Genomic DNA, 144,179 nt, shown 5'->3' with positions numbered 1-144,179 from the left:
TCGATGGGCTCTGTTTTTCTCCCGTTTTAATTTTGTCCTTTCTTACGTTCCAGGGCATAGAAACAAAAAAGCCGATGCTCTTTCCAGACAGTTCGCTTCCTCTGAAGAAGATCAAACAGCCGAGCAGTATATAATCCCACCTCACAAAATTGTCGCACAGATTTCTACGGCCCTTTCCCAACAACTACAAGAAACCCAGAATCGTGTTCCCCAGGGCTTGAAGATACCACTAGATCGCCTGTACGTAGCCCCTAGTCTCAGAAAACCTATACTCCTCTGGGCACATGATGGCGTGTTATCCGGTTATCCTGGTGTCACCATCACTCTTAAGACCTTGCAGCGTCATGTCTGGTGGCCTCGTATGAAAAAGGATGTTACTGACTATGTGGCTGCCTGCCCAACTTGTGCTGCTAATAAAGTACCCCGCACATTACCTGCTGGACTGTTACATCCACTTCCGGCACCTCGCCAGCCTTGGACCCATTTGACCTTGGACTTCATTGTAGACTTACCCAAGTCCGAGGGCATGACTGCTATATGGGTCACAGTGGATCGCTTTTCCAAAATGTCTCATTTTGTGCCGATTCCGGGATTACCTACAGCGAAAGCACTGTCCACTCTTTTCCTTTCCCATATTGTAAGACATCATGGCATACCTACCAATATCATCTCAGACCGCGGATCCCAGTTCGTTTCCCGATTCTGGAGAGCGTTCTGCAAAAAACTGGGAGTAACGCTCTCACTCTCTACCTCACATCACCCTCAAACTGATGGTCAAACCGAACGCATGAACCAGACCCTAGAAACCTACCTTCGACATTATGTCAATGCCTTACGCTCCAACTGGTCTGAGTATTTGCCTTTAGCTGAGTTTGCCCTAAATTCCCGTTGGCACAGTGCTCTTCATACCACACCATTCTACGCAGCCCTAGGCTATCACCCTCAGACTTTTCCCCTACTCCAGCCTTCTTCTGGTGTACCAGCAGCAGATCAGCGGGTGAAAAATATTCTACTACATTGGAAGAAGATTCGTTTATTACTACGGAAGTCAGCAGGCAAGTACAGGCTTTTTTCCAACAGACGAAGACGCCATATACCTCCATATGTGGTGGGGGACAGAGTTTGGCTATCAACCAAGTATGTGAGACTGAAACAACCTTCTACCAAATTGGGCCCTCGATTCATCGGTCCTTACAGGATCATTGCTCGAGTTGGACCAGTTTCCTATCGCTTAAGATTACCTTCTTCTCTCCGGATACATCCCGTCTTCCACGTTTCACTCCTCAAAAAAGCTATTTTCAACCGCTACTCCAGATCACAACAACTACCTCCTCCTGTTCTTGTTGATGGACAAAATGAGTTTGAAGTCTCCAAGATTCTTGATTCCAGAAGACAGGGCCGTGGCCTTCGGTATCTGGTTCATTGGAAGGGGTATCCTGTCACAGACCGCTCCTGGGTTCCAGCCAAAGATCTGCATGCCCCTTCTCTTATACGAGACTTCCATACCTCGTTTCCCACTAAGCCCCGCTAGGCCCCCGGAGGGGTCCATTGGGGAGGGGGCCCTGTCATGACCCGGGTTGTATTCGAACCGGGATCTTCCTGGTCTCTTAAACCATAGCCTTACCTGTTGTGCTACAGAAGAGATCTAGACTTTGGGAATGTCCTTACTGTGTTCAACACTACATCATACTCTCTAGCTCCACCTGCTGCCAGCTGTGGACAATTCTCAATCTGGACAGCCTTTAAATAGGAAGTGAGGTCATTACTCAGTGCTCGTTTATTTGGATTTCTTCCCTGGGTGTTTTGACTTCAGTGATCTTCCTTGTATTGAACTCCTGCCTGATATCCCGACTATTCTACAGCCTGCTGATTTTGTACCTTGCCGCCAGATCGTGAATGACCTTAGCCTGCCTGACTCTTCTCCGGATTTTGATTCTGAACTATTTGCCTGACGACGCTTTGCATGGATCTCAAGCACACTATTTCCACTTCGGACACTACCTTTTACAGGTACCTTACAAGTATTTAGTGTTAGGACCCATCTTACAGAGATCGCCTTGACTTTCGGCAGACGGGCTCAGATGGTTTCGTGCAAAAGGCATTGGCCAAGCATCTCACTTTATAAATAAGCGTAGCATTAGCACTATAATTTTTGGCATTATTGTACTTTATCTGATTTGCAGGGTGCTGCTGCATTGTCTCTTTGTTTCCTCTAGGGATTGATAAAAAAAACACATCTGTGTGAAAAAACACATGAAAAACGCACAGAAATCTCATATGCGTTTTTTAACAGTATGTGATTACATACAGTTATGGCATATAACAAAAACAATAGAGACAATGTATCTGATATCAGATTGATCACATTTTATGCTATTTTGGGCTTAACAGTGCTCTAAAAATCTTTGTGAATGAACTCCATGTCAGGTCTTTAGTTGGGTTTATTTCAAGTGGGTATATAAGAGGGAAGTCCTATATTCCAAAACATGGCCACTGAGGAAGAGGTTGGAGTACCTCGAAACGCGTCTGGCGATACTGTGACTACCCACCAAGACCCACATTGTCCGACTCTAAGGGATATTATCTTTTATAATATCTAAAATCCTGATCTGATAATAGAAGCAGTGAAGCAATTACACAGGAATACTGCAATAACTGATCCGAAAGCAGGAAAACACGTGACGTGGAGTACAACCCGTGGGACGCCAACTTCAGTGTACAGCCTATGCAGCCAGAACTATGGAATATACCACGTGGGATACCAACTTCAGCGCACAACTTACAATGCTAGAACTCCAGAGATCGCAAGCTGCCGGCAAGTAGGGTGAGTGAAGCTGATTACCGGGTGGGACGCCACCGGCATCAGTTCACGACAAATCACTTAACAGTGAATAGCAAACTAATTGACTCACCATCTATATTCTACAAGTTTGGCCGCATTAACATCATTTTAACAGAGAGCAACAAGCCAGACTAACATACTTACTCTCTATGATGTGCAATATGAAACATTAACCGCAGCACCAATCGTATGAACTATTAACCATTTAACCATTTACTCATTTGTAATATATACATGAACCTGAGTGGTATATATGCGAATGAACATAGACCCCCCCTCCCTCCCCAGTATTAAAATCATTGGTGGCCAGTGTGGCCCCCCCCTCCCTCCCTCCCCAGTATTAAAATCACTGGTGGCCAGTGCGGCTCCCCCACCCCAACCATCCCCTGTTAAAATCATTGGTGGTTGGTGCGGCCCCCTCCCATTAAAATCATTGGTGTCCAGTGCGGCCTACCCTCTCCCCCCTAATTAATCATTGGTTAACAACCCTCCTCCCCCTAATCATTGGTGGCAGCGGAGCCGCAGTTCCGATCGGAGTCCCAGTTTAATCGCTGGGGCTCTGATCGGTTACCATGGCAGCCAAGAAGCTACTGCAGTCCTGGCTGCATGGTTACTTAGCACTTACGTGCGCTGTCTGTGGCCGGCCGGGCGCTCCTCCTACTGGTAAGTGACAGGTCTGTGCTATAAGCAATGCGCCGCACAGACCTTTAGGGGGGAGAGGGGAGGCCGCACTGGACACCAATGATTTTAATAGGGGGTGGGGGGGCCGCACTAGCCACCAATGATAGGGGTGGGGGGCCGCACTAGCCACCAATGATTTTAATAGGGAGGGGGGGCCGCACTGGCCACCAATGATTTTAATACTGAGGAGGGAGGGGGGTCTGGACCCCTGCTGCCTGGAAGCACCTGATCTCTTACAGGGGGCTGTGATCAGCACAATTAACCCCTCAGGTGCAGCACATGAGGGGTTAATTGTGCGGATCACAGCCCCCTGTAAGAGATCAGGTGCTGCCAGGAAGCAGGGGACCGTTATGTCCACAATTCTTAGTATATTCTAACTTGAATCGTCCCCATCACTATGGGAACGCCTCTGTGTTAGAATATACTGTCAGATCTGAGTTTTCACGATCTAACTCAAATCCGATGGTATATTCTAACATAGAGGCGTTCCCATGGTGATGGGGACGCTTCAAGTTAAAATATACCATCGGATTGGAGAAGACTCCGATCCAATGGTATATTAATATTACCCGAACTTTACAGTTCGGGTTCGCTCAACCCTACCCCCAACGAAGCGCAGAATGAAACCCGCGTCGGGTGAAAGCAGGAGAAGCATCTGATTGTTTGACATGCTTGTGATTTTAGCTCGTTTGTGAGTATATTCAATGCTTTTATATTTGACCCTTGGTGCCAGTGCTTCACTATTGCGATTCTTTGGTGTTCTGCAGTATTGTCCAAACAAAAAAGTGGATATCTGTGATTGATGTTTTCCTATACCCGCACATATTGATAGCTTTGAATTAAGGAGCATTACCACCTGAACAATAAAGGCAGCGCAGTCTAACCTAAAAGTATATACCTACTCACTCCCTGTAGCTTCACCACTGTTCGTTATAAAAATACTTAGAGGGTCATTTATGAAGCTGAAATGATTAGTCTAAAAAGTTGGCATGGTGTGAGCGTGGAAGGGGACCGGCTGGCAGGCCCATCTCATTTACCATTTTCTATGTGTAGGAAAATGTCTAAATGTAGGATAGCTAGGAAGCTGTCTTACATTTAGATACGGGGGAGGATCCGCTGAAGTTATGAAGTGGCAGGCGCCACATCATAACTCCGGCGGATCCACCGCCAGCTTAGGGGCTTATTAGGACAAGCGTCTAAAACACCGGTCTTAATAAATGTGCCCCTTAGGTCTTCTGAAAGTCTCTTCAATAATAACATTTGTATTATAGCTATTTGTTTTATAGCTATTAATAACTTACATGTACTGTTATTGTATTATGAGGAAACAACATTAGTGCTTTTGGCTGGGTTGTAATGGAGAAGTATAGTTTAGTTGTACCATAGTTGAAGTCCTTTGCTTTGTCTAATGTTCCATTCCAGACCCATTTACTGTTAATTAAATGCAATTAATGAAATTTATGTTTTTTTCTAGTGCTGCATTTGATCCCATATTTAATGGAATTCGTTGTGTATTGTGTTTGGAATTTGATGGGCAAAACATTTACATTCTTGGTTGTTTTACTAAAACAATGTCTGTACAGTTGTAATAATATATTAATTTTCAGGCCTTTTTTCCACAGATTTTGCATATCTTTCTGAATTTTTTTCATGAAAGATGGATGAATTTATGAAGGCTATATTACTGAGTATAAGGGGAAAAAAAGAAGGAACAAGTCAGATGGATTAAATTGGTCTTTAATGGACTGAGGTAACATAATTTGTATTCTGTATCTATCTAGCCACCTACAGTGGTGCTTGAAAGTTTGTGAACCCTTCCAAATGTTCCCTATTTCTGCATAAATTTGATCTAAACTACATCAAATTTCCATATATGTCCTGAAAGCAGAGTAACCAAACCAATTGAATGAGTCAAAAATATTAGACTATTAGTTATTTTTTTTATTGAAGAAAGTGTTTCAAAATTACATTTGTGAGTGGTAAAAGTATGTGAACCTTTGCTTACAGTATCTGGTGTGACCCCCCCCCCCCCCATGCAGCAATAACTTCAACTATGGACACGTTGTGGATCATGTGCAACTTTTCCACACTGGTTTTGCTTGCAGAAAAATGCAGCATAAGTCAATAAAAGCAAGTGGATGAAATTTCATAAGTCTCATGTACACTTTGCTTTCTTCATGCAGAAATTGACCAGCTTTGCAGGTTTTGAAGTCCGCAGCACATCGGTTGTTTCAGTGATTTTTTTTTTTTTTTTTTTTTGTGGATTCCACCCCTTGCCATAAAATTCACAACAAAAACTGCAAGTAAAATGTGGATTTTAGTGTGGATTTGGTTTGAAAATGCACGAAAATCTGCAGAATTTCTGTTTATCAACTTGCACTTGTGTGCAGGTAGCCCAAACGTTTCCAGTAATTGTTAATTAGTCCTGCACATCAGGCTTGAAGGAATTTTAGCCCTTTCCTCCATACAAAACAGCTTCAACTCTGTTATGTTGGTGGGTTTCTTCCCATGAACTGCTTGCTTCAAGTCCTTCTACAACAATTCTGCTGGATTAAGGTCAGGACTTTGACGTGGCCATTCCAAATCTTTAAATGTATTCTTCTTTAACCATTCTTTGGTAGAATGGTAGAATGACTTGTGTGCTTAGGGTCATTGTCTTGCCGCATGATCCGCTTTCTCTTGAGATTCAGCCCACAGACAGATGTCATGACATTTTCCTTTAGAGGTTACTGGTGTCATTTAGAATTCATTTTTTTTATCAATGACTGTGTTACAGTGGTGGCTTGTAGCCACCGCCTCTCACTGTCCTTTTCCCAGTTGGTCCAGCCACTGGGTCTGCTCTGTGCTTCCACACAGGCTCTGGCCTGATTGCTGGCAAGGCCTTTCCTCCTCTGGTCATAGGGTATGTACTCCCTTTGGTTGCCTGATCTCCATCTTGATGCTTTATTGCATGCTTTGATCTTGGACCACTGACCATATAGCACGTTCTCGGCCTGCCCTGACCTCAGCCTGTCCCTGACTACAATTCTGCCTGTCCCCTCAGTGCCCTGAGCAACCTAAGTGCCCTGTACTGGTATCTGACCCATGGAACAGCTGTCAATCACACAGAGACTACTCCAGGAAGTAGCAACCTGGTGGATCCCTTGCTGCGGTTTAGATCCCTGTACAGGGGATAAAGGGTGAATACTGGGGCACTGCCAGGGTAAAAGCTATAGGATTAGCCCAAAGTCAAATCTTTTGGTTGATACAGTGCTTTCACACCCACTGCCATTACAGATGGCATCCCATCTCTGCCCAGGCGTAGCAAAGCAGTCCCAAACTATGATACTACCACCACTGGGTTTCACAGATGGGATGAGGGTTTTATGCTAGAAAGCAGTGTTTTCCTGTCTCCAAACTCAATGCTGTTCATTTAAACCAAAATATTTTGGTCCCATTAATGTATCCACAAAACATTGTACCAATAGCCTTCTGGTTTGTCCAGGTGATCTTTAGTGCTGGAGAGCAATGGTTTTCTCTTTGCAATCCTGCCATGCACACCATTGTTGCTCACTGTCCTCCTGATGGGGGACTAATAAACATTAGCTACAGTAATGTGAGAAAGGCCTTTAGTTGCTTAGAGGCAGACCTTGCAGACTAATACTCACTTTGCTCTGGATGTGATCTTGACCGCTCCTGGGGAGGGCCTTCCTCTATTTGTACACAGTCTGGATTGGTGGGGTCCGACAGTTTTGTAACCTTTTCCAGCCTGATGACCATCCACAACTTTCCTTCTGAAGTCCTCAGAAATATCCTTTGGGCCTGACATGATGCACTTCCAAAATAAGATCAGACTTTTATAGATTCCAATTCTTTAAATAAAACAGGTCGCTCACTAATACCTGATTGTCATCCCATTGAAAACACCTGACTCTAATTTCACCTTCAAATTATCTCTTATTAAAGCAATGCACATACTTTTGCTGCTCACAAACATGATACTGGATCATTTTCCTCTATAAATAAATGAATGACTAGGTCTAACATTTTTGTCTTGCATTTGATTTGGTTATTTTTATCTATTTTTAGGACTTTTCTGAAAATCTGATGTAGTTTAAGATCAAATTTATGTAGAAATTTAGAAAATTCTAACTGCCATAATACACTTTTCTTTCTTTTTTTACAAACCTCAGTTTTCCTACATAAGTAGCTTCACTACTGATGTATGAACTACATATAAAAGGATACAACACTTGTACTCTGCATGCTGCTAGCACAGTAAGTGCTGTGTTCTTAAAACATGAAATATTGTCATATTTGCTCCCATATTGAACCTGATATTTACAATTCTTGCAGTGGGCAGATGCAAGTGCTACATTTGTTAACACATATATCCACCCTTAAACGTTATTTTACAGTTTACATGTATGATGTTTTGCTTACCTATCTATTGTGCTGATCATATGTTACAACTTTTAATAAATTACAGAACTCCATTCATTATTTTGAATGCCTCAGAGTTGAAGTTTACCAGCATTCCTTACTGGTTAAATGTCCACATTGTATGAGTGATTGGCTTTCTGTGTCTTTACATCACACACTGTACAGAAAAACACATTCTCCCACAGAATTATATGATATCAGTAAAAATCAAATGTGTCTGATGACAAGCTTGTAGTAGACCATTGGATATAGCTCCTGACCATGATACAGGCAAGATAAGCCATGTCTATACAAAGTTAGGCCTCCTGCACACGACCGTTGTGTGCACCCGTGGCCGTTGTGCCGTTTTCAGTTTTTTTTCGCGGACCCATTGACTTTCAATGGGTCCGTGGAAAAATCGGAAAATGCACCGTTTTGCAGCCGAGGCCGTGATCCGTGTATCCTGTCCGTCAAAAAAATATGACCTGTCCTATTTTTTTGACGGACAACGGTTCACGGACCCATTCAAGTCAATGGGTCCGTGAAAGAACAAGGATGCACACAAGATTGGCATCTGTGTCCGTGATCCGTGTCCGTAGGTTGATTTCATACAGACGGATCCGAAGATCCGTCTGCATAAAAGCTTTTTCTGATCTAAGTTTTCACTTCGTGAAAACTCATTTCCGACAGTATATTCTAACACAGAGGCGTTCCCATGGTGATGGGGACGCTTCTAGTTAGAATACACTGCAAACTTTGTACAAGACTGCCCCCTGCTGCCTGGCAGCACCCGATCTCTTACAGGGGGATATGATAGCACAATTAACCCCTTCAGGTGCGGCACCTAAAGGGGTTAATTGTACTATCATATTCCCCTGTAAGAGATCAGGGCTGCCAGGCAGCAGGGGGCAGACCCCCCCCCCCCTCCCCAGTTTGAATATCGTTGGTGGCACAGTGTGCGCCCACCATCGCCCCCCCCTCCCTCCCTCTATTGTAATAAATCGTTGGTGGCACAGTGTGCCCCCACCATCGCCCCCCCCCCCTCCCTCTATAGCAGTAACATTGGTGGCAGTGTGCGGTCTCCCATTCCCCCCCCCTATCATTGGTGGCAGCGGAGTTCCCATCGGAGTCCCAGTTTAATCGCTGGGGCTCCGATCGGTAACCATGGCAACCAGGAAGCTACTGCAGCCCTGGTTGCCATGGTTACTTAGCAATAGTACAACAGTAGAAGATTCATACTTACCTGCTTGCTGCTGCGATGTCTGTGAACGGCCGGGAGCTCCTCCTACTGGTAAGTGACAGTTCTTTAGCAATGCGCCGCACAGACCTTTCACTTACCAGTAGGAGGAGCTCCCGGCCGGACACAGACATCGCAGCAGCAAGCAGGTAAGTATGAATCTTCTACTGTTGTACCGCACACTGCCACCAATGTTACTGCTATAGAGGGAGGGGGGGGGCGATGGTGGTTGGCACACTGTGCCACCAACGATTTAATACAATAGAGGGAGGGAGGGGGGCCGATGGTGGTTGGCACACTGTGCCACCAACGATTTAATACAATAGAGGGAGGGAGGGGGGGGCGATGGTGGGGGCACACTGTGCCACCAACGATTTAATACAATAGAGGGAGGGAGGGAGGGGGGGGGCGATGGTGGGGGCACACTGTGCCACCAACAATTTATTACAATAGAGGGAGGGAGGGGGGGTGCGATGGTGGGCGCACACTGTGCCACCAACGATATTCAAACTGGGGAGGGGGGGGGGCTGCCCCCTGCTGCCTGGCAGCCCTGATCTCTTACAGGGGAATATGATAGTACAATTAACCCCTTTAGGTGCCGCACCTGAAGGGGTTAATTGTGCTATCATATCCCCCGGTAAGCGATCGGGTGCTGCCAGGCAGCAGGGGGCAGTCTTGTACAAAGTTTGTAGTGTATTCTAACCTGAAGCGTCCCCATCACCATGGGAACGCCTCTGTGTTAGAATATACTGTCGGATCTGAGGTTCACGAAGTAGCTCATATCCGACAGTATATTCTAACATAGAGGCGTTCCCATGGTGATGGGGACGCTTCAAGTTAAAATATACCATCGGATTGGAGAAAACTCCAATCCGATGGTATAAAAGAACTCCAGACTTTACATTGAAAGTCAATGGGGACGGATCCGTTTGAAATGGCACCATATTGTGTCAACATCAAACGGATCCGTCCCCATTGACTTGCATTGTAATTCAGGACGGATCCGTTTGGCTCCGCACGGCAAGGCGGACACCAAAACGACTTTTTTTTCATGTCCGTGGATCCTCCAAAAATCAAGGAAGACCCACGGACGAAAAAACGGTCACGGATCACGGACCCACGGACCCCGTTTTTGCGGACCGTGAAAAAAAACTGTTGTGTGCAGGAGGCCTAAATCAAAGTCTTATTGATTTTATAACTATCTTTAAATAGTGACCTTCTACCTTACTCATCTTCTTCACGTCGATGAAGAGGAATGATCAATATAATAGTATTTCCAGCTACTTAGTAAGAGGACACCCTTGTGTTAAAAAGGGTTTAGAGAAATTGCTAAATAAATCACAAATTTAAATAATAGCTAGTGTTTGGCGAGCATGCTTGGCCGAACACTAATTTTGCTCGGCCGAATACCGCGTGTGCTTGAGCGCGATGCTCGAGTCTCCTCTCCGCACATTTGTTGGCTGCTATGCAGCCAATAAGCATGCACGTAAGTATTGCCATTCACTGTAATGCCGTAGCCATGTTGGCTACTGGCATTAGTGATTGGCTGGCCGGAATGCGTCATCGGGTGCTATATAGCTAATGCCAGGTAAAGGCAAACGCACTCAAATCTAACAAGTCAGAAACAAAAAAATAAAAAAATATAGCGGCAATTCTGGAGGAGCTGCTCAGCCCCTGACACTGTGGCGTGTCTTTCATTGGGGGAGCAGCCCGACCGCATGTGGACCGCAGTAATCGACTAACCCCAGCAAAGTATGCATACAATGGAGGATGTCGGCGCGGTCCACATGCACCACAAGAGCAAACTACACAGAATGTAGCAAACATATGAAACACAGAGAGAGAATGCACCAAACAGATATAACACTGACTATGCTGGCAAGACATAAATGCAGGTATTAAAAGCTGAGACTTTTGCCAATATATTCCAGTCATGAAGATATCGGAGCCCATCATGCACCACGTCAAGGTTCTCAGCATGGCAAGGGGTCCTAACCGCTGCTCTAACTATGGTGTGAACACGGTCTGAAGGTGATATAATTCAACTCGCAGCAAAGCTTCCACACAAATGCCCAGCATGAATACTGCGGTAGTACAATGTGAATGAAGCCAGGCCGTGAGCCACACCCACACCAGACCATGTGATGGAGGTTACCAGGTGCAAAAGAGTGTTAGAATGCCAAGTAAAGGCAAACGCACTCAAATCTAACAAGTCAGAAACAAAAAAATAAAAAAAAATATAGTGGCAATTCTGGAGGAGCTGCTCAGCCCCTGACACTGTGGCGTGTCTTTCATTGGGGGAGCAACCCGACCGCATGTGGACCGCAGTAATCGACTAACCCCAGCAAAATATGCATACAATGGAGGATGTCGGCACGGTCCACATGCACCACAAGAGCAAACTACACAGAATGTAGCAAACTACACAGAATGGGGCTGCTCCCCCAATGAAAGACACGCCACAGTGTCAGGGGCTGAGCAGCTCCTCCAGAATTGCCACTATATTTTTTTATTTTTTTGTTTCTGTCTTGTTAGATTTGAGTGCGTTTGCCTTTGCCTGGCATTCTAACACTCTTTTGCACCTGGTAACCTCTATCACATGGTCTGGTGTGGGTGTGGCTCGCGGCCTGGCTTCATTCACATTGTACTACCGCAGTATTCATGCTGGGCATTTGTGTGGAAGTTTGGCTGTGAGCTGAATTATATCACCTTCAGACCGTGTTCACACCATAGTTAGAGCAGCGGTTAGGACCCCTTGCCATGCTGAGAACCTTGACGTGGTGCATGATGGGCTCCGATATCTTCATGACTGGAATATATTGGCAAAAGTCTCAGCTTTTAATACCTGCATTTATGTCTTGCCAGCATAGTCAGTGTTATATCTGTTTGGTGCATTCTCTCTCTGTGTTTCATATGTTTGCTACATTCTGTGTAGTTTGCTCTTGTGGTGCATGTGGACCGTGCCGACATCCTCCATTGTATGCATATTTTGCTGGGGTTAGTCGATTACTGCGGTCCACATGCGGTCGGGCTACTCCCCCAATGAAAGACACGCCACAGTGTCAGGGGCTGAGCAGCTCCTCCAGAATTGCCACTATATTTTTTTATTTTTTTGTTTCTGACTAGGGATGAGCGAACTCGAACTGTATAGTTCGGGTTCGTACCGAATTTTGGGGTGTCCGTGACACGGACCCGAACCCGGACATTTTCGTAAAAGTTCGGGTTCGGTGTTCGTCGCTTTCTTGGCGCTTTTGTGACGCTTTCTTGGCGCTTTTTGAAAGGCTGCAAAGCAGCCAATCGACAAGCGTCATACTACTTGCCCCAAGAGGCCGTCACAGCCATGCCTACTATTGGCATGGCTGTGATTGGCCAGAGCACCATGTGACCCAGCCTCTATTTAAGCTGGAGTCACATAGCGCCGCCCGTCACTCTGCTCTGATTAGCGTAGGGAGAGGTTGCGGCTGCGACAGTAGGGCGAGATTAGGCAGATTAACTCCTCCAAAGGACTTGATTAATCAATCGATCTGCAGCTGTGCATCATTGAGCTGCTGAAATTCAATTGCTCACTGTTTTTAGGCTGCCCAGACCGTTTGTCAGTCACTTTTTTCTGGGGTGATCGGCGGCCATTTTGTGTCTTGTGGTGCGCCAGCACAAGCTGCGACCAAGTGCATTTAACCCTCAATGGTGTGGTTGTTTTTTGGCTAAAGCCTACATCAGGGTGAAGCTGTCACACCAAGTGCATTTAACCAGCAATAGTCTGTTCATTTTTTGGCCATATACTACATCAGGGGCAAGCTGCGCCTGTCACCAAGTGCATTTAACCCTCAATGGTGTGGTTGTTTTTTGGCTAAAGCCTACATCAGGGTGAAGCTGTCACACCAAGTGCATTTAACCAGCAATAGTCTGTTCATTTTTTGGCCATATACTACATCAGGGGCAAGCTGCGCTCGTCACCAAGTGCATTTAACCCTCAGTAGTGTGGTTGGTCAAGCTGTCACACCAAGTGCATTTAACCAGCAACAGTGTGGTTATTTTTTGGCCATATCCCAGTCTAATTCTGTCAGTAAATCCATACCGGTCACCCAGCGCCTAAATACTAGGCCTCAAATTTATATCCCGCTAAATCTCTCTCTCGTTACCGCTGTACTGTTCTGGCTGGGCAAGTTATTTAGTGTCCGTCAAAGCACATTTTTTGTTCTGGGTTGAAATACAATTCCCAATTTAGCAATTTCGTAATTTAGTGGTTTCTGCTGTATCAGAGCTATTTGAAATCTATCCCTAAAAGGGTATATAATATTCAAGGTGCACATAGGGTCATTCAGAATAACTTCACACACACGCTACTGTGCATTTCCAAGTCTAATTCTGTCAGTAAATCCATACCGGTCACCCAGCGCCTAAATACTAGGCCTCAAATTTATATCCCGCTAAATCTGTCTTTACCGCTGTACTGTTCTGGCTGGGCAAGTTATTTAGTGTTCGTCAAAGCACATTTTTTGTTCTGGGTTGAAATACAATTCCCAATTTAGCAATTTCATAATTTAGTGGTTTCTGCTGTATCAGAGCTATTTGAAATCTATCCCTAAAAGGGTATATAATATTCAAGGTGCACATAGGGTCATTCAGAATAACTTCACACACACGCTACTGTGCATTTCCAAGTCTAATTCTGTCAGTAAATCCATACCGGTCACCCAGCGCCTAAATACTAGGCCTCAAATTTATATTCAGCTGAATTTGAATACAATACATTGGGCCAAATAATATTTTTGTTGTTGTGGTGAATGATAACAATGAGGAAAACATCTAGTAAGGGACGCGGACGTGGACATGGTCGTGGTGGTGTTAGTGGACCCTCTGGTGCTGGGAGAGGACGTGGCCGTTCTGCCACATCCACACGTCCTAGTGTACCAACTACCTCAGGTCCCAGTAGCCGCCAGAATTTACAGCGATATATGGTGGGGCCCAATGCCGTTCTAAGGATGGTAAGGCCTGAGCAGGTACAGGCATTAGTCAATTGGGTGGCCGACAGTGGATCCAGCACGTTCACATTATCTCCCACCCAGTCTTCTGCAGAAAGCGCACAGATGGCGCCTGAAAACCAACCCCATCAGTCTGTCACATCACCCTGATGCATACCAGGGAAACTGTCTGAGCCTCAAGTTATGCAGCAGTCTCTTATGCTGTTTGAAGACTCCGCTGGCAGGGTTTCCCAAGGGCATCCACCTAGCCCTTCCCCAGCGGTGAAAGACATAGAATGCACTGACGCACAACCACTTATGTTTCCTGATGATGAGGACATGGGAATACCACCTCAGCATGTCTCTGATGATGACGAAACACAGGTGCCAACTGCTGCGTCTTTCTGCAGTGTGCAGACTGAACAGGAGGTCAGGGATCAAGACTGGGTGGAAGACGATGCAGGGGACGATGAGGTCCTAGACCCCACATGGAATGAAGGTCGTGCCACTGACTTTCACAGTTCGGAGGAAGAGGCAGTGGTGAGACCGAGCCAACAGCGTAGCAATAGAGGGAGCAGTGGGCAAAAGCAGAACACCCGCCGCCAAGAGACTCCGCCTGCTACTGACCGCCGCCATCTGGGACCGAGCACCCCAAAGGCAGCTTCAAGGAGTTCCCTGGCATGGCACTTCTTCAAACAATGTGCTGACGACAAGACCCGAGTGGTTTGCACGCTGTGCCATCAGAGCCTGAAGCGAGGCATTAACGTTCTGAACCGTAGCACAACCTGCATGACCAGGCACCTGCATGCAAAGCATGAACTGCAGTGGAGTAAACACCTTAAAACCAAGGAAGTCACTCAGGCTCCCCCTGCTACCTCTTCTGCTGCTGCCGCCTCGGCCTCTTCTGCTGCTGCCGCCTCGGCCTCTTCCTCCGCCTCTAGAGGAACGTTGGCACCTGCCGCCCAGCAAACAGGGGATGTACCACCAACACCACCACCTCCGTCACCAAGCATCTCAACCATGTCACACGGCAGCGTTCAGCTCTCCATCTCACAAACATTTGAGAGAAAGCGTAAATTCCCACCTAGCCACCCTCGATCCCTGGCCCTGAATGCCAGCATTTCTAAACTACTGGCCTATGAAATGCTGTCATTTAGGCTGGTGGACACAGACAGCTTCAAACAGCTCATGTCGCTTGCTGTCCCACAGTATGTTGTTCCCAGCCGGCACTACTTCTCCAAGAGAGCCGTGCCTTCCCTGCACAACCAAGTATCCGATAAAATCAAGTGTGCACTGCGCAACGCCATCTGTGGCAAGGTCCACCTAACCACAGATATGTGGACCAGTAAGCACGGCCAGGGACGCTATATCTCCCTAACTGCACACTGGGTAAATGTAGTGGCAGCTGGGCCCCAGGCGGAGAGCTGTTTGGCGCACGTCCTTCCGCCGCCAAGGATCGCAGGGCAACATTCTTTGCCTCCTGTTGCCACCTCCTCCTACTCGACTTCCTCCTCCTCTTCTTCCACCTGCTCATCCAGTCAGCCACACACCTTCACCACCAACTTCAGCACAGCCCGGGGTAAACGTCAGCAGGCCATTCTGAAACTCATATGTTTGGGGGACAGGCCCCACACCGCACAGGAGTTGTGGCAGGGTATAGAACAACAGACCGACGAGTGGTTGCTGCCGGTGAGCCTCAAGCCCGGCCTGGTGGTGTGTGATAATGGGCGAAATCTCGTTGCAGCTCTGGGACTAGCCAGTTTGACGCACATCCCTTGCTTGGCGCATGTGCTGAATTTGGTGGTGCAGAAGTTCATTCACAACTACCCCGACATGTCAGAGCTGCTGCATAAAGTGCGGGCCGTCTGTTCGCGCTTCCGGCGTTCACATCCTGCTGCTGCTCGCCTGTCTGCGCTACAGCGTAACTTCGGCCTTCCCGCTCACCGCCTCATATGCGATGTACCCACCAGGTGGAACTCCACCTTGCACATGCTGGACAGACTGTGCGAGCAGCAGCAGGCCATAGTGGAGTTTCAGCTGCAGCACGCACGGGTCAGTCGCACTACAGAACAGCACCACTTCACCACCAATGACTGGGCCTCCATGCGAGACCTGTGTGCCCTGTTGCGCTGTTTCGAGTACTCCACCAACATGGCCAGTGGCGATGATGCCGTTATCAGCGTTACAATACCACTTCTATGTCTCCTTGAGAAAACACTTAGGGCGATGATGGAAGAGGAGGTGGCCCAGGAGGAGGAGGAGGAGGAGGAGGAAGAAGGGTCATTTTTAGCACTTTCAGGCCAGTCTCTTTGAAGTGACTCAGAGGGAGGTTTTTGGCAACGGCAGAGGCCAGGTACAAATGTGGCCAGCCAGGGCCCACTACTGGAGGACGAGGAGGACGAGGATGAGGAGGAGGTGGAGGAGGATGAGGATGAAGCATGGTCACAGCGGGGTGGCACCCAACGCAGCTCGGGTCCATCACTGGTGCGTGGCTGGGGGGAAAGGCAGGACGATGACGATACGCCTCCCACAGAGGACAGCTTGTCCTTACCCCTGGGCAGCCTGGCACACATGAGCGACTACATGCTGCAGTGCCTGCGCAACGACAGCAGAGTTGCCCACATTTTAATCTGTGCGGACTACTGGGTTGCCACCCTGCTGGATCCACGCTACAAAGACAATGTGCCCACCTTACTTCCTGCACTGGAGCGTGATAGGAAGATGCGCGAGTACAAGCGCACGTTGGTAGACGTGCTACTGAGAGACTTCCCAAATGTCACAGGGGAACAAGTGGAAGCCCAAGGCCAAGGCAGAGGAGGAGCAAGAGGTCGCCAAGGCAGCTGTGTCACGGCCAGCTCCTCTGAGGGCAGGGTTAGCATGGCAGAGATGTGGAAAAGTTTTGTCAACACGCCACAGCTAACTGCACCACCACCTGATACGCAACGTGTTAGCAGGAGGCAACATTTCACTAACATGGTGGAACAGTACGTGTGCACACCCCTCCACGTACTGACTGATGGTTCGGCCCCATCCAACTACTGGGTCTCTAAATTGTCCACGTGGCCAGAGCTAGCCTTTTATGCCTTGGAGGTGCTGGCCTGCCCGGCGGCCAGCGTTTTGTCTGAACATGTATTCAGCACGGCAGGGGGTGTCATTACAGACAAACGCAGCCGCCTGTCTACAGCCAATGTGGACAAGCTGACGTTCATAAAAATGAACCAGGCATGGATCCCATAGGACCTGTCCGTCCCTTGTCCAGATTAGACATTAACTACCTCCCCTTAACCATATATTATTGTACTCCAGGGCACTTCTTCATTCAATCCTATTTTTATTTTCATTTTACCATTATATTGCGAGGCTACCCAAATTTGAATGAACCTCTCCTCTGTCTGGGTGCCGGGGCCTAAATATATGCCAATGGACTGTTCCAATGTTGGGTAACGTGAAGCCTGATTCTCTGCTATGATATGAAGACTGATTCTCTGCTGACATGAAGCCAGATTGTCTGTTACGGGACCTCTCTCCTCTGCCTGGGTGCTTGGCCTAAATTTATGACAATGGACTGTTGCAGTGGTGGCTGACGTGAAGCCTGATTGTCTGTTACGGGACCTCTCTCCTCTGCCTGGGTGCTGGGCCTAAATTTATGAAAATGGACTGTTACAGTGGTGGGTGACGTGAAGCCTGATTCTCTGCTATGACATGCAGACTAATTCTCTGCTGACATGAAGCCAGATTCTCTGTTACGGGACCTCTCTCCTCTGCCTGGGTGCTGGGCCTAAATATATGCCAATGGACTTGTCATGGAACCATGAACCAGACGTACAACAAGAGATAAGTGGAAATAAGAAGGCTTTATTGACAATCAAGCTGTAAGGCAAAAGTCCAAACGGATGGCTAAACCGAAGCCGGGTCTTGCGAAGCCAGAGGTCAGGAACCAGAAGGGTAGTCAGACGAAGCCAGGATCAGGAACCAGCAGGGTAGTCAGACGAAGCCTGGATCAGGAACCAGAAGCAGCAGCAGTCTTAGAAGCATGTGAACACAGGAGGACCAAGCAAGGAACTGAAGCCACAGACCTCCTATATATGTATATGAGCTAGGCATCCAGCTCCTCCCAGTGGGAAGGAGAATCCGCAGGGTGGGAGGCTACAAGAAACCCAGAAACCAAGATGGCCGCCAGCACATGTCAAACGATTGAGAACAGCAAGAAGGTAAGACCATGACAGTACCTCCCCCTCAAGGGCCCCTCCTCCGCGGAGTAAAGAACGGTTTCTGAGGGAAGCGTGCGTGGAAGGCTCGGAGCAAGGCAGGAGCATGGACATCTGCGGAGGGAACCCAGGAACGCTCCTCTGGACCATAACCATGCCAATGGACCAAAAACTGCACCCGACCGCGGACCAGGCGTGAGTCCAGGATATTGCTCACCTCATACTCCTCATGATTGCCCACTTGGACCGGACGAGGCCGAGGAACCGAGGAAGTGAAACGATTACACACCAGTGGCTTCAACAGGGAGACATGAAACACGTTGGAGATCCGCATGCCAGGAGGAAGCGCAAGGGCATAGGCTACCGGGTTTACCCTGCGAAGCACTCGGAAGGGACCAACAAAGCGAGGCGCCAGCTTGGGAGTGGGCACTCGAAGGTTGAGGTTGCGGGTGGACAACCATACGCGGTCTCCGACCTGGTAGGAAGGAGCGGGCGCTCGTCTGCGATCAGCCTGGAGTCTCTGGCGCTGCGCAGAGACCTCAAGGGACCTCTGGATCTGTACCCAAGAAGCACGTAGGACGGAAAGGTGATCCTCCACAGCCGGAATATCCTGGGGAGAGAATACCTCCGGTAACACGGCAGGTTGGAACCCATAATTGGCCATGAAGGGAGACGTCCCAGAGGAAGAGTTCACCGCCGTGTTCCTGGCAAACTCAGCCCAAGGCAGGAGGTCAACCCAATTGTCTTGGTGATCGGAGACATAGCAACGAAGGAATTGCTCCAAGGCCTGATTGGATCGTTCTGCGGCCCCATTGGACTGAGGGTGGTAGGCCGAGGAGAAAGAGAGATGAATCCCCAACTGGGAGCAAAAGGCGCGCCAGAACCTGGACACAAACTGACTCCCCCGATCCGACACAATCTCCTTGGGCAAACCGTGCAACCGGGAGACCTCCCTGGCAAAAATCATGGCCAACTCTTGTGCAGAGGGTAACTTCTTGAGAGGAACACAGTGGCACATTTTGGAAAACCGATCCACAATCATGAGAATGACCGTATGGCCTCGGGATGCAGGGAGGTCCACAATGAAATCCATCCCCAGGTGTGACCATGGACGCTCCCCGGTGGCTATGGGTTGCAAAAGGCCCAACGGAAGGTGCCGAGGGGACTTACTCTGGGCACAAACGGAGCATGCCGCTACATATGCGGCGATGTCGGAACGTAGAGAAGGCCACCAGAACAGACGTGAAACAGCCCAGGACAGCTGATTCTTTCCAGGATGCCCCGCGGCCTTGGAGTTATGGTAGGTTCGCAACAACCGAGTGCGCAACTCCTCAGGCACAAAACATCTGCCGTTGGGTCTCCCAGAGGGAGCACCAGATTGAGCCGCCAAAATCTGCTCACCCAGGGGAGAGGTCAGGCTGGTGCGAATAGCGGCCAGGATCTGATTCGGAGGTATGACCGAAGTCGGAATCGACTCCTCCCCGGACAGCTCGGAGTACTGCCGTGATAAGGCATCCGCTCTGATGTTCTTGGAACCGGGTAGGTAGGAGACCACGTAATTAAAACGTGACAAGAACAGAGCCCATCTGGCCTGACGTGGTGTCAATCTCTTGGCCTCAGAGAGGTAGGTCAGATTCTTGTGGTCCGTCAGGATGAGAACCGGAACCACCGAGCCCTCGAGCAAGTGCCTCCATTCTTTAAGGGCCTGCACGATGGCCAATAACTCCCTGTCACCAATCTGATAGTTGCACTCCGCGGAAGACAGTTTCCGGGAGTAAAACCCACAAGGAAGCAGAGGACCCTCTGGTGTTCTACGCTGAGACAGAAGGGCGCCTACTCCCGTCTCAGACGCGTCCACCTCGAGGGCAAAAGGCAACCCAGGGTTGGGATGCGACAGAATCGGAGCCGACACAAAGGCGGACTTTAGAGCCTCAAAAGCTCGGATGGCCTCGAGCGGCCAGACCTGGGGATTACTGCCCTTCCTGGTCAGATCCGTGAGAGGCTTGGCTAGCATGGAAAAGTTCCTGATGAACTTCCGATAATAATTGGCGAAGCCCAAAAAGCGCTGCAGGGCACGAAGACCACTGGGCTGGGGCCACTGTAAGACAGCCGAAACCTTCTCAGGATCCATGGAGAACCCCTCAGCGGAAATGATGTAACCTAAGAAGGTCACCTGGGATCGGTGAAATTCGCATTTCTCAAGCTTACCGAACAGCTTGTTCTCTCGTAACCGTTGCAACACTCGTCTGACATCCAGAATGTGGGCCTCCATGGATTCAGAATATACCAAGATGTCATCCAAATAGACCACCACACACTGCTGCAACAGGTCACGGAAAACATCGTTGATGAATTCCTGGAAGACTGCGGGCGCATTGCACAACCCAAAGGGCATAACCAAGGATTCATAATGACCGGTCCTGGTGTTAAACGCGGTCTTCCACTCATCGCCCGCCTTGATCCTTACCAGGTTATATGCCGCCCTCAGGTCGAGTTTGGTAAAGACCGTGGCCCCTTTGAGGCGATCGAACAGCTCGGAAATCAAGGGTATCGGGTAAGCGTTCTTGATCGTGATGCGATTGAGACCCCTGTAATCGATGCAAGGCCTCAACTCACCGCCCTTCTTTTTCACAAAGAAAAATACAGTGGTGGGTGACGTGAAGCCTGATTCTCTGCTATGATATGAAGACTGATTCTCTGCTGACATGAAGCCAGATTGTCTGTTACGGGACCTCTCTCCTCTGCCTGGGTGCTTGGCCTAAATTTATGACAATGGACTGTTGCATTGGTGGCTGACGTGAAGCCTGATTCTCTGCTATGACATGCAGACTGATTCTCTGCTGACATGAAGACAGATTCTCTGTTACGGGACCTCTCTCCTCTGCCTGGGTGCCGGGGCCTAAATATCTGAGAATGGACTGTTCCAGTGGTGGGTGACGTGAAGCCAGATTCTCTGCTATGGGACCTCTCTCCAATTGATTTTGGTTAATTTTTATTTATTTAATTTTTATTTTAATTCATTTTCCTATCCACATTTGTTTGCAGGGGATTTACCTACATGTTGCTGCCTTTTGCAGCCCTCTAGCCCTTTCCTGGGCTGTTTTACAGCCTTTTTAGTACCGAAAAGTTTGGGTCCCCATTGACTTCAATGGGGTTCGGGTTCGGGGCGAAGTTCGGATCGGGTTCGGATCCCGAACCCGAACATTTCCGGGAAGTTCGGCCGTACTTCTCGAACCCGAACATCCAGGTGTTCGCTCAACTCTATTTCTGACAAGTCAGGAGGATGAGCAGAGTGAGGAAGTGGAAGAGGAGGTGGAGGACGATTAAGTCACTGACCCAACCTGGGAAGGTGGCAAGCCGAGTAAGGACAGCAGTACAGAGGGGGAGGGATCTGCAGCACCGCAACAGGCTGGAAGAGGCAGTGGGGTGGCAAAAGGGAGAGGGCAGGCCACACCAAACAGGCCCGCAACTGTTCCCCGGAGCATCCTCTTGTGGCAATCTCCCTTGCCTTGGGGTAGGTGTTCCGCAGTCTGGCAGCTTTTTTTAGGAAAATGCGGACGATAAAAGAATTATCATTTGCAACCTGTGCTGTACCAAAATGAGCAGGTGCGTGAACACTAGCAACCTCACTACCACCAGCATGATCCGCCACACGGCTTCAAAGCACCCTAATAGGTGGGCTGAACGCCTGGGTCTACAACCAGTGTCTGCGGGTCACACCACTGCCTTCTCTTCCCCTGTGTTACATGCTGGCCAATCCCCTGTCCAAGACGCAGGCCCAGATGCCTCCCGCCATTCACCTGGACCTTCACAAGCACCATTAGCTAGCACATCCACTTCTGTGTCCTAGCGCAGCGTACAGATGTCTATATCCCAGGCCTTTGAACAAAAGTGCAAATACCCAGCCACCCATCCACAGACCATAGCACTAAATGCGCACCTTTCCAAATTGCTGGCGTTGGAAATGTTACCATTTAGGCTTGTGGACACCGAGGCCTTCCGCAGCCTGATGTCTCCAGCAGCCAATATTTTTTGAGGTGTGCAGTCCCAGCCTTACACCAGCATGTGTCCTGTAACTTCATCCATGCCCTGACCAAAGCAGTTATTGGGAAAGTCCACTTAACGACTGACACATTGTGGAGGCCGGGAGCGAGGTGTACCCTGGGATGGCACAGGTGCTACCGACGGCAAGGATTGCAGGCTCTACTTCCATCAGGGTTTCCCACCGCCACCTACGTTAGTGGCTGCAACCCCCTTTTCTCCTGTTCCGCCTCCTCCTCCACTTCCACCTCTTAATTATTATCTTGCAGCACCAGTCAGCCATCAGCCAGTAGCTGGAAGCAGTGTAGCACTGCAGTGGGTAAGCGAAAACAGTTTGCAGGGTGGCGCAGGACTCCACTCTCGAAGTCAGACCAGTGCGACCAGGTGGTCGGTTGGAATGCAGCAGGATTGCGGCTACAGGCCGCGCTTAAACTGACCTGCTTAGGTGACAAACAGCACACCGCCGCAGAGCTGTGGCAGGGGATAAGGGACCAGACTGAGCTGTGGCTCTCGCCACTCAACCTACAACAAGGCATAGTTGTGTCTGATAATGGCCGTAACTTGGTGGCGGCTTTGGAGCTCGGCAAGCTCACATACATACCATGCCTAGCCCACATGTTCAACCTAATGGTTCAGCAGTTTCTCAAAACCTACCCCAATTTGCCTGAGCTACTGGTGAAGGTGCACCGCATGTGTGCCCATTTTCGCAAGTCATCGACAGCTTCCGCCAGTCTGGCAACGCTGCAGCAGGGCTTGCAATTGCCAGCTCACTGACTTTTGTGCAACGTGAGCACGCCCTGGAACTCCACGTTCCACATGTTTGCCAGACTTTGTGAGCAGCATAGGGCAGTAGTGAAATACCAGCTGCAACATGGTCGTGGCCTTTCCAGTCAGCTTCCGCTCTTCAGAAGCAACGAATTGGCATTGATGTCTGACCTCTGAGAGGTTTTACGCAACTTTGAGGAATCAACACAGATGGTGAGCGGTGATAATGCTATTATCAGCGTAACCATCCCACTTCTGTGTCTACTCAAACGCTCGATGCTCACAATGAAGGCGGACTCTTTGCATGTGGAAGAGGTGGAAATGTGGGAAGAAAGTACACAGGGTTATAGCCAGACGACCCTCTTCTCAGCGCAAGTTCATCTTCTCAGCGCAAATTGAATGATGAGGAGGAGGAGCAGGAGAGGGTTGCCTCCGCTACAGAGGGTAGTACCCATCGAAGTTTAATTCCATCTATTCAGCGTGGAGGGGCAGAAGAGAAGGAAGAGGATGAGGAGATTGAGAGTCATCCTCCTGATGAGGACAGCGAAGTCTTGTCTGTTGGGACTCTGGCACACATGGCTAACTTTATGTTAGGCTGCCTTTCCCGTGACCCTCGCCTTGTACGCATTTTGGCCAACGCCGATTACTGGTTGTTCACACTTCTCGACCCCCGCTACAAAGAGAACTTCTCATCTCTCATTCCTGTGGTGGAGAGGACAAGCAAAAAGGTCCAATTCCAGAAGGTCCTTGTGGAAAAATTGACAACGCTGGCTGCAGAGTACGTTGTTCCTTGGCCAACCGAGGAGGGGAGACGAGGGGAACACACAGCAGTTCCAACAGAGCAGAGCAACACTCTCCAAGGCCTGGGACAGTTTTATGACACCCCACCAGCACCCTCAACCTGATGTGTGGCCTAATGTCACAAGGAAGAAAAAATTTGGGAAGATGGTCCTCAGTGATCCCTGTGTGCCTTACAACTATTGGGTGTCCAAGCTGGACACGTGGCACAAATTGGCGCTCTACGCCTTGGAGGTGCTGGCCTGCCCCGCCAATGTATTTAGGCATAATAACTGATAATCGCATCTGCCTGTCAACTGAAAATGCTGACTGGTTGACTCTTAAAAAAATGAACAAGGCCTGGATTGCCCCTGACTTCTCTACTCCACCAGAGGAAAGCAGCTGAATATAAAGGCACTCTAAATGTGGCTTTTATGGTGTATTGAATACACTATATTCCCATGCACCCCTTCCACCACTAGAGAGGGTATATGGTTCAATCTCTCTTTTCTTGTCCTCCTCCTCCATCATATCAACATGCTTATTAGGCTGCCCTCGCTCCTAATCTTTTAGAGGGTCACCAGCAGGCCCTCACCCATAATGTTTTTGAGGGTCACCAGCAGGCCCTCAACCATAATGTTTTAGAGGGTAAGATCAGCAGCAGACCCTTAGCCCTTAAATTTTTAGATGGTCAGCTCAGCAGCAGGCCCTTGCCCCTAATGTATTAGAGGGTCACCAGCAGGCCATCAATCATAATTTTTCAAGGGTGTGTATGATGCCCTCCTTTATTTGTAATAAAGGGTGTATTGGAGTGCCGGTTCCTTGTAATTTTTGGCCGCCCTTTCACTTAGTGCATAGGCTTTATGAGTGTAGGAGTCCCACTACCTGAACAATTGTACCACAATGTGAATGAGGGCCTCCTTTATGTGATATTCAGGTTGTATCGGAGTGCCTCTTCCTTGTATTTTTTGGCAGCACTTGCACTTTATATACCAGTAAATATACATGAAAGAATGTTTCCTACCAATTTTTCCTCTAAAATCGATTTTATCTTCAGTCTGGTGCGTATTATTGTCACTCTGTAAAAGTGGCGTACTATTTGAACATCCCGAGGTGTTCTACTCGAGCACCCGGGCACTTTCGTGTTTGACCAACACTAATAACAGCATATTCTGAAATTAACATAACTCATATCATGGTTTAGTTCTATATATTTCAGGTTTTATATAACATTGTCAAATATCATTTACTTTTCTACAAATTGTAACTCTTTTGTTGGATAAGCCAGATTTTTGTTCAGCAAAACTTTCCCACAGTTTTCTCAAATGAAGCAGTTCATTAAAAAAGTAGAAAAAAGCTCTTCAGGAAAACAATACTTCAACACGTAACAGGAAACATGCCTCCTTGGAGAAAATGTTTAATAGTCTCCATATGACAAGCTGATTGTATATACACTGTGCATGTAAAAGTAGTCCCTTGGTTATTTTCTTTAAAAGATCACAGAGGACTTCCATCTGTGACAGATTTGTGGTTTTATTAAGTGCATTAAGGAAAATAATATCTGTTACTAGTGACAAGAAGAAGGAAAAGGATGCTTGGAGGAGCAGTGGGATTTGCATTTATATTAATATATTATCATGCCTTCAAAAAAACATGTGTTTAGGTGTTAGGCAGGATGTTGCAAACTGAGATGCAGTGCTTGTCATGTCATCATTTCGATATCACTTCATAGGGTCATTATCTACAGTGACAATAGATACCGAATACTGCATTCAAATTCTAAAATAAACAATAAAATCATTTACTTAAAGGAATTGCTGACTTCTCTGACACATACTGTATATAGCAACACGTTTGTACGATTATTTGCTGTGCCAACTTGGCAGCCTCTACAAGGAGAAGCCACATTTTTCCACACCCACGTCAAAAGCCTGTTGTCCAGCCTAAAAAGTACCCTGATCTACACTGACAAGAAGCAAAAACCCCATAACAGAGTTTGCAGATGGGTGTCTTTTTTCTTATGCAAAAGACTCTGATTCTTTATTGTATATCAAGTCAGTGTTTCATGGTTTGCTTAAAATGTAACTGTTGATTCCATTAATTTATATGAAAGTATAGGGATGGGGATGTTAACATTTTTATAATATACTTTATAAGGGAAAGATGTTTCTTTGTTCTATAAAGAAGGTTGTAAAGAGTCTTCTTAGCAAAGCTCTAACAGCGTTGCTAAGGATATTCGGTCTTCAGTCTTCAGTGTTTTACTGAGCACAGATGACACCTATGTGTAACATGCAGAGGATTCAAGCCTGCGTCTTGTCACTACCCCAATACCTGACTATGTACATGTGCCCTAAATATCACTGTCCATCCCCCTGGCTATCTGACTTGTTAGACTGAAGATAGAATGAATATATATTTTACTTAGCTACACTCAGAGTTTTTTAAGAGAACTCTTTAAACTGAAACAACAGTTATACTTTAAAAAGGCCAGACACTGACTATGCTAGTCTTCCAACAGGTGACACCAGGCAGTAAGATTTTGTCCTCCTGCATAACAATGTACAGGGTGGGCCATTTATATGGATACACCTTAATAAAATGGGAATGGTTGGTGATATTAACTTCCTGTTTGTGGCACATTAGTATATGTGAGGGGGGAAACTTTTCAAGATGGGTGGTGACCATGGCGGCCATTTTGAAGTCGGCCATTTTGAATCCAACTTTAGTTTTTTTAATACGAAGAGGGTCATGTGACACATCAAACTTATTGGGAATTTCACAAGAACAACAATGGTGTGCTTGGTTTTAACGTAACTTTATTCTTTCATGAGTTATTTACAAGTTTCTGACCACTTATAAAATGTGCTCAATGTGCTGCCCATTGTGTTGGATTGTCAATGCAACCCTCTTCTCCCACTCTTCACACACTGATAGCAACACCGCAGGAGAAATGCTAGCACAGGCTTCCAGTATCCATAGTTTCAGGTGCTGCACATCTCGTATCTTCACAGCATATGCTGAAAACCATGCAGGCTACTCGTGTGAGATAGGAAAATAACCATAAGGTCCGACTCCTAACACATCCGCTGTGGTTATGTGATGTCTGTTGGATCCAGATGGAGGTCACTGAAATGAAAAAATAGTCCAGGCATTACCAATAGGCTTTAAATGTGCATATATGTATATTTGTAGCCTTTAGTTGTATCCCATTTACACATAGGTCTGTGGATGCTGTGACCTGCATGTAACATAGTAACATAGTTTATAAGGGCGAAAATAGACATTTCCCCCCAAATCCATTATTTAAAATATGTAAAAAAAATAGAAGAAAAAAAAAAAATAGACATATTTTGTATTACCGTGTCTGCAACGACCGGCTCTATAATAAAATCATATGATCTACCCCATCAGGTAAAAACCATAAAAAAATTAAAAATAAACATTGAACCAAAACAGATTTCTTTTTAGAGAGCTCACCTGGTAGACATAAAAATGGCACCTCATCCTGCAAAAAATGAGCCACCACACAAGACCATAGCCAGAAAAAATATGGCTTTATTAAAATTGCAATACAAAAACATGATTTTTTTTTCTAAAAATGCTCTTATTGTGTAAAATATAAAAAATCTAAATAAAAAAATAGACATATTTAGTATCGCCGCATCCATAAAATTTGGCTCTACAAAAATATCACATGATCTACCCCATCAAGTCAACGGTGTAAAAAAAAAAAAAAAAAAAATTATGCCAAAACAGGTATTTTTTAGTCACCTCACCTCACAAAAAACATAATATCAATCAATCAAAAAGTCATATGTACCCCAAAATGGTAGCAATAAAAACGTCACCTCGTCCCACAAAAAACAAGCCCTCACACAAGACTATAGCCAGAAAAATTTAAAACATATGGCTCTAAGAAAATGGTAACGCAAAAACATTTCTAAAAATATTTTTATTGTGTAAAACGTAAAAATATATATTTTTTTTTTACATATTTGGTATCATTGCTTCCGGATCTATAAAAATGTCACATGATCTACCCCATCAAGTGAACTGTGTAAAAAAAAAAAAAAAAAATGTTGTGACTTCACCTCCAACAAATGAGTTAAAAAGCAACCAGAAAGCCAAATGTACCCCAAAATGGTGGGAATAAAAACCACAGCTTTCCTACTGTATTCAGGAGAAAGTGAGTAGCAAATTGGGGGTGGATATTCTCCTGTTATCTTTTGTGAAAAAGAAAGTTTGGGCCTAAAGCACAAAAAATTCATTTTCACACCCAAGTATTAAAAATTGCTCGTTGATCCCCTTAAAAATTCCTTGGGTCGTGTAGTTTACAAAATATGGTCTCTTTTTGGGGGTTTTCACTGTGGGGTTACCTCAGGGTCTCTTCAAATGCAACATGGTGCCCAAAGACCATTCCAGCAAAATCTGTCGTCCAAAAACCATATGGCTCTCCTTGCCTTCTGTGCCCTGTTGTGTGCCCAAACAGCGATATACGACCACATATAGGGTGTTTCTGCAAACTGCAAAATCAAGGTAATAAATAGTTGTTTTGTTGTTAACCCTTGTTAAAAAATCATTAAAATTGAAAAACTGCAAAAAAAAGTGACCTTTTGAAATTTCACCTCTATTTTGCCTTAATTCCTGTGGAATACCTAAAGGGTTAACAATTTCTAAAAACAGTTTTTAATAGTTTGAGGGGTGTCATTTCTAAAATGGGGTCATTTATGGGTTGGTTCTATTATGTAAGCCCCACAAAGTGACTTCAGAACTCGACTGGTCCTTAAAAAAGTTGACTTTGGAAATTTTCTTAAAAATCTAAATTCTAAACGTTCTAGCGTCCTAAAAAATTAATTACATTAGATTTAAGCCTTTTTTTTTTTTTTTTAGACATGTAATCATTTGCCTGGCAGTTATATAATTTTTTTCTTTTGAACGCCATTCCCAAATGAAACATTATGTATAAATATATACCAGTAGAGTCCATTATAGAAATATATTAGAGATTTGGCTCATATGGCAACATATGTACACTATAACTCTTTGCTGACAATAACTCCTAGATGGACATCACTCAAACAACAGATCATTTTTTCTTTTATTTTCCAAAGAAGCATTTGATAAATTACCTGTTCTATGTTACAGATGTGCATCAAAGCAGATACTAAGCTTTTGACTATTCTCCCTTGAATTCATAACATATGATCCACATGTGAAAGAAGCAAAGCAGAATCTGTTGAAATGAATCACTGTACATTAGGGACAATGTGCATGATTTATTCAAACTTCATCTTAACATTAAAATTATGTTGCATATGTATATCTAAAAAATATAATTTGCCACATAAACAGCATATTCTAGGTTGGAGATCTTGTTACAGAATTTGGATGAATTTAAAATTTTCAGTCCTAAATACACATTTACAGTAATAGGTAATAACAACTGCTTTTTTAGTAGATAAGTAGATCTATCAGGCTAACAAGATTAAATCAACAATTGGTTAAAAAATTCTGTTGCTATAACTAGTTTGTATTAGTGATAAATAGAATTGAGCAAAGTTTTGAAAAATTTGATTTGGCTGCTTACGAATTACTTCGGCATGAATTGCTTTCCATTGTATGGAGGGAACACAATAACGGAGAACAGCAATCACAGCCCCCCTGCTTGGGCTCAAGCTCTAACAATAATGGTCCTTAAGATCCTATATATACATAGGGTGGAGCCTAAGGACTTCAGACTTCAGTAAAATCAACGTTTAGGGTTTAGTTATTAAAGTAAAGGGGAATTTTGTAAATCTGGTGCAAAGAAAAACTCTCATTTTGCAGCGCCCCTTTGGAAAATAAAAGGTGGGATCTGCAATGGGCAACTAAGCCAATTTTCCTTTGCACCAGTTTTTATAAATCTCCCCCAAAGTTTTTGTTTTATTACTCATATATTTTACGGCATCTGGTATCAGTCTCAGCCAGGCTTCTTAAGTAGATTTGCATGTGATCTTTGTTGAAGGGAAATGATTATTAAAGAGATTATTGCACATTATTAAACAACCGGCAGTTCTCATTCATATCTATTACTGTGCTTGTGCCCCCATGTAGTATGTCTCCTTTCCAAAAGAAAAGTAAAACTGAGTGCCTCATACCACTAACCCAGCTCTTTCTGGGTAACTACCCTTTAGCAGAGCTTAGCAAAGAAAATTTGCTTGGCTGCCTAAAGGGCCTTGGTTGGGTACTATTTCTCTTTAAGGAGGAAGCCAAGTATGCATGATGAGTATCATAAGCCAGTCAACGTTCCTCTGGGTTTCTGGGAAAATATATGAAAATCCGCATACCTTACATCTGCCGACATCAGATAGGCTTAGGAAAAATAATTTGAATGTCTTTCTCAGAAAGCCTCTCTCAACGCCTCAGAGGGGCGTTGATTGATCTACAATACTCTATACACGTATTATGCATAGCTCCGTACAGTATTAGAATGTATTGGCTCTGATGAGTCAAAGTTATTACTTTGCAAAGTCTTGCGAGACTTTGCATAATAACTTCATAAATTGATTTCTACTGTAGAAAAACATTTCCCTCAACTCATTCTAATACTGTACGGAGTGCTCGCGCTGTACAGTATTCAAACATAGTTTTATGCAAATCGACTTCGGATATTTCATCCAAAGTCGATTCGCTCATCCCTAGTGATAACCTCTTTTTATCATAGAGGACTTTAGTATACCTCAAAACAGCAGCCCAGGGAGGAAATTCTGGCATTCTCTAATAAAATAAAAGCAGAAACTATACATGGACTTACAAGTTCACTGGATAAGAGTTGTTTAAACCTGTCACCTGGATTTTGGGTATAGAGCTGAGGACATGGGTGGCTAGATGGCCGCTAGCACATCCGCAATACCCAGTCCCCATAGCTCTGTGTGCTTTTATTGTGTAAGAAAACCGATTTGATACATATGCAAATTACCCTGAGATGAGTCCTGTCCCTGACTCATCTCACATACAGGACTCATCTCAGGTTAATTTGCATATGTATCAAATCGTTTTTTTTTATACAATAAAAGAACACAGAGCTATGGGGACTGGATATTGCGGATGTGCTAGCGGCCATCTAGCAACCCATGTCCTCAGCTCTATACACAAAATCCGGGTGACAGGTTCCCTTTAAACCATCTCAAAGAAAGGCTCATATATCAATATGTAACTTGATCTGGAATTTAAACTTTTTGATTTAAGCATTACTCTAGTTTGGGAGCATATGTTTAGGCCTAATATTCATGCCATAATGAATTAACATTGTGATCTAGGTAGGGGTATGATTTACAGTAGTGTTTCACCCCATTTTATAGAATGCACTATGGAACACATGTATTATCAGTATGTCAGACACATGCTACTTCTTTACTGTGGAACTCATGGTGGAGCAAATGTGATGTCTATCGGTACATTGGGAGCATGCGCTACTTTGTCTTTTCCTTAGGGCCCGGGGACATCACTGTGCATGAGAGATATGTGGAACATGCAAGTTGCTAACAGTCTTCCTTTTGTGAATATAATCAATAATTGCATGTTTAAAATGACTGTATATAATATATGGCAGATGCATTTACATATATTGGCTAGCCACTGTGTTTCTTTAATGTGGGAGGGAGCTATCCCTCGGATAAAGAAAGAAGTCCTTCAGCTTCCAGTGCGGGATGGAGGATTAGCGGTTCCTAATCTGTTTTTCTACTATCTAATAACACAATATGGGAATATAAAGGGTAGTTTAGAAAGTTTGGTGGTTAATCAAGAAATAAATAGATGGGGATGGAAAGAGGAGTGGAATCACTTAAAGGTGCTGAAATCATTTTTTTTGGGAAAAAAAAAATACTGGTAACAGAATATTAAATTTAATGGAATACGTATGGGGGGAAATTAAAAAAATATTAGAGATTAAAGGGTTTTTGCACTATACACCGATTTGGAAAAATTTTAATTTAAAGGAACTAGAAACGATCAGGGTTTATATAGATTGGGGAAAAAAAGGAATGAAATACTTAGATCAGATTGTCAAGGAAGACAATTTGAAGGACTTTAATACAATGGTAATGGAATTTGGGATTCCCCATAGAGATATGTATAAATACTTTCAGCTTAGGAATGCGCTGCGGACAGTGGACCAAGATGATAGGTATAGAAGGGAAAAATCAGATATGCTGGATAAATTTAGGGGAAGGAGGAGGAATAACCGCAAGGAGATATGAGATTTTGATGGAGGGAAGGAAAAAAAGGATCATAATGCCGGCCGTAAGAAAATGGGAGAAAGAACTAGAATCTTTTACGGAAGAGAAATGGAGAGATGCCCTTAGAAACTATGCGAGGGTCTCGGATAGGGGTTCACACAAGATCTCACAATTTTTCATAGTGCATAGATTACATCGATCTCCATGGATGTTGAAACGAATGGGTGTGAGGGAGTCAGATAAGTGTCTAAAATGTTGGGAGGAGAAAGCCGATTTAATACATTGCTTTTGGAGATGCCCCAAACTTTTTAGATATTGGACAGAAATAGTAGAAATCATATTTTTGCGTCTGAAAGTTCAGCTGCCCAATGACCCAGTCATTTGTATTTTAGGGGCAACTGAACACTTGAAGGTAGATAAAAAAAATACGATTGGTTTTGAATAAAGTATTATTTCAAGCCAGACTTCTTATACTTAGGAAATGGATAATGGCAGATCCACCGACAGTGGGACAGTGGTAAAAAGCAATAGATAACTTAATTATAGAAGAACGTGCGATGGAGAGTTATACAAAAAAATCACAAAATTTGGATGAAGTATGGAAAAATTGGCTACTCTAGGGCTAGATGTGTTTTTTTTTTTTTTTTTTTAAGTTATCTATTGCTTTTTTCCACTGTCCCACTGTCGGTGGATCTGCCATTATCCATTTCCTAAGTATAAGAAGTCTGGCTTGAAATAATACTTTATTCAAAACCAATCGTATTTTTTTATCTACCTTTAATGTGGACTTCTGAGGAAGCTGGCTGTGACCAGAGATATGGGTGGAGCTTTTTGATGATGCATACTTCCTCTGCCTGGACCGAGCAATACATGTATTTGGTATAGGGAAGATGTATGGAAAACGTGACAAAGGTGGAACTTTTAGCACAACATTTTTGGGGTCATTTATCAAACTGGTATAAATTAGAACTGGCTTAGTTGCCCATAGCAACCAATCAGAAGCCACCTTTCATTTTTGACAGCTCCTTTAGAAACTGAAAGGTGGAATCTGATTGGTTGCTATGGGCATCAAGCCAGTTCTACTTTACCTCAGTTTGATAAATGATATGTTTACAGGAAAAAGAACATTGCACGCAAACACCAAATTGTCATCCCATCTGTGAAGCATGGTGGAGGGAGCAACATGGTTTGGGGCTGCTTTGCTACCTTAGGGCCTGGAGTGCGGTCATTGAGGGAACAATGAATTCTAAGGTGTATGAAAGCATATTACAGGAGAATGTAAAGGCAACAGTCTACATATGACTTCAAGCTGAAGAGACATTGGGTAATTCAGCAAGACAATAGCCTAAAGAACATGAGTAAATCAACTAAAGAATGATTGAAAATAAATAGATTTGTGTTTTGGAGTAGCCAAGTCAGAGTCCTGACCTTAGGCTACTTTCACACTCATGTTTGGGGATCCATCATGGATCTGCACAGATGGATCTGTTCAGATAATGCAACCGTCTGCATCCGTTCAGAACAGATCCATTTGTATTACCTTTAACATAGCCAAGACGGATCCGTCTTGAACACCATTGAAAGTCAAAGGAGGATGGATCCGTTTTCTATTGTACCAGATTGTGTCGTAGAAAACGGGTCCATTCCCATTGATTTACATTGTGTGTCAGAACGGATCCGTTTGGCTCAGTTTCGTCAGACGGACACCAAAACGCTGCAAGCAGCGTTTGGTGTCTGCTTTCAAAGCGGAATGGAGACGGATCAGAGGCAAACTGAGGCAAACTGATGCAGTCTGAGCAGATCCTTTTCCATTCAGAATGCATTAGGGCAAAACTGATCTGTTTAGGATCGCTTGTGAGAGCCCTGAACGGATCTCACAAACGGAAAGCCGAAACACCAGTGTGAAAGTAGCCTTAACCCCATTGAGATGCTGTGGCATGAGCTGAAGAGGGTTGTGTGTGCACACAGGGAATCCCTTATTAAATTATTATGAATTATTTATGAATTATTTATGATTTGATATAAGGCAGGAAAGGGTTAAGGGATTAATGCTGCAATGTAAAAATAAATATGTAGTAACAGCAAATGACACAAAGCACTTATGTGACAGATGCATCTGAGCAACACTGGTTGGAGATTGTAGTAGGATTTAATGACCCATTGAAGAACAGTCATGAGGAGGAAAGATTATTCAGACTAATAGAGAGGAGACAAAAACAATAAAAACAAGGGTCGGGTCAGTAGGGTGGGATAATGTTCATCTCCTGTCTTTTATAAAATCTATATTTTCCTTCATGAAAACCAGGAAAATCTTCAATTTTATATCAAGGCAGGAGACTCTATTATGCAAGTTCAAAGCTTATGCTCTATAATATAATTCTAACAATAACTATAGATACCAACTAATGGTTACTGAAATAATACAGTGGAAACGTGTGGATCAGGTTGGAAATAAAAGGCATTAAACATAGATTCTAAAGCCCAGTTGGCCGCCTTTAGAATGTCTGATAAGGATCCTCCAGATCGTCTAATTTTTGTGGACATAGCTCCTCTAGTGGAGTGCACCCCAAAAAGAGAAGTGTCCACCCCTGCTAAGGACATAGTTCGAGAAACCGATCTAGCTAGGGTTGCCGATGGCACTGGTAGATGGGGTCTGCAATATGAAATGAGGAGTTGCGATACAGATGGACTCCTTAGAGGTAAAGTTCTATGTTCGTTGGATCGTAGAGACCTGACCACACAAAGCTTCTCTTGTGGAGGGAAAGCAGGGTAGAAAACAGAAGAGATATTAGTTTTGGTGCGACAGACAATAGAAAACTGAACTCCTTGTAGTAGAAATTGCCTACGAGATATGTCTAAAGCTTGGACGTCCGAAACACATTTAAAAGATATTAGACCTAATAACATGGTTAACTTAAAGGACAATCACTTCAGAGGGTGAAGATCATTATCTTTCCAAGTTAAAAAAAGGTCAAGCACCAAGTTAAAGTCCCAAGTAGAGTGATATTTGGGGGTAGGAGGCCTTCGAAATGTAATGCCCTTCAAAAGTTTGCAAACTAAAGGATGTTTGCCTATTGGTAAAGACTGGATAGGTGCATGATAGAAAGAGATTGCCGATCGATAGACATTAAAGGGAACCTGTCACCTGGATTTTGGCTATAGAGTTTAGGACATTGGTTGCTAGATGGCCGCTAGCACATCCGCAATACCCAGTCCCCATAGCTCTGTGTGCTTTTATTGTGTAAAAAAACAAAACGATTTGATACATATGCAAATTAACCTGAGATGAGTCAGAGCTTGAAAATATGACTCTTCTCTGGTCACACAAGTCAAATATGACTCTTTTATGTTAATTTGCATAAAAGGCGGGAAGTACAAAAATGCATAATACTTATTGAATTTGTCTGCAAATGAAATTAAAAGTGTAATTTATATGTTTAGGGTAACACAATAAACATTTAGAAACGCTCAGTGAGGGTAGCACAGTAGAGGTGACAGGTTCCCTTTAATATTCCGATATGCCTTCCCTGCGTCGAAAGAATCAGAAAGGAAGTTTATAATAAGGTGCACATACAGGGTCCAATGTCTATTGACTGCACCAATCAGACCAAATCTTACAGGCTGATCTGTAAGATGATCAGGTGCCTGGAGCGCAGGCGTCAGAGAGGATGTTGCTAGCTGACTGTGAAATTCCATAATCAAGTCCTGCTGGCCTGAAATGAACCAGGCTACTAGAGACAAAAGATCCAATAGAATCAGAGGATGTTGATGTCCAGTCGGGTCTAAAAGGATCGATGGATGAATCGGAAGGATTTGTGGATAATCTATAGTCATTGCCAGAATCTGGGGGAACCAGGTCTGAGTTGGCTAGAGTGGAGTTATTAACACAAGAGTTGCTTGTTGAGACATGGTTAGAAGGAGAATTATCCAGATAAGAGTGAATGGAGGGAAAGCGTAAAGGACCTCCGTAGGCCACAATTGTGACAGGGCATCAGTACCTAGAGATTCTGGATCGGAGTACCAGCTGAAGAAACAAGGTAGCTGACGGTTTGGGGGGGGGGGGGGGCGGGGGCGAAAAGGTCCATATATAGTGGACCTCAGAGGGAATTGATCTGATGGAAGATGGTGGGATCTAATCTCCAGTCGCTGGTGTCCGGGAATTCCAGTTCGCAATAGTATTGGACAAACCCGGTACACCGCCTTCAAAATGATATGTTTGTCTAGACAGAATTGCCAAAAATCTTTGGCAATATTGGCTAGAATCTGATCTGGTTCCTGCTAGACGGTTGGTATACTGTACCGCTGCTATATTGTCCATCCGAAGAAGGACACAACAATGGGATTTGTCCTTTGTGAAGCTTTTGAGGGCAAAAAATCCTGCCAAGAGCTCTAGGCACTTGATGTGAAGGGAAGTTTCTTCTACGGACCATTTTCCTCCTGTGGAACGGGAGCTGCACCGAGCACCCCAACCAAGTCGACTGGCGTCCGACTTGATAATTAGGTCTGAGGTAGAATTGAATATGGTCTTGCTGTTTCAGTCTTGGATGTGTTTCAGCCACCACAGGAGCTCGTCCCTGGTATCCTGAGCTAGAGTTACCTCGTCTGAGTAACCCAACCCTTCCCTCAAATGTCGAGCTTTCAAATGTTTGAGAGCTCTGTAGTGTAGAGGAGCAGGAAAAATCGCTTGAATTGAGGCAGAGAGTAGGCCTACAATCCGAGCAATGGTTCGGAGAGACACTAAATTTCTTTCCTTATGGTCTTCAATTTCCTGGATGGAAGGCTCAGAGTAGCAGACTGAGTATCCACTAGAAACCCTAAAAACTCCATCTGTCTCGATGGGGTTAGAATCGATTACTCATGGTTGATCAAAAACCCCAGGTTGGTTAAAAGAGTTAATGTCCAGAGGATGTGAAGGAGAATTAATGAGTGAGACTGAGCCATGATGAGGATGTTGTCTAGGCAAATGATGAGATGTAAACCCCGAGTCCGGAGATTTGCTATTGCTGGTTTCAAGAGTTTCGTGAAACACCATGGTGCGGAGGACAGTCCGAACGGTAAGCTGGTAAATTGGTATTTAGGACCTTCCCATAGAAATTGAAGGTAGGGTTGAGACATGGAATGCACTGTGAGATAGGCGATTTTTTGGTCTATTTTTGCGAGCCAATCTTTTTTTAAAAGTAGATCCCTATGGATACCTTTCATTTTGAAATGTCGGTAGAAGACATAATTGTTGAGGGTCTTCAAGTTGATGACAGGTCTGTGGCCGCCATCCCTCTTTTTCACCAAGAAGAGGTTGCTGAGGAAACCCAGTGATTTTACAGGTATTTCAACAAATGCCCCCTTTGAACAAAGTTCCTTGATTTCTAGTTGTATCCGACCTTGATCTGTCTGTGAGAATATTATAGGATGAGGGAGCTGTGTTTGCATTGGTTGACAGATAAAATCAATTTAATAACCCCTCACAGTGTTTAGGATCCATGCGTCTGCTGAGATCATAGCCCAGACGTGGATAAAATGTCTTATTCGACCTCCCAAGGGAATGTGGGAAGAATACGGAAGAAGATCTCTTACCTGCAGAGGATCTTGATCTTGAGAATCCTCTATTGCCTCTGGAACGCCATGGTCTTCCTCTTGTGAGGAAGAAAGGAGTGATGGCATAGGAGGTGGTTGGGAAGGTAGGATGTTCTGGCCGAGGAGGGGGGAGAGGGGGGGGCCTCTGTAATATTGTCCCTCCTGGGACACCCGGCTAGGTAATCGGCCCCTCCGTTTCCCAGCCCTTGTAAAAACACAGCCTTGGAAGACACGTTTTAGTGAATTCTGGGCCTTTTCTAGGGATGAAAAGATCCATAAGTATTTACTTATGTCCTTCACAAAGGAATCTCCGAAGAGTAAACCTTCTGAGGATGGGGTATTGTCTGAAGCGGCCAGGTGTACTAGCTGCGGGTCTAGCCGCATGAGGATAGACCTCTTCCTTTCCATGCAAATGGATGCATTGGTGTTGCCCACTAAACATACTGTCCTCTGGGCCCAACCCTTTAGGACCGATAGGTCCTCCGGAGGTAGAGGCTTGTTCAGTCAGGTCTAAAATTTTTGTTAGTGAACCGAGTATGTCCAACAGTCTGTCCTGGATCGTTCTAAAAGAACGATCGACTCCTTTTTTAGGATTTTTGCCAGATTTGGACAAAAATGTTATAAGAGTTGGATCTATTTCAGGTGTATCTGCAATTTTGTGTGGGAGCGTGGGCCTAGGGCATTCAGAACGCAGCTTACTTCTAGCTGTCTTGTCTAATGGTTTCTTAAGCCATAATGAAACAAATTTGGATACTTGAGGTTGAGGTACCCACTCACCTGACCGAGGATGTTTGATCATCCCAGGGTCAAAGAAAGGGGTACCCGACCCATCCAAGATAAGGGATGAAGAACTTTCCTCTTCTCCCAAAATTTCGGCTCCCTCATCAGAAACGTCCTCAGACAGGGCATAGAGTTATATGGGTCTGGCTTAACTCTCAAAGCCTTAGAAGCCCGCTTCATGTCGACAACCTCAGGGGCGGAGGGTTCAATATTGACTGCTTTAGCAGCGGTAATTATACTTTTTGAAAAAGCTTTAGTAGTATCCTGATCCCTTTTTGTATGTAATTTTAGCAATTTCGTAGGGGTGGGATTGGTAAGAAAGCGCATTTTCTGAGTGGCTTTACCCCTATTCATACCTTACGCTAAACGGGAAGTGGATTCCTCCATAGACCAAAATTGGTCAGAAGGGGTAGCAGGGTCTTTAGGAGACTGCATGGTTTGGGCATTGGTGATAGCCATGTCTACAGATTGTGCAATCGCCTCTTGTAATGAAGATTTGGCGGTATTGACCGCACATTGAACAGAGTTTGTCAGTGAATTATTAATCGTGGACTGTAGGATTTCATCTTCCACTATGACTGAACCTGGAGTCCCAGGTATTTTATTGGTATCCTCAGCGGACATGGTAATGGTAAGTATATGGATAATTAATTAGGAATATAATAAAAATTTTATCATTAAAGAAAAAAGTATATATATATATATATATATATATATATATATATATATATATACACAATATATATATATATATATATATATATATATATATATAAAAATGAAAAATCAGACACACACAGATATTAAGGCATTGAAAATGATATTTCACTCAGAGTAGTTGAGGAGCGTTGAAGCTGACAGGACTGCAGAGCGCATCTGACAGTGTGAGAAAAAGGGGCATGCAGGCTGAGGACCAACCAGAGGTCGCTCACTGGAAAGAACGGAGCGGTGAGGTAAAGTGAAAGTAAACTGTGATGTCGCTATGGAAGTAAGGTTAGTAAAGGAAACTGTATGGAAAAAAGGGTGGTGTATGGAGGGGAGTATCAGCGGGAATATCGATAAATAAACGCTGCACAGTATATAGAGAAAGAGAGAAAGATTTGCGAACAGATAGTGGGTCAATAGATATTCAGAAAAAACATGGAATATATATATATATATATATATACTATAGGGAACTTATTAATAAGGTGAGCTATATATATATGTACATATATTCATATATATATATATATCAGTACATACAGGGTGGGCCATTTATATGGATGCACCTTAATAAAATGGGAATGGTTGGTGATATTAACTTCCTGTTTGTGGCACATTAGTATATGTGAGGGGGGAAACTTTTCAAGATGGGTGGTGACCATGGCGGCCATTTTGAAGTTGGCCATTTTGAATCCAACTTTTGTTTTTTCAATAGGAAGAGGGTCATGTGACACATCAAACTTATTGGGAATTTCACAAGAAAAACAATGGTGTGCTTGGTTTTAACGTAACTTTATTCTTTCATGAGTTATTTACAAGTTTCTGACCACTTATTAAAGGGAACCTGTCACCGGGATTTTGTGTATAGAGCTGAGGACATGGGTTGCTAGATGGCCGCTAGCACATCCGCAATACCCAAACCCATAGCTCTGTGTGATTTTAATGTGTCAAAAAACCGATTTGATACATATGCAAATTAACCTGAGATGAGTCCTGTCCCTGACTAATCTTACATACAGAACTCATCTCAGGTTAATTTGCATATGTATCAAATCGTTTTTTTGACACAATAAAACACACACAGAGCTATGGGGACTGGGTATTGCGGATGTGCTAGCGGCCATCTAACAACCCATGTCCTCAGCTCTATACACAAAATCCCGGTGACAGGTTCCCTTTAAATGTGTTCAATGTGCTACCCATTGTGTTGGATTGTCAATGCAACCCTCTTCTCCCACTCTTCACACACTGATAGCAACACCGCAGGAGAAATGCTAGCACAGGCTTCCAGCATCCGTAGTTTCTGGTGCATATGCTGTGAAGATACGAGGTGTGCAGCACCTGAAACTACGGATTACGACTAAGGATTTTATCCGAAACGCGTCAACTGTCTGTATACCAGGTGGATGTATCTGCTGTAAACTATATGTTTGAATAAAGAAGACGTTTTTAGAAGACCTCTATGAGAATCCGGAGCCGTTCTTTTCCATATAAATGGATATTTCAGACTGCAGTGAAGTTGATATTGAGATATATATATATATATATATATATATATATCTATATGAGGAGAAAAATTTTATGTATGTTTCTGGGAGTCAAGCATCAAGAAAGAAGGACGTTCACATGTTTGATTAGACCTTATATGACCTATGCTGCCTGTTGATTGGCTGTTTGTGAACACTGATTTACATATATTATGTAAATTTTTCTGTTTTACATTATTAACCATTTGCTGCTGGGAGTAGAAAAGAAAGATCTTAAAGGAGTCTCCTGCCTTGATATAAAATTACAGACCGTCTTTCTATGTACATTATCACATTTACCATTCATTGTTGTTCTCATCATATAGCAACATAAATGCGCTCTAGTCCTCCCACCATAACAATACCTTATTTTGCTGCTTGGGCGTTTACGTGACTATTTCTGTTATGTGTGCATTTGTCTAAAGAGTGTGGTCTCTTACTGACATTTACCACTTGAAGTGTTAAATATTCACATAACTGTTATGTTTTGTGGTTGTCAAATCTACACATCAGAAAGTGAAATGTTATCATTACCACGAACAGCTCTAAAATATGCAGTTCAAACTATATAGTAATTATGGGAACCACGAAACGCATCATGAAGGTAAGATGGAGGCCCTTAACTTGTAATTACAGTAGATAGAAAGCTAAAGAAACCAAGCAAAAAAATCTTAACTATAGGTCAAGAATAAAACAGATGTCTTCTAAGGAGCTGCAAAAGGAGAACATAACATTCAGCAGAACTCAGAGGCTGGCAATGTTGTAATATCTACTAACAACATTGGTAAAAATGACTACTGAAAATGCTTGTTTTCCAGGTCTGTAACTTGTCACTACATTAAATAATTATCTTCCATTATTACTTACAAAAAATATTTCTTTTGGGCAAACTTAATATCCCACAATTCTATATTTTAACTGAAACTTTCTGACTACTAATCCTGTTATCCGTCCAAGCATCTTTGAGCAGACTCTAATCAATTTGCCATCCTTACTGTAAAAGTAACAGGTCTTGCTGCTTCTGTCTTCTAGAAAACCTTTGACTAAGTACCCAGAAAGCATAATTTTCCATAGTGAACAGTACTAACTAAACATAAAAACCAGTTCACAGTTCAGTGATGCTAGACTACTGTTACACACAGTATTTGCTGATATGGCACAGTATCATGGATCTACTCCAGATACAGTGTCATAGTCTAGAAAATCTTGGCAGTGTCTATTATAATAGCCGACATGAGTGTTCTTTATTGTCCTCCTGGAAGACCCCAAACCTCCATTGTCTTAGAGGAATGACCTTACCCAGTTTTCCCCAAACATTTTCCAATAATTTGTACACAAAATTCTATGATTGTTTTAAGGAATCCTTCCAGTCTTTCTGTTACATTAATACTACATTGCATATAGTATTCAGTCTCTACTTGGATGCCGTTGGTTATGACCATTTCAAGACTATAAAACAGATTGAAAAATGCAGCTGTTTTAGCTTTTAAATAAGCATGGTCCTTTAAGTCACACCATTAATTAGTTCTGGCATGACCATTGTTGTAATTTGAGACCATTACTCAATAAAAAAAACGAATTGGTTTAAAAACATCCAAACCGTCATCCCAAAATAAAAATGAAAAAATGAATTAATCAAATAACTAACAGATAAAGCAAGCCCTTACAAATACAAGTCATACATGGCAATTGAAAACTGTTCTTCTTCAGGTTCTTGTACTGTATATACAATGTATTAATAGAATAAAAATTAAAATGGAGCTGCCCTCATCTTCTGTCCAAAGGAGTAGCTCATATTTTCTCAGGAAACTAAAGCACCTTACTGAGGACATTCAACTATTGGATGCAGAGTCTCGGTAACATTGCATGGTGAATGTGGTTTCAAGTTCCAATGGTCCCGGAAAGACCAGTGTCTGTTGGAAGATTTTGTATTATAAGGCCATTGTACTGTAACTGTAGAGAATAAACTTTTTGAAGAAAGCCAAGGTATACTTTATTTTGGGAGTTACGTGTCTACAGTTCATTCAAGGAATTCTAATTAATGAAAGCATGTAGGTTGTTATGTGTAACATTCAGGAAGTTAGTTATTTTACCTTCAACAAGACTAAGATAGTGCCCTCCAACATAAATTTTCCCTTGAAGTGTTTATCGAAATATCAGATATTTAAAAAAGATCTGGTCTGTGTCTATAAGCTACTAGCAATGATGTGCCATGCCAGCACATGACTGTAGGAGGCAGTCAGTTAAGCTTTGAAGCCAGTAGCACAACAGCAGAGGCCACTGATTGGCTGCAGCTGTCGCATACAGTCCAAGCACATTGCCGGCAGCCTATAAACAAAGAATGGCAGGGGATTATGGGAGTATCTACAGTGGATCCATTTGGGATTAGAGAGGCAAGTAGCTATTTTTTTCATTTATTTTGTAACATGTAGTTTTTTTTTCCAAAGACGTCCTATAAGTATCTCATATTTTATTAGAAACTTCAAGGGAATATCCTATTTAGAGGATATCATATTGATTTACTCTAGAGGGAAGTAGCATTTTTATAATTTTTTATAATTAGTTTTTTTCAACAACTGGACAGCCCCTTTGAGACGCTAGTTAAACTGGGGCTAATGACATCTGGATCTATAGGTGGAGGCTCAGAGGAACCAGTTTAATAAAAATGTTGGACTGCAATGTATGTGATATAGGAAATGCAAGTGTCTTCTAGAAGATGCAATAAAAGGGATATTTAATAGGCAGAGTATTCAATAAAAGGTGTCATGCATACATCTGCATTACAACTCTGCACAGCCTCTGAGTTGTATGGAACCATAATGCAGCACCTATGAAAGTTATGCAGCCGCATTAAAACTCTGTAGGCTTTGACATTTCATAAAGAGCCATAAAAAGTTTTTTACGTATATGAATTTCAACAGAAATAAATCATGACATGCTCTATTGGATGTTGTTTTCAGAGGTGTTCTCTCCTAAAAGCATTGCTACTAGGGAAGAATGTCTGTTCACTGTAATAATATGGAGCGCCCATGAAGTGGCACACAGAGTAGAAAGGTGTAGGGAGTTTTTGTGCCTCTGTATAGTCTTCTTAAACGTGGCACTGAAATATGCATGATGAGACATAAAGCTTATAGCACATGTTCTTAGCATTCGTGTTAAGAGCATCTGACAGACAAGGTATTGCTCTGAAAATCCTCCCCCACACTCTGGCTCTGTGCATTTAATAGTAGAAGATCTTGGATCCCACTAATCTAGTTTTAAGGGAAACTACCATTACATAAAAATAAAAATAAAGTATATATATATATATATATATATATATATTATTATTATTATTTTTTTTACAATAATAATAAAAATATTATTTTTTTGGGATGGTTTTCTGGATATAATTTTTCGAAGTCACTTCATGTATTTTACTTCTTGTACTGGTGTTAACTTCCTCCTATGTTTGGACTTTTATCACGTTGAACAGCCGCCATTGACTTTCTCAGTCAGATCATAGTTACATAGTTGCTAAGGTTGGAAAAATTCTAAAGTCCATCAAGTCCAACCTATAATTCTGCTATATCGATCCACAGATCGATCCCTGAATCAATGTCTATCTTCATTTTTAAAAGGGGTTGGGCCAAAGGGTGTGTAGAACAAGATTTCTATACATTGTCATAAGCCTCAATGTTATTTTGAATTAAAAAGTCATCTAAACCTTTTTTGAAGCCATCTACTGTATTTTCTGTGACCAGCTACTGATGTAGGCTATTTCAGAGATTTACAGATCTTACTGTAAAGAATGCTTGTCACCTCTTATGACTGAATCTTTTTTTGTCCAGGCGTAGGCAGTGGCCCCTTGTTTTTTGAGGGGGTTTAACACAGAATAGCTTCCCTAGATATTTTTTTTATGGTCCATTTATATATTTGTACAGGTTAATCGTGTCAGTTAATTTAATCTTTGCTCATAGCTAAGATCTTCCAGGCCCTTTATGAGTTTAGTTGCTCTCCTCTGTACTTTTTCTAACTCCAGGGCATCCTTTTTATGGACTGGTGGCCAGAACTGAACTGCATATTCCAGTTGAGGCTGCACCAGCACTTTGTATAGTGGCAATATTACATCCTAGTTCCGTGAGTCCATACCTCTTTTAATACAAGACAAAATTCTGTTAGCCTTAGAGGCAGCTGACTGGCATTGCATGCTGTTATTTAGTCTATGATCTACTAATACACCCAGATCCTTTTCAACAAGTGACTCTCCCAGTTTTACTCCCCCTAGGACATATGTTGCATGCAGATTATTAGCCCCCAAGTGCATAACTTTACATTTATATATTGAACCTCATTTGCCAAGTGGAGGCCCAAACAGAAGTTTATCCAAGTCAGCTTGTAACTTATTAACATCTTCCATAAAATGGAAATTACAAAGTTTGGTGTTATCTGCAAAAATAGAAACAGCACTATTAATCCCATCCTCTATGTCATGAATGAATAAGTTAAATAATAGCGGACCCAGCACAGAACCTTGGGGTGCACCACTTATAAAAGGGGACCATTCAGAGTAAGAATCATTGACGACAACTGTTTGGATACGATCGTGAAGCCAATTTTCAATTCAATTACAAATTATATTTTGTAAACCAATAGACCTCAATTTACCCATTAGTCATCCATGTGGGTCAGTATCAAACGCTTTTGCAAAGTCCAAAAACACAATATCGACAGCCTTCCCTCTGTCAATGTTTCTACTCACCAACTCAGAGAAACAAATCAGGTTAGTTTGACAGCTTCTGCTCTTAATAAAACCATGTCGGCTATCACTTATTATCTTATTTACAGTTACATAATCCTGTATAAAGTCCCGTAGAAGGCCCTCAAACATTTTCCCCACTATGGATGTTAAGCTTACTGGTCTATAATTTCCTAGTGAAGACCTAGCACCCTTTTTGAAAATGGACACTACATTTGCCTTGCACCAGTCTCTTGTTACAATGCCTGTCATTTACTCAGACCAGAGAGAGAAAGGGCTGAGTGTCTCAATTAGAGCATCACACATTACATTGATAAGCAGGGCCAGACTGGGACTGAAATTCAGTCCTGGCATTTTAAAGCAAACAGGCCCACTTGTGTGGTGAATGTGAAATATGTTTGTGTGTCTCCACCCCACCAGCAGTGCTAATGGCATACCTGGATGAAGATTACATTAAAGGGGTTGTCCCACTTTGCTGTTTCAATCTTACCAGCAGTAAATGTCCTGATAACTTCCTGGTTCTCAGGCAGTTGAGTGAAGGCCACGCCTCCTCATGACTCACCCTCAGAGCTCAGTCCGTGCTCGTTCATGTGGATGAGTCATCCACATGGAGCCTGCAGAGTATGTAAAGCCCATCCCCCTGCTGGGGAATCACTCAGTGACCACTGACCAATGCTAGTGAACTAATGGAGTAACTTGTGGCTGTCCTGCATTCTAATACACTTTTACACATAAAACCTGTGTTACAAACCCCTTCTGTGCAGCAAAAACAATAAATCACTACAGCCCAAATGCATGTTAGCTAGTAGCCATATGATCTGTGCTAGATATAGATAGATATATTCACTGACTTATTACCCAGCTTTCCCGATGTCTGATATTATCACTGACTTAGTACCCACCTTTCCCGGTATCAGATATTATCACTGACTTATTACCCAGCTTTCCCGGTATCAGATATTATCACTGACTTATTACCCAGCTTTCCCGGTATCAGATATTATCACTGACTTATTACCCAGCTTTCCCGGTGAACAATATTATCACTGACTTATTACCCAGCTTTCCCGGTATCAGATATTATCACTGACTTATTACCCAGCTTTCCCGGTATCAGATATTATCACTGACTTATTACCCAGCTTTCCCGGTGAACAATATTATCACTGACTTATTACCCAGCTTTCCCGGTATCAGATATTATCACTGACTTATTACCCAGCTTTCCCGGTATCAGATATTATCACTGACTTATTACCCAGCTTTCCCGGTGAACAATATTATCACTGACTTATTACCCAGCTTTCCCGGTGAACAATATTATCACTGACTTATTACCCAGCTTTCCCGGTATCAGATATTATCACTGACTTATTACCCAGCTTTCCCGGTGTACAATATTATCACTGACTTATTACCCAGCTTTCCCGGTGAACAATATTATCACTGACTTATTACCCAGCTTTCCCGGTATCAGATATTATCACTGACTTATTACCCAGCTTTCCCGGTATCAGATATTATCACTGACTTATTACCCAGCTTTCCCGGTGAACAATATTATCACTGACTTATTACCCAGCTTTCCCGGTATCAGATATTATCACTGACTTATTACCCAGCTTTCCCGGTATCAGATATTATCACTGACTTATTACCCAGCTTTCCCGGTGAACAATATTATCACTGACTTATTACCCAGCTTTCCCGGTATCAGATATTATCACTGACTTATTACCCAGCTTTCCCGGTATCAGATATTATCACTGACTTATTACCCAGCTTTCCCGGTGAACAATATTATCACTGACTTATTACCCAGCTTTCCCGGTGAACAATATTATCACTGACTTATTACCCAGCTTTCCCGGTATCAGATATTATCACTGACTTATTACCCAGCTTTCCCGGTGTACAATATTATCACTGACTTATTACCCAGCTTTCCCGGTATCAGATATTATCACTGACTTATTACCCAGCTTTCCCGGTGAACAATATTATCACTGACTTATTACCCAGCTTTCCCGGTATCAGATATTATCACTGACTTATTACCCAGCTTTCCCGGTAAAGCTGGGTAATAAGTCAGTGATAATATCTGATACCGGGAAAGCTGGGTAATAAGTCAGTGATAATATCTGATACCGGGAAAGCTGGGTAATAAGTCTGTAATATTATTGTACACCGGGAAAGCTGGGTAATAAGTCAGTGATAATATTGTACACCGGGAAAGCTGGGTAATAAGTCAGTGATAATATCTGATACCGGGAAAGCTGGGTAATAAGTCAGTGATAATATCTGATACCGGGAAAGCTGGGTAATAAGTCAGTGATAATATCTGATACGGGGAAAGCTGGGTAATAAGTCAGTGATAATATCTGATACGGGGAAAGCTGGGTAATAAGTCAGTGATAATATCTGATACCGGGAAAGCTGGGTAATAAGTCAGTGATAATATCTGATACGGGGGAAGCTGGGTAATAAGTCAGTGATAATATCTGATACCGGGAAAGCTGGGTAATAAGTCTTATAGACTTATTACCCAGCTTTCCCGGTGTCTGATATTATCACTGACCTATTACCCAGCTTATATGGGGGGGGGGGGGGCATCTGTGGAGGGCACTTATGGGGTGGGGGCATCTGTGGAGGACACTTATGGGGTGGGGGGGCATCTGTGGAGGGCACTTATGGGGTGGGGGGGCATCTGTGGAGGGCACTTATGGGGTGGGGGGGCATCTGTGGAGGGCACTTATGGGGTGGGGGCATCTGTGGAGTGCACTTATGGGGTGGGGGGGGCATCTGTGGAGGGCACTTATGGGGTGGGGGGGGCATCTGTGGAGGGCACTTATGGGGTGGGGGCATCTGTGGATGGCACTTATGGGGTGGGGGGGCATCTGTGGAGGGCACTTATGGGGTGGGGGGGGGGGCATCTGTGGATTGCTGCCTGGACTCCTTCTGGGCGCCGGAGCACACGGCGTCCTCGGTTGCTATGACGCCGTGCGCTCCCTCATGCTGCCGGAAAACAGTAATACACTGCTATGATCTATAAGATGTATCACTGTATTCCGGCAGCATGAGGGAGCGCACGGCGTCATAGCAACCGAGGACGCCGTGTGCTCCGGCGCCCAGAAGGAGTCGGCCCGTGACTAATAGGGCCCAGGGGAGCATATCAATCACTAACCTCTGCCACCGTGATCTTCCAGGGCCCTCCTCCCTCCTCTAGAATCTGCAGGACAGCAGCGTAGCAGGCAGACAGTCTCTCTCCCCGGCACTATCTCCAGCATGCAGGACACGCCTCCCCAGCTTGTAAAACAGCCATGCGTGCGCGTTCTCGAGCGGCCGGCTGGGGAGAAGGTAGGACATTGTGCGCAGGCGCGGCACATACAAGCCCCGCAAGTAGCTGGCCGTATCCATGGGATACAGGTAGACAACAGAGGCGCAGATGAAGGCATTTTTCAGGAGAACCGTGCAAGTTAGGAAATTGAAGTTATTTAGAAGATTATTCAAGGACACTTGGGGAAACTGATTAACAGCAATTAATGAAATGGGACAACCCCTTTAAGCACTACCACACATACAGGAGTATAAAGCACTACATACTTATGGCATCCAGTGATGTCACCTCTAATGAGAGATTCAAGTTCCTTATGTTCTCTATTGGGAGCAGGCCTCCATGATGACATCTTTCAGCCACTTCTCATCTCTGCAGAGTTTGCTACACAGCCATCTTAGATACCTGACTTTTTCATCACCCCCCTCTCTTGGTGGCCCAAGACCTGTTGCTGCCCCTTATTACTGTGCCCATTGTGCTCCCTGATGCCCTGAAGTAACAGTACTATACATATAGTCCCCCACATACTAATAGTGCTCCCAAAAGTCCCACAAAATTGCGGTCCCCAATGAATGCAACGGCTGTGTGCATGAGGCCTTAAGTTTAGCATGCTGTTTGATAATCTCTGCAACTATATTACAATTTATTCCTGTATTCATATTATTCACATAGCCGTATTCCACAGCTGTGTTCTGAGTGTATTCACTTACATCAGTCCCTGTCTCCAGAGAGGCTGCTAATCCAAATTCCTGTATCCATACCCTAATGCTAATTTTATAAGAAGCCAATTGGCCTAGTATTATGTTACTAGGGTGTGGGATGAAGCCAGAGTAGCCAATGGAAACCCACACAAATACAGGGAGAAAATACAAATTCCATGCAGATGTTGCCCTGGTCTGCCAGAACGCAAGTGCTGTAAGGCTGTGGTGCTGAACATTGAGCCAGCGTGCCATCTGAATATTTTTAACTTTTTGTACATGCTGGTAAACTACGGAATATGGCAAATTACATAACGTAAGTATAAAAATGAATCAAACAACCCCACACAAATGAAATAATGCTCCCTGTCCATGTCACATACACAGTTAAAAAATGGTCATATGGTTCATTTTTACATCACATAATGGTCAAGCGCGGTCTGGTTTATACACAGAAAGATGGACTGTACTCAAGATAAATATTTCTTTTATTAAATCATTTGTGGCTCTATTGTAACAAAGTGATAACTTCTACTTTATGGCTATGTAATAGAGAGCAATAGACACTCAAGAAAACAGTATAGATCACAGCACAGATTTCACATCTGGCATCTGTTAGCCTTTATTCACATAATAAATACGGGATTCGTGTAACTGAGGCTAAAATGCAATTTGGATTTCCTGTTCTTCAAGCAAAGTTTACTTCTGTCTCAAGTTCTGTACGGCTTCAAGATTTCAGTTGTGCAAGTCACAGTCTGATACTCATATGTAAAGGAACGAGTGAGAGCTTTATCTACATTTTGTAATCTGAAACCTTAATTTGAGTTTTGGGAGCTACGAGAATTTAAATGAATAAAATGAATAAAAAACTGTAGTCCCAGAGCAATAGCACTGGTGTAAGGGGGAGCCGGCGACGCACGTTCTCCATGCAGCGCCGCCGGCATTCCACTGGCAAGGAGAGAGGACGCGGCCTCGTCTCCATGGTGAAGGCGGAGTGGGGAGGTCCTCCATCCCCTAGGCAACGAACAGGGAGAGAACTGAGCGCCGATAACAGTGAATCGGCTCTCGGGTATAGTGAGGGGCAGGACATGAGTCACGTGACGCTGGCCACATCAGCCAGGGGTATTTAAACAGGTAACCTGCTGGCCACAGGTTGCCTGTAATTGGTCTATTTACCCTCACTAGTGTTCTATGTACTTTGGACTTCTGTTTTTGACCTCGACTTGGTATTTCCCCCCTTGTACTGACGTGACTTCTTGGCTTCTGACCCGGTTCGTATCGACCTTGCTTTGTTTCTTCCCTTAGTGCTGTTGTTATATTCTGCCTCTGTGCTTCTTATTCAGTGTTTGTGTGCCTGCCTGTCACTCCTTTTATTGTTCTTTAGGCCCCTGAATACGCAAGCTAGGGACTGCCGCCCAGTTGTACGCTGTCGGTTAGGACGGGCCGTGCAAGTAGGCAGGGACAGAGGTGTGGGTGGAGTTCAGGGCTGCATGCATCCCCACCCCCACCGTGACAACTGGGCCCCAAAATCAAAACAGTAATACGTTAGAACGTGGGAAAACAGAATATGCTATATAGTAGTGGCACTTTTTACAGCGAAAATTCTTAGCCTAAGGGTCCATTCACACGTCCGTTATAACACTCCGTTTCCGTTCCGATTTAAATCGGAACGTTTTTTCGGATCCATTAATTTCAATTGCCTCTGCAAAAATGCGGACACCAATCATAGTGCTGTCCGAATCACGGAATCCGTTCCGTTTTCCAATTTTCGAGTATGCGGATCCTGAAAAAAAATTAAGCTTGTCCTACTTTCTGTCAGTTTTTTCGGGTCCGTTATCCATTCAAGTAAATGGATCCGCATAAATGCGGATGACATGCACAAAACGATCCAAATGTCATCTGATTTTGCGGGTCCGTTGGAAAATGGATGGAAACCCCCCCAAAAAAAAGGGAATAACGGAAACACGGAACAGATTTGGAAGCACTTTAGGAAAAAAACGGAAGGTTGTACTGAAAAACGGATCCGCAAAAAAAGACGTGTGAATGGACCCTAAAGGAAACCCCTATTCAACTGTTTGTATAGATATATAGATGTGGTTTACCTGATAAAAAAGGTAGGTTTCTTTGGTTGATCTGAGGCTTGGTTCTGATACTTTTTTCTTAATATGCTAATTAGGTCTGTGGTGCAACGAGGTCATCATCATTGCTCCTGTCTCACCTAAGCTCTACTGCTCTGCCACTTCCCTGGCCCTGTCAATCAAAGTAGCGAGACTCTGTCAATCAAAGCAGTACATCCCTAGCAAAGCTAACCGCCAGGGGTTCTGGGAGTTGGTCCTCAACCAATATTGCAATAATGTAATATTCGGGACATACCCGAAGGAAAGTACATGAATACAAAAATTCTGGAGAACCTCTTTGAATACATGGTTTGATGACAACACAAAAAAAATGTTTTAAGAATTTGATATAATAGCACCTAGGCAAAAATTCGGATTCGTTACAAAAATGTCACAAAAAAAGTCTGCCAAACAAATCCAAATTTTATTTGATTTGGATGAATTGCACTAAAACAGAGCCAGATCCATTACACTGTGCAGATTACTGTGTTCGCCCAAGAGAGGCCCAGGCTGTAATTGATGTCTGTCATCCAATACAGGCTGGGCGTCATTCCCCGGCCATGCTCTCTCCAGTAGGTGCGATACAGTGACATCATTGCATATACTGGACTGAGAAGAAGAGCGCCTGGGCTGAAGATCATCCCCCAGCCTGTCCTCTTCTACTCATCCTAGCAGGTGTGACGATGTCCCTGAATGTGCTCTGTTCTTTTGGAGAACAGGGGTAAGTGAATATTACTGTTTATTTTATTTGTATCACAGGGGGCCTTCACGTATATATATAGGGGGAGCACTACTGTGATGATGGACTAAGGCGGTGTAACTGCTGTGTGGGGGCATTAAGGGAGCAAGACTACTGAGTAGGTAGAAGGTTCTATGATCAGAATGGGCCTTCTTGACTAGCCGTGGGAGGGGGCGTTATGGGGAAGTTGCTTGGGGGGAGAGGCAGCAGGTTCAAAAATGTACTATTAGGCCCAGCCATTTTTAGTTACGCCCCTGCTCCCTATAGGCTCCACATTATTATTGAAGGCAAAGTGGATAGCATTGTGGACTGGATGGCTTCTTCCTTAGTCACAGCAGAATGATGTCGAGGTCACCTCTGAGTCTGGCAATGGAACCTTGGAGCCAGGGGTCACAGCATTCCTGCTCCTCCTCCTTAAAGCCACAGAAAAGATTTTCAGTTACGTCATCTCTGTCTTCACTGTCCTTCCTAGTGGGGTTCCTTTTACCTAAGAAAAGGCAACAAAACCCCACATGGTATGGAGCATACTCAAAATAAGCCATGGGCTTTCAAACAAAAACGTAAGCACCACATCTCTTTTGCAGCAAATGAAGCAGCATCACTAGATTCGCCAATCAAGAAGAACAAGGGTATCCTCGTTATCCGGGCTTCCTGTGCTGCAGTCAGGCTGCATCCACATGCAGTACAGGGTCCTTGTCATCGTCATTATCAGTTACCAACAAAAAGAGAAACATCAATCACACATCCACATGCTATGAATTAATATATCATTGCTTCTCAGCATAATGTTTGACATTAAAAATAAAAGAAAAACGGCAAGGATGATGTTAAAATAATAACTCACTGGTTCACACCTCTTTTTTCACCACCACAGCTCCAACAGCTACCTAGGCAGGAGGTAGCTGTTAAAGTTAAACAGGCAAAAAAGGCGCACTATAGGGTGAGTATGTCAAGGGCTGTGGGCTATAAAAACCCTCTAAATTGGAGGCTCACCTTTAGAAGTTGTGCTAATCAGGCACAACTTTAATGTTGGCATATCAGGATCGCATGAGTTATCGGGAATGTAGCCGCAGCCAAAGGAATTTTAAGGACAGTTACCCAGACTTCTAAGGAGAAATGAAGAGCTGAAGAGGATGAAATGCCAGGCGCAAGCCCCTAAACTGAAGACATGAAGAGGCGCAGATCCTCTGCCAGTTCTAAATGTAAGACAGCTTCCTAGCGGTCTTACATTTAGACTTTTTTCTATGCCTAAAACAGGCATAGAAAATGGTAACTGAGACGGGCCTCTGGTCCGTCCCCTTCCCCGCCCACACCACACCCACACTTTTAGACTGGTGTGAGTGTATTAGTCGCAGATTGAAGAGGCCCAACCAACTCTTGCACCGCAGTCTGCACCTGAAATACGCCTTAGGCTACTTTCACACTGGTGTTTTAATTTCCGTTTGTGAGATCCGTTTCAGGGATCTCACAAACAGTTCAAAATGGATCAGTTCAGCCCCAATGCATTCTGAATGGATAAGGATCCATTCAGAATGCATCAGTTTGGCTCCGTTCCGCCTCCATTCTGCTCTGGATGCGGACACCAAAACGCTGCTTGCAGGGTTTTGGCGTCCGCCTGGCGATGCGGAGCCAAACGGATCTGTCCTGACTTACAATGTAAGTCAATAGGGACGGATCCGTTTTCACTGACACAATATGGTGCAACTGAAAACGGATCCGTCCCCAATTGTCTTTCAATGTAAGTCAGGATGGATCCGTTTTGACTTAGACTTAAAAAAAAAAAAAGAATAATGCAAACGGATCCGTTCTGAACAGATACAAGCGTTTGCATTATAGGTGCGGATCCGTCTGTGCAGATACCAGATGGATCCGCACCTAACGCAGGTGTGAAAGTAGCCTAATTTAGGCGTATTTCAGATTAATAAATGATCCCCTAATCTCCAAGATGCGTTTGTACTTTCAATAAAAGAATCTTTGATTGCAGTTCAACTTCGTCTTGGTCCGTTTGTTCCTGGCAGTTCATCCTCTTCAGCTCTATGATATCCTAGGGCACAAAACCGTTGAAATGGTTTTCAATGTTTGCATAAATTGGAAGGGACATTCTGTGTAATAGTCACCCACCTACCCATTTGATTCCCTTTATGATATGTATGAAAATACAGTCATTTTTGTTCCAAAGAAAATTAGTACACAGTGTTTGTGCTTTCTAAAAGAAGGAAGTGGGGGCCAGATTGGCCAATGTTTGTAACAGATTGAGCAATTTAGGTTTTTGGAAAGCTTTAAGAAGGCTTTTCTGTGCTATTCACAACATTTATGGCAATTTTAAAGATTGTAATGGGTTGATGATTTCCTGAAGCCGAGGCAGAAAATTAGATTGACATACACTGAACAAAAATATAAACGCAGCACTTCCCGGTCGCACTTACAGGTAGCGTCATGTCTGTGTAACACCCCAGAGTTGTGTTACTAAACTCTTTTACCCCGCTACAATCTGTTAAGAGCTTTAACTCTGTCATCTCATGTAATTTCACATAATATCCTCACAACTGTGCATTATAAGCCTTGTTACATGTATATTGTTGTCATTTTCCATGTTCACCAGCGGGTGGCAGCAATGTTCTGGCAGGGACTTAAGTCAATTTAGTGTTTCTAGGCTGGAATAGTATATTCCAGTTTCGCATACCCCTCTATGAGCAAAGTGGGCTGTGCCCATATCCTGCCTCATGGGTGGAGAAGGAAGTTACTGTCAGTGTGCCAGCCACCCCTGCTAGGGAAAGGCTGTGCGTGTAGGAGCTCCCAAATATAGGGAACTAAAGCCAGGATCTTGTCTCGGCTGAGACATTGATCATCATCCCCAGCCTGAGCCCTTTAGCCTCAGCTGGAAGAAGCAAGCAGACAACTCCAGTTTCAGGAAGAATAATATCCTGTGAAGATAACTGTGAGTGCAGACCAGAGACCCAGGAGAAGCCATATTCCTCCTCAGCTAGTCAGTCCCAAGACAGCAGAAGATGGAAAGTGCAGAAGCTAAATTCCTGCAACAGTTTAGAGCTAACAAGCAGACGTCCTTACCTGCAAAGCTCCAGATAGAGCAGAAGATAAATTCCTGCCAACCATTGCAAATACCTGCTGGGACCTAAGACTAAAGCTGTATCTTTCTTCCAATCAGTAAAGACAAGTTTGAACTTCACCAAAAGTCTGGATCTCAATTACTGCTCCAAACCCCTCTATTACTCCTACTAGCACTTTACTCAATTTATTGCAAGTAAGCCAGGATCCAGGAATCCAGCCGTACCCAGGTAGGAGACACCGTTGACACCATTACTACTACCATACAGAGACATTGCACCACTCTGGCATTCCTAACCTGGGGCGTGAGTTACAACACCTTAAAGTGCCCTGTAACAGTACCCTGTGCACGCTGCAATTGGCGTCACAAACAAAACTATAAACTATCACCTACAACCTACCCAGCCATTGCATAATATGGCATCAGAGTGCATACCCCGTTCCAGCTCACTGCATTTTTGGCGTCACTGGAACAGGATCGGATTGAATTGTGTGCCTATCCCTGCCAACCGGATCCAACTGTGTGCCAACAGAATTGGATCGAATTGTTTACCAACAGGATCAAATTGCATGTACTGCAAGATCTGAGAATTGTGCCAAAACCCTGAAAATTGACTTTATTGCTGTAACATAAAGCGCTATCCAGTGAGCACCAGCATTCCAAGGGTTAATTCCCCATATTCGCAAAATGGCGCCGCTTCTTCATGCCCTTCAGAAGCGGGAAAACTCAAGAACGCCCTCTCAAGAGCTCGAAGATGCCGAATACGCCTCCCTAGAAGCGGGAACTCTCAAGCCTGCCCACCAAGAACTTTGCAATGCGAGCCAAGGGAGTGCAGATTCCTCCCTCTGGGCTTCACCCTCATGCCCTCTACCGAGTGAGAAGGGAGACGCAAGAAATATGGCGCTCCCATCACCTAAGTGGGACCAGATGGCAATACAGGGAGAACTCGTCTACGAGGCTACCTTACCTGAGATCTGGGTCTTCCAGGTCGTGAAGAGAGCTGGGCCCTGCACGTTTGGAGTGTCCCTGGAGCCTGCACATGCTGCAACTGGTGGAGAGACAGCCGTCGACGGCCAGACATCCTCCAAGATGGCTGCCGATGCTAAGCTTGCTCCCGCGGAAGATGCCGCGGACCAAGTCGCCCAGGCCTTGGACCAGCCTGCACAGCATACGGCACCTGAAGCCCCAGATGACCACCAGGAGGCACCGGAACCGGCTGCCTGGCCGCGACATCAGGTAGGAGCAGTCGCGCTCCCTGAGGCCCAGGCCCGGTCCGAAGCTCCCCCTGAATCAGGCCCAGTGGACTTCCCATACCATAACCCCACCGCCACCATGGGCCACTTGTTCCACAACATTGGCGTCAGCAAACCGCGAGCTCATCCACACGACGCCACACACGCTGTCTGCCATCTGCACTGAACAGTGAAAACTAGGACTCATCCGTAAACAGAACGCCTCTCCAACGTGCCACACACCATCGAATTTGGGCATTTGCCCACTCAAGTTGGTTACGACGACGAACTGCAGTCAGGTCCAGACCCCGATTAGGACGACGAGCATGCAGATGAGCTTCCCTGAGATGGTTTCTGACAGTTTGTGCAGAAATTCTTTGCTTATTGCCATGCGTTTATTGTATACCAAAAGTGTATACATTAACAGATGCCTCAGACTGACGCTGTACAGTCGCATCCATTCACCATACAATTCATTGTAAGAAAAACATATATGTTAACGTATGTATAGTATTTTTTACTGGACTCTGCAGGATACAAAAACGTGGTGTGCTGCGCATTTGTATACATCAAACGGATAGGAAAAAAGTGATATGAACCCACTGGGAAAGGGTGGGGACGTACAAAAGTTTGCTGTGGGGCCCAGTCAGTTCTAGCTACATCACTGCACAACGCCTTCTCTCCTCCAGGCCCATCACCTAAGCTGCGGTTAGTGAATGACAGGACCGCCGGCTCCCCTGCACTCCAGCAATGAAAGGTATGTGAGGGAGCCACTGGGGGGTCATTACACTGTGAGGGCCCCTTACACAGTATAATGACCCCCAGTGCCCATATTTAGTATAATGATCCCCAATGACCCTCCATTCAGCATAATGACCCCCAGGGACCCCCCTACAGTATAATGACCCCCAGGGCCCCTCCATACATTATAACCCCTAGTGTCGGGGCCACTGGGGGTCAGTATTCTAAATGGGGGGCGAATGGGGGTCATTATTCTGAATGGAAGGCCACTGTGGGGTCATTATACTGTGTAGGGGGCCAGTGGGTACTGACCTAAATGCCCCTAATCTATTCCGGCATTAACTACTACATATTGTGGGGTCCTTTCCTTCCTTAGGTTATATAGTCATGTGTGCTAAAGATTGTGCCGTTACAGGGTTTCCGGTTAAAAGGGTATTACACAAATTGGTGAGGCATGGAATAAGGATTATTTAACATTTTTTATAGTAGTATATGGAGAAATAATCATTGTTTTTTTTTTTTTTTTTTTTTATCAACCCGGACAACCCCTCTAATCATGAGAAGGTGTCACTCTAATACTGGTATTTTCAGTCTGCGGTAAAGTGATGTAAAGCTCACATATGTTACCAGTTTCCCAAAATTTGGTATTGGGACATTTTGGGAAAACACAAAATCCCAGTCATTTTTGAGAAATCTATCTTAAAGATTTGATTTCCTAAGTACCCAGCTGCTTTCTCAAGTTTCTTATTCCACATCTTTAATTCAGTATCAACTGATGTCAAAGGCTGAGTCAGGGAAATAATTACATTTTTGTGAGAATTATCCCAAAATGTTTTTTCAATTAGTATTTGTTTGAACGCTTTTATTATTTAACACATTTTGTACATTTTATAACATAAGGCCTCCTTCACAGACATGTTTTTTCAGTGTTTTAAAATGCTTCTTAAAAAACCCTTTATGCATTTTGAGCATTTAAGGAAACATTTTGGTGGTATGTTTTATGTAAAACTGTTTTTTTTTTGGCTTTTTTGAAGTGTTAAATGCCAACAGGAAAAAAGTGCCATGAAGAATAAAAAAATACAACAAAAATGCAACAACAATGCCAAAACCCAAGAGCTACATGCACAGACTTTACAGCTATTTGCCATACATCAATTTCTGCAGTAGCATTTTTGACAAAAAACACTGTTAAACTGAAAATATATCGAAATGCTGTGGTGCTTTGCTTCCAGTTCCACAATTTAGTTTTACATTGTGAAACTTGTGCTGCTCCTTAAAGGCTATGTACACCTTTGGTGGTAATTTTTTTAATGATTGCATTGTACCAATTTTAAGCTAGAAATCATTGGTATTGTACGGAGACAGCATTAAAATTTAAGTTTTAGAAGGAATTGACTTCAGATCAATGATCCAAAGCTCAATTTGCTTAAGACTAAAACTGGCTGACCTGTTACATGTGCTCTTGGCAGATAATGGCATCTGTGTTGGTCCCATGTTCATAAGTGCCCACATTGCTTAAAAAATGATGTTTTAATATATGCAAATGAGCCTCTAGGATCAACGGGGGTTTTGTCATTACACCTAGAGGGACCACTCCATATTCATTAAATAAATCAAATATGTGCCCACAGGATGAGAAAGGCGCTCATAGGGTAAATAGGTAAAGATGAAACAGCGTTCTTCAATTTAAGATGAGTATGTGCTGCTCACCTGTTTAGGTTGCACCGATTGGGTGCAACCGTGATGAGGGTCCGCTGGATTAGCTAGGTATCAGGTTGGAGCTGCCGCGTCCAAAGGAACCAAGGGGCGAGGGCCAAGTCGCCACTTCGTTGATTACTAGAAATACTGACAGTGCCTGTACCGACCTATGTGGTCTGGCAAGCTGGTGGACGTGAGGCGCAAATCACAACCGGTTTTGACAAGTACGGGTTTATTGAGAGACAACGCGTTTCGGGGTGCGCATGACCCCTTTATCAAGTCTGGTGTGCTGCAGGTGCAGCTGGATGTTTGCTGTTCGTTTAATGCTCCCCGGTCACTTTTCCTGACAATGTAGTACAATGCTTTGCCAGAGATAAATTAGATATGGCTGAAGCGCTGTGGCTTTGCTATTATACTTGGTTAGGCAATGCTGTTGCGGTGGTGAGGCTGATGTAGCTGGGGTATTGAGACCCGGCTACTGCACGTGGTGCTCCTGTGTCCTTACAGCAAGCACCACGTTCAGTAACCGGGTGTTTACCTCTAAGATACCAGAAAAAATGGGAGTCCATATAATGTGTGCTAGAATAACTTATTTTTATTATTTTATGTTCATATAATTTTTTTGTCATGTCATTTCAGGTCCGTCACCCTTCCTCTGTCCTGTCCAGAGGGATCTGAGTGGATTGGTAGGGATGCTTGTGCCTATTCATCATCTGGGAGCCTGTAGATACCCTCTGCTTGATATATTACTGCCAACACCTTGATATATTACTGCTAACATTCCTTTATGGAATGTGAAGGGGCTTGTATCCCCCAAAAGGATGAAGGTACTCCGTTACATAAAACAGCTAAAAGCAGATATTGCTTTACTGCAGGAAGCAAACTTGAGGACAGAAGACTTCTTTAGAATGCAAAAGCTTTGGGTTTGCATGGTGTATGTCTCCCTGCACTGAATGGCAAGGCAGAGGTGTTAACATTAATCCACAAGTCTCTAGTGCATTCTGTGATACTTATGAGGCTGGTGCTATTGGACGGCATTCCAGGTTGCATATTAGGTGTCTTATTGGGAAACTCCCTGTTTTCATTGTAAATGCCCCTAACCAGGCGCATAGGCCTTTTTTTTTCTTAGAGTTGGAATCTAAATTGCTGTTAGATTTCATTCCTATATGTGGAGATTTGCCTCTTTTCTCATTAAAGATGAGTTTTTGGCTTTGTTAGGGGAATGGTGGTCTGAGTACACTTTTGATAATACTATACATGCTTAAAAGCATCTCCTGTTTTGGAGACAGCTAAAGCTGTTCTCCGAGGTCATATAATTGCTCATGTTCCGGGACTGAAGAGGGTAACAGCCGAGCAGTAAGCGGCTTCTAGTAAGTAACTTCAGGAGGCCTATTTCTCATTTCTTGCATGTCTTTGCCATCAGCCAAAACTGCTTGGTGTGTAGCCAAGAGAGATTTTGATATTTGGCTAGAGAGGAAGGAGAATGTTTATACCTCAGAACTTGCTCTCAAACACGCCATAAGTTTGGTAAAAAGTCTGGTAGGTTATAAATACATTCATCAATCCCTTAGATAGGTGTGTAGCCCCATGTGACCACTGGACCACCGCCGAGTATAATGTCTGTGGGAGGCAGAGTCTCTTCCCTATCCTCCAGATGCTGTCTTCCTGCACAGCTCCTTGTTCTTTACACTTCTGTTATTCTTCTTTGGAGCATCTTTTTGGAACTTCCCCAGCAGATTCCTGTCCACTGGGATCATTGAAAGGACTGGTGTTAATTGTTCTCTTTCTCCTTCTTCACAGCTGCTCTGTGCTTCCTCTTCTTGCTTCGTTGCCGCCTGCTTAGCCGCCTGATCTGCTTGATAGTTTCCCATCACCTCTTCTGTCATCAATCTTCCATGGGCCTTTACTTTTAGGACAGCCACCTGTTTTGGAAGCAGGAGTACTTCCAGAAGATCATTGATGGCTTTACCGTGCTTCACTGGAGTACCGGCTGTGGTAAGGAATCCTCAGGTTTTCCAGATCAGCCCAAAGTCATGAGCCACGCCTAAAGGGTATTGGGAATTTGTGTAGATATTGGCTCTCTTCCCTTTGGCTATCTGGCAGGCTTTGATAAGTGCCTGAAGCTCAGCTTCTTGTGCTGACATGGTAGAGGGCAGAGGATCGGCTTGTAATATTGCATTTTAAGATGTTACTGCATATCCAATATGCTATTGTCCTTTCTTATCAGCAAACTGGGATCCATCCACAAAAAGGATCAGGTCTGGATTTTCCAGAGCGGTATTGTGGCCCATTGTAAGATGTGTTGTTTCCATCCTCATGAGTTCAAAACAGTCATGGTCAAAGTCTGAAGGACTCACTTCCTCCTCCTCATCCTTTCCATTATCTCTACTACCCACTAGGAAGGAGAGTAGCAGGGTTTAGTTGATGACAGCCCATGAGAGTGACATTGTCTGGAATAAGAAGGGAACATTGGAGTCTCAGATGTCTGGCCGCGGAGAGGTGTTCTGGCTGTACCTGGTTAAGGATAGCAGAGATGTCATGAGGTACCAGGAAAAAAAGTGAATGGCCCAGGATAATGTCTGCAGTTTTGTCCAGTAGGGCCTGGGCTGCAAAGATAGCTCAGATACAGGATAGGCTTCCTCTTGCTACTGGATTCAGTCTGTAGGAGTAGTAGCCCAGAGGTCTCAGGTGGGTGCCATGGGACTGTGTGAGAACTCCAGTGGCATGTCCCTGTCTTTCTGACACAAAAAGTTTAAAAGGCTTCTCGTAGTCCGGGAGGCCCAGGGCAGGTGCTGTAGCAATGGCTTGTTTTAACTGGAGAAAATGTGTTACTGCTTCTTCTGACATCATGAAAGGTTCACTTTTTAGGGCCTCATACAGGGACTGCAACAGGAGGGAGGCATCTGGGATCCAGGCTCTACAATAAGAAATTAGCCCAAGAAAATCATGAAGGGGTCTGTCGCCCTGGGGTTGTGGGATGTATTTTATGACCTGGACAATATCTTGGGTGAGGTGTCTGGTCCCCTGTGAGATGCTGTGGCCTAGGAACACTATGGTTGGGGAGCACCACTTTCCCTTTGAAGCCTTGCATCCCTGCTCGGCCACAAAGATTAGGAGGGAGGTGGAAGCATCTTCTGCGGTGGGAAGGTCAGAAGCACAGAGGAGCAAGTCATCCACATATTGGAGGAGTGCCACTTCCGGGTCTTGTTTCCAGATGTCCGGGATGGAAGCCATGGCTTTAGAAAAGTGACTGAGTGAGTTCTTTGCTCCTTATGGCATGACTGCCCACATGTATTGTCTGCCATCATGGGTAAAGGCAAAGAGGTATCTGCAAGAGGGATGTTGGACAAATCTACTACAGTGAAATACAGTCAGGTCCATAAATATTGGGACATCGACACAATTCTAAAATTTTTGGCTCTATACACCACCACAATGGATTTAAAAATGAAACGAACAAGATGTGCTTTAACTGCAGACTGTCAGCTATAATTTGCGGGTATTTACAGCCAAATCAGGTGAATGGTGTAGCAATTACAACAGTTTTCATATGTGCCTCCCACTTGTTAAGGGACCAAAAGTAATGGGACAGAATAATAATCATAAATCAAACTTTCACTTTTTAATACTTGGTTGTAAATCCTTTGCAATTACAGCCGGAAGTCTGGAACGCATAGACATCACCAGACGCTGGGTTTCATCCCTGGTGATGCTCTGCCAGGCCTCTATTGCAACTGTCTTCAGTTCCTGCTAGTTCTTGGGGCATTTTCCCTTCAGTTTTGTCTTCAGCAAGTGAAATGCATGCTCAATCGGATTCAGGTCAGGTGATTGACTTGGCCATTGCATAACATTCCACTTCTTTCCCTTAAAAAACTCTTTGGTTGCTTTTGCAGTATGCTTTGGGTCATTGTCCATCTGCACTGTGAAGCGCCGTTCAATGAGTTCTGAAGCATTTGGCTGAATATGAGCAGATAATATTGCCCGAAACACTTCAGAATTCATCCTGCTGCTTTTGTCAGCAGTCACATCATCAATAAATACAAGAGAACCAGTTCCATTGGCAGCCATACATGCCCACGGCATGACACTACCACCACCATGCTTCACTGATGAGGTGGTATGCTTAGGGTCATGAGCAGTTCCTTTCCTTCTTCATATTATTCTCTTCCCATCACTCTGGTACAAGTTGATCTTGGTCTCATCTGTCCATAGGATGTTGTTCCAGAACTGTGAAGGCTTTTTTAGATGTCGTTTGGCAAACTCTAATCTGGCCTTCCTGTTTTTGAGGCTCACCAATGGTTTACATCTTGTGGTGAACCCTCTGTATTCCCTCTGGTGAAGTCTTCTCTTGATTGTTGACTTTGACACACATACACCTACCTCCCGGAGAGTGTTCTTGATCTGGCCAACTGTTGTGAAGGGTGTTTTCTTCACCAGGAAAGAATTATTCAGCCATCCACCACAGTTGTTTTCCATGTGCGTTTCTTCTTTTTAAAAATGTTCCAAACAGTTGTTTTGGCCACGCCTAATGTTTTTGCTATCTCTCTGATGGGTTTGTTTTGTTTTTTCAGCCTCATGATGGCTTGCTTCACTGATAGTGACAGCTCTTTGGATCTCATCTTGAGAGTTGACAGCAACAGATACAAATTGCACCTTTGAAATTAACTCTGGACCTTTTATCTGCTCATTGCAATTGGGATAATGAGGGAATAACACACACTTGGCCATGGAACAGCTGAGAAGCCAATTGTCCCATTACTTTTGGTCCCTCAACAAGTGGGAGGCACATATGCAAACTGTTGTAATTCCTACAACGTTCACCTGATTTGGATGTAAATACCCTCAAATTAAAGCTGACAGTCTGCAGTTAAAGCCCATCTTGTTTGTTTCATTTCAAATCCATTTTGGTGGTGTACAGAGCCAAAAATGTTAGATTTTTGTCGATGTCCCAATATTTATGGATCTGGCTGTAAGTGGCTGTAAGTGGCACATTTGAAAGGAGAGTGTGTGGATTTGGGACAATTGGTGTCTCCAATATGGTGGCTTCATTGACTGTCTCAGATCCTGTACTATCCGGTATTTGTCTGGTTCTCCCTTGGGGGTCTTCTTCTTTACTTGAAACAGGGGTGTATTGCAAGGTGAGGTACAGGAGACCAGAGCTCCATTTGCCAATAGGAGTTTTATTTCTTTGGAAATGGCATCTGTTTGTGCGAGTTTTAGGGGATATTGTGGCTTTTGGAAAGGGGGGCCCCAGGTTTCAGATGCCCAATCACAGGGGTGGTGTTAAACCTCCCTATATCTTCTGGACCTGTGGACCACAGTTTCTTTGGAAGAGTGTGAGTAATAGTAAGATGGGAAGTGAACAAAGGAAAGAAATATCATCTTCAAAGAATGGCGTACTCATTTGGATAGTACCATCTGGGTTGTAGATGATAGAGGCCTGCAGTCTGGACAGGACATCTGCTCCAAGCAGATTCAAGGGACAAGTATCTGAGACTACAAAGCGAGATAAGAGGTCAGGTAGTACACCAACCTGCAATGGGCGGGTTAGGGGGTTGGAACGGGATTGTCCATCCACTCCCACACAGGAAACATCAATGTTTGACAAGTAAGAGACATCTGGCAGGTCTTGCTTTCTGATTACACTCCGGGCTGCGCCTGTGTCGATTAGAAATTGTGGGGTGGCCTTCAATGGATATGGTGACCTGGGCTAAGGGTCCACCCTTGCTTATGGTTGACACTGCCATGGTGGGGGTAGGTGACACAGGCTTGCCGAATCCCTAGCGGAAGAGGCCCCTTGTGCAGGAGGTGGCTGAGGGTTTCCTGTCCATCGTGAGATGTCCTAGCGGCCCAGCACTCTTTTCTGAAATGACCTGGTTTCCCACAGTTAAAGCAAGTTGGGATTGACCTCGGGTAGTCTAGATTGGGGCTTGGGGAGAAGGGTATCAAGCTGCATGGTGGGATACTCAGGGCGGGCCATCATCAAGCCTTTCTTTGTGAATTCCCTGAGGCCAGACACAAAGGCTGTTGAAAGCATCTGGGCATGTGTTTTATTATGTTGGTCACAGCTAGAGTTGAGCGGACACCTGGATGTTCGGGTTCGATGGGTTCGGCTGAACTTCACAATAAAGTTCGCATTCGAGACCGGAACTTGACCCCGGACCCTATTGAAGTCAATGGGGACCTGAACTTTGGAGCACTAAAATTGCTCTAAAAAAGTAATGGAAAAGGCTAGAGGGCTGCAAAATGTGGTTAAGAGCATGGCAAGTGCTCTGCAAACAAATGTGGATATGGAAATGACTTAAAATAACATAAAATACGTAACAATAAAAAATAATAATCTTGATCTCGGAGAACAAGGTCCATCTGGAGTAGGAGGTTGAGGAGGTGGTGAATGTGGCGGTGGAGGTGGAAGCGGCGGTGGAGGAGGAGGGGGTAGCCAACACTGCTTTTTGGTTTAAATTTTATAAACTTTTTGGTTTAAATTAGGGTATACCCCAAAACATTGGGAAATATAACCTGTGATAACCCCCTCCAGCTGTGCTAAACAAACGTTTCAGACAATACACTGGCTGCAGGGCAGGCCAGCACCTCCAAGGCGTAAAGGGCAAGCTCAGGCCATGTGCCCAATTTGGAGACCCAGAAGTAGAAGGCGGCAGACCCATAAGTCAGTACGTGTAGGTGTGTGCACACATACTGCTCCACCATGTCGCACGTCCCCGTGATGTCCACGATCCAATTAGATATCTGCTCTATCAACTTTTGACTCTTAATGTTCTTTTCGGCCCCTCCCATGTTGATCATGGTTAGTGGCGAATCAAGGTTCCACGCCGGAGAGGGAACGTAAGAAAGGGATACCACATCCAAGGGAGGTCAATGTATGAAATTAATTGTGATCGTGTGGAAATGTGGGACAAATTATTGAAGCCAAAGCTTCCAAGTAAAGGAGGGGGCGTGCAGCAATTACCCACTCCCGACTCGGGGAGGTAGTGACGATAAATAACAATACAGGACTCTTAAGATGCCCTGTGTATTGGAATGACTAATAAAAAATTATAGGGAATGTCACTGGGGTATTTTGGATGTTCTTTTCTGCGCCTACCATGTTGATCACGGTTAACGGCGAATCAGGGTTCCACGCCGGAGAGGGAGCGTGAGAAAGAGATATCACATCCAAGGGAGGTCAATGGCTCCAATGTGATCGAGCGGAAATGTGGGACAAGTTGTTAAAGTTGAAGCATCGAATGAAAGGAGGGGGTGCACATCAATTAAAGACACATTTTTGAAATTTTATTCCCTGTCACCTATGCAGAGCAGGGGGTTTTCATTGCCAAAAATGGGTTAATGTTACCCACCAATGGAACAGACGATTTTTAAAAATTTTGGTCCCTGTCAACTATGCAGAGCAGGGGTTTATTCATGGCAAAACTGGGTTCATGTCACCCACCAATTGAACAGACAATTTTACAAATATTAGGTCCCTGACACCTATGCAGAGCAGGGGTTTGTAAACGGCAAAATTGGTAAAATGTCACCTGACAATGTAACTGATGATTTTTAAACATTTATGTCCCTGTCACCCCTGCAGAGCAGGGGTTTATGCACAGCAAAAATGTTAAAATGTTACCCAAGAATGTAACAGACGAATTAGTGAAATCTATTTCCTTGTCCACTAGGTAGAGCAGGGGTATATCACAGGAAATATTGGTGAATGTCACCCAACTATGTAACAGAAAAATTAGTGAAATTTATTAACCTGTCCACTAGGTAGAGCAGGGATATGTCACAGCCAAAAATTGGTGAACATCACCTGACAATGTAACAGAAAAATTAGTGAAATTTTTAACCTGTCTACAAGGTAGAGCAGGGGTATATCACAGCCAAAAATTTATGAATGTCACCCAACAATGCAACAGAAAAACTAGTGAAATGTATTAACCTGTCCACTAGGTAGAGCAGGGGTATAGCAAAGCCCAAAATTTGGATTATGTAACCAAAAAATGTATCAGACAAATGAGTGAAATGACTTAAAATAAAATAAAATACGTAAAAATTAACAAAAAATAATATTGATGTATGAGGTGGAGGTCCTTATGGAGTAGGAGGTTGAGGAGGCGGTGGACGTAGCGGTGTAGGTGGAAGCGGCGGTGGAGACAAGGTAGCCAACACTGGTTTTTGGTTTTAATTTTTTAATTAAATTTTTTTTAAGTTAGGGTACACCCCAAAAGAGTGGGAAATATAAAAAATACAACAATTAGCAATTGCGCTGTAGTATAACAATGGCTGGGCAAGGCCGGTATACATGTCTATTCTGCACAAGGTACGGACAAGTCCTGTGGGATCCATGCCTGGTTCACTTTAATGAATGTGAGCTTGTCCACATTGGCTGTAGACAGTCGGCTACGCTTGTCTGTGATAACGCCCCCTGCCATGCTAAACATACATTCAGACAATAAACTGGCTGCAAGGCAGGCCAGCACCTCCAAGGCGTAAAGGGCAAGCTCAGGCCATGTGCCCAATTTAGAGACCCAGAAGTTGAAGGGGGAATACCTGTCATTCAGTACGTGTAGGCGTGTGTACACATACTGCTCCACCATGTTGCTGAAATGCTGCCTCCTGCTAAGACGTTAGCTGGTGGTGGTGGTGGTTGTTCTGGCATGCTGACAAAGCTTTTCCACATTTCAGCCATGCTAACCCTGCCTTCTGAGGTGCTGGTGGTGCCCCAGCTGCGTTGGTGACCTCTTCCTCCTCCTCTGCCTTCGCCTTGTGCTTCCACTGTGCCCCCACTGTCAGGTGGGAATGCCACCAGCAGAGCGTCTACTAGCGTGTGCTTGCACTCGCGCATCTTACGATCACGCTCCAGCATCGTGGCCACCCAATAATCAGCACAAGTTAGAATGTGGGCAACTCGGTGGTCGTTGTGGGACACTGCAGCATGTAATCGCTCATGTGTGCCACGCTGCCCAGAGGCAACAAAAAGCTGTCCTCTGTGGTAGGTGTATGGTCTGTGTCCTCTGTATCCCCCCAGCCACGCACCAGTGATGGCCATGAGCTGGTCTGGGTGCCACACTGCTGTGAACAAGGTTCCTCCTCCATCTCCTCATCCTCCACCTCGTCATCCTCCCGAACTGTGCCCTGGCTGCACAATTGTGTACCATTTGTGGGTGCAGGAACCCACCCTCGGAGCCACTTGTGAATGACTGGCTGGAAACCCTATGAAATGATCCCTCTTCCTCCTCCTGTGCCACATGCTCTTCCATCATAGCCAGCAGCATTTTTTTAAGGAGGCATAGAAGTGGGATAGTAACGCTGAGAACTGCATTATCGGCACTGGCCATGTTGGTGGAGTACTCAAAACAGCGCAACAAGGAACACAGGTCTCGCATGGAAGCCCAGTCATTGGTGGTGAAGTGGTGCTGTTCCGCAGAGCAACTCACACATGCGTGCTGCAGCTGAAACTCCACTATCGCCTGCTGCTGCTCGCACAGTCTGGCCAGCATGTGCAAGGTGGAGTTCCACCTTGTGGACACGTTACATATGAGGCGGTGAGCGGGAAGGCAGAAGTTACGCTGCAGCGCTGACAGGCGAGCAGCAGCAGGGTGAGAACGCCGAAAGCTCGCACATTATGCAGCAGCTCTGACATAGGGTCATTTTTAAGGAACCTCTGCACTACCAAATTCAGCACATGTGCCAGACAAGGGATGTGTGTCAAACCTGCTAGTCCCAGAGATGCTACGAGATTTCGCCCATTATCGCACACCACCAGTCCGGGTTTGAGGCTCACTGGCACCAACCACTCATTGGTCTGTTGTTCCATGCCCGTCCACAGCTCCTGCGTGGTGTGGGGTTTGTCCCCTAAACAGATAAGTTTAAAAACTGCCTGCTGTCGTTTACCCCTGGCTGTGCTGAAGTTGGTGATGAAGGTATTACACTGACCAGATGAGGAGACGGTAGAGGATGAGGAAGCGGAGTAGAAGGAGACAGCAACAGGAGGCAAAGAGAAGCGCCCTGCAATCCTCGATGGTGGAAGGACATGCCCCAAACTGCTATCCGCCTCAGGCCCAGCCGCCACTGCATTTACCCAGTGTGCTGTTAGGGAGATATAATGTCCCTGAACGTGCTTACTGGTCCACATATCCGTAGTTAGGTGGACCTTGCCACAGATGGAGTTGCGCAGTGCACACCTGATTTTGTCCTCCACTTGGTTGTGCAGGGAAGGGATGGCTCACCTGGAAAAGTAGTAGCGGGTGGGCACGACGTACTGTGGGACAGCCACCGCCATAAGGCTTTTAAAACTCTCAGTCTCCACCAGACGGAATGACAGTATTTCAAAGGCCAGTAATTTTGAAATGTTGGAAATCAGGGCCAGGGATCGCAGGTGGGTAGGGGGGGGGGTACTTCCTCTTCTGCTCCAGTGTTTAGGAGATAGAGAGCTGAACGCTTCCGTGGGACATTATGGAGATGCTTGGTGACCCAGGTGGTGGTATTGCTGGCAGATCCTCTGTTTGCGGGGTGGCAGGTGGCACTGTCACTCCAGAGGTGGATGAAGAGGCCGAGACTGCAGCAGAAGAGGAAGCAGGAGGAGCCAGAGACCTTTCTTGGTTTTTGAGGTGTCTACTCCACTGCAGCTAGTGCTTTGCACTTAGATGCCTGGTAATGCAGGTTGTGCTCAGGTTGAGAACGTTTATGCCCCGCTCCGGGCTCTGATTGCACAGCATGCAAACCACTCGTGTCTTGTCATCAGCACATTGTCTGAAGAACTGCCACACCAGGGAACTCCTTGGAGCTGGCTTTGGTGTGCTCAGTCCCTTGCTGCGTTGGGCAGTAGCAGGCGTACTGTCTAGGGCAGGCATCCTCAAACTGCGGCCCTCCAGCTGTTGCAAAACTACAACTCCCAGCATGCCTGAACAGCCTACAGGTATCCGCCTACAGCAGGGCATTGTGGGAGTTGTAGTTTTACAACAGCTGGAGGGTCGCAATTTGAGGATGCCTGGTCTAGGGGACAGCCGCTCCGCTTTTGCACCCTGCTCCCTCTTCTGCTGTGCTGGTGGCGCTGTGCGACCACCGCCTCTTCCTCCGAACTACACAGGTAACTCGCATTACCTTGATTCCATGTGGGGTCGAGGACCTCATCGTCCTCCACATCATCTTCCACCCAGTCTTTACCCCTGCCCTCCTTGTCGGTCTGCACACTGCAGAAAGACACAGCAGTTGGCACCTGTGTTTCGTCATCATCCGAGACGTGCTGCGGTGGTCCTCCCATGTACTCATCTTGAAACATAAGTGGTTGGGCATTGGTGCACTCAATCTCTTCCACTTCTGCTAGCAGAGTCATCAAAAAGCATAAGAGACTGGTGCATGACTTGGGGCTCAGACTGCTTGGCTGATTTGCAAGGGGGTGAGGTGAAAGACTGATGGACATCGGTTGCAGGTGCCAACTCTGATCTTTCTGCAGGAGACTGGGTGGGAGACAATGTGAAGGAACTGGAGGCACTGTCAGCAACCCAATCTACTATCGCCTGTACTTGTTCTGGCCTCACCATTCGTAGAGCCGCATTAGGCCTGACCAAATACCGCTGCAGGTACTGTCGCCTACTCGCACCTGAGGAAGGTGTTTCACTTGTGCGTGTACCTGTCACAGATCGACCACGTCCTCTCCCTCCAACAGGAGTTCCACCAGCAGCACCACGACCGGGGCCACGTCCCTTATTTGACGCTCTCCCCATTCTCCGCAAATCTAGGATCTTTCCCAAAATGGGTGTTTTTTTTTAATAACAGAATATAACAGCAGTATCTAAGGCTTGTATTTCACACTGACAAATGCAGCAAAGGCCGCTAATTTTGTATTTTGCCCAAAATGGGTGTTTTTTTTTAATAACAGAAAATAACAGCAGAATCTAACGCTTGCATTTCACACTGACAAATGCAGCAAAGACCGCTTAGTTCCTTTTTTGCCCAACATGGGTGTTTTTTAAACCCAGAATATTGCAGTATTTCAAGCTTGTATTTCACACTGACAGATGCAGCAAAGGCTGCACATTTAGTATTTGGCCCAAAATGTTTTTTTTTTTATAACAAAATATTATTGCAGTATTTCAAGCTTGTATTTCACACTGACAGATGCAGCAAAGGCCCCAGATGTAGGTTATTGGCAAATATGTATTTTTTATTTATTTTTTTAAACCCAGAATGTTATTCCAATATTTCAGGCTTGTATTTCACACTGACAGATGCAGCAAAGGCCCAAGATGTAGGTTATTGCCAAAAATGTTTTTTTTTTTTTAAACCCAGACTATTATTCCAGTATTTCAAGCTTGTATTTCATACTGACAAATGCAGCAAAGGCCGCAGATGTACTAGGGCATTGCCAAAAATTGTTGTTTTTTTAAACCCAGAATATTATGGCAGTATTTCAACCTTGTATTTGGGGAATACACCCTGAGGAAGGTGTTTCACTTGTGCGTGTACCTGTCACAGATCAACCACTTCCTCTCCCTCCAACAGGAGTTCCACCAGCAGCACCACGACCGGGGCCACGTCCCTTATTTGACGCTCTCCCCATTCTCCGCAAATCTAGGATCTTTCCCAAAATGGGTGTTTTTTTTAATAACAGAATATAACAGCAGTATCTAAGGCTTGTATTTCACACTGACAAATGCAGCAAAGGCCGCTAATTTAGTATTTTGCCCAAAATGGGTGTTTTTTTTTTATAACAGAAAATAACAGCAGAATCTAACGCTTGCATTTCACACTGACAAATGCAGCAAAGACCGCTTAGTTCCTTTTTTGCCCAACATGGGTGTTTTTTAAACCCAGAATATTGCAGTATTTCAAGCTTGTATTTCACACTGACAGATGCAGCAAAGGCTGCACATTTAGTATTTGGCCCAAAATGTTTTTTTTTTATAACAAAATATTATTGCAGTATTTCAAGCTTGTATTTCACACTGACAGATGCAGCAAAGGCCCCAGATGTAGGTTATTGGCAAATATGTATTTTTTATTTATTTTTTTAAACCCAGAATGTTATTCCAATATTTCAGGCTTGTATTTCACACTGACAGATGCAGCAAAGGCCCAAGATGTAGGTTATTGCCAAAAATGTTTTTTTTTTTTTTAAACCCAGACTATTATTCCAGTATTTCAAGCTTGTATTTCATACTGACAAATGCAGCAAAGGCCGCTAATTTTGTATTTTGCCCAAAATGGGTGTTTTTTAATAACAAAATATTATTGCAGTTTTTTAAACTTGTATTTCACACTGACAGGTGCAGCAAAGGCCGCAGATGTACTAGGGCATTGCCAAAAATTGTCGTTTTTTTAAACCCAGAATATTATGGCAGTATTTCAAGCTTGTATTTCACACTGACAAATGCAGCAAAGGCCGCTAATTTAGTTTTTGCCCAAAATGGTTTTTTTTTAATAACAGAATATAACAGCAGTATCTAAGGCTTGTATTTCACACTGACAAATGCAGCAAAGGCCGCTAATTTAGTATTTTGCCCAAAATGGGTGTTTTTTTTTTATAACAGAAAATAACAGCAGAATCTAACGCTTGCATTTCACACTGACAAATGCAGCAAAGACCGCTTAGTTCCTTTTTTGCCCAACATGGGTGTTTTTTAAACCCAGAATATTGCAGTATTTCAAGCTTGTATTTCACACTGACAGATGCAGCAAAGGCTGCACATTTAGTATTTGGCCCAAAATGGGTGTTTTTTTATAACAGAATATTATTGCAGTATTTCAAGCTTGTATTTCACACTGAAAGATGCAGCAAAGGCCGCAGATGTACTAGGGCATTGCCAAAAATTGTTGTTTTTTTAAACCCAGAATATTATGGCAGTATTTCAACCTTGTATTTCACACTGACAAATGCAGCAAAGTCCGCTAATTTAGTATTTTGCCCAAAATGGGTGTTTTTTTTATAACACAATATAACAGCAGTATCTAAAGCTTGTATTTCACACTGACAAATGCAGCAAAGGCCGCTAATTTAGTTTTTGCCCAAAATGGGTGTTTTTTTTAATAACAGAAAATTATTGCAGTATTTCAAACTTGTATTTCACACTGACAGATGAAGCAAAGGCCGCAGATGTAGGGTATTGCCAAAAATTGTAGTTTTTTTTTAAACCCAGAATATTATTCCAGTATTTCAAGCTTGTAGTTCACACTGACAAATGCTGCAAAGGCCCCATATGTAGGGTCTTGCAAAAAAATGGGTGATGCTGGTGCACTGAACTTGCACAAAATGGCCACCGACACCCACCTAACTAACAGACGGATAAAAGCTATTTTTCTGTGTCACTGGACTCAGGGCAGAGTAAAAAGATTGTGCATTGCACCCACAAAAAAAAAGATTCTTTCCTATTCTCTCTCTCACAGCAGTAGCATCCTATCCCTACAGTAATCAGAGCAGAGTGACGTGCAGCGCTACGTGACTCCAGCTTATATAGAGGCTGGGTCACATGCTGCACATTAGTAGGCATGGCTCGGATGGCTTCTAAGGGCACACGAGTTAAACGCTTGTTGATTGGCTGCTCTGCAGCCTTTCAAAAAGCGTAATTAACTCGCCGAACACCAAACCTGAACCCGAACTTTTACTGAAAAGTTCGGGTCTGGGGTCCAAAAATCCTAAAGTTCGGTACTAAAACAGTTCGGGTTTGCTCAACCCTAGTCAAAGCCTAAATCTGCGAATGTTTGCATCAACCTAGAATTATATTTCTCTCCTGATTCTCCCTTGTCCCAAGTCACATCTTGCAAGCTTATAGCCTGGTCTGTCAGGCGTTCTCTTGCCCATTCACGTAATTGGCCACAGAATTCTAACCCGGAAGCATAAGTTATGTCAGATGTGATCCACCCAGGTTTAAGGCTTTTCTCCATTATGGGCCAGTAAGTGTCACCTGCTTTTATCTCACACAGACTCACTAAATCCCTCCAGGCAGCTGAATAGGTCTTCTGTATTTGGGCAATGCGTCTATAGAAGGCATTGGTTATCTCGGGGTTCAGAAATCTTGTGACCAGTGATGAGGCTTGGGATGTTGTGAATGACACATAAATGATAGGATCCTCATCCCTTAAGTTCTGTAGTGGCTGTGTCCGGGCGACATTCGGGGTTAGGATCGGGGCAAAAGCAGTTGCTCATGTGTTGCATTTACCTCAGACCTGACCTCAAATAAAGCCTTGGACATAAGGTCTGGTGGGTCTTGGTAGGAATGAGGGGTGGTGGCTGTTACTATACCTGGAAGAAGGGGCTCGGGGAGGGAACGCACTGGTTCCTCTGCCTGGGTGAGTACAGGGTACAATGATGTGGCTGTGAGAGGTGTACCAAGATGGCTGCCGGGGGCGGGCTAGGACAAAAGTGTAGTGGTGGAGGCAGCAGGTGCGAGTACAGGGTACAATGATGTGGCTGTGTGAGGTGTACCGAGATGGCCGCCGGAGGCGGGCTGGGATGAAAGTGCAGGGGTGGAGGCAGCAGGGGCGGAGGCAGTAGGGGCTTGACTGCAGTGACGGCATGATTTGCTCCACCCCGGATTTTGAGTATAAAATCTGGTACATGCCCAGAGAATGGAATCACATTCTAGACAGAAATCGGGGAGGTCTGGGTGAGGGCGGCCAACCTTCCCACATGCGTCACATTTCCAGGAAGGCCCGTCATCATAGGGTGGGGGTGGAACCTTTCTGGGCATCTCACTTCCTCTATGGTACATGTATACAGCTCCTCCTCCATATTCTATTTCCTCTTCTACCCATCCTTCTGCGTGCTTACTCCAAGCAACATTAAACCAGGCTTCTGCTGGTTTTAGTAAATCTTGTTTCAGCAACAAACCTTCAGCAATATTCTCCACTCTTCTGGTTGTAACCGGACGCCACCTTCTCCTATTTCACATACTTTCACCAACTTGTTTAATTTCTTCATGTACTCTTCCCCCTCTCTTTCTGCTACCAAGTCGCAGAGTGGGCGGCCTCTACCTATCCTACTGACTTTCTGACCCATGCCCTCTTGCTCTTCCTGTCTGTCAGAGCTCCTAAAGTATATCCCAGTTGTCTCACTCTCTCTTGTACAGTTTTAGGTGGCACCAAGGGCAATCTATAGGATATCGTCCAGCCTCTCTTTCTCGCTATTACACCTCCTCTATTGACTGGCCCGGGGGTTCCTCCACCTGATTATGAACATTCAGTCTAATTGCCTGAAGGTTTAGGGCTACCGGGTTGATATCTTTTAACCCTATGAGGTGTTTCGGGTATCCCCCTTAAACAACCTTCACTAATCCCCAACCCTTCTCATGGACACTAAACATTAACTCACAAACACATTCAAGATAAGACTAAGCTATTTTCTTGAGTTCGTCAGTATTCCCATACTTTTACAGTTTGTCTATTTCCCTGCTGCCACTTCCTTATGGCGCGTATATCTTCCCCGCTGCCACTTCCTTATGAAGTGTATTTGTTTTTTAAATCCCGACAACCTCTCTTAAACTACTTATCTTCTGGCAAGGACTCTTTGTGTCGCCCTCAGACAGACTCATAAACAGCAGACAATATACACACAAATCAACCGGCAGATGACCTGTAATAACAGGTGAATTCAACTTAGACTAGTACATTTACCTGTCATTGGTGGCCTTCAACAGCCGGACAAGACTATGACCCCACCGAACCACACCACGGGGATACACAGGTAAGGAACTAAATTATAGAATCTCTTACCGTGTTCGGAGGTGATAAGGCTCCGTCCCCGTCCGTGGTTTAGATGGTGTCGCGGTCCCTCTCGGTCGGCGAGTTGTCGATCACAACTCGGAGTCCCTGTTTGGGCACTAGACTGATTTGGATCTGATCAACCTCAGATTAAATGTGGTGATCTGCCGTTGAGCCTAATTAGTAGAATGTGTGCATGCCGGAAAAACACGGCACCATTTTGAGTAAGCAATGTATAGGCAAGTGAAATGAGCATTTTATAATTCCCTCACGGTCCCTCACAACTGGCCTTTTCAACTTGTTTATGAAGCATGACCTCCACATCTTAATACTGCCTATATAAATCTGCTGCCTAAAGAGAGCAAGAATTTAGAGCAGGCAGCCTCATATTGAGCAATCTCCCAAAGTAATGGGTGATAGGTTTGCTAATATCTTGCTTTCCCTGATGTATCGGGGGATTTTATAAAGCTAGGTCTGCAGTTATTAGTTTCAGGAAGGTTTTGTTAGATTTAGATAGAACATTGTTAGATGACTCCTTGGGTCTGGCGCCTGATCTGGTCACTATTGATATCAAAAAGACCTTTGATTGTGTACAATGGCAGTTGCTAGAGCGGTGCTGGGTAATTTGGGTTTTTCAGGAGCCTTCCGCTCTTTTTTTTTTGAAGGTGTTATATGCTAATCCACAGGCACGGGTCAACACTTTAGGCTTTTTGTGTACACCTTTCCTATTGCAAAGAGGTACTAGGCAGGAGTGTCCTCTGTCACCCCTTCTTTTTAATCCTTAGAACCCCTAGCTCACTATTTAGTACAACACAAGGTCTATAAAGGTGAACAATAAATCCTTATCCACGGCACTGTTTGCTGACAATATTGTCTGATTTTGTGTTGTCTGATTTTGGAATTTTTTCTAGTTTCAGGGTCAACATGTCCAAGTGTGCCATTTTATATATAGACCCAAAAAGTCATAGTCAGTGCTATAAATCCTTTATTATGTGGATCCCAGTGGTTGAATCTCATAATATATGCTTGGGAATATGGATCGGTCATACTTATGATTAGGGATGAGCGAACTCGAACTGTATAGTTCGGGTTCGTACCGAATTTTGGGGTGTCCGTGACACGGACCCGAACCCGGACATTTTCGTAAAAGTCCGGGTTCGGGTTCGGTGTTCGTCGCTTTCTTGGCGCTTTTGTGACGCTTTCTTGGCGCTTTTTGAAAGGCTGCAAAGCAGCCAATCAACAAGCGTCATACTACTTGCCCCAAGAGGCCGTCACAGCCATGCCTACTATTGGCATGGCTGTGATTGGCCAGAGCACCATGTGACCCAGCCTCTATTTAAGCTGGAGACACATAGCGCCGCCCGTCACTCTGCTCTGATTAGCGTAGGGAGAGGTTGCGGATGCGACAGTAGGGCGAGATTAGGCAGATTAACTCCTCCAAAGGACTTCACTTGATTAATCGATCGATCTGCAGCTGTGCATCATTGAGCTGCTGAAATTCAAATGCTCACTCACTGTTTTTAGGCTGCCCAGACCGTTTGTCAGTCACTTTTTTCTGGGGTGATCGGCGGCCATTTTGTGTCTTGTGCGGTGCTGCGACCAAGTGCATCCAAGCTGCGACCAAGTGCATTTAACCCTCAATGGTGTGGTTGTTTTTTGGCTAAAGCCTACATCAGGGTGAAGCTGTCACACCAAGTGCATTTAACCAGCAATAGTCTGTTCATTTTTTGGCCATATACTAAATCAGGGGCAAGCTGCGCCTGTCACCAAGTGCATTTAACCCTCAATGGTGTGGTTGTTTTTTGGCTAAAGCCTACATCAGGGTGAAGCTGTCACACCAAGTGCATTTAACCAGCAATAGTCTGTTCATTTTTTGGCCATATACTAAATCAGGGGCAAGCTGCGCCTGTCACCAAGTGCATTTAACCCTCAATGGTGTGGTTGTTTTTTGGCTAAAGCCTACATCAGGGTGAAGCTGTCACACCAAGTGCATTTAACCAGCAATAGTCTGTTCATTTTTTGGCCATATACTAAATCAGGGGCAAGCTGCGCCTGTCACCAAGTGCATTTAACCCTCAATGGTGTGGTTGTTTTTTGGCTAAAGCCTACATCAGGGTGAAGCTGTGCACACCAAGTGCATTTAACCAGCAATAGTCTGTTCATTTTTTGGCCATATACTACATCAGGGGCAAGCTGCGCCCGTCACCAAGTGCATTTAACCCTCAGTAGTGTGGTTGGTCAAGCTGTGACACCAAGTGCATTTAACCAGCAATAGTCTGTTCATTTTTTGGCCATATACTACATCAGAGGCAAGCTGCGCCCGTCACCAACTGCATTTAACCAGCAATAGTGTGGTTATTTTTTGGCCATATCCCAGTCTAATTCTGTCACTAAATCCATACCGGTCACCCAGCGCCTAAATACTAGGCCTCAAATTTATATCCCGCTAAATCTCTCGTTACCGCTGTCCTGTTGTGGCTGGGAAAGTTATTTAGTGTCCGTCAAAGCACATTTTTTGTTCTGGGTTGAAGTACAATTCCCAATTTAGCAATTTCATAATTTAGTGGTTCCTGCTATATCAGAGCTATTTGAAATCTATCCCTAAAAGGGTATATAATATTCAAGGTGCACATAGGGTCATTCAGAATAACTTCACACACACCCGCTACTGTGCATTTCCAAGTCTAATTCTGTCACTAAACCCATACCTGTCACCCAGCGCCTAAATACTAGGCCTCAAATTTATATCCCGCTAAATCTCTCGTTACCGCTGTCCTGTTGTGGCTGGGAAAGTTATTTAGTGTCCGTCAAAGCACATTTTTTGTTCTGGGTTGAAATACAATTCCCAATTTAGCAATTTCATAATTTAGTGGTTTCTGCTATATCAGAGCTATTTGAAATCTATCCCTAAAAGGGTATATAATATTCAAGGTGCACATTGGGTCATTCAGAATAACTTCACACACACCCGCTACTGTGTATTTCCAAGTCTAATTCTGTCACTAAACCCATACCTGTCACCCAGCGCCTAAATACTAGGCCTCAAATTTATATCCTGCTAAATCTCTCGTTACCGCTGTCCTGTTGTGGCTGGGAAAGTTATTTAGTGTCCGTCAAAGCACATTTTTTGTTCTGGGTTGAAATACAATTCCCAATTTAGCAATTTCATAATTTAGTGGTTTCTGCTATATCAGAGCTATTTGAAATCTATCCCTAAAAGGGTATATAATATTCAAGGTGCACATAGGGTCATTCAGAATAACTTCACACACACCCGCTACTGTGCATTTCCAAGTCTAATTCTGTCACTAAACCCATACCTGTCACCCAGCGCCTAAATACTAGGCCTCAAATTTATATCCCGCTAAATCTCTCGTTACCGCTGTCCTGTTGTGGCTGGGAAAGTTATTTAGTGTCCGTCAAAGCACATTTTTTGTTCTGGGTTGAAATACAATTCCCAATTTAGCAATTTCATAATTTAGTGGTTTCTGCTATATCAGAGCTATTTGAAATCTATCCCTAAAAGGGTATATAATATTCAAGGTGCACATTGGGTCATTCAGAATAACTTCACACACACCCGCTACTGTGTATTTCCAAGTCTAATTCTGTCACTAAACCCATACCTGTCACCCAGCGCCTAAATACTAGGCCTCAAATTTATATCCTGCTAAATCTCTCGTTACCGCTGTCCTGTTGTGGCTGGGAAAGTTATTTAGTGTCCGTCAAAGCACATTTTTTGTTCTGGGTTGAAATACAATTCCCAATTTAGCAATTTCATAATTTAGTGGTTTCTGCTATATCAGAGCTATTTGAAATCTATCCCTAAAAGGGTATATAATATTCAAGGTGGACATTGGGTCATTCAGAATAACTTCACACACACCCGCTACTGTGTATTTCCAAGTCTAATTCTGTCACTAAACCCATACCTGTCACCCAGCGCCTAAATACTAGGCCTCAAATTTATATCCTGCTAAATCTCTCGTTACCGCTGTCCTGTTGTGGCTGGGAAAGTTATTTAGTGTCCGTCAAAGCACATTTTTTGTTCTGGGTTGAAATACAATTCCCAATTTAGCAATTTCATAATTTAGTGGTTTCTGCTATATCAGAGCTATTTGAAATCTATCCCTAAAAGGGTATATAATATTCAAGGTGCACATAGGGTCATTCAGAATAACTTCACACACACCCGCTACTGTGCATTTCCAAGTCTAATTCTGTCACTAAACCCATACCTGTCACCCAGCGCCTAAATACTAGGCCTCAAATTTATATCCCGCTAAATCTCTCGTTACCGCTGTCCTGTTGTGGCTGGGAAAGTTATTTAGTGTCCGTCAAAGCACATTTTTTGTTCTGGGTTGAAATACAATTCCCAATTTAGCAATTTCATAATTTAGTGGTTTCTGCTATATCAGAGCTATTTGAAATCTATCCCTAAAAGGGTATATAATATTCAAGGTGCACATAGGGTCATTCAGAATAACTTCACACACACCCGCTACTGTGCATTTCCAAGTCTAATTCTGTCACTAAACCCATACCTGTCACCCAGCGCCTAAATACTAGGCCTCAAATTTATATCCCGCTAAATCTCTCGTTACCGCTGTCCTGTTGTGGCTGGGAAAGTTATTTAGTGTCCGTCAAAGCACATTTTTTGTTCTGGGTTGAAATACAATTCCCAATTTAGCAATTTCATAATTTAGTGGTTTCTACTATATCAGAGCTATTTGAAATCTATCCCTAAAAGGGTATATAATATTCAAGGTGCACATTGGGTCATTCAGAATAACTTCACACACACCCGCTACTGTGTATTTCCAAGTCTAATTCTGTCACTAAACCCATACCTGTCACCCAGCGCCTAAATACTAGGCCTCAAATTTATATCCTGCTAAATCTCTCGTTACCGCTGTCCTGTTGTGGCTGGGAAAGTTATTTAGTGTCCGTCAAAGCACATTTTTTGTTCTGGGTTGAAATACAATTCCCAATTTAGCAATTTCATAATTTAGTGGTTTCTGCTATATCAGAGCTATTTGAAATCTATCCCTAAAAGGGTATATAATATTCAAGGTGCACATTGGGTCATTCAGAATAACTTCACACACACCCGCTACTGTGTATTTCCAAGTCTAATTCTGTCACTAAACCCATACCTGTCACCCAGCGCCTAAATACTAGGCCTCAAATTTATATCCCGCTAAATCTCTCGTTACCGCTGTCCTGTTGTGGCTGGGAAAGTTATTTAGTGTCCGTCAAAGCACATTTTTTGTTCTGGGTTGAAATACAATTCCCAATTTAGCAATTTCATAATTTAGTGGTTTCTGCTGTATCAGAGCTATTTGAAATCTATCCCTAAAAGGGTATATAATATTCAAGGTGCACATAGGGTCATTCAGAATAACTTCACACACACGCTACTGTGCATTTCCAAGTCTAATTCTGTTAGTAAATCCATACCGGTCACCCAGCGCCTAAATACTAGGCCTCAAATTTATATCCCGCTGAATTTGAATACAATACATTGGGCCAAATAATATTTTTGTTGTTGTGGTGAACCATAACAATGAGAAAAACATCTAGTAAGGGACGCGGACGTGGACATGGTCGTGGTGGTGTTAGTGGACCCTCTGGTGCTGGGAGAGGACGTGGCCGTTCTGCCACATCCACACGTCCTAGTGTACCAACTACCTCAGGTCCCAGTAGCCGCCAGAATTTACAGCGATATATGGTGGGGCCCAATGCCGTTCTAAGGATGGTAAGGCCTGAGCAGGTATAGGCATTAGTCAATTGGGTGGCCGACAGTGGATCCAGCACGTTCACATTATCTCCCACCCAGTCTTCTGCAGAAAGCGCACAGATGGCGCCTGAAAACCAACCCCATCAGTCTGTCACATCACCCCCATGCATACCAGGGAAACTGTCTCAGCCTCAAGTTATGCAGCAGTCTCTTATGCTGTTTGAAGACTCCGCTGGCAGGGTTTCCCAAGGGCATCCACCTAGCCCTTCCCCAGCGGTGAAAGATATAGAATGCACTGACGCACAACCACTTATGTTTCCTGATGATGAGGACATGGGAATACCACCTCAGCATGTCTCTGATGATGACGAAACACAGGTGCCAACTGCTGCGTCTTTCTGCAGTGTGCAGACTGAACAGGAGGTCAGGGATCAAGACTGGGTGGAAGACGATGCAGGGGATGATGAGGTCCTAGACCCCACATGGAATGAAGGTCGTGCCACTGACTTTCACAGTTCGGAGGAAGAGGCAGTGGTGAGACCGAGCCAACAGCGTAGCAAAAGAGGGAGCAGTGGGCAAAAGCAGAACACCCGCCGCCAAGAGACTCCGCCTGCTACTGACCGCCGCCATCTGGGACCGAACACCCCAAAGGCAGCTTCAAGGAGTTCCCTGGCATGGCACTTCTTCAAACAATGTGCTGACGACAAGACCCGAGTGGTTTGCACGCTGTGCCATCAGAGCCTTAAGCGAGGCATTAACGTTCTGAACCTGAGCACAACCTGCATGACCAGGCACCTGCATGCAAAGCATGAACTGCAGTGGAGTAAACACCTTAAAACCAAGGAAGTCACTCAGGCTCCCCCTGCTACCTCTTCTGCTGCTGCCGCCTCGGCCTATTCTGCTGCTGCCGCCTCGGCCTCTTCCTCCGCCTCTGGAGGAACGTTGGCACCTGCCGCCCAGCAAACAGGGGATGTACCACCAACACCACCACCACCACCTCCGTCACCAAGCGTCTCAACCATGTCACACGGCAGCGTTCAGCTCTCCATCTCACAAACATTTGAGAGAAAGCGTAAATTCCCACCTAGCCACCCTCGATCCCTGGCCCTGAATGCCAGCATTTCTAAACTACTGGCCTATGAAATGCTGTCATTTAGGCTGGTGGACACAGACAGCTTCAAACAGCTCATGTCGCTTGCTGTCCCACAGTATGTTGTTCCCAGCCGCCACTACTTCTCCAAGAGAGCCGTGCCTTCCCTGCACAACCAAGTATCCGATAAAATCAAGTGTGCACTGCGCAACGCCATCTGTGGCAAGGTCCACCTAACCACAGATACGTGGACCAGTAAGCACGGCCAGGGACGCTATATCTCCCTAACTGCACACTGGGTAAATGTAGTGGCAGCTGGGCCCCAGGCGGAGAGCTATTTGGCGCACGTCCTTCCGCCGCCAAGGATCGCAGGGCAACATTCTTTGCCTCCTGTTGCCACCTCCTCCTTCTCGGCTTCCTCCTCCTCTTCTTCCACCTGCTCATCCAGTCAGCCACACACCTTCACCACCAACTTCAGCACAGCCCGGGGTAAACGTCAGCAGGCCATTCTGAAACTCATATGTTTGGGGGACAGGCCCCACACCGCACAGGAGTTGTGGCGGGGTATAGAACAACAGACCGACGAGTGGTTGCTGCCGGTGAGCCTCAAGCCCGGCCTGGTGGTGTGCGATAATGGGCGAAATCTCGTTGCAGCTCTGGGACTAGCCAATTTGACGCACATCCCTTGCTTGGCGCATGTGCTGAATTTGGTGGTGCAGAAGTTCATTCACAACTACCCCGACATGTCAGAGCTGCTGCATAAAGTGCGGGCCGTCTGTTCGCGCTTCCGGCGTTCACATCCTGCTGCTGCTCGCCTGTCTGCGCTACAGCGTAACTTCGGCCTTCCCGCTCACCGCCTCATATGCGACGTGCCCACCAGGTGGAACTCCACCTTGCACATGCTGGACAGACTGTGCGAGCAGCAGCAGGCCATAGTGGAGTTTCAGCTGCAGCACGCACGGGTCAGTCGCACTACAGAACAGCACCACTTCACCACCAATGACTGGGCCTCCATGCGAGACCTGTGTGCCCTGTTGCGCTGTTTCGAGTACTCCACCAACATGGCCAGTGGCGATGACGCCGTTATCAGCGTTACAATACCACTTCTATGTCTCCTTGAGAAAACACTTAGGGCGATGATGCAAGAGGAGGTGGCCCAGGAGGAGGAGGAGGAGGAGGAAGAGGGGTCATTTTTAGCACTTTCAGGCCAGTCTCTTCGAAGTGACTCAGAGGGAGGTTTTTGGCAACAGCAGAGGCCAGGTACAAATGTGGCCAGACAGGGCCCACTACTGGAGGACGAGGAGGACGAGGATGAGGAGGAGGTGGAGGAGGATGAGGATGAAGCATGGTCACAGCGGGGTGGCACCCAACGCAGCTCGGGTCCATCACTGGTGCGTGGCTGGGGGGAAAGGCAGGACGATGACGATACGCCTCCCACAGAGGACAGCTTGTCCTTACCCCTGGGCAGCCTGGCACACATGAGCGACTACATGCTGCAGTGCCTGCGCAACGACAGCAGAGTTGCCCACATTTTAACCTGTGCGGACTACTGGGTTGCCACCCTGCTGGATCCACGCTACAAAGACAATGTGCCCACCTTACTTCCTGCACTGGAGCGTGATAGGAAGATGCGCGAGTACAAGCGCATGTTGGTAGACGCGCTACTGAGAGCATTCCCAAATGTCACAGGGGAACAAGTGGAAGCCCAAGGCCAAGGCAGAGGAGGAGCAAGAGGTCGCCAAGGCAGCTGTGTCAATGCCAGCTCCTTTGAGGGCAGGGTTAGCATGGCAGAGATGTGGAAAACTTTTGTCAACAAGCCACAGCTAACTGCACCACCACCTGATACGCAACGTGTTAGCAGGAGGCAACATTTCACTAACATGGTGGAACAGTACGTGTGCACACCCCTCCACGTACTGACTGATGGTTCGGCCCCATTCAACTTCTGGGTCTCTAAATTGTCCACGTGGCCAGAGCTAGCCTTTTATGCCTTGGAGGTGCTGGCCTGCCCGGCGGCCAGCGTTTTGTCTGAACGTGTATTCAGCACGGCAGGGGGCGTCATTACAGACAAACGCAGCCGCCTGTCTACAGCCAATGTGGACAAGCTGACGTTCATAAAAATGAACCAGGCATGGATCCCACAGGATCTGTCCGTCCCTTGTCCAGATTAGACATTAACTACCTCCCCTTAACCATATATTATTGGACTCCAGGGCACTTCCTCATTCAATCCTATTTTTATTTTCATTTTACCATTATATTGCGAGGCTACCCAAAGTTGAATGAACCTCTCCTGTGTCTGGGTGCCGGGGCCTAAATATATGCCAATGGACTGTTCCAATGTTGGGTGACGTGAAGCCTGATTCTCTGCTATGACATGCAGAATGATTCTCTGCTGACATGAAGCCAGATTGTCTGTTACGGGACCTCTCTCCTCTGCCTGTGTGCTGGGCCTAAATATATGCCAATGGACTGTTGCAGTGGTGGCTGACGTGAAGCCTCATTCTCTGCTATGACATGCAGACTGATTCTCTGCTGACATGAAGCCAGATTCTCTGTTACGAGACCTCCCTCCTCTGCCTGGGTGCTGGGCCTAAATATATGCCAATGGACTGTTCCAATGTTGGGTGACGTGAAGCCTGATTCTCTGCTATGACATGCAGAATGATTCTCTGCTGACATGAAGCCAGATTGTCTGTTACGGGACCTCTCTCCTCTGCCTGTGTGCTGGGCCTAAATATATGCCAATGGACTGTTGCAGTGGTGGCTGACGTGAAGCCTCATTCTCTGCTATGACATGCAGACTGATTCTCTGCTGACATGAAGCCAGATTCTCTGTTACGAGACCTCCCTCCTCTGCCTGGGTGCTGGGCCTAAATATATGCCAATGGACTGTTGCAGTGGTGGCTGACGTGAAGCCTCATTCTCTGCTATGACATGCAGACTGATTCTCTGCTGACATGAAGCCAGATTCTCTGTTACGGGACCTCTCTCCTCTGCCTGTGTGTGTGCTGGGCCTAAATATATGCCAATGGACTGTTGCAGTGGTGGCTGACGTGAAGCCTCATTCTCTGCTATGACATGCAGACTGATTCTCTGCTGACATGAAGACAGATTCTCTGTTACGGGACCTCTCTCCTCTGCCTGTGTGTGTGCTGGGCCTAAATATATGCCAATGGACTGTTGCAGTGGTGGCTGACGTGAAGCCTCATTCTCTGCTATGACATGCAGACTGATTCTCTGCTGACATGAAGACAGATTCTCTGTTACGGGACCTCCCTCCTCTGCCTGGGTGCTGGGCCTAAATATATGCCAATGGACTGTTGCAGTGGTGGCTGACGTGAAGCCTCATTCTCTGCTATGACATGCAGACTGATTCTCTGCTGACATGAAGACAGATTCTCTGTTACGGGACCTCCCTCCTCTGCCTGGGTGCTGGGCCTAAATATATGCCAATGGACTGTTGCAGTGGTGGCTGACGTGAAGCCTCATTCTCTGCTATGACATGCAGACTGATTCTCTGCTGACATGAAGCCAGATTGTCTGTTACGGGACCTCTCTCCTCTGCCTGTGTGTGTGCTGGGCCTAAATATATGCCAATGGACTGTTGCAGTGGTGGCTGACGTGAAGCCTCATTCTCTGCTATGACATGCAGACTGATTCTCTGCTGACATGAAGCCAGATTCTCTGTTACGGGACCTCCCTCCTCTGCCTGGGTGCTGGGCCTAAATATATGCCAATGGACTGTTGCAGTGGTGGCTGACGTGAAGCCAGATTCTCTGCTATGGGACCTCTCTCCAATTGATTTTGGTTAATTTTTATTTATTTAATTTTTATTTTAATTCATTTCCCTATCCACATTTGTTTGCAGGGGATTTACCTACATGTTGCTGCCTTTTGCAGCCCTCTAGCTCTTTCCTGGGCTGTTTTACAGCCTTTTTAGTGCCGAAAAGTTCGGGTCCCCATTGACTTCAATGGGGTTCGGGTTCGGGACGAAGTTCGGATCGGGTTCGGATCCCGAACCCGAACATTTCCGGGATGTTCGGCCGAACTTCTCGAACCCGAACATCCAGGTGTTCGCTCAACTCTACTTATGATCAATTCTACAAGCTAAACTTTCTTCCCATTGCCACTAAAATACTTCAAGATTTAGAACGCTGGAAAAATATCCCCCTTAATTTTGTGGAAAGATGTCATCTAGTAAAAACGATGTCTAAACTACTATACCCTCTCCAGACTATTCTATGTTATTATGCCATTCATGTGTTTTAAAATTAGATTTATGCTCCCCCCCTGGGACCTTTGCGCTCTCTTACATACACCAATACCTTCTCTTCCGGGACGCTTTTGGTCCTTTGCAGTCCTGAGAAACACCATACATACCTGAAAAGCCATCCGAAAAAAGTTTAATCATCTGCTAAGGTTTCTAATTACCTAGCTTTACGGGGACACCTGGAATTTCCAAAGGGCAAGCAAAACGCCCTTTTTTCTGAGGTGAGGAGGGAAGGGGTTCAGACGGCTCATCAACTTATGCCCCCACAATCCCACAGGTAGTATACTGCAGATGAAATAACCTCAATATACAAGTTAAGTCCTAATCATGGGTGGACTGGCCATAGACCCTACAGGGAAATTTCTGGGTGAGCTGATGCCCAGAGGGCTGCCCAAGCCCTCATCTTGGCCGTCAGCCAGGTACAGTACATAAAGATCTGATGCTGTCAGCATTAATTAATGTAAGAGTATAAGGCATTTATGCCCATGGCCAGCAGCCACAGGTGCCCTCCTGAATTCAACAGTATTGCTGTCCTCCAGATGATGGTACAGTTTCATACTGTGTTCCAGGAGGCAGTATTTTGTTCTGTATAGTACTGCTGGTCACACTGCTGGTTGCCCTGCCTTCTGTCAATTTGGACTGGCTTACTACATGGGGCTACATTTAGTTTTTTTCTCCTGGGCCACTTTAAGTATCTAGTTCACCCTTGGTCCTAATAGTTGGCTTCAGTCTCATCAGCTTAGATTGAAGTCAGTCATGAAGTAGTTCATAATGATATGGACCGGTTACTGGTGTTACATTCTACTAGCTTTTCGGTCTCTGGAATCTATTCTTTTCTTACAAAGGAACTCTTTGGACATAAGTCTGCATCTTTTTCTTCGTAGATAAGGACCTCCGGGTTCCCCCACTCTCCTCCATGGCCTATATTTTTCACTTTTTTGAGAATACTAGTGGTGTGTGAGCTCCAAAAGTTAAGTATCCTTCTTATTTTTCCCATGCTATTTTTTTTTATAGCTAAAAGATATATTTTACAGCTTTGGCTACAGCCCACTTTTCTTACAATGGACAGGCTGGTGGGCTGTCTGAAATCCCTAATGATGTTGGAAAGGTTGGATGCCGAGAAACATAAAAGTAGGCCCACAGCTCTGTTTTTTAGAAAATGGTCACCCTTTATTGTCAAACATCTCACAGGTGACAAATTAGTCCACCTAATGTCCCCACTCACATTCCCCGACTGGTATCTAACTAAGCTTCTGGGTACTCTCAGTCCGTTACTACATCCATGCTGATTACTCAAGGGAGGTTGAGGGGGCTTCATAAGTAGCTTGTGCTGGATTGTGTCATGGTTTGGGTTTCACGGATCTGCTTCAACTTAATCTCAAAAATTTTGAGGACTGTTTTGATGACCTTTTGAGACAAGTTGTATTATTGTTTTTGTGTTTATGTTTTTAACCTAATAGTCATTTTTAAAGTGTCTAAAAATTAATAAAATAATATAAAAAAAAACAGGTGGCTATGGCATCCGATTTGCTCTGGAGCGGGCACCATCTTTAAAGACCCAACAAGGTCAGGAAGAGGTTAATTAACAGGATCAGCTCTACCAGAAAGTATGCCTGCTTTAAATGGGTTGATTCTGCTGATTGATGTTCTTTCATTGGCAGTTCCCTCACTGGAAAATTTATTTTGGTTTCTTGCAAATCAAGAAATTATTCACAATTGAAAATAACTGTAAATGTTTAGATTTTGTATTTTAATTTTCTGAAACTCAGCACCTTACAGTTTTTTAACTAGTTCTAGTGGTTTGCAGTCATACTAGTGTAGTATGAACTGTGCCTTTAACAACTATTTTTGAACATAAGATATTGTATAGATTTTGTTCCCCATAGTTGTACCTTAGCCTGCTTCCAGTGTAATTTGTGCCTGACATACAGGATTTCAGGTCAACATGTGTGGGCAAGGTCAAATTTTTTGCAGCCTCTGTTAAATAAATTCCAGACCTAGCAAAATGTTTAAGAGGGGAGATTGCAAGACATTTAAATTAGGCAAGTACACATGATACACAATGTGAAATAATGTGAGGACTAGTTTAGTGTCCAAATTAATTAAATTTTTTTTTTATTTGATTTGTGTCAGAATCGATTCTACATGAATCAAACGTACTACAAATGGCCTGAAAATTTATATATGGCACTATGAGGTCTCTGAAGACTGTGTTTTTTTTCTTTCTCTTTCTCTTTTTTTTTTTTTTTTGCTCTTTCTCTCCTCCTCCCCTCCTTTTCATCTCTTTAACCCCTTATTGACCAGCCTGTTGGGGCCTTAATGACCAAGCAATTATTTATATTTTTTGATTGTCGTATTCCAAGAGCTATAACTTTTTTTTTTTTTTTTTTTAATGTAGTTGTATGAGGGCTTGTTTTTTGAAGGACAAGTTGTAGATTTCAATTGTGCCATTTTGGGGCACACATAACTTACTGATTTAACTTTAACTATTTCTTGGAGAGGGATGGCAAAAAAACAGCAATACTGCCACTAAGTTTTTAGGTTATTAATTGTCCAGTGTTAATATTTTGGCATAAATAACACGATAACTTTACTTTCTGGGTCAGTATAATTTACAGTGATGCCAAATATATATATATATATATATATATATATATTTTTTTTTTAGCATCGCCGCATCCCATTACCCATAATTGTTCACTGTACTTGATAAATTACATGGAAATTGTGTAGTGTGGGCTGTAACGGACGTGGTGAAATCTGTGTGATAACCACACACAATGTTATCAGACAGTGGCTTGTTGGGAAAAAGCATCACAAATTATGCCTTAAAGGTGGCAGATGCCTGCCCCTGTTTACACACACAAGAGTTAGAGTGTCAGAAAAAACTGTGGTTTGTTCTGCACAAGCCTGAAAAAATTCTTATTATTATTTGGGAGTGCAGCAGTACAGTGTGGATGTGGACAAGGCAACGTCTAAAGTGTGTATGGATAATAGTGGCATGTGGCAGCAATCATAGCGGCAGTAGTAGAAGCACAGCATGGAACAGACAAGGTAGTAGATGTGTGTGTCCGACTGTGTTAGGGTAGTAGAATATTAGTGGCAGCTGTGTAGAGGGAATGGTAGTGGCAGTAGGGGTAATGGAAGTAGGGGCATTATCATCAGGGAGTAGCAGCTGCAGTGCTGAAGGCAGCAGCAGCCATATGGTACAGAACATGATGGTAGGCAGGTAGACAGCGTCAGTGGCGTGATGGGGCTAGCGATCAATGGCCACTGTAAGCAATAGTAGATCTATTCAACAGCCTCAGCCGAAGGTGTGTAAAAATCCTCATGGATCCATGCCTGATTTATTTTGACAAATCTAATGTTTTGTACACTGGTGGAGGAAAACGTTGTTGTTTTTTTGGTTGAGATCACGCCACTTACAGCTCTGTAAGCCCTATTTGAGATGACACTGGAGGCTGGACAAGACAGTGACAGCAAACTGGGCCAGTTCTGGCCACAACCAATCTGCCTGCCCAGAAGTCCGTAAGGTCTATATACCGAGGAAAGGCCACAGTCATTTAGAAAGCTAGACAATTTAAACAATACAGAAAAGTCAGACCGATGGAATATGGCAAGAGCTGTGGTTGATAACATACAAAACAATTCATTTTTTAAAAATTATAAAATTTTGGTAAAGACATGGAACTTTGCCACTATGGACAACAGGCCAAAAGTCCAACGGATGGGATATGGCAAAAACTGCAGCTTTTGGCATAGAGAAGAATTACATTTTAGAGAAGAATAACATTTTGGAGATGGCATGGAACTGTCTTACCTAAAGTGGTACAGCATCCACTACACTGCCATCAACTTCAGCAGATGAGAGCTCAGTCTACTCACAACTGAATTGCAGAGCGTGCAGAGTTGTTTTCTGGACATACTTTACATTTTTGATAACTGACGACAGAGTGGAACAAGGAACAGAAGCCTGCCAGCTCTCGCTGTATGCACGCCGCACGGGAAAGAAGCAGACTCCAACGTTTGACATGTAAAAGATACCAGCAACGGTGTCTTTAAAGGTATATTCTTTTATTGTATTATCCTCTCAATATGTCCTACAATCAGCCAGGAAGCGTTTCGGCAAACATGCCTTTATCAACAGGTAGTCCCTAATACAAATGCATGTCATATATAAATAGTTCATTGCGCCGCCCCTGTGACATCAGACGCCCAAAGCGAGCGGTAATCAACAGGTGGTCATCAATAAAATACAAAGCAAAGCAAAATAATTCAGGATCTCGCTCTTAACAGGTATCTCAATCAAACAAATATATATTATATATTCATATATAAAGAATACCACTGTATAGACTTGAGGATCCTTCAATGGAGGATCAGACTCTAGGAAAATACAATATAAAATGATTAGTCATAAAATAGACCAATCAATAGACAAATTCTCATATATGCATAATCGCATAGTCCCTATTTAGTCCCCTGGGATGTAATGTATCCAATATGTGGATCCAGTAGGCCTCCCTACGTAGAAAAAGTTTCTTGATGTCTCGCCCTCTTCTTGGTCTTTTTACTTGTTTCAATACCTGAAACCTTAATTGGGCTATAGTATGTTTACATTTGTCAAAGTGATATGGAATGGGCAACATCAGATTTCTCGTCCTAATAGTGGATTTTTGCTTACCAATCCGATCCCTGATTGTCTGCATTGTTTCCCCAATGTACAGCATTTTATAAGATAAATCACATTTGTGTATTCACACGTAAAAAAAACTTCCACTTCATACACATGCTCTGTGCGGGGATGATGGAAAACCGAAACCTTCATTATGTAAGAACACTATAGACAATGGAGACACGGAAGATGCCCTTCCGCTGTGCTGACAATCAGCATGAACCACCTTATGTTTATAACTGGAGTTCCTCTTGTTACATATTAGAGGTGGATTTTTAAATTCTTCCACCTGCGGATATGCTTTCCCCAATAAATTCCAGTGTTTTGATTTCCAAACACTCCTCCCAAGAGGACTAAATTCGGATTTTGAATTATTTGGCTTCTTGTAGACATTGGAGAGGGGTGCCTAGTAAAAGCCCCCTCCCCTTATTCTTCAAACAATGAAAAGTACACAAGTACTAATAATCATCTGATAATGGGAAGTATTAACAATACAATTTATAATATAGTTCTACCCAATAACTATTTGAATTTGGGCCCTAATTATGGAGGAAACATACCAGTTTATATGGAAACTATGGAGATTGATATGGGGGGTGGAAATCCATAGAAAACGCATAGAAAACGCATAGAAAACGCATATGCGGTTTTTGATATGTGATGCGGTTTTTGCGGTTTCTGATGCGTTCTTGGATTTCTTTAGGACCTGGATTTCCTATAATAAAGAAATAGACGGATAGTTGCCAATGTTGAGGATAAGGAGAATTTGACTGACAAATGTAGGACCCAATTGAACATGCAGCTAATGAAACATACCTCTAATCTAATTGAGAGAGAACAAAGGGAAGGAATGGAGTCCAACAGAATAGGTTCTCTAAGTTTATTTTAAGTCCATGGCATTTTAATCTATTTATGTTTTTATAAATAAAAGATATTATATTCTTAAATGAAAGGTAAAGAAATCTATATGAGTAAATAGATATATATGAACAGTATGTACCGAGGGTATAGGGAAGAGTCAAATTTGAATAGGAGAAATCCTTGTCGGGTTTTGGTGGGGGGTTTGGAAGCCGCAGTATTTAAAGAAGAAGGGTAGTACTCGCACTATAGCCACTGAGGAAGAGGGCGGACCCTCAAAACGCGTCTGGCTGGTCCTGCGAGTGTCAAACTACCCACCCAAACCTGAATACAGACCTACAAATTACAGTATTGGTCATTGGAAGATCTCCATACGTCTTGAAACACGCCAGTGAAAGTAAAGCAGGTTCAAGGTATCGCAAGATCAAGCGAACCTTGCAGACTACTTCCTGGTCGGTGACACGCAAGGAAGTAACCACCTGGAACGCCGAGACCAGCGAGCAGAAATCCTGTAGTATCGGATCCCATACAAGTTTGGGAGATACAAAGGACCTAGCGACCATCAGAGCGGCAACCCCGTTAAGGACAGTCACTCTCAAGGGCAAGGTAAGAGGGTTTGAAAAACAAGGGGGACGCCCAAGTTATAAAACCCGACTACCTTTTGTACCTTACCTAACCCTAACTGCATATTCTGTGCACAGAGCTATTGACACAAAATTGTTCCATCGGATGGACACAGTTACAAATGATTTATATGCACAATTGAGCACTTTTTGCATATTCAGGATTTTTCATATTGATGAAGAGTAATATATCCATCCAGATAGCTAGTACATTGAATATACTGAGATAGACCCAAATTTATTGTTCCCAGTGCAATATACATACTGCATTTTATTTGTAATTTTTATGTGTAATATTTTGCGCAATTTTATATGCTATTGTATTATATAAAGATATCACTTATAGATCTGCCAGCTGGTGAGTGCCTGTTTTTACCTTTACTGTATATTATATTTGCTATATAGGATGAACAGGTGAAGCATCCATAAAAACAGAGCACCCTAACCATAGTAACAGATACGGGTGAGCCACGATATATATATATAATATATAATCTCATTTCATTCACCTAATATCGGCGAGCTCCCCAGTGCCTGTTAGTATGGACATCTGGCAGTTTATAGAGAACCAAAACACCAGGTTGGAGACATTCACTTTTGAAGAAGCTAGCACAAACAATTTAAATGGATCCAGTGAGAGATCCGTCACAGAGTCGTTTAGAGAGCTGGAAACCTTGCTGATCAAGCAATTAAAACAAAAATGGGAAATCAAATCCCTAGGGAAACATCTAGAATTGGGTATAATACCCAAAGGATTACAGCTCTCTAAGAACCCAGCGACGGATCTAATAAATGATTCCTTCAGGGAGGAATGGGATAACCTCTTGATGAAACAATCTATAGCATTGGTAGAACTAATTATCAAAAGGAGGAACAAAATTTTAGAAGAAGCCTCAGAAAAAATCCCAAAAATTAGGGAATTGATACAGACATTCCCTATGAGTAAAGAAACCACAAACTGGCAACAAAGAATTTGCAAAAATTTAGGATTAATAGAACAAGAGATAATTAGTAAAAAAAAAAGTAAGAAATTAAAGAAAACTACCAGAGGAGAAATAGATAAACAGTCATCAGGCGTAAATCAACATATATCTAGACTTTAAATGAAGAACCCATTAGAGAAAATAGAGAAAATAGACAATGCATAGAATATGAAATCCCAGTGAGAAATAGGTACTAACCAATCATGAACAACCATTTTTTAGATGGGACCCCTCCACACCACAAAACGAAAACACGCCAAACGAGACATACAACACCAGAACGGGTGAAATCCCCTCCGAAAATGAGTCATCACCGAGAAATGGGTCACCAATACAACCTGAGACACAGGGACCAACACCAAGGAACACAATACAACTGGAGGGAGGGGGAGTATCAGGGAAGGAGGGAGAAATACATCCCAAATCGGTATCAATACCATCACGATCAAAGGGGACAAGGAGGGGAAAGGGAAAAGGTAAGAAGGAATTACAGAGAATAAAAACTCAGAAAGAGACAGATTCAATTATTAATTTGAGCCAAACATCACTTACCTCAACACAGATCCAATTATTGAATAAGGGACTAAAATTCGCCCCTACGGCACAAGCCAACAAATTTGATACCTTTTTTGGAATAGAGAAATTTGTTAGAAAATTGTGCCTCAAGAAACACTTTATGAGGAACCCCATATCCATGAACTCTACGGAAAATGATACTTTCCTCCATACAAACCTAAAATTAAGGAGTAAGATGTACCCGAGACAGCAAATAGGCCATGAGATGGCAGCATTCAAAAAGTCTGTAGAAACAGATATTAGGAAATTAAAAACTAATGGAAGATTAGGGAATAATGTGTCCACACAAGAAATTCAGGCCTTGAAACAATTACAAAAGACAGAGAACATCACTATACGACCTGCGGATAAGGGAGGGGCCATCGTCATTCTGGAGACACAAAAATATGAGGCAGAATGTCTAAGACAATTGTCGGACACTGACACATACTCCAGACTTACGAAGGACCCCACGAATGAATACATGGGGGAATTGATGGACTATGCCAGAGATGGCTGGGAAAGGGGAATTCTAAATGAACATGAGTTCAAATATATCACCAAGACTCACCATAGATTGCCAATATTTTATTGCCTCCCAAAAGTTCATAAAGATCAAATGAATCCCCCAGGGAGACCAATCATCTCTGGCATAGGGTCATTAACCTCGAATCTATCGGAGTATATTGACAAACTCCTACAACCTAGTGTAAAAAAGAACTTTGCATACATTAGGGATACGACTCAAGTTATAAAAAATAGTGGAGGGTCTTAAATACGAGGAGGACTGGATATTAGGGACCTTAGATGTAAGTTCACTTTATATGGTTATAAATCATGATCAAGGAATTCAAGCACTAAGGAAACAGCTAAAGACGCATAGTGATCTCGTGGAGAAACAAATTGACTTTATAGCAGAGGGGGTAAAATTTATTCTGACCCACAATTACTTTGCATATAATTTGGATTACTATCTCCAGACCAGGGGGACTGCCATGGGTACCAGGTTTGCCCCCAGTTATGCAAATCTATTCATGGCACAGTGGGAAGAAGAGAAGATCCTGCCCATGGTGGGGGCAGACCTGGTACTCTGGCATAGGTTTATTGACGACATCCTGTTTGTCTGGAGAGGCACGAGAGGGGATCTTGATAGATTCCTTGGAAGAATAAATAGTAATATTTATAACCTCAAATTTTCTGCCAATTTAAGTGAAGAAAAAATAGAATTCCTGGACTTATTAATTAGGGTGCAAAATAAACAGCTATTCTGCAGTACATACCAAAAAGAGGTTTTTCCGAAACAGTTACATCCTTTTTTCAAGCTGCCATCTACCAAGATGGTTGCTTGAAGTCACAACAGGACAATTTAAGCGAATAAAAAGAAATTGTACTGACGTAACAGATTTTGAGAGGGAGGCCGAAATTATGAAGGAGCGTTTTTTGGACAAAAATTATCCCAGTAATGTATTGGATAAAGCACTCACTAAAGTGAAAAATACACATAGGGAGATCTTCTTTATAGAAAGTATAAAAGAAGATAAAAAAGAAAAGAAGATCAGCTCAGAATCATATTACCTTTTAGTAAACAACATAAAGAAATAGAGGGAATTGTGAGGAAGCACTGGCATCATTTACTGAGTGATAAAATAATAGGCCCTCTGGTCAGTGATGGTCCCCAAATTACATATACAAGGGCTCAGAATCTATCTTTAAAGGTAGCACCATCAGTTAAAAATAAAGGGAATAAATCATCCATGCAAAGCTGGTTGAATTTGAGTGGCTTTTATAGATGTGGGAAATGTGGGATCTGCAAACTCACATAATTTTCTAGGAAGACCATGGAAATTCAATCACGGGTAAATTCCTTTGCGTGGAAAATAAAAGAATTTCTGACCTGTAGCTCAAGTAATATTCTATACATGATAGAATGCCAGTGTAAAAAACAATATATTGGGAGGACTAAACGCTCATTGAAAAAAAGACTGTCAGAACACATCACCAATATAAAAAATTGCTATGAAAAGCACTCTCTTTCATTACACTATAAACAATGCCACAACAAAAATCCTGAAGGTATGGTCTTCGCGGCCTTTGAAAAGGTGGATGTCCATTGGAGGGGCAGAGACCATATCACCAGGATGTCCAGGCAGGAATCCAGGCGAATTTTTGATTTCCAAACACTCCTCCCAAGAGGACTAAATTCGGATTTTGAATTATTTGGCTTCTTGTAGACATTGGAGAGGGGTGCCTAGTAAAAGCCCCCTCCCCTTATTCTTCAAACAATGAAAAGTACACAAGTACTAATAATCATCTGATAATGGGAAGTAGTTACAATACTATTTATAATATAGTTCTACCCAATAACTATTTGAATTTGGGCCCTAATTATGGAGGAAACATACCAGTTTATATGGAAACTATGGAGATTGATATGGGGGGTGGAAATCCATAGAAAACGCATAGAAAACGCATAGAAAACGCATATGCGGTTTTTGATATGTGATGCGGTTTTTGCGGTTTCTGATGCGTTCTTGGATTTCTTTAGGACCTGGATTTCCTATAATAAAGAAATAGACGGATAGTTGCCAATGTTGAGGATAAGGAGAATTTGACTGACAAATGGAGGACCCAATTGAACATGCAGCTAATGAAACATACCTCTAATCTAATTGAGAGAGAACAAAGGAAAGGAATGGAGTCCAACAGAATAGGTTCTCTAAGTTAATTTTAAGTTTATTTTAAGTCCATGGCATTTTAATCTATTTATGTTTTTATAAATAAAAGATATTATAGTCTTAAATCAAAGGTAAAGAAATCTATATGAGTATATAGATATATATGAACAGTATGTACCGAAGGTATAGGGAAGAGTCAAATTTGAATAGGAGAAATCCTTGTCGGGTTTTGGTGGGGGGTTTGGAAGCCGCAGTATTTAAAGAAGAAGGGTAGTACTCGCACTATAGCCACTGAGGAAGAGGACGGACCCTCAAAACGCGTCTGACTGGTCCTGCGAGTGTCAAACTACCCACCCGAACCTGAATACAGACCTACCAATTACAGTATTGGTCATTGGAAGATATCCATACGTCTTGAAACACGCCAGTGAAAGTAAAGCAGGTTCAAGGTATCGCGAGATCAAGCGAACCTTGCAGACTACTTCCTGGTCGGTGACACGCAAGGAAGTAACCACCTGGAACGCCGAGACCAGCGAGCAGAAATCCTGTAGTATCGGATCCCATACAAGTTTGGGAGATACAAAGGACCTAGCGACCATCAGAGCGGCAACCCCGTTAAGGACAGTCACTCTCAAGGGCAAGGTAAGAGGGTTTGAAAAACAAGGGGGACGCCCCAGTTTTAAAACCCGACTACCTTTTGTACCTTACCTAACCCTAACTGCATATTCTGTGCACAGAGCTATTGACACAAAATTGTTCCATCGGATGGACACAGTTACAATCTTCACATAAGGAGTTGATATTAGAGTTGAGCGAACACCTGGATGTTCGGGTTCGAGAAGTTCGGCCGAACATCCCGGAAATGTTCGGGTTCGGGATCCGAACCCGATCCGAACTTCGTCCCGAACCCGAACCCCATTGAAGTCAATGGGGACCCGAACTTTTCGGCACTAAAACGGCTGTAAAACAGCCCAGGAAAGGGCTAGAGGGCTGCAAAAGGCAGCAACATGTAGGTAAATCCCCTGCAAACAAATGTGGATAGGGAAATTAATTAAAATAAAAATTAAATAAATAAAAATTAACCAAAATCAATTGGAGAGAGGTTCCATAGCAGAGAATCTGGCTTCCCGTCACCCACCACTGGAACAGTCCATTCTCAGATATTTAGGCCCCGGCACCCAGGCAGAGGAGAGAGGTCCCGTAACAGACAATCTGGCTTCATGTCAGCAGAGAATCAGTCTTCATGTCATAGCAGAGAATCAGGCTTCACGTCACCCACCACTGTAAGAGTCCATTTTCATAAATTTAGGCCCAGCACCCAGGCAGAGGAGAGAGGTCCCGTAACAGACAATCTGGCTTCATGTCAGCAGAGAATCAGTCTTCATATCATAGCAGAGAATCTGGCTTCCCGTTACCCACCACTGGAACAGTCCATTCTCAGATATTTAGGCCCCGGCACCCAGGCAGAGGAGAGAGGTCCCGTAACAGACAATCTGGCTTCATGTCAGCAGAGAATCAGTCTTCATATCATAGCAGAGAATCAGGCTTCACGTCAGCCACCAATGCAACAGTCCATTGTCAGATATTTAGGCCCAGCACCCAGGCAGAGGAGAGAGGTCCCGTAACAGACAATCTGGCTTCATGTCAGCAGAGAATCAGTCTGCATGTCATAGCAGAGAATGAGGCTTCACGTCACCCACCACTGCAACAGTCCATTTTCATAAATTTAGGCCCAGCACCCAGGCAGAGGAGAGAGGTCCCGCAACAGAGGATCTGGCTTCATGTCAGCAGAGAATCAGTCTGCATGTCATAGCAGAGAATCAGGCTTCACGTCAGCCACCACTGCAACAGTCCATTGTCATAAATTCAGGCCCAGCACCCAGGCAGAGGAGAGAGGTCCCGTAACAGACAATCTGGCTTCATGTCACCAGAGAATCAGTCTGCATGTCATAGCAGAGAATGAGGCTTCACGTCAGCCACCACTGCAACAATCCATTGGCATATATTTAGGCCTAGCACACAGGCAGAGGAGAGGTTCATTCAACTTTGGGTAGCCTTGCAATATAATGGTAAAATGAAAATAAAAATAGGATTGAATGAGGAAGTGCCCTGGAGTCCAATAATATATGGTTATGGGGAGGTAGTTAATGTCTAATCTGGACAAGGGACGGACAGGTCCTGTGGGATCCATGCCTGGTTCATTTTTATGAACGTCAGCTTGTCCACATTGGCTGTAGACAGGCGGCTGCGTTTGTCTGTAATGACGCCCCCTGCCGTGCTGAATACACGTTCAGACAAAACGCTGGCTGCCGGGCAGGCCAGCACCTCCAAGGCATAAAAGGCTAGCTCTGGCCACGTGGACAATTTAGAGACCCAGAAGTTGAATGGGGCCGAACCATCAGTCAGTACGTGGAGGGGTGTGCACACGTACTGTTCCACCATGTTAGTGAAATGTTGCCTCCTGCTAACACGTTGCGTATCAGGTGGTGGTGCAGTTAGCTGTGGCGTGTTGACAAAAGTTTTCCACATCTCTGCCATGCTAACCCTGCCCTCAGAGGAGCTGGCCGTGACACAGCTGCCTTGGCGACCTCTTGCTCCTCCTCTGCCTTGGCCTTGGGCTTCCACTTGTTCCCCTGTGACATTTGGGAATGCTCTCAGTAGCGCGTCTACCAACGTGCGCTTGTACTCGCGCATCTTCCTATCACGCTCCAGTGCAGGAAGTAAGGTGGGCACATTGTCTTTGTAGCGTGGATCCAGCAGGGTGGCAACCCAGTAGTCCGCACAGGTTAAAATGTGGGCAACTCTGCTGTCGTTGCGCAGGCACTGCAGCATGTAGTCGCTCATGTGTGCCAGGCTGCCCAGGGGTAAGGACAAGCTGTCCTCTGTGGGAGGCGTATCGTCATCGTCCTGCCTTTCCCCCCAGCCACGCACCAGTGATGGACCCGAGCTGCGTTGGGTGCCACCCCGCTGTGACCATGCTTCATCCTCATCCTCCTCCACCTCCTCCTCATCCTCGTCCTCCTCGTCCTCCAGTAGTGGGCCCTGGCTGGCCACATTTGTACCTGGCCTCTGCTGTTGCCAAAAACCTCCCTCTGAGTCACTTCGAAGAGACTGGCCTGAAAGTGCTAAAAATGACCCCTCTTCCTCCTCCTCCTCCTCCTCCTCCTGGGCCACCTCCTCTTCCATCATCGCCCTAAGTGTTTTCTCAAGGAGACATAGAAGTGGTATTGTAACGCTGATAACGGTGTCATCGCCACTGGCCATGTTGGTGGAGTACTCGAAACAGCGCAACAGGGCACACAGGTCTCGCATGGAGGCCCAGTCATTGGTGGTGAAGTGGTGCTGTTCTGTAGTGCGACTGACCCGTGCGTGCTGCAGCTGAAACTCCACTATGGCCTGCTGCTGCTCGCACAGTCTGTCCAGCATGTGCAAGGTGGAGTTCCACCTGGTGGGCACGTCGCATATGAGGCGGTGAGCGGGAAGGCCGAAGTTACGCTGTAGCGCAGACAGGCGAGCAGCGGCAGGATGTGAACGCCGGAAGCGCGAACAGACGGCCCGCACTTTATGCAGCAGCTCTGACATGTCGGGGTAGTTGTGAATGAACTTCTGCACCACCAAATTCAGCACATGCGCCAAGCAAGGGATGTGCGTCAAATTGGCTAGTCCCAGAGCTGCAACGAGATTTCGCCCATTATCACACACCACCAGGCCGGGCTTGAGGCTCACCGGCAGCAACCACTCGTCGGTCTGTTGTTCAATACCCCGCCACAACTCCTGTGCGGTGTGGGGCCTGTCCCCCAAACATATGAGTTTCAGAATGGCCTGCTGACGTTTACCCCGGGCTGTGCTGAAGTTGGTGGTGAAGGTGTGTGGCTGACTGGATGAGCAGGTGGAAGAAGAGGAGGAGGAAGCCGAGAAGGAGGAGGTGGCAACAGGAGGCAAAGAATGTTGCCCTGCGATCCTTGGCGGCGGAAGGACGTGCGCCAAACAGCTCTCCGCCTGGGGCCCAGCTGCCACTACATTTACCCAGTGTGCAGTTAGGGAGATATAGCGTCCCTGGCCGTGCTTACTGGTCCACGTATCTGTGGTTAGGTGGACCTTGCTACAGATGGCGTTGCGCAGTGCACACTTGATTTTATCGGATACTTGGTTGTGCAGGGAAGGCACGGCTCTCTTGGAGAAGTAGTGCCGGCTGGGAACAACATACTGTGGGACAGCAAGCGACATGAGCTGTTTGAAGCTGTCTGTGTCCACCAGCCTAAATGACAGCATTTCATAGGCCAGTAGTTTAGAAATGCTGGCATTCAGGGCCAGGGATCGAGGGTGGCTAGGTGGGAATTTACGCTTTCTATCAAATGTTTGTGAGATGGAGAGCTGAACGCTGGCGTGTGACATGGTTGAGACGCTTGGTGACGGAGGTGGTGGTGGTGGTGTTGGTGGTACATCCCCTGTTTGCTGGGCGGCAGGTGCCAACGTTCCTCCAGAGGCGGAGGAAGAGGCCGAGGCGGCAGCAGCAGAATAGGCCGAGGCGGCAGCAGCAGAAGAGGTAGCAGGGGGAGCCTGAGTGACTTCCTTGGTTTTAAGGTGTTTACTCCACTGCAGTTCATGCTTTGCATGCAGGTGCCTGGTCATGCAGGTTGTGCTCAGGTTCAGAACGTTAATGCCTCGCTTCAGGCTCTGATGGCACAGCGTGCAAACCACTCGGGTCTTGTCGTCAGCACATTGTTTGAAGAAGTGCCATGCCAGGGAACTCCTTGAAGCTGCCTTTGGGGTGCTCGGTCCCAGATGGCGGCGGTCAGTAGCAGGCGGAGTCTCTTGGCGGCGGGTGTTCTGCTTTTGCCCACTGCTCCCTCTTTTGCTACGCTGTTGGCTCGGTCTCACCACTGCCTCTTCCTCCGAACTGTGAAAGTCAGTGGCACGACCTTCATTCCATGTGGGGTCTAGGACCTCATCGTCCCCTGCATCGTCTTCCACCCAGTCTTGATCCCTGACCTCCTGTTCAGTCTGCACACTGCAGAAAGACGCAGCAGTTGGCACCTGTGTTTCGTCATCATCAGAGACATGCTGAGGTGGTATTCCCATGTCCTCATCATCAGGAAACATAAGTGGTTGTGCGTCAGTGCATTCTATGTCTTTCACCGCTGGGGAAGGGCTAGGTGGATGCCCTTGGGAAACCCTGCCAGCGGAGTCTTCAAACAGCATAAGAGACTGCTGCATAACTTGAGGCTGAGACAGTTTCCCTGGTATGCATGGGGGTGATGTGACAGACTGATGGGGTTGGTTTTCAGGCGCCATCTGTGCGCTTTCTGCAGAAGACTGGGTGGGAGATAATGTGAACGTGCTGGATCCACTGTCGGCCACCCAATTGACTAATGCCTGTACCTGCTCAGGCCTTACCATCCTTAGAACGGCATTGGGCCCCACCATATATCGCTGTAAATTCTGGCGGCTACTGGGACCTGAGGTAGTTGGTACACTAGGACGTGTGGATGTGGCAGAACGGCCACGTCCTCTCCCAGCACCAGAGGGTCCACTAACACCACCACGACCATGTCCACGTCCGCGTCCCTTACTAGATGTTTTTCTCATTGTTATGGTTCACCACAACAACAAATATATTATTTGGCCCAATGTATTGTATTCAAATTCAGCGGGATATAAATTTGAGGCCTAGTATTTAGGCGCTGGGTGACCGGTATGGATTTAGTGACAGAATTAGACTTGGAAATGCACAGAAGCGTGTGTGTGAAGTTATTCTGAATGACCCTATGTGCACCTTGAATATTATATACCCTTTTTGGGATAGATTTCAAATAGCTCTGATATAGCAGGAACCACTAAATTATGAAATTGCTAAATTGGGAATTGTATTTCAACCCAGAACAAAAAATGTGCTTTGACGGACACTAAATATCTTGCCCAGCAACAACAGTACAGCGGTAACGAGAGATTTAGCAGGATATAAATTTGAGGCCTAGTATTTAGGCGCTGGGTGACAGGTATGGGTTTAGTGACAGAATTAGACTTGAAAATACACAGTAGCGGGTGTGTGTGAAGTTATTCTGAATGACCCAATGTGCACCTTGAATATTATATACCCTTTTAGGGATAGATTTCAAATAGCTCTGATATAGCAGAAACCACTAAATTATGAAATTGCTAAATTGGGAATTGTACTTCAACCCAGAACAAAAAATGTGCTTTGACGGACACTAAATATCTTTCCAAGCAACAACAGTACAGCGGTAACGAGAGATTTAGCAGGATATAAATTTGAGGCCTAGTATTTAGGCGCTGGGTGACAGGTATGGGTTTAGTGACAGAATTAGACTTGGAAATACACAGTAGCGGGTGTGTGTGAAGTTATTCTGAATGACCCAATGTGCACCTTGAATATTATATACCCTTTTAGGGATAGATTTCAAATAGCTCTGATATAGCAGAAACCACTAAATTATGAAATTGCTAAATTGGGAATTGTACTTCAACCCAGAACAAAAAATGTGCTTTGACGGACACTAAATAACTTTCCCAGCTACAACAGGACAGCGGTAACGAGAGATTTAGCGGGATATAAATTTGAGGCCTAGTATTTAGGCGCTGGGTGACAGGTATGGGTTTAGTGACAGAATTAGACTTGGAAATACACAGTAGCGGGTGTGTGTGAAGTTATTCTGAATGACCCTATGTGCACCTTCAATATGATCTACCCTTTTAGGGATAGATTTCAAATAGCTCTGATATAGCAGAAACCACTAAATTATGAAATTGCTAAATTGGGAATTGTATTTCAACCCAGAACAAAAAATGTGCTTTGACGGACACTAAATAACTTTCCCAGCTACAACAGGACAGCGGTAACGAGAGATTTAGCAGGATATAAATTTGAGGCCTAGTATTTAGGCGCTGGGTGACAGGTATGGGTTTAGTGACAGAATTAGACTTGAAAATACACAGTAGCGGGTGTGTGTGAAGTTATTCTGAATGACCCAATGTGCACCTTGAATATTATATACCCTTTTAGGGATAGATTTCAAATAGCTCTGATATAGCAGAAACCACTAAATTATGAAATTGCTAAATTGGGAATTGTACTTCAACCCAGAACAAAAAATGTGCTTTGACGGACACTAAATATCTTTCCAAGCAACAACAGTACAGCGGTAACGAGAGATTTAGCAGGATATAAATTTGAGGCCTAGTATTTAGGCGCTGGGTGACAGGTATGGGTTTAGTGACAGAATTAGACTTGGAAATACACAGTAGCGGGTGTGTGTGAAGTTATTCTGAATGACCCAATGTGCACCTTGAATATTATATACCCTTTTAGGGATAGATTTCAAATAGCTCTGATATAGCAGAAACCACTAAATTATGAAATTGCTAAATTGGGAATTGTACTTCAACCCAGAACAAAAAATGTGCTTTGACGGACACTAAATAACTTTCCCAGCTACAACAGGACAGCGGTAACGAGAGATTTAGCGGGATATAAATTTGAGGCCTAGTATTTAGGCGCTGGGTGACAGGTATGGGTTTAGTGACAGAATTAGACTTGGAAATACACAGTAGCGGGTGTGTGTGAAGTTATTCTGAATGACCCTATGTGCACCTTCAATATGATCTACCCTTTTAGGGATAGATTTCAAATAGCTCTGATATAGCAGAAACCACTAAATTATGAAATTGCTAAATTGGGAATTGTATTTCAACCCAGAACAAAAAATGTGCTTTGACGGACACTAAATAACTTTCCCAGCTACAACAGGACAGCGGTAACGAGAGATTTAGCAGGATATAAATTTGAGGCCTAGTATTTAGGCGCTGGGTGACAGGTATGGGTTTAGTGACAGAATTAGACTTGAAAATACACAGTAGCGGGTGTGTGTGAAGTTATTCTGAATGACCCAATGTGCACCTTGAATATTATATACCCTTTTAGGGATAGATTTCAAATAGCTCTGATATAGCAGAAACCACTAAATTATGAAATTGCTAAATTGGGAATTGTACTTCAACCCAGAACAAAAAATGTGCTTTGACGGACACTAAATAACTTTCCCAGCTACAACAGGACAGCGGTAACGAGAGATTTAGCAGGATATAAATTTGAGGCCTAGTATTTAGGCGCTGGGTGACAGGTATGGGTTTAGTGACAGAATTAGACTTGAAAATACACAGTAGCGGGTGTGTGTGAAGTTATTCTGAATGACCCAATGTGCACCTTGAATATTATATACCCTTTTAGGGATAGATTTCAAATAGCTCTGATATAGCAGAAACCACTAAATTATGAAATTGCTAAATTGGGAATTGTACTTCAACCCAGAACAAAAAATGTGCTTTGACGGACACTAAATAACTTTCCCAGCTACAACAGGACAGCGGTAACGAGAGATTTAGCGGGATATAAATTTGAGGCCTAGTATTTAGGCGCTGGGTGACCGGTATGGATTTAGTGACAGAATTAGACTGGGATATGGCCAAAAAATAACCACACTATTGCTGGTTAAATGCACTTGGTGACGGGCGCAGCTTGCCCCTGATGTAGTATATGGCCAAAAAATGAACAGACTATTGCTGGTTAAATGCACTTGGTGTCACAGCTTGACCAACCACACTACTGAGGGTTAAATGCACTTGGTGACGGGCGCAGCTTGCCCCTGATGTAGTATATGGCCAAAAAATAAACAGACTATTGCTGGTTAAATGCACTTGGTGTGACAGCTTCACCCTGATGTAGGCTTTAGCCAGAAAACAACCACACCATTGAGGGTTAAATGCACTTGGTGACAGGCGCAGCTTGCCCCTGATTTTGTATATGGCCAAAAAATGAACAGACTATTGCTGGTTAAATGCACTTGGTGTGACAGCTTCACCCTGATGTAGGCTTTAGCCAAAAAACAACCACACCATTGAGGGTTAAATGCACTTGGTGACAGGCGCAGCTTGCCCCTGATTTTGTATATGGCCAAAAAATGAACAGACTATTGCTGGTTAAATGCACTTGGTGTGACAGCTTCACCCTGATGTAGGCTTTAGCCAAAAAACAACCACACCATTGAGGGTTAAATGCACTTGGTGACAGGCGCAGCTTGCCCCTGATTTTGTATATGGCCAAAAAATGAACAGACTATTGCTGGTTAAATGCACTTGGTGTGACAGCTTCACCCTGATGTAGGCTTTAGCCAAAAAACAACCACACCATTGAGGGTTAAATGCACTTGGTGACAGGCGCAGCTTGCCCCTGATTTTGTATATGGCCAAAAAATGAACAGACTATTGCTGGTTAAATGCACTTGGTGTGACAGCTTCACCCTGATGTAGGCTTTAGCCAAAAAACAACCACACCATTGAGGGTTAAATGCACTTGGTCGCAGCTTGTGCTGGCGCACCACAAGACACAAAATGGCCGCCGATCACCCCAGAAAAATGTGACTGACAAACGGTCTGGGCAGCCTAAAAACAGTGAGCAATTGAGGATCAGCAGCTCAATGATGCACAGCTGCAGATCGATCAGTTAATCAAGTCCTTTGGAGGAGTTAATCTGCCTAATCTCGCCCTACTGTCGCAGCCGCAACCTCTCCCTACGCTAATCAGAGCAGAGTGACGGGCGGCGCTATGTGACTCCAGCTTAAATAGAGGCTGGGTCACATGGTGCTCTGGCCAATCACAGCCATGCCAATAGTAGGCATGGCTGTGATGGCCTCTTGGGGCAAGTAGTATGACGCTTGTTGATTGGCTGCTTTGCAGCCTTTCAAAAAGCGCCAAGAAAGCGTCACAAAAGCGCCAAGAAAGCGACGAACACCGAACCCGAACCCGGACTTTTACGAAAATGTCCGGGTTCGGGTCCGTGTCACGGACACCCCAAAATTCGGTACGAACCCGAACTATACAGTTCGAGTTCGCTCATCCCTAGTTGATATTAAGTCTTTCAAAAAGACTCCCTTCATACGACACAGGATTTTTATATATTATTTCTTCTTTTATTTTTCACAGGACACTTATTGTTGTATTGGATTTTTATTCACAGGTTATTTCTATTATCACAAATGATTTATATGCACAATTGAGCACTTTTTGCATATTCAGGATTTTTCATATTGATGAAGAGTAATATATCCATCCAGATAGCTAGTACATTGAATATACTGAGATAGACCCGTATTTATTGTTCCCAGTGCAATATACATACTGCATTTTATTTTTAATTTTTATGTGTAATATTTTGCACAATTTTATATGCTATTGTATTATATAAAGATATCACTTATAGATCTGCCAGCTGGTGAGTGCCTGTTTTTACCTTTACTGTATATTATATTTGCTATATAGGATGAACAGGTGAAGCATCCATAAAAACATAGCACCCTAACCATAGTAACAGATACGGGTGAGCCACGATATATATATAAAAATATTGTTTCCAAATTGTATTATCAATTTATCCTCTAAAAGTCTCTGACTTGATTAGATGGAAGCTATGCAGAAAGGCCTTTCCTTTAGCCCTACCACTAGTTTCGATAGTTTTCAATTTGATATAGACTTGCATCAATTTTTTCGCAAGATAAGATTGAAAGCACATTTTTTAGAACCAAGTGGAGAACCACATAGTATGAACAGTGATGTGTCTATGAGATTATGCATATACAGTATGAGAATTTGTCTTTTGATTGGTCTATTTTTTTACTAATAATTTTATATTGTATTTCCCTAGACACTGACCCTCCATTGAAGGATCCTCAAGTCTATAAAGTGGTATTCTTTATATATGAATACATAATATATACCTGTTTGATTGAAATACCTGTTAAGAGCGAGATCCTGAGTTGTTGTTTTGTTTTTGTTTTGCTTTGTATTTGATTGATGACCACCTGTTGATTACCGCCCGCTTTGGGTGTCTGACATCACAGGGGCAGCGCAATGAACTATTTATATATGACATGCATTTGTATTATGAACGCTTCCTGGCTGATTGTGGGACATATTGAGAGGATAATACAATAAAAGAATATACCTTTAAAGACACAGCTGCTGGGATCTTTTACATGACAGAGTGGAAGAGTCTGAAAGGGAGGCCATGTAAGTGATGAGGACGATGACAAAGACACTGTACTGGTTGTGGATGCGGCCTGACTGCAACTAAGAAGACTGGACAGACTTGTTCCACTTTTTGTGGAGGTTCTTACTGTTCATTGCCTCTGCTCTTAATTGCTGCCATTGCCACCATCCTCCACCTCTGCTGTTACCTCCTTCTCCACAGCACCCCGATCCAGCACCCAGGTCCTGTAGAGTCTTCATTCTCCCTGCCACTTTTATCAGCGTGTGATATATCATGGTGGGCTCCTTGGCCGTCTTCCCAATCCCCTCCTCTGTATTAGCACCGACTGCAATTGTCTCTGCCCCCAATGCCAATACCGTAGCTACGGACGACACTATTATCACCACCAACACAGCTTTGCATGGGGTCCCCTACCTGCTCCTGAACCTGCTCCTCACGGCAGTCTAAATGCTGACTGCTCTCACACAAGTCTTCAACAGGGAGACCCTTATAGGGCGTTGTGAGGGTTTGTTGCCTCTTCTTAGGAAAAAACAAGGTCCCCACGAGGAAGGGGCAGTGGAGACAGAGAGGACTCCACTAAAAGGCTTCTCTGGGTCTGCAAGAAGAAAACACAAGAAAAACATGTAGGGTATTGTTGCAATCATACTGACACAGGGAATAAAAGTAACAGGTCAGTTTTAGCACATAGGAAATGCTGTAAAAACAAAACCCATAAAACTGGCGGTATTTTTATTTTTTTTATAATTTCCCCCCATTTGGAATTTTTTCCTCACTTCCCACTACATTATATGCAACTGTAAATGGTGCCATTAGAAAGTACAACTGGTCCTGCAAAAAACAAGCTCGCATGCAGCTATGTATGTATGGAAAAATAAACAAAGCAAGGCTGGGAGAAAAAAACTAAGTAATTGAAAATGTCCTGGTCATTAAGGAGTTAAACATATATATGTAACACCGCAAGAAAATCAGCTAAGTCAGCCTTAGGCCTCTTGCACACGAACATGCCGTGTTTTGTGGTCTGCAAATTGCGGATCTGCAAAACACGGATGCCGCCCATGTGCCTTCTGCAATTTGCGGAACAGAACAGCCGGCCCATTATAGAAATGCCTATTCCTTTCTGCAAAACGGACAAGAATAGGACATGCTATATATTTTTTGCGGGGCCACGGAACGGAGCAATGGATGCGGACAGCACACGGAGTGCTGTCCGCATCTTTTGCGGCCCCATTGCAGTGAATGGGTCCGCACCCGAGCCACCAAAAATGTGGCTCAGATACAGAACCAAACCACGGTCGTGTGCAAGAGGCCTTACATCTGCAAGTAGTTATTTTAGGAGAAAAGCACTTAATCAGAAAAGAGAAGATGAGAACATTTCTATTATGGAGACCAGTTGATATACGTGACAACTATTGTAGGCTAGACAGCGTTCCTCTGCATTTCTGGGTAAAATATATGCAAATTATCATATATAACATCTGCCGGCATCAGATAGGTTTAGGAAAGCTAATTTGAATATCTTTCCCAGCAACTCAGAAGGACATCGCTTGGCCTACAATACTGTGCACATGTACTCGGAATACCAGGTGCATCACATGCGCTACAATACTGCACATGTGTACTCTGCCTCAGGAAAAAAAAGCCTTAGAAAATGCCATACCCAGAGCATGCTGCTTTTTGCCAAATATGCCAACAAATACCACGCAAAAAATGTCTTGCCTGTAGTGAATTTAATAATACACTATAGACAGCGTGAATAAAAAATGCTGCAAAATACGTAGCATAATTTTTTGGAAATATGGCTAAAAAAAAACTATAAATACAAGATGTGTGAAACCACCCTAATGTAAATTGTTAGTTTTTTTCATAGCTAGGGGAGGCTTGTAGCAAGAGTCATTTGATATGTGCCAGCAAGAAATGATCTAGTTTTTTTATACACAGTTCTGTAACCTTTGCTGACAGAAGAAAAGCAGATCAGATTTAGGTCAGAGAGAAGAAGTAGGATTGCAGGGAGAAAATGGCTTGGTGAGAACATAGAATGAATAACTAGATCTGCTGTCTCATCCCATTTTTATTGCTCAGTGAACTAGATCAAAGAATTGGGCTGGCTGGTGCATTTATTTCCTGTCTAATCTTTTGTGTTAGTAGATAATAGGCCACGTGTAACATGGTAAGCCAAGAAACAGAGCACATAGCACATGCATATTTATGTACTTGTATAGTGGATTTTGTCTATATATTGTCATAGGAATTATATATGCTTCGAGATTAGAGCAATATTGCTGCACTCTATGAGAAAAACATACTGAAAGGCTTGCCTAAGGCTATAGTCAGGATTTTACCATCATTAGGCCTCTGGCACCCCGTGGGTCCACGATGCGGCCGTTCCGCAAAAAGATAGGACCCCGTAGTGCTTCCGTAGGGTTATGTTCCGTGCTTCCGTTCCACATCTCCGGATTTGCGGACCCATTCAAGTGAATGGGTCAACATCCGTGATACGGAATGCACACGGAACGGTGCCCGTTTATTGCGGATCTGCAAATGTGGTCCGCAATACGGCCACGGGGCGCACACGTTTGTGGGCAAGAGGCCTTAGGCCCCTTGCAGACTAGCGTGTCCGCATTAGGTCCGGATGGTGATAGATCATGTGACGGACCATGTGATGAGCGTAGTGATGTCATCAAAGGTCCTATTCCTCACAAAAGAAGACAGAAGAGATGCCGGCTGCGCAAACAAGTAGATTAAGGTGAGTTAAATCATTTTTATTTATTTTTTTAACCCCTCCAGCCCTATTGTACTATGCATTCTGTATTCAGAATGCTATTATTTTCCCTTATAACCATGTTACCACGTCATCTAGCAACCGTGCGTGAAAATTGCACCGCATCCGCACTTGCTTGCGGATGCTTGCGATTTTCACGCAACCCCATTCATTTCTATGGGGCCTGCGTTACATGAAAAATGCACGAAGAGGAGCATGCTGCGATTTTCACGCAACGCACAAGTGATGCGTAAAAATCACTGTGCACATCCCCATAGAAATGAATGGGTCCGGATCCAGTGCGGGTGCAATGCGTTCACCTCACGCATTGCACCCTTGCGGAAAACTCGCCCTTAGGGTGGATTCACAGGTTGTTTTTTTAGCTCTTTTGTCTTTTGTTTGCACTCCATCAGATGTTAAATGAAAGTCCATGGGAAATATGAAAAGCAGGTTTTATTTTCAGCTACTGGTATTTTTTTTTCATTTGGTGGCGTTTTTTGTGTCTCTGGCTTTTTGTAAAAAAACTTAGTGTGCAGGTGTTTTTTCATCCCTTCTCCATACAGAAAATATACCTTAAAAAATTCTGGCGTGTAAGGCCTCTTTCACACTGGCATCGCGTGTGAGGGCCGGATAGGATGCGGATGTGTTGCGGGAAAATTGTGCGATTTTGCCTGCGAGTGGGGTGAGTCCTGTATGCGATTGCCTTGCATTCTTCAGTTTTTTCTGCACGAGTGCAATGCCTTTTGCACTCGTGTGAGAAAAAACTGAATGTGGTACCCAGACCCAAACCCTGACTTCTTCACTGAAGTTCGGGTTTGGGTTAGTTATTCTGTGGATTTTGATATTTTCCCTTATAACATGGTTATGAGGGAAAATAATAGCATTCTTAATACAGAATGCTAAGGAAATTAAGGATGGAGGGGTTAAAAAAATATATATTAAACTCACCTCACCCACTTGTTTGCGCAGCCCAGCTTGTCTTCTTTTTTCTTCTTTGAGGACCTGGGAGAAAAGGACCTTTGGTGACGTCACTGCGTTTATCACATGGTCCATCACTATGGTGATGGACCATGTGACGGACCATGTGATGAGCGCAGTGATGTCACCAAAGGTCCTTTTCTGCCAGGTCCTCAAAGAAGAAGAAAGAAGACAAGTCGGGCTGCGCAAACAAGTGGATGAGGTGAGTTTAACCACTTCAGCCCCGCTAGGTGAAACCCCCTTCATGACCAGAGCACTTTTTACACTTCGGCACTACACTACTTTCACCGTTTATCGCTCGGTCATGCAACTTACCATACAAATGAATTTTACCTCCTTTTCTTCTCACTAATAGAGCTTTCATTTGGTGGTATTTCATTGCTGCTGGCATTTTTACTTTTTTTGTTATTAATCAAAATGTAACGATTTTTTTTGCAAAAAAATGACATTTTTCACTTTCAGCTGTAAAATTTTGCAAAAAAAACGACATCCATATATAAATTTTTCGCCAAATTTATTGTTCTACATGTCTTTGATAAAAAAAAAATGTTTGGGTAAAAGTTATAGCATTTACAAACTATGGTACAAAAATGTGAATTTCCGCTTTTTGAAACAGCTCTGACTTTCTGAGCACCTGTCATGATTCCTGAGGTTCTACAATGCCCAAACAGTAGAAAACCCCCACAAATGACCCCATTTCGGAAAGTAGACACCCTAAGGTATTCGCTGATGGGCATAGTGAGTTCATAGAACTTTTTATTTTTTGTCACAAGTTAGCGGAAAAGGATGATGATTTTTTATTTATTTTTTTTTCTTACAAAATCTCATATTCCACTAACTTGCGACAAAAAATAAAAAATTCTAGGAACTCGCCATGCCCCTCACGGAATACCTTGGGGTGTCTTCTTTCCAAAATGGGGTCACTTGTGGGGTATTTATACTGCCCTGGCAATTTAGGGGCCCAAATGTGTGAGAAGAACTTTGCAATCAAAATGTGTAAAAAATGACCGGTGAAATCCAAAAGGTGCACTTTGGAATATGTGCCCCTTTGCCCACCTTGGCAGCAAAAAAGTGTGACACATCTGGTAACGCCGTACTCAGGAGAAGTTGGGGAATGTGTTTTGGGGTGTCATTTTACATATACCCATGCTGGGTGAGAAAAATATCTTGGTCAAATGCCAACTTTGTATAAAAAAAATGGGAAAAGTTGTCCTTTGCCAAGATATTTCTCTCATCCAGCATGAGTATATGTAAAATGACACCCCAAAACACATTCCCCAACTTCTCCTGAGTACGGCGATACCAGATGTGTCACACTTTTTTGCTGCCAAGGTGGGCAAAGGGGCACATATTCCAAAGTGCACCTTTCAGATTTTGCAGGCCATTTTTTACACATTTTGATAGCAAAGTACTTCTCACACATTTGGGCCCCTAAATTGCCAGGGCAGTATAACTACGCCACAAGTGACCCCATTTTGGAAAGAAGACACCCCAAGGTATTCCGTGAGGGGCATGGCGAGTTCCTAGAATTTTTTATTTTTTGTCACAAGTTAGCGGAAAATGATGATTTTTTTTTTTTCTCTTTTTTCCTTACAAAGTCTCATATTCCACTAACTTGCGACAAAAAATAAAAAATTCTAGGAACTCGCCATGCCCCTCACGGAATACCTTGGGGTGTCTTCTTTCCAAAATGGGGTCACTTGTGGCGTAGTTATACTGCCCTGGCAATTTAGGGGCCCATATGTGTGAGAAGTACTTTGCAATCAAAATGTGTAAAAAATGACCGGTGAAATCCGAAAGGTGCACTTTGGAATATGTGCCCCTTTGCCCACCTTGGCATCAAAAAAGTGTCACACATCTGGTATCGCCGTACTCAGGAGAAGCTGGGGAATGTGTTTTGGGGTGTCATTTTACATATACCCATGCTGGGTGAGAGAAATATCTTGGCAAAAGACAACTTTTCCCATTTTTTTATACAAAGTTGGCATTTGACCAAGATATTTTTCTCACCCAGCATGGGTATATGTAAAATGACACCCCGAAACACATTCCCCAACTTCTCCTGAGTACGGCGATACCAGATGTGTGACACTTTTTTGCAGCCTAGATGCGCAAAGGGGCCCAAATTCCTTTTAGGAGGGCATTTTTAGACATTTGGATCCCAGACTTCTTCTCACGCTTTAGGGCCCCTAAAAAGCCAGGGCAGTATAAATACCCCACATGTGACCCCACTTTGGAAAGAAGACACCCCAAGGTATCCAATGAGGGGCCTGGCAAGTTCATAGAATATTTTTTTTTTTTGCATAAGTTAGCGGAAATTGATTTTTATTTTTTTTCTCACAAAGTCTCACTTTCCGCTAACTTAGGACAAAAATTTAAATCTTTCATGGACTCAATATGCCCCTCAGCAAATACCTTGGGGTGTCTTCTTTCCAAAATGGGGTCAGTTGTGGGGTGTTTGTACTGCCCTGACATTTGAGGGTCTCCGCAATCATTACATGTATGGCCAGCATTAGGAGTTTCTGCTATTCTCCTTATATTGAGCATACAGGTAATGAGATTTTTTTTTCCGTTCAGCCTCTGGGCTGAAAGAAAAAAATGAACGGCACAGATTTCTTCATTCGCATCGATCAATGTGGATGAAAAAATCTCTGCCAAAAAAAAAAAATGGAGGGGAAAGGCGTCTGCCAGGACATAGGAGCTCCGCCCTACATCCATACCCACTTAGCTCGTATGCCCTGGCAAACCAGATTTCTCCATTCACATCAATCGATGTGGATGAATAAATCATTGCCGGGATTATTATTATTTTTTTTATATATATATATACAAAGTGCTTGCCAAAGCATAGGAACGCCGCCTCCTCCTCCTCAGCTCGTATGCCTCGGCAAACGTATCTGTCACTGCAGAGGAGAAAATCCCGTCTTGCAGCGCCGCATACACCGACTTGCGTGTAATCTGACAGCAGCGCAATGCTTCTGTCAGAATGCACATCGGTGCTGCAGCTAGTCAATCGGTTGGTCCACCTGGAAGGTAAAAAAATTAAAAAATTAAAATAAAGAAAAAAACAGGCCGCAACGCAATAATTTTATTAACTTTGCAACAGAACATATAAACTTTAACTTTTTTAACTGAACATTAACCTTTTTGCTTACTGGTGTGTTTTTTTTTTTTTTTTTTTTTTTTTACCTTTATAGAACAAACCTCTCCTTCCCCATGGGTCAATGTGCAAAGCGCAAATCGCCCAAAGATGTGGCGAAGTGCGTTATGCACTTTGTCCCATGTGAAAGGAGACGTTTGCAGCAGCAGTGAGTGAATGGGCCCTAATAGCCCTGTGTGCCTGTCCTGGTGAGATGATCCCTATGCTAATAGTGTACCTGTGAGTGGTACTTCCGGAAACACTCTCCAAAGCATAGGGCAGGGTGGTCCGGACAGTCAGGACAGAAATAGCGGGTGTCACGCCTTATTCCACTCCTGCTACAGACACGACATCTTTTTCGGGGTGACTGTTGGGTTGAGGTACCAGGAACGACATTGGGGAAATGTCGCTCGTGTAGACGGCTAACTACACTGGTGGTTGGGGCCACGGAACCTCCTGGATACAGGAGGTTCTCGATGATCTCTTCCTGAAATTTGAGGAAGGATCCAGTTCTCCCAGCCTTACTGTAGAGAACAAAACTATTGTACAGAGCCAATTGAATTAAATATACAGACACCTTCTTATACCAGCGTCTGGTGCGTCGGAAAACTAAATACGGAGACAACATCTGGTCATTGAAGTCGACCCCTCCCATGTGGAGGTTATAGTCGTGGACTGAGAGGGGCTTTTCAATGACACGGGTTGCTCGCTCAATTTGTATTGTCGTGTCTGCGTGAATGGAGGAGAGCATGTAAACGTCACGCTTGTCTCTCCATTTCACCGCGAGCAGTTCTTCGTTACACAGTGCGGCCCTCTGCCCCCTTGCAAGACGGGTGGTAACGAGCCGTTGGGGGAAGCCCGCGCGACTAGTTCGCGCGGTACCACAGGCGCCAATCCGTTCTAGAAACAAATGCCTAAAGAGGGCCACACTTGTGTAAAAATTGTCCACATAAAGATGGTACCCCTTGCCGAATAAGGGTGACACCAAGTCCCAAACTGTCTTCCCACTGCTCCCCAGGTAGTCAGGGCAACCGACCGGCTCCAGGGTCTGATCTTTTCCCGCATAGACCCGAAATTTGTGGGTATAGCCTGTGGCCCTTTCACAGAGCTTATACAATTTGACCCCATACCGGGCGCGCTTGCTTGGGATGTATTGTTTGAAGCCAAGGCGCCCGGTAAAATGTATCAGGGACTCGTCTATGCAGATGTTTTGCTCTGGGGTATAAATATCTGCAAATTTCTGGTTGAAATGGTCTATGAGGGGCCGAATTTTGTGGAGCCGGTCAAAAGCAGGGTGGCCCCTGGGACGGGAGGCGGTGTTGTCACTAAAGTGCAGGAACCGCAGGATGGCCTCAAAACGTGCCCTGGACATGGCAGCAGAGAACATGGGCATGTGATGAATCGGGTTCGTGGACCAATATGACCGCAATTCATGCTTTTTTGTCAGGCCCATGTTGAGGAGGAGGCCCAGAAAAGTTTTAAGTTCGGAAACTTGGACTGGTTTCCACCGGAAAGGCTGGGCATAAAAGCTTCCCGGGTTAGCGGTGATAAATTGTGTGGCATACCTGTTTGTTTCGGCCACAACTATGTCTAAAAGCTCCGCAGTCAAGAACAGCTCAAAAAATCCCAGGGCCGAACCGATCTGAGCCGTCTCAACCCGAACTCCAGACTGGGCAGTGAAAGGGAAAACTACAGGTGCGGCTGAAGTTGGGGACTGCCAATCAGGGTTTGCCAGCACCTCTGGGATTCTAGGGGCTCTACGGGCACGTCTTTGCGGTGGCTGCGACGGGGTCACTACTGCACGTGCCACCGTACCAGCTTCAACTGCCCTTCTGGTGCTCGCTACTTCACCAGGTTGTACGGCAGTGCTGGTACTAGGTCCAGGGAGGGCTGGGCTGCTGGTGTATGCCTCACCACGTAATCCGACAGCACCAGCCCCACTCTGCTGCTCTTGAAGCGGATCCTGCGCAACCTGCGGTCTAGCGACACAGGGGCCGGGTACGCCTGGTGGTATCAGGGACCTCAGCCTCCTCGTCCGAACTTTGGGTCAGAGAGCCACTGCTTTCTACAGGTTCGTATTCTGACCCGCTGGATTCATCAGATGAGGGTTCCCACTCCTCATCCAACTGGGTCAGAAGCCTGTAGGCCTCTTCAGAGGAATACCCCCTGTTAGACATGTGGGCAACTAAATTTAGGGGTATTCCCTGAGACTACCCAAGAAAAAAAAAGCAAGCCTGTCTTACAAAGGGGAGGCTAGCGAAGTACCGGAGGCCGCTGCGGTTGATAAAAAATATCAAAACTGATTTTTTTATCGCCGCAGTGCGTGTAAAGTGAATGTGCAGTGATCAAAAAAAAAATTTTTTTTTGTCACTGCGGTGGGGCGGGTGTGGGCGAACGCACGTGTGGGCGACCGATCAGGCCTGATCGGGCAAACACTGCGTTTTGGGTGGAGGGCGAACTAAAGTGACACTAATACAATTATAGATCTGACCGTGATCAGTTTTGATCACTTCCAGATACTATAAAAGTACAAATGCTGATTAGCGATACGCTAATCAGCGAATAACGGACTGCGGTGCGGTGGGCTGGGCGCTAACTGATCGCTAACTACCTAACCAAGGGGCCTAAACTATACCTAAAACCTAACGGTCAATACCAGTGAAAAAAAAAAGTGACAGTTTGCACTGATCACTTTTTTCTTTTCACTTGTGATTGACAGGGGTGATCAAAGGGGTGATCAAAGGGTTAATTGGGGTTCAGGGGGGTGATCAGGGGTATAGTGTAGTGTTGGTGTACTCACTGTGAAGCCTGCTCCTCTGCTGGATCCAACCGACGAAAAGAACCAGCAGAGGAGCAGGCAGCCATATAACAGATCATATTTACTAATATGATCTGCTATCTGGCACTTTGATTGGATTTTTAAAAAATCAGCAACCTGCCAGCCACGATCATTGGCTGGCAGGTTGCTGACGAAATACTTCTGTGCGAAATGCCGGCGCGAACTGCGCATGCGCACGCGCATAGTCGCGTCATCTCGCGTCTCGCGAGATGACGCGTATATGCGTGACTCTGCGCAGCGCTGCCACCTCCGGACCGCACATGTGCGTTAGGCGGTCCGGAGGTGGTTAATATATATTTTTTTAACCCCTCCATCCCTAATTTACTTAGCATTCTGTATTAAGAATGCCATTATTTTCTCTTATAACCATGTTATAAGGGAAAATAATAAAGATCGGGTCCCCATCTCGATCGTCACCTATTAACCATGCGTGAAAATCACACTGAATCCACACTTGCTTGCGGATGCTTGCGATTTTCGCGCAGCCCCATTCACTTCTATGGAGCCTGCTTTGTGTGAAAAACGAACAATATAGAGCTTGCTGAGATTTTCATGCAACGCACAAGTGATGTGTGAAAAAAAAAAAAAACGCTCATGTACACAGCCCCATGGAAATGAATGGGTCCAGATTCAGTGCGGGTGTTCACCTCACGCATTGCACCCGCGTGGAATTCTCACCCTTGTGAAAGGGGCCTAAGGCCTCATGCACACTGTATACAGCGGGTCGGCAATACACAGGCACCGGCCGTGTTCACCCCGCATCACTGATGCGGACCCATTCACTTAAAAGGGTCCGCAATACGGAGCTACGGAGCTATGGACTTCCGTGGTGTTTCTGTCCGTGCCTCCGCACCGCAGAAAAATAGAACATGTTCTATTTTTTTACGGTGCGGACAGATCAAGACCCATTCATGTTGAATCGGTCTTGATCCATCTCGGCCGCGGAGCGTATGTTGCCCGTGCATTGGGGACCGCAAATTGCGGTCCCCAATGCACGGATTGGCCGCACTACGGCCGTGTGCATGAGTCCTAAGGCATGATAAAGTCTGTGGCAAAACCAAGCAAAGTCAACAGCTACACAGAGTATCTAATTTCTTCACAAGATTTTAGGGCTTCGTGACCAAGCAATTTTTTTCATTTTTTGATTGTCACATTCGAAGAGCTATAACTTGTTTTTATTTTTCTGTCAAGGTAGCTGTATGAGGGCTTGTTTTTTTTTTATTTAGGACAAGTTGTATTTTTGAATGGCACCATTTTGAGGTACATATAATTGTCATTAGTTAACTTTTATTAACTCTTTCTGGGTAGCAGTAGAAAAAAACAGCAATGTCGCCTTTAAGTTTTTATGTTTCAAACGTTCACTTTGCAGCATACATAATATGATAACTTTCTGGGTCTGTACAATTACAGCAATACAAAAAACACATATTTTTTCTTTTAAGTTTTACTACTTTTGCACCATAAAAATAGTTTTTCTCTCTATGCAGCTGTGTGATGGCTTGATTTTTTGTGGGGTAGTTTTCATTACGATCATCGGGATAAGTCTTTTTGATCATGAATTGTTTTGTGGCAGATGAGAAAAAAGCAATTTTGACATAGTTTTTTGCTTATATTTTAACAGCGTTCAAAATGCAGGAAAATTATGTGATAACTGTATATTTTGGTAACAATAAAAATGATGGCTGGCTCACAGTAATTTGCATACAATTCCGCTATTTAATATAAATCCACACTGTCCGATCAGGAACTGCCATCAGACGCGTTTCGGAAAAAAGCATTGCTTTTTTACCACTCAGGAAGGAACTACTAGTTCCGAAACGCGTCTGGTGGAGGTTCCTGATCGAACAGTGTGGATTGTCATTCACAAAGAACTCCTCATATAGCGCAACTCTAGGCAAGTCCAACACGCATGCATGGAAAGATGCTCAGTAAGGAGCAATACAACTAAATCATCACGATCCAAGGCTGGTCGGAGGTAAAGCAGCACAAAATCGCAATAAGATCGTGAGTAATACACACAGTAAGCGTTGTGTAAACTAACTGTAGACTATTGTGTGCTATATATGCACATAACAAGCGAGCTAATTGCAAACCAGCACTGCACATGTAATAATACAACAGACTGAGAAAGCTCTGCAAGTCCATAACTAATTAAGAGAACTGTGTAAATGCAACTAAATAACAATTAACAACAGCAACCGCACGTCCAGAGAGAAGAAATTAATAAGGGAATCACGTTTTTTATTTTTATATCTTTTGATATAAGCATGAGCTCCGCATTTCAAGGGACCTGGTTTATAAAATGGATGACATGAATTGTGCTTTTTAGTTGTATATGTAGGCATATGTTAATGTATTACATTTTATATTAAATAGTGGAATTGTATGCAAATTACTGTGAGACAGCCATCATTTTTATTGTTACTTTGGTTATAGTAATTCTGAAGGGTGGTCAGTGGGCTCCAGGACAGCTGGTGAGCTTCCTCTACCACATTGTAACATTTTTAAAATGGTATACTTTGGGTCGTTATGGATGCAGCAATATCAAATATGTGGAGGATATTTTATTTTTCCGTTTTTTTCCCCCTTGAAAAGCATTTTATTAATGGAGAAAGATGTTTGTATTTTTTAAATTCGAGATTTTTTAAAATAAAACTTTCATTGTTCATTTTCCTACTTATTAGTTCCACAAGGGGACTTTGACATGTGATTCTATGATTGCTTACATAATACAGTATATGGCCGAATGCACACGGCCGTGTTCCGCGGCCGAGAGCAGTCCGTGGTAACACGGCCTGGCATCCTGTTGAGAGCAGGAGCGCACGGCGTCATTGGTTGCTATGACAGCGTGCGCTTCATGATGCCGCTGGACTACAGTAATACACTATACGAGTGTATTACTGTAGTTCAGTGGTGGCATGAAGTGCACGGCGTCATAGCAACCAATGACGCCGTGCGCTCCTGCTCTCAACAGGATGCCAGGCCGTGTTACCACGGACCGCTCTCGGCCGCGGAACACGGCCATGTGCATTCGGCCTATAACTAACGTAGTCCAGTGTATTATGCTGTCACTATGAAACTGTCAGGCAAGCTATTAGGCTGTGCTTCTTAGGCCCCTTTCACACGAGTTTTCTGCATAGCACCTGCACTGAATCCTGACCCATTCATTTCAATGACCCATTAATTTTCACGCGTCAGTTCTGCGTTCTATATGTTCTATATTCAGCATTTTTCATGCAGCCCTGGCCACATAGGCCCCTTTCACACGGGCGAGAATTCTGCGCGGGTGCAATGCATGAGGTGAACGCATTATACTGGCACTGGGACCCATTTCTTTCAATGGGGCTGTGCAGATGAGCGGTGATCTTCACGCATCCCTTGTGCGTTGCGTGAAAATCGCGACATGTTCTATATTCTGCGTTTTTCACGCAATGCAGACCCTGTAGAAATGAATGGGTCTGCATGAAAATTGCAAGCATCCGCAAACAAGTGCGGATGTGGTGCGATTTTCACGCATGGTTGCTAGTAGATGATAGGGATGAGCAACCCCATTAAAGTCTAATCACTGTATTATTTTCCCTTATAACATGGTTATAAAGAAAAATAATAGCATTCTTAAAACAGAATGCTTAGTAAAATGAGCCTTGAGGGGTCAAAAAATAAAAAAATAATTAACTCACCCATCCACTTGATCGCACAGCTGGCATCGTCTTCTTTCTTCTTCTTTCAGGACCTGCAAAAGGACCTTTGATGACGTAATCCTTCTATCTTCATTCAGCAGGACCTGCGCTGACAGTCACCAGGCTCACCATGTGGTGAGCGCGATTACGTCATCAAAGGTCCTTTTGCAGGTACTGAAAGAAGAAGAAAGAAGATGATGCTGGCAGCGCGAACAAGAGGATAAGGTGAGTTAATTTATTTCTTTTTTTAACCCCTCAAGCCACATTTTATTAAGCATTCTGTATTAAGAATGCTATTATTTTCCTTTGTAACCAGGTTATAAGGGAAAATAATAAAATCTACAGAACACCTAACCCAAACCCGAATTTCAGTGAAGAAGTCCGGGTTCGGGTCTGGGTACCACATTCAGTTTTTTCTCACGCATGTGCAAAATGCATTGCACTTGCATGGTAAAAACTGAACATCGGAACGCAATCGCAGTCAAAACTGACTGCAATTATGTGCCTACTCGCGTGCTTTTCCCACAATGTACAGTCGTGGCCAAAAGTTTTGAGAATGACACAAATATTAGTTTTCACAAAGTTTGCTGCTAAACTGCTTTTAGATCTTTGTTTCAGTTGTTTCTGTGATGTAGTGAAATATAATTACACGCACTTCATACGTTTCAAAGGCTTTTATCGACTATTACATGACATTTATGCAAAGAGTCAGTATTTGCAGTGTTGGCCCTTCTTTTTCAGGACCTCTGCAATTCGACTGGGCATGCTCTCAATCAACTTCTGGGCCAATTCCTGACTGATAGCAACCCATTCTTTCATGATCACTTCTTGGAGTTTGTCAGAATTAGTGAGGTTTTGTTTGTCCACCCGCCTCTTGAGGATTGACCACAAGTTCTCAATGGGATTAAGATCTGGGGAGTTTCCAGGCTATGGACCCAAAATGTCAACGTTTTGGTCCCCGAGCCACTTTTGCCTTATGGCACGGTGCTCCATCGTGCTGGAAAATGCATTGTTCTTCACCAAACTGTTGTTGGATTGTTGGAAGAAGTTGCTGTTGGAGGGTGTTTTCGTACCATTCTTTATTCATGGCTGTGTTTTTGGGCAAAATTGTGAGTGAGCCCACTCCCTTGGATGAGAAGCAACCACACACATGAATGGTCTCAGGATGCTTTAATGTTGGCATGACACAGGACTGATGGTAGCGCTCACCTTTTCTTCTCCGGACAAGCCTTTTTCCTGATGGCCCAAACAATCGTAAAGAGGCTTCATTGGAGAATATGACTTTGCCCCAATCCTCAGCAGTCCATTCACCATATTTTCTGCAGAAGATCAATCTGTCCCTGATGTTTTTTTTGGAGAGAAGTGGCTTCTTTGCTGCCCTTCTTGACACCAGGCCATCTTCCAAAAGTCTTCGCCTCACTGTGTGTGCAGATGCGCTCACACCTGCCTGCTGCCATTCCTGAGCAAGCTCTGCACGGGCGGCACTCCGATCCCGCAGCTGAATCCTCTTTAGGAGACGATCCTGGCACTTGCTGGACTTTCTTGGACGCCCTGAAACCTTCTTAACAAGAATTGAACCTCTTTCCTTGAAGTTCTTGATGATCCTATAAATTGTTGATTGAGGTGCAATCTTAGTAGCCACAATATCCTTGCCTGTTAAGCCATTTTGTATGCAATGCAATGGAGTATATGCAAATTGCTATTATAAAAACTTAAGCAGCAACTTTTCCAATTTCCAATATTTATGTAATTCTCAAAACTTTTGGCCACGACTGTACACGCGGCGCATCCGGAGCAAATCCAGGATGCCTGTGTGAAAGAGGCCATAGAAATGAATGGGGCTTCAGTGAAAAACGCATTGCATTCGGAAGCAAGTGTGGATGCAATGCGTTTTTCACTGATGGTTGCTAGGAGATGTTGTTTGTAAACCTTCAGTTTTTTTATCACGCGAGTGAAAAACGCATCAAAACGTATTGCACCCGCGCGGAAAAAACTGAACGCAATCACAGGCAAAACTGACTGAACTTGCTTTCCCTGAACGTACCCTGAACACATCCGGACCTAATCAGTCACGCTCGTGTGAAAGGGGCCTAAATAACGGCTTTAAAAAGGTGTATCAACAGTCATTAAGAGGTTCAACATGCCAGATGTTAGAAGAGTTTTAATCTCTGTAATTTAGTGAATAAGGAGATAATTCGAAAACAAAAAATCATAATATCTAGAAGGCTACTTTCACACTAGCGTTTTGGCTTTCTGTTTGTGAGATCCGTTCAGGGCTCTCAAAAGCGGTCAAAAACTGATCAGTTTTGCCCTAATGCATTCTGAATGGAAAATGATCCGCTCAAAATCCATCAGTTTGCCTTCGTTCAGTCACCATTCTGCTCTGCAGGCGGACACCAAAACGTTGCCTACAGCGTTTTGCTATCCGTCTGATGGAGCGGAGCCAAACGTCCCGTCCTGGCATACAATTTAAGTCAATGGGGACGGATCCGTTTTCTCTGACACAATCTGGCACATCAGAAAATTGATCCGTCCCCCATTGACTTTGAATGGTCTTAAAGACGGATCCGTCATGGCTATAGAAGACATAATACAACCGGATCCGTTCATGACTGATGCATGTGGTTGAATTATTGTAACAAAAGCGTTTTTGCAGATCCATGACGGATCCGCAAAAAACGCTAGTGTGAAACTAGCCTAGTGCTACAGTTTGATAGAAATGTCACTGACTCTAAAAGCACTGCAAAAGCACCAGAAACAAAAAGAAACGGTGTATGGTAAAATTTTTATATTTCACTCTTGACTTTTAACCCTTAAGGCCTCTTTCAGACGGGCGTTGCGGGAAAAGGTGCGGGTGCGTTGGGGGAACATGCACGATTTTACATCGCGAGTGCAAAACATTGTAATGCGTTTTGCACGCGCGTGAGAAAAATCTGCATGTTTGGTATCCAAACCCCAACTTCTTCACAGAAGTTCGGGCTTGGGATCGGTGTTCTGTAGATTGTATTATTTTCCCTTATAACATGGTTATAAGGGAAAATAATAGCATTCTGAATACAGAATGCATAGTACAATAGCGCTGGAGGGGTTAAAAAAATATAAAAAATTTAACACACCTTAATCCACTTGCTCGCGCAGCCCGGCATCTCTTCTGTTTGTCTTCTGTGCTGTGTGCAGGAAAAGGACCTGTGGTGACGTCACTCCGGTCATCACATGGTCCATCACATGATCTTTTACCATGGTGATGGATCATGTGATGACCGGAGTGATGTCACCACAGGTCTTTTTCCTGCACACAGAACAGAAGACAGACAGAAGAGATGCCAGGCTGCGCGAGCAAGTGGATTAAGGTGAGTTAAATTATTTTTTATTTTTTTTTAACCCTTCCAGCGCTATTGTACTATGCATTCTGTATTCAGAATGCTATTATTTTCCCTTATAACCATGTTATAAGGGAAAATAATAATGATCGGGTCTCCATCCCGATAGTCTCCTAGCAACCGTGCGATTTTCACGCAGCCCCATTCACTTCTATGGGGCCTGCGTTGCGTGGAAAACGCACAATATAGAGCATGCTGCGATTTTCATGCAAGTGATGCATGAAAATCACCGCTCATGTGCACAGCCCCATAGAAATGAATGGGTCCGGATTCAGTGCGGGTGCAATGCGTTCACTTCACGCATTGCACCCGCGCGGAAATCTCGCCCGTGTGAAAGAGGCCTAAGGCCTGTTCGCTGTCTTTTCATGGCAGAGCAGGTCCTTAGTCTCCAGTAACTTTTTTTAATGTTACATCTTTAACTTTCGACAGTTTTTACTTTATAAAAACGATACCTCACACTGTAGCCCATGTTCCCTACATGTCATATCGCAAATTTTTTTCATGATATGCTCCTCCGCTGTGCCACTGTGCCCCTCATTCTGTTTAGGCACCCTGTATGCTAATTAATAGCATCTGAACTGGGAGGAGGAGACATCAGCTTTTCTCAGGGGGCGTCTCTTCTCCCTGGCTGTGGCGCTGCCCAATCACAGCAGACTGCGTCACAGCCAGGGAGAAGGTGAGCTGTTCTTTCTCAATGCCTTTGAAGCGGTCCGCTGTGATTGGACACAGCGATATGATTGAAAAAAAATAGCGATATGACATGTAGGGAACATGGGCTACAGTGTTAGGTATCTCTTTTATAAAGTAAAAAACTGGTGAAGGGTCCTCTTTAAAAAACTTTGACAAGAGCATGTTTTCAATTTTCCCTTGCCTCTTACTATCTCTGTCTCATTCTTCAAACTGCAGGCTGGTTTAACACATAGGGGGTCATTTATTAACCTGAAATACTGTATGCATATATTAGTTGTATTTCATGCTCACATTGCAGCGCAACGGTTAGTTGTGCCACAGTCTATGACTTCTCCCCGCTCACGCCAGGTCTAAAAAAGTGAGCGCGGCATGGGCAGGGAAGGGAACAGGCCAGCAGGCGCAGAAAATGGTCTAAGAGCTCATGCACACGACGTATGTATTTTGTGGTCTGCAAAAAACGGATACGCAAAAAATACGAATGACATCCGTGTGCATCTGTATTTTGTGGAATGGAACAGCTGGCCCCTAACAGCACTATCATTGTCCTTAATGCGGACAATAATAGGACATGTTCTATTTTTCTGCATACGTTCATCAAAACTTTTTTTACGGACACGGAAAGAAAATACGTTTGTGTGCATGAGCCCTAAATGTAAGCCAGTTAGGAAGCTGTCTTGCATATAGAGGCGGCGCTAGATGCACCAAAGCTATGGAGAGGCTGGCACCTCTTCATAATTTCGACGATCCTCTGCCACTGCCGGGACATTATTAAGACCAGCTGGTTTTTATGAATGACTCCCATAGTTTTTTTTGCCGTTTTTCCTATTTTTGCTTTTTTTACTTTTTTGAGCTGTTTTTTATGGAAAACGCACCAACTCTCGGTGTTCGCTGTAACTGAGCAGCACAAACACATTTTTTCTCCCTTATCTATTTTTGTTATTTGCAGCATGCTATGGAGTTTTTTTCTCTGTAGGGAAATGTTTGTAAAATAAAAGAATTTTGTGGTGTTTCTACAACCCCTCCTTTCACTGCCTGAAAATAGGGGTTTTAACTATTTTGAAGGCAGTGAAAGTATTACATACTGCTGGCAGAAAGAGATACAGAACTTTCTTTCTGTTACCCTACAAGCCCCCCCCCCCCCCCAAAAAAAAAAAATGCGTATTTTGCGCTTGTGTTTTTGGTGCATTTTTATGCTGCAAATATATCAAATGTTAGCAAAAAATTTGAGGGAAACATGAAATGCATATTACAACTGGGGTTTTCTAAAAAATGTTGTGCCTCTGCCATTTCTTTTTAAAATGCAGCATGTTGCAGCAATAGTTTTATTTTCATGCTGTTTTAATGCCAGTTAAACATGAGTTAACACAAAAACACCACAAAAAAATACACCGTAAATTTGTAGCACATGTCCAAGCTACACTCACCCGCCGCAGCCAATGCCTCATAATTTTACTGCAAAATCCTGCAACCAAGATGTAGCTAAAGGCTCACGGGCCCTGGTGCAAGAGTTCAGCTTGGGCCCCACTTCCCTCAGGGCTTTGTATCCAGGGGCAGGGAGGCACTTATCCTTTGTGGTGTCTGAGGCAAAAATTAAAATGGCACCCCCCCAAAGCTAAATTCTTTACCAGCCAGAGATGTAACTTGACCTGCATGCACTTTATATAATATTGGTGTCCTCTTATGCAGCACAAGGGTTTTTGGGCCCCATCAGGCTCCTGGGCCCAGTAGCGACTGCTACCTCTGCAATCCCATGCGTGCAGCCATTGGTTTCCGCGGGAGACCTTTACACTGGAAATGTTTTTAAAAAAGCTGCAAATTCACTCCAGTAGGGGGAATGGAGTAGAAAAACCGGAGTAGAATTTCTAGAATTTCTTTTAGGATTAAAGATGTCCAGAATTTAATAAACAATGTGCAACATTTCATGAGTTTTGCACAACACAGATTTAAGCAAAACTGACCTCAAATATTACCCTGATAAATTACCCCCCAAAACGGTATTGTTTGTTAAGATTTTGCAGCGTATGTTCTGTTACATATCAACAGTATAGATGAAAGTTGTATCCAATATATATAATGTGTGCAGCACTATGGCTCAGTGGCTAGCACTGGTGCCTTGCAGTGCTGGGGTCCTAGGTTCGACCAAGGACATCATCTGCATGGAGTTTGTATAAGATTTGACATCACAGACATGCCTCAAGTTACAGTATAATTTCATTCTGGGACCACTATAAATTCCCTGAAGTAGGTAATCACCAGAGCCCAACACAAGGCAGAAAGGTCTGGGCTGCCTGGGATCCATGTTATGTCTGCGGAGTAAGGTCACAAAAAACAAGTGTGAGTTGGCAGGAGCAGACCTAATCAAATGACCAAAGGAAAGCTGATAGGATAATCAAACAAGCCTAAGTCCAAACCAGGAGATTATGGATACAGCCAAATCTGTACAGGGCCGGCCTTAGGTTTTCAGGCGCCCTGTGCGAGCTAATCTCGTGGCGCCCCCCCCCCCCCCCCCTCTTCCCCGGTTCACCTAAACATACACAAAGAGGAAAACAATCTTTGTAACAAACAGTTTTCTTTAATTACAGATAATTTAAGTGCAAGTGCAAACAAGTACAATCATACCCAGTGTCACCCATAGCCAGTCTCCTGCCCCCCTTAATCATACCCTGTCACCTTTGCCCAGTCCCCTGCCCCCCTTAATCATACCCAGTGTCACCCAGAGCCAGTCCCCTGCCCCCCTTAATCATACCCTGTCACCTTTACCCAGTCCCCTGCCCTTCTTAATCATACCCATTGTCACCCTTACCCAGTCCCCTGCCCCCCTTAAATTAAGGGTGACAGACACTGGGTATGATTAAGGGGCAGGGGACTGGCTTTAGTTGACACTGGGTATGATTAAGGGGGCAGGGGACTGGGTAAAGGTGACAGGGTATAATAAAGGGGGGCAGGGGACTGGCTATGGGTGACAATGGGTATGATTAAGGGGGGCAGGGTCTAATTGAGGGGGCAGGAGACTGGGTAAAGGTGACAGGGTATGATTAAGGGGGGCAGGGGACTGGCTATGGGTGACACTGGGTATGATTAAGGGCCTTAATCATACCCAGTGTCACCCATAGCCAGTCCCCGGCCCCCCTTAATCATACCCTGTCACCTTTACACAGTCCCCTGCCCTTCTTAATCATACCCAGTGTCACCCTTACCCAGTCCGCTGCCCCCCTTAATCATGGGCAGGGTCTAATTGAGGGGGCAGGGGACTGGGTAAAGGTGACACTGGGTGTGATTAAGAAGGGCAGGGGACTGGGTAAAGGTGACAGGGTATGATTAAGGGGGGCAGTTGACTGGCTCTGGGTGACACTGGGTATGATTAAGGGCCTTAATCATACCCAGTGTCACCCATAGCCAGTCCCCGGCCCCCCTTAATCATACCCTGTCACCTTTACACAGTCCCCTGCCCTTCTTAATCATACCCAGTGTCACCCTTACCCAGTCCGCTGCCCCCCTTAATCATACCCAGTGACTGTCACGGTGTCACCCACCTTATCTAGTCCCCTGCCCCCTTAATCATACCCAGTGTCTGTCACCCTTATCCTTATCCAGTCCCCTGCCCCCAGGCCCCATTTAAAGAAAGATATTTGGTTAAAAAAAAAAAAAAAAAAAGAGTACCGCACATACCTGTTACATACAGTGACGTCTCCAGTGAAGTAGACTTTCCTCAGCATCTTCATTCGGAGATAGGACCGTCATGATAACTTCTTTCAGCCGCGTCTCGTCTCTGCAGAGTTTCACAGAAATTTATGGGGATTTCTCACTTTACTATCATCCTCAGATAACAGACCTCCCCAGTAGTGCCCATAACTATAATGCCCTCTGTATAATTATAATATATACTGGCCCCTTTATATTATTATTATTTCCTCCTCTGTATTATTATTATTAATATTATAATGGCCCCCTCTGTAGTATTATAGTAACAATTTTGCCCCCACTTCAGCCCCTCCAGCATACAGTCCCATGTAAGATACAACCTTCCCCCTGCCTTCAGCCCCTCCAGCATACAGTCCCATGTAAGACACATTACTTCCCTGCCATCAGCCCCTCAAGCATACAGTCCCATGTAAGGTAGATCACTCTCCTGCCTTCAGCCCCTCCAGCATACAGTCCCAAGTAAGGTACATCACTCTCCTGCCTTCAGCATACAGTATCGTGTAAAATACATCATTCTCCGCCTTCAGCCCCTCCAACATACAGTCCTATGTAAATAATATCACACTCCCTCTCTTTGCCGTCTGCCTTCAGCCCCTCCAGCATACAGTCCCATGTAAGATACATCACACTCCTGCCTTCCAGTCCTTCTTGCACAGTCCCATGTAAAATGCATCACTCCAGCCCCTCCAGCATACAGTCCAATGTAAAATATATCACTCCCCCTGCCTTCAGCTCCTCTAGCATACAGTCCCATGTAAGATACAACGCCCCTCCAGCATACAGTCCCATGTAAGACACATCACTTCCCTGCCTTAGCCCCTCCAGCATACAGCCCTATGTAAAATAATGTCACCCTCTTGCCTTCAGCCTCTTCAGCATACAGTCCCATGTAAATAATATCACCCCAACTACCCTCTCTTCAGACCCCTCTAACATACAGTCTCCAGTACAAAGATGATTCCTTCTCCCTTCAGCCCCTGCAAAAAGCCCCCCAAGTAAAAATAACAGTCACTATTCTCCTCCACATACTTGCCTGCAGACTCTGCTCCTGCTCTGTAGAATCTCCCGCACATCGTTAGGCCACGCCCCCTGGGTGACAAGACTCCGCCTCTTCCCCTGACATCATACCTCCTAGGATCAACTACATTCTACACACTACGCTCGCTCTACTGCCTCATAGGCTTCAGGCCACTAGCCTGAAGCCTATGAGGAAGAACAGAGGGGACGGGAGCCATAGGCTCCCATGATCCTCATTTTAGTGTTTGCTGCCTGGCGCCCCCTGCAATTTTGCACCCAATCTCGGCTCAGGTCAGGCCGGCCGGCTGCTGTAGTCTGTAGAGACCGACTGCAAGCTGTGTCGGCCGCCAGGCGCCTCTGTTGCCATGGCGCCCTGTGCGGCCGCACAGCTCGCACACCCCAAAGGCCAATTCAAAACCTGGAGAGTAGCGATGTAACCAAATCAGTAGTTTTGATAGAGCACCAAAGTGCCCGGGTGCTCGGGCCAAACACCTCGGGGTGCTCAATAGAAGTCAATGAGAGAACCCGAGCATTAAACCAGGCATCCCCTGATCTGAAGAGGGGAGGGTGTCTGGTTCATAGGGAAAGGTCATAAATTAATGGAACACCAACGAAATGGTTTGGGAACAGCATGGAGAGGATGTCTGGATGCATCTTGGACTCCCAGGTCGCTGCTGGGAACAATGTTGTCCAAGTAGTACGCCACTTTTACAGACTGACAATAATACGCCCCAAACCGAAGAAAACAATTGTTAGGAAACCTTGTCTCCTGTATATTTACTTGTATATAAAGTGCAAGTGCTGACAAAAATTACAAGCAAGAGGCACTCCGACACAACCTGTATATCACATAATGGAGGGCCTTATTCACATTGTGGTACAATTGTTCAGGTAGTGTGACTCCTACACTCATAAAGCCTATGCACTAAGTGAAAGGGCGGCCAAAAATTACAAGGAACCGGCACTCAAACACACCCTTTGTTACACATAAAGGAGGGAATCATACACATCCTTTAAAAATGATGATTCATGGACTGCTGGTGACCCTCAAGGGCCTGCTGATCTGACCATCTAAAACATTAGGGGGCGAGGGCCTGCTGCTGAGATTACACTCTAAAACATTAGTGGTGAGGGTCTGCAGGTGAGCTGACCCTGAAAAGATTGTAGGTGAGGGTCTGCTGGTGAGCTGACCCTGTAAAAGATTGTAGGTGAGGGCCTGCAGGTGAGCAGACCCTGTAAAACATTATATGTGAGGGCCTTCAGGTAAGTTGACCCTGTAAAACATTATATGCAAGGGCCTGCAGGTGAGCTGACCCTCTAAAAGGTTGTAGGTGAGGGCCTGCAGGTGAGCTGACCCTGTAAAACATTATATGCGAAGGCCTGCAAGTGAGCTGACCCTGTGAAAGATTGTAGGTGAGGGCCTGCAGGTGAGCTGACCCTGTAAAACATTATATGCAAGGGTATATACAGTTGCAAGAAAAAGTATGTGAACCCTTTAGAATGATATGGATTTCTGCACAAATTGGTCATAAAATGTGATCTGATCTTCATCTAAGTCACAACAATAGACAATTACCGTCTGCTTAAACTAATAACACACAAAGAATTAAATGTTACCATGTTTTTATTGAACACACCATGTAAATATTCACAGTGCAGGTGGAAAAAGTATATGAAGCCTTGGATTTAATAACTGGTTGAACCTCCTTTGGCAGCAATAACTTCAACCAAACGTGTCCTGTAGTTGCAGATCAGAAGTGCACAACGGTCAGGAGTAATTCTGGACCATTCCTCTTTACAGAACTGTTTCAGTTCAGCAATATTCTTGGGATGTCTGGTGTGAATCGCTTTCTTGAGGTCATATCACAGCATCTCAATCGGGTTGAGGTCAGGACTGTGACTGGGCCACTCCAGGCGGCGTATTTTCTTCTGTTTAAGCCATTCTGTTGTTGATTTACTTCTATGCTTTGGGTCGTTGTCCTGTTGTAACACCTATCTTCTGTTGAGCTTCAGCTGGTGGACAGATGGCCTTAAGTTCTCCTGCAAAATGTTTTGATAAACTTGGGAATACATTTTTCCTTCGATGATAGCAATCCGTCAAGGCCCTGATGCAGCAAAGCAGCCCCAAACCATGATGCCCCCACCACCATACTTCACAGTTGGGATGAGGTTTTGATGTTAGTGTGCTGTGCCTCTTTTTCTCCACACATAGTGTTGTGTGTTTCTTCCAAACAACTCAACTTTGATTTCATCTGTCCAAAGAATATTTTGCCAGTACTGCTGTGGAACATCCAGGTTCTCTTGTGCAAACTGTAAATGTGCAGCAATGTTTTTTTTGGACAGCAGTGGCTTCCTCTGTGGTTTCCTCCCATGAAATCCATTCTTGCTTAGTGTTTTACGTATCGTACATTCGCTAACAGGGATGTTAGCATATGCCAGAGACTTTTGTAAGTCTTTAGCTGACACTCTTAGGATTCTTCTTCACCTCATTGAGCAGTCTGCGCTGTGCTCTTGCAGTCATCTTTGCAGAACGGCCACTCCTAGGGAGAGTAGCAGCAGTGCTGAACCTTCTCCATTTATAGACAATTTTGTCTTACCGTGGACTGATGAACAGCAAGGCTTTTGGATATACTTTTATAACCCTTTCCAGCTTTATGCAAGTCAACAATTCTTAATCATAGATCTTCTGGGAGCTCTTTTGTGCGAGGCATCATTCACATCAGGCAATGCTTCTTGTGAAAAACAAACCCAGAACTGGTGTGTGTTTTTTATAGTGCAGGGCAGCTGTAACCAACCCCTCCAAATTCATCTTATTGATTGGACTCCAGTTGGCTGACACCTCACTCCAATTAGCTCTTGGAGATGTCATTAGTCTAGGGGTTCACATACTTTTTCCACCTGCACTGTGAATGTTTACATGGTGTGTTCAATAAAAACAAGTTAATATTTAATTATTTGTGTGTTATTAGTTTAAGAAGACTGTGATTGTCTATTGTTGTGACTTAGATGAAGATCAGATCACATTTTATGACCAATTTGTGCAGAAATCCATATCATTCCAAAGGGTTCACATACTTTCTCTTGCAACTGTATGTGAGGGCATTATATGCAACGAATAAGCATGTTGATTTGATGGAAGAGGATGAGGAGGATGAGAAAAGGAAGATTAATCCATATACCCTTTTTGTGATGGAAGGGGTGCATGGGAATACAGTGTATTCAGTACATCATAAACAACACATTTAAAGTGCCTTTATGTTAATCAGCTTTCCTCTGGTGGAGTCGAGAATTCAGGGTCAATCCAGGCCTTGTTCATTTTTATAAGAGTCAACCTGTCAGCATTTTCAGTTGACAGGGGGATACGCTTATCTGTTATATTGCCATCAGCAGCACTAAATACCCACTCAGACAAAATGCTGGTGGAAGGGCAGGCCAGCAACTCCAAGGCGTAGAGCACCAGTTCGTGTCACGTGTCCAGCTTGGACACCCAGTAGTTGTAAGACACGGAGGGATCATTAAGGACACTGACACGGTCTGCTATGTACTCATTCACCATCTTCCAAAATTTTTCCCTCCTTGTGACAGTAGGCCGCACATCAGGGTGAAGGTACTGGTGGGGTGTCATGAAACTGTCCCAGGCTTTGGAGAGTGTTGCCCTGCCTCTGTTGGAATCTCCACTCTTCGGTTGCCCAAGGAACTACGGACTCTGCCGCCAGCATTGTCAGATATAAATTTTAGGAGCAATTTTTCAACACGGACCTTCTGGTATTGCACCGTTTTGCTTGTTATCTCCACCAGAGGAATGAGAGATGAGAAGTTATTTTTATAGCAGGGGTCGAGAAGGGTGAACAACCAGTAATCCGTGTTGTCTAAAATGTGCATAACGCTCGGAAAAGGCACGCTAACATGAAGTCAGCCATGTGTGCCAGAGTACCAGCAGGCAAGATTTTGCTGTCGTCATCAGGAGGATGACTCTCAATCTCCTCATCCTCTTCCTCCTCTTCTACCCATCCACGCAGAACAGATGGAATTAAACTTCCATGGGTACTACCCTCTGTAGCGGAGGCAACCGCCTCCTGCTTCTCCTCCTCCTCTTCATCGTCCAATTCGTGCTGTGAAGACGAACTGAGGGTGGTCTGGCTATCACCCTTTGTAATGTCTTCCCCCATTTCCACCTCTTCCACATGCAAAGTGGCATCCTTAATTGTGATCAGTGAGCGTTTGAGTAGACACAGAAGTGGGATAGTTAGGCTGATAATAGCGTTATCACCGCTCACCATCTGTGTTGATTCCTCAAAGTTTCTTAAAACCTCACAGAGGTCAGACATCCATGCCCAATCCTTGCTTGTAAATAGCAGAAGCTGACTGGAAAGACGATGACCATGTTGAAGCTGGTATTCCACTACTGCCCTCTGCTGCTCACAAAGCCTGGCCAACATGTGGAACGTCAAAGCTGTCAATGATTTGCGGAAATGTGCACATACGCGGTGCACCTAGACCAGTAGCTCAGGCAAATTGGGGTAGGTTTTGAGAAATCACTGAACCAGTAAGTTTAAGACATGGGCTAGGCATGGGATGTGTGTGAGCTTGCCGAGCTCCAAAGCCGCCACCAAGTTACGGTCATTATCAGACACATCCATGCCTGGTTCTAGGTTGAGTGGCGAGATCCACTGCTCAGTCTGGTCTCTTATCCCCTGCCACAGTTCTGCGGCGGTGTGCTGTTTTGTCCCCTAATCATATCAGCTTCAGCACGGCCTGTTGCCGCTTCCCCACTGCAGTGCTACACTGCTTCCAGCTACCGACTGATGGCTGACTGGTGCTGCACGCGGATAATTTGTAGGTGGAAGTGGAGGAGGAGGCAGAGGAGGAGAAATGGCGGTTAGAGCCACTAGCGTAGGTGCTGGCGGAAACCTTATCGGCGTAGGTCCCGCAAACCTTGTTATCGGTAGCACCTGTGCCATCCCAGGGTATGACTCACTCCCGGCCTCCACAACGTTCGCCCATTGTGCCGTCAGGAAAATGTAGCGTCCCTGGCCGAATGCACTTGTCCATGTGTCCGTGGTTAAGGGGACCTTCCCAGTAAATGCGTTGGTCATGGCACGTGTGATGTTACAGGACACATGTTGGTGTAAGGCGGGCATGGCACAACCGTCACGCTGGACAACCGTCAACATCAGGCTGCTAAAGGCCTCAGTGTTCACAAACCTAAATGACAACATGCCAGGGCCAGTAATTTGAAAAGCTGCACATTTAGTGCTATGGCCTGTGGGTGGGTGGCTGGGTATTTGCGCTTGCGTTCAAAGGCCTGGTGGTGGTGAGGTTGCTAGTGTTTATGCCCCGGCTCATTTTGGTATGGCATAGGCTGAAAACTACTATTCTTTTGTCGTTCACACTTTCCTCAAAAAAGTCCCATACTGTGGAACACCTGCCCATTGGCAAGGGAGATTTCCGCAAGTAGGTGCTCCACGGAACAGTTGCGGGCCTGTTTGGTGTGGCCCGCCTTCTCCCTTTTGCCACCCCATTGCCTCTTCCAGCCTCCCCCCCCCCTCTGTACTGCTGTCCTTGCTCGAATTTCCACCTTCCCAGGTTGGGTCAGTGACTTCATCGTCCACCACCTCCTCCTCCTCAACTTCCTCACTCTGCTCATTCTCCTGACTTGTTGACCTAACCACAACCTCAGTAATTGACAACTGTCTATCATCCTCTTCATCAACCTCTTGAGACAGTAATTGCCGTTGAATTATTGGCAACTGTGTCTCATCATCATCCACCTCATTAAACAGTAATTGCCATTTACCACCGTCATCTTCTTGTGACTGTGGCTGCTCAAGAGTTTGGGAATTAGGGCACAAAATCTGTCCCTCTTCAAGCCTGCTTGGCGAGAGAGCCAAATCAAGGAATGGCACTGAAAAGAGGTCCTCGGAATATCCGAGTGTGGGATTACTTGTTTGCCAAGACTCTCCACGGTGGGAGGAAGGAGTATCAGGGTGAGGATTGTGTTGAGCAAACTCTTGGCTACTCAGACTGGACTTGGTGGAAGACAGGGTGGTGCTTAACCGACTGGAAGCATTTTCCTGCTGCAATCCAACCGACCACCTAGTCGCACTGGTCTGACTTTGAGAGCGTTGTCCTGCGCCGCCCTGCAAACTGGGACATGAAGATAGGTATCGTGGATGATTGTTTTTTGTGTGCTCTGGCTGCAGGCACAGTTTCAACACTTCCAGGGCCACAGCCTCTGTATGCACCATCAGCATCACGGCCACTTCCCTGTCCCTTACTGCTTGCCTTCTTCATATTAAATGTTATATATGCTTAAAAGTATGTCACACGTACAGTAGAATAGAATTTGGAAGTGTATGCACAAACAAATTTAAAAAGGTATTTAAGATGTGGAAACGTCACACACGAGATATCCCACAGATAATGTCAACGCTGTCACCAGCGGCTAATAAAAAATTGCAGGGAATGTCACAGATATTTGGGATGAGAAAACGTTATACGGGAGAGGTACGACCGGTAATGTCTCTGTCCGCAGCATCTGCAGAAAAATTACATTGTATGTCACAGATAAAAATGTTGTGCACACACGTTACACTGGAGATGTGGCACTGGTAATGTCACTGTCAGAAGCGGACACCATCTATTTCAAAAATTTCACTGTATGTCACAAATAAATTTTTTAAGCGCATACTTTACACTGGAGATGTGGCGCTGGTCATGTCACTGTCCGCAGCGGACACCGTCTGTGGAAAAAGTACACTGGATGTCACAGATATTTTTGAGATGCGCACACTTTACACTGGAGATGTGGTGCAGCTAATGTCCCTGTCCGCAGCGGACACCGTCTGTGGAAAAAGTACACTGGATGTCACAGATATTTTTTGGATGCGCACACTTTACACAGGAGATGTGGTGCAGCTAATGTCGCTGTCTGCAGCGGCCTAACTATTGCACGCTATTTAGCGCATGATGCGCTAAAAATAGTTATTGCTGCCACACAAAACAGTCCTTAAAAGGACTTTTGGGTCTGTAAAGTTTTAGCAATTTCTAATAAAAATATTCCTTTATCACTCCCTACACTGTCTGTCCCTTCCTCAGCACAGTTCTCCCTGACAAAGACTGAGCTAAACACGCGTCATCGGGTGCCAGTAACCAACATGCCTACGACATTACAGTGAAAGCAGTACTTACCTGCACGTTTTTTGGCTACGTAGCAGCATTGTGCGTGTGGAAATGCTCTTAATTTCACTATTAAACATAGCCTGAGTTCTACTGTTGTTTTTCTTCGATTTGATTTCACCAAACGTTTAACCCCTTAAGCACTTAGGGCGTACCGGTACGCCCTATTTCCCGAGTCCTTAAGGACTCAGGGCGTACCGGTACGTCCTAACTTTAAATCATGATTAATCGCAACAGGATGTCTGCTGAAATCATTCAGCGGGCATCCTGTCACCTGCGGTTTGCGGCTTTTACCTTATCCGGCGGGCGGATCTCACAGGCAGGAAGCTGTATGAGTAATACACAGTGTATTACTCATACAGCCAATGCATTACAATACAGAAGTATTGGAATGCATTGTAAAGGATTAGACCCCCAAAAGTTGAAATCCCAAAGTGGGACAAAAAATAAAGTAAAAAAAAAGGTTTTTGGGGTTTTCCCCCCAAAAAATTAAAAGTTTCAAGTAAAAATAAAAAAAACATAATTTTCCCCAAATAAAGTTTAAAAAAAAATGGTAAAAAACTGGGGAAAATAAAATAATACATATTAGGTATCGCCGCGTCCGTATCGACCGTCTCTATAAACATATCACATGACCTAACCCCTCAGATGAACACAGTAAAAAATTAAAACTGTGCTAAATAAACTATTTTTTGTCACCTTACATCACAAAAAGTGTAATAGCAAGCGATCAAAAAGTCATATGCACCCCAAAATAGTGCCAATAAAACCGTCATCTCATCCCGCAAAAATCATACCCTACCCAAAGTAATCGCCCAAAAACGTAAAAAATTTTGGCTCTCAGACTATGGAAACACTAAAACATGATTTTTTTTGTTTCAAAAAAGAAATCATTGTGTAAAACTTACATAAATAAAAAAAGTATACATATTAGGTATCGTCGCGTCCGTGACAACCTGCTCTATAAAAATATCACATGATCTAACCTGTCATATGAATGTTGTAAATAACAAAAAATAAAAATGTTGCCAAAACATCTATTTCTTGTTACCTTGCCTCACAAAAAGTGTAATATAGAGCACCCAAAAATCATATGTACCCTAAACTAGTGCCAACAAAACTGCCACCCTATCCCGTAGTTTCTAAAATGGGGTCACTTTTTTGGAGTTTCTACTCTAGGGGTGCATCAGGGGGGCTTCAAATGGGACATGGTGTCAAAAAAAACAGTCCAGCAAAATCTGCCTTCCAAAAACCATATGGCATTCATTTCCTTCTGCGCCCTGCCGTGTGCCCGTACAGCAGTTTGCGACCACATATGGGGTGTTTCTGTCAACTAAAGAATCAGGGCCATAAATATTGAGTTTTGTTTGGCTGTTAACCCTTGCTTTGTTACTGGGAAAAATGTATTAAAATTGAAAATTTGCCCAAAAATTTAAATTCTGAAATTTAATCTCCATTTGCCAATAACTCTTGTGGAACACCTAAAGGGTTAACGACGTTTGTAAAAGCAGTTTTGCATACCTTGAGGGGTGTAGTTTCTTAGATGGGGTCATTTTTATGGAGTTTCTACTCTAGGGGTGCATCAGGGGGGCTTCAAATCGGACATGGTGTCAAAAAACCAGTCAAGCAAAATCTGCCTTCCAAAAACCGTATGGCATTCCTTTCCTTCTGCGCCCTGCGGTGTGCCCGTACAGCGGTTTACGACCACATATGGGGTGTTTCTGTAAACTACAGAATCAGGGCCATAAATAATGAGTTTGGTTTGGCTGTTAACCCTTGCTTTGTAACTGGAAAAAAATTATTAAAATGGAAAATCTGCCAAAAAAGTGAAATTTTGAAATTGTATCTCTATTTTCCATTAATTCTTGTGGAACACCTAAAGGGTTAATGTAACGACGTTTGTAAAAGCAGTTTTGCATACCTTGAGGGGTGTAGTTTCTAGAATGGGGTTTGGGTGGTTTCTATTATGTAAGTCTCGCAAAGTGACTTCAGACCTGAAAATTTCAGAAAAATTTCAAGATTTGCTTCTAAACTTCTAAGCCTTGTAACATCCCCCCCAAAAATAAAATATCATTCCCAAAATGATCCAAAAATGAAGTAGACATATGGGGAATGTAAAGTAATAACTATTTTTGGAGGTATTACTATGTATTATAAAAGTTGAGAAATTGAAACTTGGAAATTTGCTCATTTAAAAAAATTTGTAAATGTAGTATTTTTTTTATAAATAAAAATGATTTATTTTTACTTCATTTTACCAGTGTCATGAAGTACAATATGTGACGAAAAAACAATTTCAGAATGGCCTGGATAAGCCAAAGCGTTTTAAAGTTATCAGCACTTAAAGTGACACTGGTCAGATTTGCAAAAAATTGCCAAGTCCTTAAGGTGAAATAGGGCTGAGTCCTTAAGGGGTTAAGTGATTGCCGATCACAATCATTCAGGATTTTATTTCCGCCACATTTCTTCCTCGAATACGATGGGTCCCCACTATCCTTCCATTTTTTTTATAATGCGTTGGACAGTTCTTAACCCAATTTTAGTAGTTTCTGCAATCTCCTTAGATGTTTTCTCTGCTTGATGCAGGCCAATGAGTTGACCCTTCTCAAACAGACTTTTCCACGACCACGAGATGTGTCTTTCGACATGTTTTTTTAAGAAATGAGAAGCAACTCATTGCACCAGTTGGGGTTAAATAACTTATTGCCAGCTGAAAGATAATCGCCCATGCAGGAATTATCCAATAGGAGGCTCATAACTATTTGCTTAGTTAAATCCAGGTGGCGACTTTTTTTTTGGACAGGCAGTGTATCATCAGCCAGTAGATTCAGTTTTTCTTTTAATATTAATTGGGCTGCTAGCTGTCTCTGGCACATAAAAATGGAGTACTGATGTGTGAACAGCACAATCCCTGTAACATTCAGAATAAACTAACTCAACCTATCCTGTCCCTAGTGCTAAAACATGTCTTTCTATTAAGTAATTCAATTTACTTAACTAACTATATTTTCACAGTCCCTATAACTGTAACCAGCAAGCGCTTAAACTGGCTTTCTTGTATGTCTAATTGCTGTGTTTGTGGCAGACATGTTCTATCTCATCAATGGCTGAGCTCTGAACAGTGTCTCTGCTTGGAAACTTAGGTAGTGCCTAATAGACAGGTCTAGATCATTCCTCCTGATTGTCTGCGAGGCTGACTGCTAGTCATTGTGGACTCTGCCCAGGGTCATGTGATCTACTGTCTTCATCTACCGTGCCCTGTTTCCCCCACTAGTTGATATTTAAAAGTTGATATGTAAAATGGTGTGTGCCATTTTGTGTGATTCATCTGAATCAAATCACCAAAACTTTGGCTTTATTTGGAAGTAGAATTTTTGGTACATTTGTAATGAGTACGATTAGTTTATAATCAATTCATCCATCTTTTGTAAGTTTATAACAGTAAATGTAGTGATTGCTTCCAAAAGCACAAACCCCCCAAAAAAGTTTTACAGAGGAAGTGACTACAGGAAGAAGAGGCAGGCAAACAAAAAGACCATTTAAAAAAATACCAGGTGCTAACATACAATATGCGGACAAAAATGCCCCAAAACACATTAAAAAGGCAACTAATTGATAACCGATTGATTCAAGCATTTTTGCTGTGTTTTTTTGGTCCAAAAAATACCAGGAACAAAACTGTGTATAAAGGAACATTAACCCGTTCTCAACCTGGCCGGGTCTTTAAAGGTGACGCCCGCTCCTGAGCAGAGCGGGCGCCATAGCCGCAGGGAGTCTGCAGTTTCTTACAGCAGACACCAGCGGCTAATGTCCGCAACCAGCGGTAATTCCGATCGTGGACATTTAACCCCTCAGGTGCAGTTGACCACGGCATCTGAGCGTGCGAAGCGTCGGAAGCGCGCGCTACCGGTGATGCTCTGGCTCTCCCGTGCAGTGATCGGAGGAGCCGGAGCTTGTGTGCAGCAGCCCCTGTCTTTGTGAATGACAGGAGGCTGCTGCATAGTATTTCCTATGGACCCATTGCCTGTAATAGGGCTCCATAGGAAACTAACAATTTTCTCATAGACTCCAATGCTAATGCATTGAGGTCTAATGATTGCTTGTTATAGTTCCCTATGGGAACTATAAAAAAGTGTAAAAATAAAAAAAGTTTTTAAAAATAAAAAAAACATAAAAATTCAAATCACCCCCCTTTCCCCAAAATTAAAATAAAAGAACTAAAAAAATAAAAAAAATACACATCACGTGTATCACCATGGGCGAAAACGCCCATAGTATAAAAATATCTTCCCATATGACAAACAGTGAAAGGGAAAAAAACATCAAAATGACCAATTCACAGTTTTTGGTCGCTTCATTTTCTACAAAAAAATTTAATAAAAAGTGATCAAAAAGTCATACACACCCCAGAATGGTATCATTGAAAAGTTCAGACCTCCCCCCCCTGCAAAAAATGGACCCCCATACAGCTTTGTACACATAATTACAAAAAAGTTATAGGGGTAAAAATATGGCGACCAAAAAATAAAACTGATTTTTTCCACCATTTTTATTATTTTATCACTATCAAAACACAAGAAAGACTATACATATTCGAGATTCGCCGAACATGCGAACATATGACGATATTTGCACACGCCATTTTTTTTGCATAGCGCCAAACTTTGACCCATGACACATCCATCAGGTGGGACAGGACAGCAAATTGAGACGTTTCAGCACATGGACATACTCCCTACCCTATAAATAAACCCGATCTCGCAGCCATTTTACATTCTGTTTTTTGCCAGTGTAGGGAGAGGTTGCTGTGTGGAGCAGGGACAGACTGTTAGGGACACCAAACACTAGCTAATAGGGCCACAAAAGTTCTTTTAAGGACTGGTATAGTTGTGCTATCGATAGATGTGACATACTGAGGGTGTGATATACTTATAATATACTTTCTAACATAGAAAATATATTATAGTGCATTTGTATTGTGCAGCAGTTGTGTGCGGTTCTGCTGCTATACTGCAGCTAGATAGAGGGACAAACGCTATTGGAATAACTAATTGCAACTGGTGTGATATACCGGTTGCCCCTCCCCCCCAAAAAAAAACTGATTGAGAGGTGTGATATACCTATCATATACCTTCTAACATAGAAAGTATATTAGAGTGCATTTGTATAGTGCAGCAGTTGTGTGCAGTTCTGCTGAGATACCACAGCAAGATAAAGGGACAAACGCTATTGGAATAACTAATTGCAACTGGTGTGATATACCTGTTTCCCTGCAAAAAATAACTGATTGAGGGGTGTGATATACCTATAATATACCTTCTAACATAGAAAGTATATTATAGTGCATTTGTATTGTGCAGCAGTTGTGTGCGGTTCTGCTGAGATACCGCAGCTAGATAGAGGAACAAACGCTATTGGAATAACTAATTGCAACTGGTGTGATATACCTGTTGCCCCCCAAAAAAAACTGATTGAAGGGTGTGATATACCGTATTTTTCGCCCTATAAGACGCACCGGCCCATAAGACGCACCTAGGTTTTTAAGGAGGAAAAAAAATTAAAAAAAATTTGAACCAAAAGGTGTGCCTAATGGTGTTATGTGGGATCTGGGGATGGCACTGTTATGGGGGGTCAGTGGATCGCATTGTTATGGGGGTCTGTGGATGGCACGGTTATGGGGGTCTGTGGATGGCACGGTTATGGGGATCTGTGGATGGCACGGTTATGGGGGCACTGTGGATGGCACTGTTATTGGGGACTGTGGATGGCACTGTTATTGGGGACTGTGGATGGCACTGTTATTGGGGACTGTGGATGGCACTGTTATGGGGGATCTGTTGATGACACATAAATAGCATTTTCCGCTATGTGTCATCCACAGACCCCCATAACAGTGCCATCCACAAATCCCCATAACAGTGCTATCCATAGAATGACCCCCAATAGGGAGGAGGGGCCGGCATCTAGCTCTGTAATTACAGCGGGCCCGGTGCAGTCACTGTATTCTGCTACACCGGGCCCGCTCACTGTAGGAATCCTAACAGCAGACAATGCTGTATGCTGATTAAGGTACCGTAACAGTAGTCTTTTATGCAGCCTGTACTTACGATACTAACTTTCCGGCAGGCAGCAGGCAGGAGGCTGAGCTGGCGGGCGGGCGCTGAAAACGTAACTCACTATGTCACGCGCTGGCTCTCCCTTCTTCATTCATAAAGTGGGCGGAGCCGGCGCGTGACATAGTGAGTTACGTTGTCAGCGCCCGCCCGCCAGCTCAGCCTCCTGCCTGCTGGCTGCCGGAAAGTTAGTATCGTAAGTACAGGCTGCATAAAAGACTACTGTTAGCATTGCCTGCAGTTAGGATTCCTACAGTGAGCGGGCCCGGTATAGCAGCATACAGTGACTGCACCGGGCCCGCTGTAGTTACAGAGCTGGATGCCGGCCCCTCCTCCCTCATCCATGCCTACTAATACACCCGCACCGCGCTGCGCAGCATGCGGTCGGCGGTATACA

At 44.3% G+C, this 144,179-nt stretch overlaps 1 long non-coding RNA gene across 1 annotated transcript; it reads right to left on the bottom strand.

The window, feature by feature from the left end:
- Positions 1 to 26,811: 26,811 nt before the first annotated feature.
- On the bottom strand, positions 26,812 to 90,752 carry LOC122932875. The gene is made up of 3 exons (XR_006388352.1): positions 90,697 to 90,752; positions 29,043 to 29,146; positions 26,812 to 27,039 (listed from the first exon to the last, which is right to left on the bottom strand). It is a non-coding gene; the product is annotated as an uncharacterized LOC122932875 (long non-coding RNA).
- Between the last annotated feature and the right edge of the window lie 53,427 nt (positions 90,753 to 144,179).

This window comes from Bufo gargarizans, chromosome 1 (assembly GCF_014858855.1).
Source record: "Bufo gargarizans isolate SCDJY-AF-19 chromosome 1, ASM1485885v1, whole genome shotgun sequence".
NCBI lineage: Eukaryota > Metazoa > Chordata > Amphibia > Anura > Bufonidae > Bufo > Bufo gargarizans.
Note: the sequence above shows the minus strand (reverse complement) of the source record. Positions and strands in the feature narration are given on the sequence as shown.